Source organism: Eubalaena glacialis, chromosome 3 (genome assembly GCF_028564815.1).
Source record: "Eubalaena glacialis isolate mEubGla1 chromosome 3, mEubGla1.1.hap2.+ XY, whole genome shotgun sequence".
NCBI classification, from domain to species: domain Eukaryota; kingdom Metazoa; phylum Chordata; class Mammalia; order Artiodactyla; family Balaenidae; genus Eubalaena; species Eubalaena glacialis.
The window spans coordinates 152,333,893-152,450,900 of NC_083718.1; the positions used below are offsets into that span (position 1 = coordinate 152,333,893).

The 117,008-nt window shown below is 38.2% G+C and overlaps 1 protein-coding gene and 2 pseudogenes across 1 annotated transcript; all 3 read right to left on the bottom strand.

The window, feature by feature from the left end:
- Positions 1-2,789: 2,789 nt before the first annotated feature.
- On the bottom strand, positions 2,790-35,297 carry RNF11 (ring finger protein 11). The gene is made up of 3 exons (XM_061186600.1): positions 34,999-35,297; positions 6,023-6,192; positions 2,790-4,701 (listed from the first exon to the last, which is right to left on the bottom strand). The coding sequence occupies exons 1-3, from the start codon at positions 35,119-35,121 to the stop codon at positions 4,530-4,532; spliced, it is 465 nt and encodes a 154-aa protein (XP_061042583.1). The 5' UTR covers positions 35,122-35,297; the 3' UTR covers positions 2,790-4,529.
- An 11,629-nt stretch (positions 35,298-46,926) lies between these two features.
- On the bottom strand, positions 46,927-49,574 carry LOC133087187 (serine/threonine-protein phosphatase 1 regulatory subunit 10-like; annotated as a pseudogene).
- Positions 49,575-100,948: 51,374 nt separating this feature from the next.
- LOC133087192 (ras-related protein R-Ras2-like) lies at positions 100,949-101,516 on the bottom strand (annotated as a pseudogene).
- Between the last annotated feature and the right edge of the window lie 15,492 nt (positions 101,517-117,008).

Consider the following 117,008-nt stretch of genomic DNA (forward strand, 5'->3'; position numbering starts at 1 on the left):
CCCCCCAGAGAAAAGCTGGGCCCATCACTTGCTGAGCCAGCCACATCTTCTCGTAAGCATTCATCACTGTGACCAGACTCTTGAGGTAAACCCTGTTACCTTTTCCAACTTCTTTTTCTCAGCATGAAGAAATCCAGTCAATAAGCACTGCAGTTACACACTGATAAGCACGTATTCAAAGTAAACAGGCACTGCCCATCCTTTGATCACAATCAGTTTTAAATGCCTAAAATCTGTACCTTATTGATAATGCTGCTTCATTCATATGCAGAGAAAACCAAACTTCCTGTGGAAAGCATCCAAAGATGACTAAATCTTCCAGTGGACAGTTTTCTCAACAAACAAAAATGTAAAAGAAAGTTAGTATCTCTTAAAGTTTCCATAAAAAATTTATGAAATGGTAGATGGTTTCAGTCTATCAGTAACATTAATTAGATGTATCCAGTTATTATCCTGGGCTAATGCCCATTGCTTAGCGTGATAAGGCAAACAAGAACAATGTGGACAATTAAGATGTGCAGGTAAATCCAAACCCCTTTTGTAAAATTTTACTGAAGCCTCTAACAAAAATTTTATGGATCAGGAAATGGGTTGTAAAGGATTCATCTGGATTTTCATCCATGCTAAAGAGCAAGGAAACAGCCAAAGGATAAATGGAAAAGCAAAGTCTGGATACTTGTGTCAGGACAATCAATATCTGAATAAATAATCACCCAGCACTGCTGTTTTTAGCCCCAGAGGCTCTCAGAAAAAGAATTACAAAGTATATTTAAATTAATATTCCCCAGATACATGTGCCTCATCCATTTACTAACTTCTATATGTCATTTTAATATAAATGTTAATGTGTTACAATGTAACTCTTAGGAGCTTCTAAAAAAAGGATGTATGTTATTTTTCTCTAGTTAAAAATAGTACTTTATGTGAATAGAGAACTAACAAATAGTCCAGTTAACTTTCCCTAAATACATAAAATGAACTTACTACATCTTTCAAACCACTCAGAAAAAGTACTGCTTTAAGGTGTTTTATATAATGTAATCAAGCTTTTACAGTTATTCCTCCCATTAAACCCTTATGTTTCACTTGAATTACTACAAACTAAAGTCCTCTCTAAATCTGAATTATGAGCATTAAACCACTGCCTGGCCATAAGCAAACACCTATTCTGACAATACAGAACTGAGAAAAAATTCTTTCAGAGACCATTCCTTGATAGCTCTTAGGTAAATCACCTAACAGTGGGTCAATCAGTAATGACATTAAATGCAAAGATGGAAATTTTGTAGTTGGACATTTTTACTCCACACTTTTTAATTTAATGATGGCAAAATACTTAGAAAGTGGGACCAAGGGGGAAGAAATTATAAGGAATTCAGCTATGTCCTCAAAAGGAATAATATAATGCAGTCAGAATAAGACTGCATAGGACGCTGATGGCTCTCATGCCCATGCCTCACATGATGGGGACATCCGAACCAGGCCTGTGTCTTAGGGAAGTCTAGTTGAGTGTAAGACTAGAACAGGGGAGCTACACAGGGTGTAGAAGGAGGGGTTACAAACTATCTTCACTAACTTTTTCCATACCCAGTAAAAGAATAGATGATCTTTAAATTCAGCTGGGTAAATTTAGTATTACTTCAGGAGATACTAACCAAAATCCACCTTTTCTCATGTCCACCAATTTCAAAATTAAAGGCTTAAAAAATTAGCTGATTAGCTCTGATGCATTTAACATGCAAGTGTCATCAGCTGACTCTGAGAAACTGATTGCTAGCCAATGCCTTTGTAAGCAAACATGGCCACCAATTGCCTACATTTCCGAATTATGCCAAAGAAACTTACCTTCTTTCCTGTTTGCCATTTTCAGTCTCAGGACCATAGGCAGTTCTGCTTTGGACTCTTTTATTGTTATTCCTTTTTTAAAATGCATGCTTCCTTAAGAAGGAGCTTTGTTCACAGAAAATTTGTTACCTCAATGCTCACTATACTCTGTTTTATATTACACAGACACCGAAAGTAGTTGGAGAGTCTTCTAATACCTGAGATGTCTTAAAAAGAACACTCATAGCATTTAAAAGGTTTGTGTGAACCAAACTACAAGTATCTTAAAGTTTTTCAAATTGTTCGGTTTACATTTAAAAGAGTAAGATTCTTTTATTTTTTCCTGGTCAGGCTTTCCAGACATCTCAAATCCTACAGCCAAGCCTGAACATATCTTGCCCAAATCCAAATATGTTGTACCTATTATTTGGCTTAAGAAAATTTAGAAACTATCAAGCTTCTAAATTTATGATTAGATGGTATTAAATGCCAAGCCATAAAAAATACTTCCCCCAAAGTATATACACCTAGAAATTTTTAAGTAATTAAATTTATACATGTGTGTTTTAAAGAAAGGATTAGAATATTCTTATGTAATCAATTATAACTTTAGCCCTTTACAACTGTATTATAACTTTATTTAACTTGGTAAAAGCCAAAACTGATGGTTCTTAACATGGTACGTGGAGATCAAAATTAAAGAATACAAAATACCTTAAAAAAAAAATAGCGTTCAGCTCAATCCTGGTTCCTTCAATATTACTGCCAAACTTCTGTGAAAGAAGCCTTGTAATAAAGACTAACAGCAACATAGAAGATGATTTAAAAAAAAGTTCATTTACCGATTTTAACAATCTAGAAAAAAAGAAAGTGACTATAATACTTGATGACAGACATCATGTTTAAGTAGAAAACACAAAGATAAAAAAAGTAATACCGCTGAAAATATTGCACAACTTCAGGTGTTTCCTCCAAATTTGCTTTATGTAATTGGATATAAATTAATGAACAAAAACTTAAGCAAGATACATGTAACAATTTAACAGAACCTGATAATCTAATTTCTTTCAATTTTTCTCAAATTCATCATGGGGCTCATAAGAAAATTAACCAACATGGATACTGCTACAGTTGAATGTCAAATCTTTAAGTGCTTATGACATACTAAATTCTTCTATAATGCAATTATGAAGAACCCTTCGAGAGACTTGTGTTTTGTATGTAAAAAAGTGTTAAAGTCAAATATTCAACTCAATATAAAATAAAAAGAAACATTTCTGATTTGTTGGGTTGAGATTGCTTCTCCTTTTGCTAATGAATGATTTTTTAGCTGTAATATCACTGAGTTGAACAAATATGTCACCTTCGAGTACATAAAGAAAAATAAACACATGCTAAATGGATAAAACATTACAACTACATCTTTACTAGACCATCTCTACCTCTAACACTTCAGAAGCTTAGAGATTCAGTGTTCTTATATTAACTGCAAGAAAAAGATAAAAGAGAAATTCCTTCTTTTTTGAGATCACAACTATGAAGTCATGTGGTTATACAAATTCTGCATTTGTGTGCAAAACATGAAACACATTTATCTTAATTCTCCCTGCTTAGAATTGTCAGTCAACTAGCAGGACTGTCCTTCCAAGAAACAGAAACAGAGATGTGTTTTATATAACTTCAGTAACCTCAGCACTACAATAAGAAGAGATGCAGTATCCTTTTGCTATGTTCAAGACAACAGGGAAGGAGGTCACAGGAAAGAATAAATCAAAATTGTTACAACTGAGAAACTTTTCTCAGTTTAACCATGGTGCCACTTTCATTTTTACATAAACATGGTGGCATAATTCAAGCTCAATAAATCAGAATTCTTAATATTTAAAATTTACCTTGACTTTTAATTATCACCATATTAACAACCAAAATAATTAGGTGAAACACATAAGAAAGGGTAATATTAAACCCCACTTTACTAGAGTTGGTTTCTTGACACATTAACTCATTTTTTTGTAGAAAAGGGATAGTGCATCTCAGTTTGCTTACAAGCTAGGAGATCACTTTGAATTCTGCATTTCCTAACTGCAAACAGATATAGCACTTATAACAGGTTATAAATAAACTGGTTTTCAAGCATAGAGCCAGCCCCAACGATAATAATACACTATTTAAAAAGACCTAAGGCAATGAATTCCATTTCCAATGGAAAAAAAGAACTGTGCAAACAAGCTTAAAACTACTTTTTTTGTGCCAGTGTTATAAAATGTAGCTTTTAATAAAACCTTGACCCAAATGCCAGCAACTTGAGAAAAGAATTTGGGTGGGGGGAAGAAGAAAGTTATTTCATTTAGGAAAAACAACCACTATCTTTTTCCTAATCTTCAACATACACAATTTAAACATATACAGCTGCTGTATAACACTTTACACAATTCCTATGTACTGGAGCAATAACAAGATCTAAATACAATTATATTTTTGAACACTGGGTCAAGGCTTTACATAAAAATACCTTCCTACTTTTCCCCCTAAGTTTCTAAAATATCACATACTTTTTTTCCCCAACATCTGCAGCCATTCAGGAATTTTTAGGAAACTTTTGTGCATGATCTTAATTCCTAATCCCTGGCTCTTTGGGCTCAGTGACAAAAGATCAAAACCACCAAAAATGATGGTTCACTTGAAGTCAGATGAGAGACCCTGGCTCAATTAGTCTCGTAGGACGAAAGCAGTGCTGCATCAACTGGCTCCATGCAGGAGGGGCACGTGAAGGATCTCATCAACCAGTCGTCTATACAGTCCAGGTGATAGATGTGCATGCACGGCAGAAATCGAATTGGGTCCCCATAAACAAAGTCCATCATACAGATCACACACCTGTTGAGGGTGAGGGAGAGAAATAAGAAAGCATTTTTAGAGACGTGATCCATCTAGAATACTCTTTAAAATCCCCATTACAAAGACAGTGTTAACATGAACAGATGAAAATGGCTTGCCTGTCATCCTACCACCTAAGCATCCAGATTGAATTTTTTCCTAATAAGTGTTATACAGCCACAATCTCTTATTTCAATCACCTGGGAATTTGAAGAGTTTGAGAGCAATCAACAGGGCGAAGAGAAAGGTATCACACAGGGATCAAGTCCACTGCTAGAACTTTACTTGTAAAACAGCTACATATTACAGAAGAAACCTTAAGGAGAATGTGAAGCTTTAGTACGTAGAAAACCATGTTAGATTAATTTTATTTGAACTGCTTTTTTAGTGTAAGCCCAGATAGTTTTCACTTTAATAACTGTATCTAAATACAGAACCACTAATTTCAGCCTACTTACTGGGCTGCTACAGGCTAAAGTTCTCTTCAATAACCCCCGTTTCAAGCTCACTGCACTCTTCTACAGGTTCAAGAAGCAACCCAATTCGGCAGTCAATATTCTAGATAGGTTATAATCTTAAGTACTAGCCCTAAATGGTTCTACAGCTCAAACAGCCAAACACAACATAGTAAATTACTTTATGTCTGTGTTAGTAAAGACCATTCTCAACCTAAAAGAAGAATGGCTGTCCTCATTAGGGATTCTCAGACAATAATGAGCTCTGAGGACAAAATCTCCCTTATATTTAACTCATCAGGCTTAGTACAATTATTCTACAAGTTAAGAAATGGAAAAGATTTTCCTCATATCACTAAAACCCTTAGCAAACCATTTTAATGGCTACATAACCTACCAAAGTATTCCTCTACTGTTATTTTTCACTAAATAAAACTATGGTGACTATCTTTATGCATAAAACTCTAGGGATTGAAGTGAGGTACATATTTTAGGATAGATCTCTAGAATTAACTGTTTCAAAGGGTTTAGGATCTAAAGGTCCTTGACATCCTGCCAAATGGCTTTCCCAATTGATTAGGCCACCAGCAATGCTGGTACTACTTCACAGTTATTACACAGGTAAATCATTTTTAACTGACATTAACTGTCATCCAAGTGGACAGAGGCAACATATAAAATGGTCAGAATTCACACCATCATTTATTTCTTAGCTATTTTTATATGAAAATTCTTCTTAATTGCTACATCTAAACATTTCCTTGCAAGAACTGATTAAACATCTGACTTCCAAAATGCAGGAGAGTATTTTTAAAAATCAGATCTCTGAAGATAGATCTTTGAAATATGTATAAATTAAAACTTACTCCCGGATCTTTTTTTCTGATCCATCTCTTCCAGGGTCATAAACTCCTTTAGGCAGATGCTGTATAAGGCCTATTCTTTGAGCTATCCTAATTTGTTCCTCTTCAGTCAGCTGAGTTGCTAGGCGAGTCTGGCTAGGTGTTGGATGATAGACCGGAACTGGAACTTGTTCCTAAATTTTTTACAATGGAGAAAAGAATTATTTTTTAAAAATTTGTTTTCTGGGGTAGTATTTTCCTTTTGTTTCTTCCTTTTTTGGCTAGGGGAGGGGGCCTTGGGGAGAAGGAGACTGGACAAGTATGCCGTAGCATGAGATTCTGTTTTACCCTGCCTTAACTTCAGCATATCTACCTACGTTTAAAGGATACTGAAACACAGCTTTACAGAAAAACTGGAATGGAATGTTACTTGAAGTATTTCTAAAGGAAAACCATATAACACAGACATATTCATTCCTGATACACAAAAAGATAAATCAATGTAACTAATTAATTAACCAAATGGACTGTATTCAATATTCTGTAGGCCACAACGGAGTTCTGTGGCCTCAGTATATCATTATTTACATTAGAATTGACCATTATAGATTCTTCTTATTTGCAAACTTATTCTTTCTTTCCATACAGACAACAATCTTAAAATTAATTTATTATTTATTTGGAAAGACTGGACATTATTGCAATAAACTTCTGTAAAATTTCTTTTAGGCTTTTGGATACATATTTAGATATGATAATCCAGTGAGCCAAATGAGGCCACCTTCCTTCCACACGGAATACACATCCAAGGACTCAACCAACCATGGATCATGTAGTACTGTAGTATGTATTTGTTGAAAAAAAAAAATCTGTGTATAAGTGGACCCGTGCAGTCCAAACCTGTGTTGTTCAAGGGTCAACTGTATTGCTTTTTTTTCCTACTCACATTTATGAGATAATTTTATTCACACTCTATACAGTCTTTCAACAGATACTTGAGTATCTATTATGTGCTAGGTGATGGGGAGTGAAGAGTAAACAAAATAAAGTTCCTAGATTGATGGAGACTGCTTCTTTAGGTAAGATACTCAGAAAAAATCTCTCTGATGAGACATTTGGGAAGAGACCTCAATGAATACGAGGGAAATAGTGCATCTCTGACCTAATGATTTCATTGTGGCTAAAACCATTTTTGAGGCACCTAATATGGTGTTTCAGACAACATCTCTACTGAATAAACTGAGACATAACACTTTCATTCCATGTATGATGTTTTCATGGGAAAATTTACATTAAATCACAACTACCTATTCACATTACATTAGAAAATGTTATTTTCATTCATCCTGTAGGATCACTCACGATTTCTACAATTTAAGCACTCATTTACAATGTCAGCCAACATTTGCAAGTATGAGATTATGCCTCCAGGAATAATTGCTAAATTTGTGTTAAGCTTTAAAAAAAAAAAATTCTGTGAAATAACCTCCATAAGCATTCAGAACTAGCATCAATTGAAGCTGTTTTGAGCCAATGGCTTCTGCGGTTCAAAATAAAATAATTAAGAATGCACCCATAATTAGAGCCTTCATAAGGGCTTAAGTATAAATATCCTTTTCAAAGAGAAATTTTAGGGGAAAGTCTCAGATACATATAAAGTAGGCTCAAATACTGAAATATTTAATTCAAGGAAAAAGGCACTTCACTACAATGTCTCTTAAAGATACCATTATGTCCCTTTAAATTAGCCTTATTCTTATAAACCCCCTTTTTTTTAAACATATTTTTAAATTTTATTTATTTATTTATTTTTGGCTGTGTTGGGTCTTCGTTTCTGTGCGAGGGCTTTCTCTAGTTGCGGCAAGCGGGGGCCACTCTTCATCACGGTGCGCAGGCCTCTCGCTATCGCGGCCTCTCTTGTTGCCAAGCACAGGCTCCAGACGCGCAGGCTCAGTAATTGTGGCTCACGGGCCTAGTTGCTCCGCGGCATGTGGGATCTTCCCAGACCAGGGCTCGAACCCGTGTCCCTTGCATTGGCAGGCAGATTCTCAACCACTGCGCCACTAGGGAAGCCCAAACCCCTTTTTGACAGTAGTTATTATTGAGTTTCTTGTCAAAGGCAGTTCAACTTAAGACTTTAAATATTTCTTTTCTCTGAGATTCAGAACAAATCTGTAATTAAAGATCTCAAAACACAGTAAATCCTTTATCAAATAATTAAGATTACATTCTCTGGTAAAATGTCAGTAGTTCAAAGTTTCATGTTTTACGAATTTCCACATAAAATCATTAATGGTTACTTTCATACTTCTAGCTCATGATTTAGGAAATAATAACCAAGCATGTGAGTGCTTATCAGAACTATATTCTTCATCGAAGTATTTATTTAGTTCATATTACATGCAAAGAAGATTTATTATTAAGTATGGTTCTTGGATCCAGATAACCTTGGGTTAAAGTCACTTCTCTGCCACTTAACAGAGTGACTGTGTTGAAGTGATTTAACCTATCTGGGTTACCGTACCTTATATGGTTGCTATAAGACTTAAATGAGAAAGATGGTGAACCTTGGAATGGCAGGAACTCAATAAACAGTAGCTATTATAACTATTAACACTGCATTCGAAGACCTATATTTATTACTGCAGCCCAATTAGCTGTTTCCTATGTTTCATGCTTGTCCATCTTACTGGCTTTGTTCTTGCTATCCCCTCTACTTTCCCCTGCAGGTCTCTTGGTCCAAATTCTACCTCATCTAGCAGCTTGTTGACCTAAAGCTTTCCCCAATCCTCCTCCCTACCACACAATATTGACAGACTCTGCCTCTAGCCTCAGCTTAATTACATAGGTGTCTACCTATAAAAGAATTAAGACGATTATACAGAATACAGTAAAACTTTAGTTAACAAGTGCAGTCATCAGGTGAGAAGAGACTGTCAATTCTTCTAGCTTTCAAAGAGGAAGTGAAGTACAAAACTGACTGTATTTCAGGACTTCCCTGGTGGCGCAGTGGTTAAGAATCCGCCTGCCAATGCAGGGGACATGGGTTCGAGCCCTGGTCTGGGAAGATCCCACATGCCGCGGAGCAACTAAGCCCATGCGCCACAACTACTGAGACTGTGCTCTAGAGCCTGCGAGCCACAACTACTGAGCCCGTGTGCCACAAATACTGAAGCCCGCGCGCCTAGAGCCCGTGCTCCGCAACAAGTGAAGCCACTGCAATGAGAAGCCCGTGCACCGCAATGAAGAGTAACCCCTGCTCACCGCAACTAGAGATAGCCCACGCGCAGCAACGAAGATCCAATGCAGCCAAAAATTAATTAACTAATTAAAAACTGCATTTCTTTAGCACAGTATGAAAACTTTCTTTCAGCCCTATATATCTACACCATTGTGACTACAGGCAATTTTTTGCTTTATAAAATTATTTTTTTAACAAGTATTTCCTTTTAAACAAGTCTGTATATATACAAAAATTTTCAGTTTGTAGGTCAAACTCAGAGCATCTTTTACGCACTAGAAAAATAACTTTGTTGACCAGGCTTTATAGTGCATATAAAAGTTACATGACCCTTCTGTTATTAAAGATCATAAAAATGGCTGTTGCACCTCTGGTTTAGAAATTCACCTCTTTAAGGTTTTATACCTAGCAGGCTAACTTTCGATGCAGAAAAGTTTCATAGTTCAGAGTCAAAAAGGCTGTCCCTGATCTGCTACTTATTAGTCATAAGACCTTGACCAAGTTATTTACTTAACCTCTATCAGACTCAGTTTCTCTATGTGTAAAGTACCAGGACTACTGTAAGAATTAAAAGAGACTTGTAACTGCTGTCCCGGTACAGCATGAGACACACATACAAAAAGCTCATTAAATAAATGTTAGCTAAATAAATGTTAGCTACTACAATATTATTCTGTCTCTACTAGTATGTGACTATAGAAAAGCATTCCAACGTTTAAGAAATGGACTGAATTTTCAATTTTGTATGTCAATTATAACTCAATAAAGATGAAAATGAAATACAACAATTTTTTTAAAAAAGAAGAAATGGACTAGACTATGACAAAGGTAAGTAAAACTTGTCAAAAAAGAATCTTAGAAATTCACTTAAGAACAACTCTCTCATTTTACAGGCCCAAGCTTGCCTACATTCACAAAATTACTGACAATGTTGGAATAAGAATTCTGGCCTCCCTTTTAAGCTGGTAATTTCCACTACATCACATGCTTGGTTGCTGGATAGGAAGGAGATTCTCCAAGTTAATGATTTGGACTTTGTCCATTTATACTACATTGAAATGACATTTTAAGAAAGCCATCAAAATAAAGAATTTCTAATAAAGTTATAAAGATTTTTCATCTGCAATAAAGGTTTTATAATTTCAACAACTTCTAAAAGTTGTTAAGAATTTCAAAGAACATCAAATCCATTTTGAAACTGCCCCGTAAAATAGATTCTATTGCTGACAGAAAAATAGAATCCCACACCCCCACTCCTACCTGGGGTACCTTCACAGAATCCTAGGAATCAATAGAACACCGTTTTTAAAACACTGCTATTTATGAATATGGGATTTTCAGTCTGAAAAATTAAATTATAAGATTTGAGTCCCTGATACTTCCTGTAGTAAGTTATTCTAACCCTCTGCTTTCTCTCCAACATCAAATGACTCTGGTTTGCAGACTTGAAGCTAACTACTATTGCCCCTGGCTTTGGTCCTATCTTTCTGGCTTGTCTCTGAATACAAGAAACTCTTCGGCCTCTGTTGTAACCCCTGCCAGCTCAGATTTTCAACCCTTGAATTACGATTTCCAGTCTAGACTACCTTTCATTATTCTCAGTCCCAGACCAACTGACCAGTCTTGATGACCTGCCATCCACATCAAGATATGACTCATACGGAAGTCAGTGGAACAATTCGTATAAGACTGTGGGTAATGAGGTACTCCTTAATCCTTGAACATACCTACTACAAACAAAAAGACCTATACTACAAACAAAAAGACTTTAACTGTCTCTAAGCATGTGCTTTTTAAGAGGCTAGATTTCTTTGGTCTTGTGGTTCACATATGGGTACAGAGAACACAGAAAGCAGAACAGAAAAGGAAAGCTCTACCTTACGAAGAAGCATATTAATAGATAGAAAAACAAAACCCCTTATTCACATTATGGATGTATTTTCTTCTTTGGTATTTTTGTTAAATGAAAGAAACCCTCTAGATATTTTAAGTGAGTCACCATTCTAATTTCAGTTTATATGCAACTTTTCAGAAACCCTCTATAGGGAAGAAAATGACTAAGAACTCCTGATATTTTAAAGATAGCCTCACCCTTCTTACCACACACACCTAGTTTTAATTCCCATCATACTTATTAAAAATGACCTTAAGTATGAATTACTATTTAGTAACTAGAGATCCAATGGTATTTTCTAGGTGGCAAAATGTAAACTTGTTTCTCCTGTCAGCTAGAAGACACTGAATGGAAGATTGGGCGGGGATATAAAAACAGCACTGTTTAAAAGATCTGGACTCTGGGACAGTTCTCAACATTCCCTAACTGATGGCTCACTGTGCCTAAACTCTTTGTGTGAACAGTACGATTTATGCTGAACACCTGCTTTCCCTCTGGGAGTCTAGAATTTTGGTATATGTTAGGCAGTGGCTCAGTACTTTGGGCTTCCCTGGTAGATAACACTTCAAACATGTTGGCACAATTCAGTGCTGGAGAATTAAGCACATTCTGTGTGACTCCACTAGGAGAGAACTCTTAGAAGCCTGTGCCTTTTCTATGGACCTATGCACCTTTTTTTACCAATTTTGATTTGCGGTCTTTTGCAGTAATAAATCATAGCTGTGATTACAATTACATGCTAAGAATTATGAGTCCTCCAATGGAACTGAAGATCATTCTAGATAACGTTAAGAGTGATAGGGGGAATTCCCTGGCGGTCCAGTGGTTAGGGCTCTGCGCTTCCACTGCAGGGGGCTCGGGTTTGGCACTTACCCGCCTCCCCCACCCAAAAAAAGAGTGATGGATAGTGCCTGCATTGACTCCTTTGTTTTCAAGCAGTTTATCTGGTGATGTTCATTAGAAATGCTCCTTTGTGGGCTTCCCTGGCGGTCCAGTGGCTAAGACTCCGCACTTCCACTGCAGAGGGCATGGGTTCGATCCCTGGTCGGGGAACTAAGATCCCGCATGCTGCGTGGCATGGCCACAAAAAAAAAAGAAATGCTCTTTTGTGAAAAATGTGTGTTTTGACAATGGCAGTTACACAGTACCTCTGTTTTATTCCTTTTTTCAAAGCAAATTTGAAGGAACTAATATTTTGAACATTTATTATTTAGCACAGAGAAAAACACCTTTGACCTAGAAGGGTTATATGCTGAACTGTGTCCCCCAAAATTCTTATGCTGAAATTCGAATCCCCAGAACCTCATGATGTGACGGTATATGGAGTCACAAACGTGACTGTTTTTGTCCTGGTCTCTTCTCCTGCCCTATACTCTTCACCAAAACTATGTCCATGTTGACAGCTAAAACTACCACCTAGATATAAATGATTCACAAATTTATATTCCAGTCTAGATCTTGCTTTTAAACTCCAGGCTCTACTTTGACAGTTCTAATTCGATGCCCAAAAATGAACTCCCCTCCAAAACCTGGTCCTCTTCCCTATCTCAGTAAATGACACAACCACCTTTCTAGTTCTGGAAGACAGAAACATCCTTGGTACCTCCCTTCCCTTTACCTTCCCATATTTAATACATCACCGGGTTCTAGTGAATTTATTTTCTATTGAAATGCTGATGGAATCTGTTCATTTCTTTCTATGTCTATTGCCAATACTCCAGTCTAAGTTCCCATTTCTTTCCTGGTGTACAAGATTAGCTAGGAAAATCTCAATTTGTTCTCTACCCAGAAGTTACAGCAATCTTTCCAAAACAAACCCAACCCTATGCCCTCCTCAACATACTTTAAAACTCCTTCAATAGCTTCCCACTGCTCTTAGGATGAAGTCCAAAGTCCTTAACAAGACCTCCAAAGCCCTGCATAGTCTGGTAACCTACCTACCTACCACTCACCCTCTCCTTCCTCATCTAACAACTCACTCACTGCTTTCTAGCCCCACTGCCTTCTTTCAGATCCTTTAAAGAAGCAAGATCTCTCCTAGGTGAAGTCATAGCACCTGCTGTATTCTCTCCATGAAACACTCTCCTCCACCATCACTCTGCTTAAATACCTCTTTTTTTCTTCCTTCTGAGCTCAGTTCAACTTCTATTTTCTCAGAAATCTTCCCTAACTAACCATTCTCCTCTATTATAGGCTCTTATACACCAAGTAACTTTCCTTCATAGCATTTGTCATAGTTGTAATTTTATATTTAGTTATAGTAATTTAAATGTTGTCTTTCCCACCAGACTGTAAGATCAATGATAAGAATTGTGTCTGTTTTTGCTCCTCACTGAATGGATAGATGAATAAATGACCTACTAAAAATGTTATCTACTAATAGCTAAAAACAGTCACCCATTAACTTACTCCCGTGTTCCTTCTCATTTCAGTGTTTCTATACTTATTAAAGTTAGTATACATGCTATAACCCTGGGATTACAGAGTTGTTTGTGCTTTGCTAAGTATATTCTTTAAGAATGACGGATAATAATAGTATCTCCACCAATCCCTCCAAAAAGTGAACCCTAAATATGATTTTGAAGACCTGTGGAAAATAACGTTTACAAATTAATCATTTACAATGTACAAGGGCACTTAGTACAAAATGAATGGGTTTATGAAAATCTAAATCACCAATGTAGTAAATTGCTAATTTATATAAATGCTGGCAACCTTCAAGGGTGGTTCAGTTGGCTGCCCTCACCTCTATCTCTATGTCTATGAATATGATTCATGAAGTATTTTGTGTCTGGGCTAAAAAGATGATTGTGTGACTATTTTATTAATGTATTCCTTCACCACTAGACTATAAGCTTGATAAAGGCAGGGATTAGGTCTGTTTTGCTCACCAATATATACTATTTACCTAGCACAGTATCTTTCACATAGTAGGGATTCAAACATTACTGGATAACTGAATGATTTAAATCAAAGCACTCATGTTCCTGTAATCCATGTCATATATTCTTATCAGGATTTTGTAAACATGCTATGAAAATTTTGCTAAGGATCTGGATTACGCCACAATAAAACCAAAAAGGAAAACCTGATATAAATTACAACCAACATTCCTTCTCCAAGTGATCACCTGGTTTGTTGCCTCTCTGAAATTTCTACCTACCTTTCTATCCCACAGTATCTTCAATTTGTCCAAAATCAAACTAATTATCTCCTTCTACTTCCACAATCCTTCTCAAGCTCAGAATTTCTATGCCCACTATCTAGGTTAATAATAGAAAAGTATAGTGGAAGGAACACAGACATATCATAGAATTTCAGCCTCTGGCACTTACCAGGTATGTGACCATAGGCAAGTTACTTAATACCTCTAAGCCTAAGGTTCCTCATCAGAAAAATGAATAGAATACCTATCTTAAAAGAATGTTATAAGGAGTAACTAAGAAAATGTACCAAACACGATAGGGGCTCAAATATCTGGGCCTTCCTATAATGACATCATTAGTCACCCAAGGTACACATCTCTTCCTCCCTTCCCTTTATCCCCAGCATCTACTTAAATGCCTTATCTAACTACCATTTCCTCAATGTTGATAGGAGACATACATGTACTTGCCCTGTGAGTTTAAATTTTGAGAAAGAGGGAATTCACAGTAAGAGAAGCAAATATATTTCAAGTAAATTTAAACATTTTTTTTCCTCTTTAATGTTTTAATTCTCCACGTTTTCATGCAAAAAACAAAAAAACAACAAAAAACCCCAAAGAGAATCCAAGCAAAAGCATTTGCTTTAAAGAAAGGGAAAAATTTAAATTAAAATGTGTTAGGAAAAGAAATGCAGCATCACGGAAAGGGGTAGAATAGACAAGGAACAAAGGATTACAAAATGTGCTGAGGCAGAGCAAAGGGCAAAGACAGGGTCAGTCACACAAAAAAGCAAGGTTTGACCTTCTGATGAGGAAAATCTCTGAAGTGTTCCAATTGTTTCTTAATAAATAATGAATCATCTATAAAATGATGAATGTTGTGAAAAATAAAATGGGCCCCAATCTCAGAGTTTACAAGTCAAGAAAGAAACAGATCAAAGTGTGAACTTGTCTGTCTGAAAGGCAATGCATTAAAAGTTGGACCCAGGTTAGGGAATATGATATAATTTCAGACACTAAATAAAACAATGCAGTGGGGAAGTGCCTAAATAATGTGCTGAGGCTGGAAAAAGTACAAGTCTGGTTTGTGGTGAAGGAAAAATAAAGTCACTGCCAAAGAATGCAGCTTGTCACCAAAAGCTGTATCCTTTCCTCCAGAAGAGTCAGCTCTTCTGATTTTCTCCTTACAGCCTTACAAACTGCTGCTGGCACCACCCCCTCCCCAGCTGCAGTTTCCTACTGGGAATGTTTTTTTCTGCATTTTGCCAGACTGAAACGTAAGGCCATAAAATGGAGGATTTGGAATAAATGATCTCAATGCATATTCTAACTCTGATGTTCAATGAATCTTGACCAAAACCCCTCAAACCAAACAAACAAACAAAACCCCAAAGACTAGCATTAATGCAATTCCTGAACCATAAAGGATAACAATTATACATAGAGGGGAAAAAAGGCAGCATCCCATCAATGATACTGACAAATGATATGTTTTATTTAATGAGATCAAACCAAAGTGATCTGCATGGAAAAAGAGCATTGCTTCCAGGAGGGCGTTTTGGCATTTATTTGTTTGCTTATTTTTTAAAGAAATGAAAAAGTTGGCTTCTTTTATTCATTACATAAATATTCACTGAGCACTTGTTATACAGAGTTATATACAGTATCCTAATTGGTGGAGAGCTGGTAGGCATCATCACCACAGGCACTCAGCATTAGCAAGTCATAAATCCATCTAAAGGTCAAGACAACTGAAATCAAGGTCACATTTTGAGCCTAGGCACAAATTACAATATTTCTTGAATACTCAACCATATTTCAGATGCTGCTTTAGGCAAAGGAGATACAGTGGTGACCAAGACAGATGAGGTCTGTCCTTACAAAGCCTAAATCCCCTACAATAGGGGGATACAGAGATGTAGCAAACAAGAGAAGATGATTACCTCACTCACCCATGGCTCCTACTATCCCTAAATTGCCCATGACCTGGCAACTCCTGGGACAGGCATACATTCCAGTGGACCCACAGGCTAGTCAACATTTGATGACTTGCAACCTCCTGACTGGTGAAGAGAGGATGAATCAACAGACTGTCTTCTCTTAGAATTAGAATTGGAAAACTGAACTAACTGGCCTGAAAGGTCACTGAGCAGCAAATACGAGATGTGTAAACTGAGGTTTGAGGAAACTGTTTGTATTAAAGACAGATTAGAAATGCTGAGTGAAGCAGACATTAGGAAAGCCCACAAATGAAAAACCCTGAAGCCTCTGAGTAAGAAAAATGGAAGAAAGTGGCTGCCTTGGTTCCTTGACAGCTGTCTGATTCTAATCCATGTGTATATCGTTAAAATAAAGCACCTTTCCTCTGAGTTAATTTTGTCTAAAATAAGAGTCTCCTAAGCACCACCACTATTTTCTTTACTGAATGAGACCTAAATTAGACCACCTTTTCCTTCTCATCAAGCAAACTGATTTCCAGAGGGGAAATGGTACCCACTTACTAACAAAGAATTGCTTACCAGTGGGGCAGATCTCCAGGGTAGTTGTGGGCCTAGAGATATCCCATCTGACTTAGTGCATGAGTTACTGTTCGAACCACTTCTTTGCTACAGCCAAAAAATACTGGAATTTTTCTCATTTAAGCATCCTATCTTTGAATTTTACCAGTTCAAAGAATAAGAATATACATTTCAATAACTATCTTTCATCCTTAAATGGAAGATTCAAATATATGACTACTTGAAAGCTAACAGTAATAAGCCCAAGAATTCTTTGCAAAACCAGAGTCAGAATATACACAGCCTTTAAGGAGTTAAAAGACGAAAGCTTAAAAAGGTGTTAATTCCAAAAACAATATGTTTGTAGCAGCCAAGCGTTGTCTTTGGAGCTCAGGAAGTCTGTTATTGCATTTACTGCACTAAGTTCTCTAACAGATACCTTCCCCCCTCTTTTTAAGGGTTATTTTTTGAAGGGCTAACGTCATCAAAAAAAATTAATTCCCTCTGAAAACTGGTGAACTTCAGTTGTAAGAATTCTGCAAAACTTTTTTTTTAATTTTTAAATTTTATTTTATTTTTGGCTGCATTGGGTCTTTGTTGCTGTGCGTGGGTTTTCTCTAGTTGCGGCGAGCAGGGGCTACTCTTCGTTGTAGTGCGCGGGTCTCTCATTGTGGTGGCTTCTCTTGTGGAGCACGGGCTCTAGGCGCACAGGCTTCAGTTGTTGTGGCTCGCGAGCTCTACAGCGCAGGCTCAGTAGTTGTGGCGCACAGGCTTAGTTGCTCCGCAGCATGTGGGATCCTCCTGGACCAGGCCTCGGACCTGTGTCCCCTGCGTTGGCAGGCGGATTCTTAACCACTGCGCCACCAGGGAAGCCCCTGCAAAACTCTTTAGGAGGTGTATTTCCTGGATTCTAACAGCTTTTTGCTGCTATTGTTGAAGTGTAGTTTACAATATTATATTAGGTTATATTAGGTTCAAGTGTACAGCAGTCATTCAATATTTTTATAGATTATACTCCATTTAACCTTATTACAAAACAATGACTATATTTCCCTGTGCTGTACAATATACCCTTGTTGTTCATCTATTTTATACAATAGTAGTTCTTTGGCGACTTACAACTTAGCATGTTTTACCCATGTTGTAGCATTTATCAAAACCTCATTCCTTTTTATTGCTGAATAATACTGCATTGTATATATATACCACATTTTGTTTAGCCATTCATTAGTTGATGGACATTTGGGTTGTTTCCACTTCTTGGCTATTATGAATACACTGCTATGAACATTTGTGTACAAGTTTCTGTGTGGGCATGTTTTCAATCTTGGGTATACACCTAGGAGCAGAATTGCTGGGTCATATGATAATTCTATTTCAATCTTTTGAGCAACTGCCAAACTGTTTTCCAAAGTGCTTGTACCATTGTACATTCCCACCAGAAGTGTATGATGGTTACTTCCAATTTCTCCACATCATTGCCAAATCTTATTTTCTGTTTCTGTTTTTTGTTTGTTTGTTTTAAATTATAGCCACCCTAGTGGTTTTGATTTGCATTTCCCTGATGGCAAATGGTGTTAAACAACTTTTCATGTGCTGGTGGCCATTTGTATATCTTCTTTGGAGAAATGTCTACCCAGATCTGTTACTCCTTTTTAAAACTGGGATTTTTATCTTCACTGAGTTGTAAAGAGTTCTGTATATATCCTGAACATAAGTTCCTTACCAGATAGATGATTTGCAAATACTTTCTTGCATTCTATGGATTGTCTTTTCACTTTGCTGGTGTCCTTTGAAGCACAAGTTTTTAATTTGATGATATCCACCTAATTTATTTTTTGGTCAGTTGTGCTTTTTGTATCATATCTAAGAAGGCTTTACCTAATCCAAGGTCAAGAAGACATCTATATTTAAGAGTTTCATAGTTTTAGCTCTTACTAAAACTATAGTATAGGTATATGAACCATTGAGTTTATTTTTGTATATGGTGAGAGGAAGGGGTCCAACCTCATTATTTGTATGTGAATATGCAGGTGTCCCAGCACCAACTGTTGAAAATTGTTTTGAAAAGGCCTATATTTTAATGTAAGTTTTCCCAGAAGCCTAGTGAAATATTTCAGGGAGGAGGTTAAAGGAGTAAGGATTTTATAAGACTGCTTATTTTAAGCAAACGGGATCTCTTCAGGAGGTCTAAAAAAAAAAAATTAGTCTGACCAAGTATGTTTTCTATATCCTCTAGTCAAATCAGCTGCTGAAGCTTCTACATAGCTGGTTCTTATTTTCTAATGGACTATGCATTCAATACCATATCCCTGGGACTTCCCTGGTGGTCCAGTGGGTAAGACTCCACGCTCCCAATGCAGGGGACCTGGGTTCGACCCCTGGTCAGGGAACTAGATCCTGCATGCATGCCGCAACTAAAGATTCTGTGTGCCACAACTAAGACCTGGCACAGACTAAATAAGTAAATAAATAAATAAATATTTTTTTTAAAAAAGCATGATCCATAAAAAAATACTGATCAACCAGTCTTAATGAAAATGAAAATTTAAAAAAAATACCATATCCCTCATACTTGCCTTCTAATTGTTCATGTTGTTTCATGTAACATACCCTAACATAGAAAACAAGAAAAATTATAATTGTCTTACGGTGATCCTCTTTAAGACACAGACACCTTGGATCTCAACATTGAGACTGTATTAAATAAATACTGAGATGCTGATACTTGTCCACTAGACTGCTCAGATTATGCTGAGTATCAGCACCTACAAGTCTTAAACTAGAAAATCAGGTTTAGTCTTTAGATTCTTCCTCAAGCTCAATTCCAGGGGTCAGGTCATCAGGAAATCTCTAACTAGTAAGCAGAATATGGAATACAGAGTGCTTAAGTCCTTTTGCTAATGAACCTCAAAAAAAAAAAAAAAAAAAGGCTTCCTAATACAAATATAAGTAAAACAAAAGTTAAGATTACTAGAGAGATACTAATGTTCCCAAATGTAAAGTTGCCCTAAGCAAGGCTATCTACCCATCAGCCAGCTATTTACAACTTATTTTCAAACTGAAACTGTCAGCACACTACTTTTTCATAAAAGCTCCCCTGGTACAATTTCTAGATGAGAAACACATCTCAACATCTCCTCTACCCCTACCACCATCAAGAATCAAGAAACTTATCCTGGAATATCAAGAAATAACCTGAATGTATAGGACAGTAATATGGACTTAATAGATTTATAGATTTCATGGTTTTTAAAAATTGGAGCTTTCAAAACTACAGTAACATGAGAAAATGCTTGTAAAATGACACTGAGTAAAAACTAAAAGTATGCAAAAAATATTAGAGAGTAATATTATACATATTTTAAAATATTTGCATTTGGGAAAAAAGCATAAAACTTAGTACCCTTTAGGTAGTTACCACCCATTCCTCCTTTTCCCCAGCTGTTTCTATGGACTTACCTATTGTAGATATTTCATATAAATGGAATCACAGACTACATGACTTTTTTTTTGGTGTCTAGCTTCTTTCACTGAGCATTATATGTTTGAGCTTCGTACATGCTGTAGTATGTATTAAGTCCAATTTTAAGATATAGTGAACCAGTCATACATAATTCTTTTGAGTTTCTTGCATGTAGGGTACTATTAGCTAAACAATATTTGGTTTCAACAAGGCAACTTGGAGTGCAAAGGTATACAAATCAGCAGAAATTAACTTGGTTTTTTATACTTAAAATTGTAAAACTACAAAGAAAAAGGATTGTTAAATTTCACAATATCTTTTTAAAGTATACAAACCACTTCTAGTTTAGAATTATGTAATGAAATCCAATGATACACGCTGTGTACCATAAGTCAGGAAAACATGGCTCAGTGTGGTGTTACAAAATAGCTGTGTGACCCTGTCACACCCATTCAGTCAAATATCCAAGAGTATAGGTCATCAAATGTTCTTAAATTTTTGTTCTTTATATTAAATAGCCGGCACTGAGGGATCACTGTTTAATAGGAGACCTGGCAGCAGTAGACAAGATATAATGAAGAAGGCAATGAAAGAAAGTAAGAACAGAAGTTTGAGATGATAGACGAGAGGTTGTTAATTGAGATCTGGGCTTAAGGGGGGGTACATAAATTCCTTGAAATTGCATGCAAAATTCTGTGCATCTTCCCAGGAAGAGGACTTATGGTTTTCAGCTTCCCAAGAGTTATTAAATAACGAAAGGGTTAAGAGACACTTCTGTGAACTTGGATGGTTGCCACAGAAACAGAAAAACCAGTTGAAGGAATATAAGGAAACATTTCAAACAAAGAGATAAAAGAAATCTTGGTTTTTGACACCTGAACACCCAGTCCTTCAAGAAGCCATCTCACAAAACTGCAACCAAAAGTTAGCTGTCTCACCTCAAGCCTCCTCTAGCACCTGTCACCCATATGACTTTGTACTGTTTCATGTTTGATCTTATGCTTGGCCCATGGTACCTAACAGTGAGAGTGACCTCCCAGACCCACGAAAGTTAACTGAAAAAATTGTAACCACTTTCAGGTGCCTTAAGTCAGTGCAAACAAATTTATAATTTAGACTTAATGAATTTTTCTATTTTACGTTAAAATTACACATTCTATAACTAAAAAACAACAGTAGAAAACTGAAATTCTTTGGAAATTAGGCAGTAATGCCTTCTCATAGAGCTTCTGAACCCAAAACGCAGTCTTTGCCCTAAAAAGGACTCCTTGCCCTTCACTTCATATGGGCTAGATCTATTTAACCTTGAATGGAGGGTCCCAATTTGAGTCTACCAAAAAATATTCTTAATTCTTCACTATCAAAAGGTGATTTCTGAAAGTGACTTTTGACTGACAAACATGTAGTTTAAGGAGTTTTTCCTGGCTATTGTCTCCAACTTTGGTCTAGTGACTCCCTTACCTCCATCTAGTTTATTGACCTGGCCAGATTTCCCTAGATGTGGTATTTTAATTCCTGCTTATCTGAGCAAGTGAGTCTCCACACATCAGCTCTTTAACCTGAATATTAAAGTTCAGTCTGTTGGCCCAAAAATGGACCACCTAGCTCTCTGTATCCAGATCATTTGGACCACTTAACTTTTAGAGTCAAACATACAGTCCTGCTCACATGTGCACCTATCTCCAGTTAGTCTTTCCATCTTGTTAAAATAGAGGCAATATCAAAAGAATGGTAATGACCTAAATGTCCATCAAATAGGGAACTGGTTAAATAAGTAACAGTACACACAATGAATACTATGTAGCCCTAGAGAAGAATGAAGCTTTTTATGTACTGATAGGGAAACAACTTCAAGATACAGTGTGGAAAAAAAAGCAACATGCAGAATTGTTTTGTACAGTGGGCTACTTTTTGTGTAAAGGGGTCAAGGAGGACTACTTGTATTTGTTTGCATGTGTATAAAATCTCTTGAAGGATATACAAAAAACATTAACTTCAGTTGCCTATTGGATGTGGAACTGAGTGGCTAGAGAACAAATAAGATGTCTCATCCGTACTTTTCTAGAATTTGACCACATGAATATATTATTTTAAATCATTAAAAAATAAATTTAAAGATTGTTTTCTTTTGTGTAGGCCAACCCTACTACCTCTGTTTGGATTCCATGTGCTTCCACCTTCTCAGAAACCTTATACTACAGATTTTTGCTGCTCTCCCTATTCAACTTCTTTTCACTGCATCCTTCCCATCAGCTTATAAACATAAGTCTTTCTCATTAAAACAAACTAATCCACTGTCGATTCCACATCTAATTATTGCCCTATTCCTATACCCCTCTCTTGCTTCACAGCCAATCTTCTCCCAAAATAATCTGTTCTTGATGTTTCTATATCTTAATCTCCTGGAAAAATTCTTACCATACAATCCATTACTAAGTTCTGCTGTTTTTGTCTCTCAAATATCAATAGAATTCATCTATAACTCTTCATCTCTACTGCCAACACCCTAGCTAACAATATCTGCTAATGCAGTGGCTTCCTAAATAGTACATATACTCTTTGTTCTCAGAGACCTTCTTTAAAAATACAAATCTAATTTAATTTACATAATACCCCCCTCCCAACCCCACCTAAAATCCTTCACTGGCTAGCTTTCCTCTGTTCTAGGATAAAGTCCAAAATCCTTAATAAAGATAATAAATGTAAAGAACCTGGCACAAGCATCTTAATGACTATTCCCAGGCTACAAACATGTACCCACTTCTCTAAAATGCTCTTTTTAGAGAGACAAGTTTGAATTCCTAAGGGATTTTGTTTGAAATGCCAGACATAAAAAATATTTTAAATGTATTTCATAATCTTATCTTTTTGGTACAATATCTTGGAGTCTTTTTCTGGACTGCAGGTCATGAACACTGTGGATTGTAAAATAAGTTTTAGAGGGTCAAAGCTAGGACTTTTTAGAAAATGCAATAGAATATACAGAATATATAATAGTAAGGGTCAATACCGTTTTATGAAACTTGTTTCCGTTTTTACAAACTGAAACATGGTATAAAATGTATTTTTTCTATTTTGAGTTGCCAAAAAAATATCTGAACTCCATGGTCTAAGCAATTTGAGATTATGATACTACTGTTTTCCTCTGATACAATTTTTTTCATCTATGACTAAGAAATTATACTTCAAGTTAATTTTCAATAGGTTTCAGAATTTCAGCCATTTTAAAATGGCTCTATTTCACACTACCTAATCTTAAATGAGGTCTGATAATTTACCTAACAATGTTGCAACAGCAAAATTTAACTGAATACCTATACCACACACCTATCAGAACTCTGTGGCTCAAACCCCAAAGGCTTTGCGGTTTCTGGCAGCAGAAATATGAGCTCATTACCTGCAACTCAGAGACTGCCTCTCAGGGATTCTTAACCTTCTTTGTGGCATGGAAACCTTTACCAAGCTGATGAAAAGTCACGGATCCCTTCTCAGACAGTGCTTTTGAATGGATACATAAGATTACCAAGGAAATTAGTTACACTGAAATACAGTTCTATTCTTGACCCTGTAAGGATCCGTGGACCTAAGGGTAAGTATTCATCAATCTAAAGATTACACTGAGTTTAAAATTTTATACGTAAGAAGTCCTAGGTAACTAAAGCACATTTTAAGAAATAAAAAGCATTTTGAGAAACAATATCTAGGAACAAGAGAAAATTCCAGATAATGAAACACAGTGGGGGATGGGAGATGTATGTGAAAAATGAAATACTGATAAGTTTACCTCAATATTAAGGAAGGTTTCTTCCCTTTCTCTATTTCTCTACTCTCATGTATATATGGACTTCCTACTAAAATCAACTTTATTTACTTAAGCAAATTTCTGCAACGGAAACTCTAAAAATAATTTTTTGAACCTTAAAAAAAAGTACAAGGTGCCCATGTATCCAAATCCCCAAACAGTTTATTCACAAATAAAAATGCTGCTCTACTCATAGGTACTACCTTTGGGCTCTCTTCTATTGGCAGCTGCTAGGAAATACGACAAGCCTAATTATCTGATTTTCCAATATGCAGAATATTAGAAGAGTTACTATAAGGGGAGCTGCATTAACAGCAGATGAAGAACCATCAGACAGTGGGAAGACAATGAGAAAAAAAAAATTATAAAATGCTGGTACAAGAATTAAAGCAGAAGGACTTCCCTGGTGGTGCAGTGGATAAGACTCCACGCTCCCAATGCAGGGGCTCCGGGTTCGATCCCTGGGCAGGGAACTAGATCCCACTTAGCAGCATGCCTCAACTAAGAGTTCACATGACACAACTAAGGAGCTTGAGTGCTGCAACTAAGGAGCTGCTGAGGCACAACTAAGGAACCTGAGAGCCAAAACTAAGGATCCGGCGAGCCGCAACTAAGATCTGGTGCAACCAAATAAATAATATTAAAAAAAAAAAAAAAAAAGAAAAGAATTAAAAGCAGAATAGATTTCATTCAGTAACACAAATATTCCTGCATAAGAAGACTCTGGGGCACCATTCTATCACCTACAGAGAATAATAAACTAATCCTTCTAATATGTTTTGAATCAGTAAAATGAGATGAAAATCTGCTCAGAAGTCAGTATTTCAGTGATTTATGGGGGAAGGAGTGAGAATGAAAAGGGAGCATTGTGAAGTTTGAAAAGACCCAGCTGCGAATCAGTCTTGGTAAGACACTGTTACCAAAGACAGTGTTCTGGAATAAAAAAAAAGTTAAAAATGTAAAACATATTTTAGAAGCTTTCTACACAAAACTTATCTATCCAAAATAAATTGTTTGAATTGGAAAATTTCACTTAAATCTAATTGCAGTTGTACTTTCTACAACTGGATCCATTCAATTCTCCTGTGTGATTTCAATACCCCATCTTTTTAAGTCTTGTTTTTTAAGTCTCCTTGCTCCTTCATTACCCTGAACAGACTACTTATCAGTACCTATGGCTTCAGGGCCCTCTTAAGCTTCAAATCTACTTCTATTACTTCTACATTTAAAAAAATTTCACAGGGCTTCCCTGGTGGCACAGTGAAGAATCCGCCTGCCAATGCAGGGGACACGGGTTCGAGCCCTGGTCCAGGAAGATCCCACATGCTGCGGAGCAACTAAGCCCCGTGTGCCACAACTACAGAGCCTGCGCTCTAGAGCCTGCGAGCCACAACTACTGAGCCTGTGTGCCGCAACTACTGAAGCCTGCATGCCTAGAGGCCGTGCTCTGCAAAGAGAAGCCACCGTAATGAGAAGCCCGCACACTGCAATGAAGAGTAGCCCCCGCTCGCTGCAACTAGAGAGCCCGCGCGCAGCAACGAAGACCCAACGCAGCCAAAATTAAACAAATTAATTAATTAATTAATTAAAAAAACCCCAAAAAACCACAATGAGATACCACTTCATAGGCACTAGAATGGCTATAATAAAAAAAAAAAGATAATAAGTTTTGGTGATGATGTGCAGAAATTGGAACCCTTGTGCACTGCTAGTGGGAATGTAAAACCATACAACAAGTGTTTTGGAAAACAGTTTGGCAGTTCCTCAAAAGGTTAAACATGGAATTATGTGACACAGCAATTCTACTAGGAAGTGTATAACCAAGAGATATGAAAACATATCTGTACAAAAACTTGCACACAAATGTTTATAAAAGCATTCATAAGAGCCAAAAAATGGAAGCCCAAATGTTCATCAATGAAGAATGGCTAAACAAAATGTGGTTGATCCACACAATGAAATACTTCACAATAAAAGAAATGAAGTCCTGATACATGCTACAACATAGATGAATCTTGAAAACAGTAAGAGACCAGCGACAAAAGACCACATATTAGTATGCATACTGGTATGCACTTCTCATTGGGGAAATGCAAATTAAAACCACAATGAAACACTTCTACACACTTACAAGAGTGTCTAAAATAAGACTGGCAATACCAGGTGCTGGTAAGGATGTAGAGCAAACAGAACTCTCGTATATAGCTGATAGGAGTGTAAACTGGTGAAACCACTTTGGCAACTTATTTTGAAATGCATCCAAAAATAGGAAGGATTGATAAAGGGACTGGATATGTGTTAAAACAAATATAGCAAAATGTTAACTACAGTCTAAGTGGTAGGAATATGGGTATTCAAACAATTCTGTCAACTTCTCTTTGTTTTTGAAATTTCCATAATAAAATGTTGTGGGAAAAACTAAATATATACCTGTTCCATTACCCAGCATTTCCACTCCTGAATATAAACCAAATAGGTATTTACGTATATTTTAAAAAATGTTCACAGCACATTCATACAGTCAAAAACTAACACAACCCAAATATGTATTAATAGTAAAATGGATTTTAAAAGTATATTTATACAACTGAATCCTCTACAGCAATGAAAAATAATATGAGCTACTGCCACAAATATGGAACATCATAACCGAATTTCACAAGCAATGCTGAACAAATTATTTAAGTTCAAAACTGGGCAAAACAAATAGAAGGTGCTAAGAGGTCAGAACAGTAGTTACCTTTGGGGAAGGGGTACTGACTGTTAGAGGAGATATGAGGGAGCCTTTTGGCGGGTTGGATATTAGCTATATCTTGATGGTGGTTATAGTATGTAAAAGGTCACTGGACTATATAGTTGTTATTTATGCTATTAAAGATATACTCTTTATTGTATATAAGCAATAAAAAGGTTTTACACACACACGCACATATTATACTTTAACTGTACAACATTATACAACTCCCTCTAAATTCATGCTCACCACCTACTGATTATTCTTCCAGCTCCAAGCTCCCCAACTCATAGTTTAATCAGGGCAGTTCTTTTGCTTTTATTATTTTTTACATTGATGTTCATCATTTGATGTCTTCAGAAGCTAAAGAGTTATTTTGTGATTCACTGCCCTATCATAAATTGATCCTCCAACTTAAAAAGTCTCAAGTTTAATACTTGATTATACTGTTTCACACTGAATAAATGCTTCATGTATATACATTAATCTTGTCTCCTTAAAGTGGTAGCTCCTTAAGGGTAAAGGACTCATTTCTCCTTTCACCTTGGTGCCCAACACATACCTACTGACCGATAGAAGAAATCAAGTATCAAGTGTCCTGGTTTTTATCCTTAAAGCCTTGCTACTCAGTTTACGGTAAACTGCTTTTTCCCCCCACATATATAAGAATTAAATTGTTATAGAAAATTACATGTAATTTTAACTAATTGGATCAATTATAAAAGTCTCATTCTTCTTAAAGCCATTCAGCTTCATAAGAATTCAGAAAGTTTTAATAAATTTAGGAACTAATATATCTAGAGGATTGCTTTCTTCATTCCCACACCTTCAGATCCCTTACTTACCTTACTGTATGCTCTCTGGATTAAGTAACAAGATAATTACTCAACTGCCCCTGGGAGCACACTCCATGTTGGCTATTTAATTAAAAGATAGGTATATGTGCATTCATATTAAAATGAACTCAAAGTATTTTTAATTGGTTACAATAAGAAACTCTTCTAAGACTTGAAAAGCAACATACCATAAAGTCAAATTGAATATCAAAACCAAAAGGTCAGGCAGATTCTCCAAGAGCAGAAAATATATTTAGTTCTCCCTTATCACTTTACTTCTCAACTGCATGTAGCAATTTCTTCTGCCATTAAAAACACACACTTTGGCTATCTATATGCTAGCTTTTCCTCACATCTTTCACTCACATTTCCACTCTGAGTCTTTAGTATCTTTACCACCTCACTCTTGATTTCATTTACATCACAACTGCAAAAATCCTGAATACTGAACAGGTTAGCAATATCACAAATATTTGTTAAATTCAATATTAAAAGTTACTGACAAGGAATCAACTTCTGGAAATTTGTTACAGCCTATTTTTTAATAATCTGTTGATACAGGACAGAAACACATAATCCCTAACTCTTTGCTTGAAGAAAGGTAACACACAGAAGATAGTTACATTCAGAAATGGCTTGAGGCAAGATGACAAAGAAATACAAAATCTAATTCCAACTGTATTTAAAATCATCCTCTTTTCCCTTCCTTCCTCATTTCTAGAAATTTTGAACTTGGCTGAGACAGTAAAGACAGAAAGAAGTGGTACAAGTTGAAGAAAAAAAGTCAGGGAGAACCTATAGTAGCCATTCTGTGACAATTTTTCTATGCAGAAGGAACCAAGTAAAATTAAGATCTTTAAAAAAATATCCCCTTCTACCTAAAGTATTATATTATGATTTTTAAAAGATCTAAATTTTACAAACATATACTAGAAAGTGCTAACTAAAAAATATTTTAAGAAAGTCAAGTTCTCAGACCTTATGTACCAAGTACTCATTACCCCTATCTTCTCAAGTTACCCTATAATTAACTCTAGAATTAAACTGACACACAGACTGTCCTACTCTTAAAGGTGCTCATACATTCTTAATGGCAAAGAATCAGCCTTAATTAAAGGACATCCAGAGGGGTAGGTCATGCATAAACAAACAAAACCCTTGTAACAATGGTTACAAATAAATAAGCAAAGATATTTGCTTAGTTATTTAAAAAAAGAAGAGGCAAGCTGAGCTACACAGAACACAGACCAAATTCAAATGAAAATGAGGTAAACAGATTAACTTTCCCAAAGCTTATGCACATTATAAATTAGAAGTGATAGGACAAAACTGAATATAGTCAGATAAAATAGTTAATGTGGGAGAGAAAAATAGCAGAACCCTTTAAAGTACAAAAGCCAAACACTAAAGCACAGGATTCTGGGAACAATTTATAAAGAATCGAACAACCATAAGACTTCACGCTCACAGAAAAACACAATAACTGATTTTTACATTTACTCAAGTATTTGAGTGCCTGCTATGTGAAAAGCACAGTTCTAGCAATGCAAAGATGAATCATCAGACTTGGATTCTAGTAGGGTACAGGCAACATTGTTATAAATAATTAAAATCAAATAGGAAGGGTAAAGAAGTGTCCTAAGAATGGTAAACAAAGTGCTAAATGAGTTCAGATTAAGAAGTTATTCATGTTGGGGGAGATCAGAAAAGGACTCATAACATTTGAGCTGGACATTGCAAGCTAAAATTTACATTGGGAATGATCAAGAGGAGTATTCTGGGCAACAGGAATAGAATGAGCAAAGGCAGAGGCTGGAAAGCAGAAGGCATATACAGAACATAGCAAACTTCAGTCTGACTAGAGTAGAGGTTTTATACAAGACTACGAAAAGCTGGAAAAGTATAAAAGTAGCCAGATCATAACTGAATGCTACAACAGATCTTCAGTGGTGAGTCGGGAAGAATCATTAAGGATTAAGAGGCAAGGGAATCTGATTTGGATAGAATTTACTGAACAATAAATGGTTGGGGATGAAATGCATGGGAGAAGAGGAGACATCAAATAGGTAATTGTGAGAGGTCATGTAGACCTCAGTTCCAGTGGTGACAGTATAAGAGGGAGAAGGCAGAGTTCTAAGTTAGACACCAGGTGTCTACAATGTGTAAGGTACCATTCCACTCCACTGAGAAACTTTTAAAATCTTAACACATCATTCTCACTTTTAAGGAAAAATAATAAATGGTAAAGCACCGAGAGCTAATAAGATAATATATGATTTCCAGATAAATATTACAAACAGAAAATACTGCACTTGAAGAAATCAGGAGAGGGGAAAAAAATGGTCAGTGGAGGCTTTATTAAAGAGGTTGGAGTTGATCGGCACCTCAATGAAAAGGTAAAATTTCAAGAGGGGAGGGATACAATTTCACACAAAGGGAGTTTTTTTTAAGTTAAATAATTTGTTTAATAAGAGCAAGATATGTGAGATACATTGAGGTAATTTCCAACAAAATAGTAAACAAAACACTAATACATCAAAAAAAAAAATTCAGGGCTTCCCTGGTGGCGCACTGATTGAGAGTCTGCCTGCTGATGCGGGGGACGTGGGTTCGAGCCCTGGTCTGGGAGGATCCCACATGCCGCGGAGCAACTAGGCCCGTGAGCCACAACTACTGAGCCTGCGCGTCTGGAGCCTGTGCTCCGCAACAAGAGAGGCCGCGATAGTGAGAGGCCCGCGCACCGCGATGAAGAGTGGCCCCCACTTGCCGCAACTAGAGAAAGCCCTCGCGCAGAAACGAAGACCCAACACAGCCAAAAAATAAATTAATTAATTAAAAAAACAACAGTAGGGACCACAGATTAATATGGGCACAACCAGAATGAAGGATCATGAAGTTTACTTTAAAAAAAAAAAAGAAAAAATTCAACTACCTGAACTTAACTTCATAAAGATACCAGAAAAACAAGGTATTATCACTATTACAGCTCTGAATGCTTAAAAATGAGTATTTTCTTATATTTTCTTATATTCTAGATCTTTAAATGAGAGGGGTTACTTTTAATGAGTTCTACAGGAGAGACCAAGCCTTAAAAAAAAAAAAAGTAACCTTCAGTCAGTTTGAAATATCCAAAATGTTATGTTTTGTTATCTGTGAAAGAAGCTCCTCAAGACACAACATAATCTGATAAACTCTCTTCATATTTTACATGTAAGTGATATGAACCAGGATATGAACTCAGACCCATCTGACTCCAAAACCAGAGCTACACTTGCACTCAGTGCTGTATTACCAATAATTTTTCTTCTGATTTTAAAACCTCAAGTGTATTAATCACAAAGTGCACGGCAGAAGGGATTAGTAAATCTCAAACTATATAACTACTGCAAAAGTGAGAGATACCGCTTTATTTATATATGTATATATATATTCAGATTAAAGTACTGTAAAGTGCTTTTTTGTTGTCAATGAATATTAATTTAACAGAGTGCCACTCCTGAATTAGCCATGAGAAATGGGGGTCTTAGAGTGACTAGTGGTTTCTCAACCTGTTCACTTACACCTTTCAAAGCTGGGCTACCTACCTGGCCCTTTCCTCTTATCAACCTTCATTCCTCAGCCTTTCATGACTTATCCTCCCTCTCACAACCCTTCTAAGACTGCCCTGGATGGGCAGATTCCTCTGTATTCTTTTTAAACATTCAGGAAGGAAAGAGTAGACAGCATGCCAAATTTCTTTGTTTTTTACCTTCTAATTCAAGAAAAGCTCTAACCTCTTCCCTCCAATTTCTTTAAGGACAAAGATTTAAGTCCTTTCTCACAAAATAAACATCTTGTTATAGAATATAAACAAGGTGGAAAAAACCTATTTTATCAATAATTATTTTAAACCAATTCCTATATTTAATATTATTGGGATTTGATTTTTAGGATTGATTCCTTAAAAATGATCCATTATAAAGGAAAAAGGCACTAGGAATGTGCATAATTCTTATAAAACATTCTACTGCACTTGCCTCAAAATAAATATATTAATTCATTTAAAAGAAATCCAGTCATTCAACCAACAACTGAGTGCCTAATGTGTGCCAGGCACTATTTAGGCACTTGGGAAACAACAATTTTTTAAAAACTCCCCTTTCCTCAGGGAGTTTACCACCTAGCAGGAGGAGACAGATAATAAACAATAAATATAATAAGTAAAGATAATGTGTTAGAAAGTGATAAATGCTATGGGGAAAAAATAGAACAGGGTAAGCGAGAATTCCAGGGTGCCAAGGCAAGTGCACTTTTAAATAGGGTGGTCAGAGAGGGTGTAAGAAGGTGTCATTTGACTAAAAACTTGAAGGTAAGGGAGTCAGCCATGATGATACCTGGGGGAAGAGTACTCAAGGCACAGAAAAAAACAGAGTAAAGGTCCTGGAGTATCCTAGGAATAAGGAGACCAGAGGAAGCCAGCAAAGGGCAGAGTAGTAAGAGGTGTCATAAGAGCTATGTATGGGAGCAGAGGGTATAGATGTAGGGTTTATGGGACACTAAGGAATTTGGCTTTTACTTTGAACGAAATGAGGATCCACAGAAAGTTGAGTAGAGTGCCATGATCTGTTTTACCATAATCACTCTGGATGATGGGTTAAGCATAGACTAAAGGGAGGGTAAGGGTGAAAGCAGGGAGACCAGTTAGGAGGCTACAAAAGAAACCCAGGAGAGAAATATGTACTTCCCATCAACTTTGACCACAGTAGTGCAGTGCTTACATTTAAGCATAAATAGATAAAACAAATCTCAGATCCTGCTAATAAGAAATAACTGGATCTTACAGAAGATTTTTATATAGAGCTCTTGGCATATAGATACATTGTACATCTTTTCTTTTAACCACTCACTACAGAGAAATACCAAATGTGTTCCTTTATAATCAGTTATGCCCTCCATGAATTTTTAAAAAATCCTACTGTAACTGAGACTATTCTTTAAGGAAATAAGCCAGTATTTCTGTAGCTCTGTCAATTATACACTATTTTTGAAGAAAAAAATAAGTCACTTCTATCCACTGAAAATATAAATCATTTACCTTGGATTAGTGTTTCTCAGACCACCTGATTTACATTCCTAAAAACCTCAATTCCTTCACGTAAGACAAATTTCTACAAAAGTTTCTTTTTATGCTTCTATCTTTAAAGAAATTACTTCTTTCAAATTGATGCCAAATTTGCATATCAGTATCTGGGTCGTTCATTTCAGGAAATGGCAACCACAAAAAACTCCCGCTGTCACAAACAACATGTTTCAAAAAACGTTCCTTCATGACACCAAAAAAACTCTCATCATCTTATCCTCCTGGAAAAGGCACATTCCCATAAATTCTAAAGAAGTTATTCTTAACACTGTATTTATCATAAGGATATAAGAGAAAGAGTGTAGAAAGTCAAAGATATTTGACTTGCCTAGAAGGGGGCTAGGGAACATGGAAGGAGATTTTGAAATAAAAACTCATACCTCTAAAAAAATTTGCTTATGAAACTGAAATAAGCACACTGTCCTATAGCATTTATGAAGGAAACCAAGAGTGAAATATAAACTATTTACTTGCTTCAAAGACTCAGAAAAACATCTAGACTTAGCTTGGATTTTTTAAGAGACTTCCCTTGTGACAATTCTTTGGAAGAAATGGGTGTGTAAATTTACAAAACAACTGAATTCAAATTCATTAACTCACTCAACATTTAAGTGCTTATGTGCCAGAAATTGCACTAAGCACGGGGGACACAGTCCCTGTTCTCAAGGGCTTACAGTCTTCACTTACTCCAGTTACTAAGCATCTACTATGAGCCAGATGCTGCGTATACAACAAACAGGAAACAGGGTCCCTACCTGCATGAAGCTTATACCGGAGAAGGAGGGAAATGCCTCAAGAATGAGACACACATCTAACTAAACAAGGATAACATTCAAGTGTTAAATGGGCTGCTTATGAAAGTGTGGACACTTCCTTCAGGGGGGACACAAAGAAGGGAGTAACGGATTCAGGGTGAGAGGGAGGGGAATGTAGGGACTTCAGATACAGTTGAGTCCTCAAAGAGGATTATGTGTTCACCTGCTGACCTTGGGGGAAGGGCTCCAAACAGAGGGGGCAACTGGAGCTAAGGCAGAGAGGTGTGAACAGGCTGTTGTATTTGATAGGCCTGGAATATGAATGTGAGAGAGAAATCATGGAGACTTCTCTATGCCACAATTAAAAGACTGGACTTTATTGGCATATATGAAAGGCCCCTGAAGGGTTTTATTCAGAAAACCAGCATATGTGATCAGGTTTTTCTGGTGTGGTGAGACACTGATTTACATAGGAATGAGAAAAGAATAACACTAGATAATGATGTCACCACATGAAACAACAAAGGAGACTGCCCAGTTTGAAAATTAAACCCCATTCATGAAAAAAATTAAGCCACTTAACTATCCAAGCCCTTCTGGGGAAGAAGTTTTTAATCAGCATCATTTAAAATTGAAAAAGTAGAGGAAAGGTTTATATATATTACGGATTATAACATCTGCATATCTATTTTGAGTTTTCTAAAGCGGTCTTTAGCTCTTTATTAATTGTGTAAAGATATCTGGAGCTGCTGATTGCTGTACAAAAAGCAGTGAAGCTATTTAGAAGACAAGTCTTTGATACAAAGGGAGAACCACGAGTAACAGAAGGTATTTCTCAAGTAAGGTTTTAAGGTTTCCAAAGTTCAAGATAAGCAAGTTCTCTTAAGTCAGCGCGTTTAAAAGGTGTGTCATAGGGGTGGAGCAAAAGGAGGGATTAAAAATTAATATAAACATATATATAAACAAGTAACTCGATGTTGCTGGAACCAAAATCACTACTTGGAAATCTCCTCCCAAGCAGAGGGAGAAATGAACCCCTACCAGATCCAATGAATACAGACAGACAGGAGGGAGGAGAGGATGATCACACTTGAAAGTATAAACGGGGGGGAGGGGGTAACCACCTATCCAGAACCCAAAATCCAGCCGGCGATGCGATGAGGAAATCATCTCCAAACCTCACAATTCAGACATAAAGGCAGGAAAATATCACTTCCAAACTCCACCATCTAACCACCAGCCACAGGCCAAGGGGATATCACACATACTCGAATTCCAGAACTCAAGGACAAGTACCATCCCCACGCAGTGCTTGAGGGGAGGTGAAGGAGTCCCCCTATCCTGAGGGTGGGGAGCAATCACCCTCATACCCAGCCCTAAGGGGGTCAGTGCCCCTCAGGCCAGGTGTTGTCGAGGCCAGGGGCAGTGACAGCCCCGAAAATCCCACAATCTCAGCCAGAGCTGCCCCTACTCCTCGCACCCCCGCTCCCCAACACACACCCTCCCCTACCTGATATGGCGGCGGCGGCTCCTGATCCGGCTCCGTCCCCTCGCCAAAGCTAGCCCGGTCGGACTGAGACTCGTGAAGCAGGGATATGTCATCCGAAGTGGGGGACTTGAGGCAGTTCCCCATCTTCCGGGGCTCGGGTGTGTGAACTGGGGGAGGAAGAAAGCAGTAGCGGGGTCGTTCGCACGCTCCGCGGTCAGCCTCGGTCAGCGAGGTGGGGTCGGGCGGCAGGCCGGGGCTCAGGCGGCGACGGCTAACCCGCCCCCCGGCGCCGCCGAAGAGCCGCTCATGCCAGCCCCCGGGGCTGGGGGCTTAAGGCTGGGCCGCGGTTTCCCTGGGGTCGCGGCGGTAGCCTCCTACGAGGCGGCGGCGGCGGCGGCGGCGGCGGCGGCGGCGATGGGGGGGGGGCGGGGAGACGAAGCACTTCCCCACCCCGCCCCCCCGCGGGGCGGCGGCGGCCACGGAGCTGCTGGGCCTAATCCAGGTCAGGAGCGGGGGGGCGCGGCCGTCGCGGCTCCCTCAGCTGCTGCCTCAGCTGCTGCTGCCCCCGCCGACGCCGGAGCTGCAGCCGCGGGCCTCATCCTACTCCGCCTGAAAGCGGCGGCGGCGGCCAGAACGAGGCCAGCTGCGGCCCTGCGTCACGCCGCCGTGCGTGCTCTGGTCCCGCCCCCGGCGCTGGGAGGCGTGGGCGGCTCTCAGCTGCGCGTCCCCCCCACCCCGCCTCTCTCGCCTTCTCCAGTCCCCAGCAGCTGTTCTTGGGCCTGCGTCAGTTTCTGCTTCTCTGACAGTCTGAGACGTGACTCCGAAACCTCTCCTGCGTCTCCCGTGCCTCCCCAGACGCACTGCGCCCACCTCGCTTGTCTCAGCTCTTACCTGTGCGCTGTTTTGACAGTCTTCTCACCACCTTCAGCCAAGTGATCTATTTTTAAACCCATATCTGAATGGATCACTCCCATGATTAAAATGTTAAAAGGTTTACCATTTATCCCTTCAGAATAGAGTCCAAACTCACTAATGAACCTTCCCTACTTCCCCAGTCACTTCCTAAACCTCCTACATCACAGCCAGAAAGATTCTTCTACCAATTGTTCTATTTCTTTCCATTCCCACCACCATAGTACAAGCTACCATCATTTCTCTACTGTAATACTTTGAACTCTTTCCCCTGCATTCACCATTGCTCCCACTCAATCCACTATTTGTACAGTTGAGTTATCTTTTTAAAATATAAATATGATCATGTCATTCCCCTAGGGGGAATTTAAGCCTTTTAAAACCTTCAATGGCTTCCCAATGCTGTTATGACTAAGTATTAATTGTTAAATTGTCTACAAATCTGGCTACCTCTCCAATCTCATTAGCGGCATTGTTCCCTGCATATTCTAAACTCTAGGATGTCTAAATAAAGTAGTTTCAGTTATCTAGAGGACTATTCCCTCTGGCTGAGGCCTTCACCCATATTTTTTCTCTGACAGAAACTCACTTCTTCCCACTCCTGACCTTATACCTCCCATTAAGCTAAACTTTATCCCCACTTGTCTTCCTGGACTCAAATTTGGTGTCCCTGGGAAGCCTCTCCTAACCCTCCAGTCTGGGTTAGTTGCCTCCTCTGTGCTCTCAGTCCCTGAGCTTCTCTCTGTCACAGCCTGATCAAGCTGAATCATCTGTACCTCCTCTGTGCAAGGCCTGGCACATTGCCTAAGGCAGTGTAGGCTTTCTTCTTGGTTGAATGAACAAAGAGCTCAAGAAGCAATGTATGTAAAGGAAGGAAATAAGAAAGATGAGAATGTTCCTAATAGTCATTCATTCAACAAGAGACTAAAATTGGGTCTTGACTCCATTTCTTTCATTCATCATTTACTGATTTTTTTTTTCCCCTAGACCCTATGCTAGGCACTAGGGAAACCTGGCTAGTTCCTGATGGAGCCCAGAATCCAGCTGGGAAGACAAGTAAACAGATGAGTTCTTCTGTCACCCACCACCAAAGGTTTTTAGAGGGCACAGAAGGGAGTGATTAGACCATTGGGTGAGGATCAGAAAGGATTCTTGGAAGCAGAACTGTGTCAAACTGGCATGGGCCTAAGTGCTCTAACTTTGGAGTCCCTATTCTATAAAATCACATATTTTATTTAAATGCACTCATATCTCATATTAAATATAACCATTTTGCTATTTACCCTCTTTTCCAAGACTTGCCTTCCTTCCTATTAATGGCTCCCACCTAAATAGGTGTATCCTAGAATCTTTCACACATCCCCAAGAATCATTACTTAATTCTCTAGCTTGGACACATAAAATTATTGGATCATTTGGGAGGAAATTTTCAGGCATTTGCCTCTTTTCTCCTATTGCCATTTTCCTTGTCCCCTCTGAACTATTGCGACAACTTCTTAATGAAGCCCTTGCCTCTGTTCTCCTATTGCCATTTTCCTTGTCCCCTCTGAACTATTGCGACAACTTCTTAATGAAGCCCTTGCCTCTGCACCATCAATCCATTCTCCACACTACTGTCATGAAAAATGTAATCAGAGAGCATTCATAGACTTGTGGTTCAGAAATTTAGCATGGCATTAAGACCTTGAACCATTTGGTCCCATCCTGATCTCCCATATGACTCCGACTCCAACCAGGCATCCTATATTCCAGCCATATCACACTACTTACCATGCCCTCAGTTTTCACTGTGCTTTTCCACTTCTGATATTTTGCCATGCTGTTCCCTTCTGTTGAAATCCAACTATCTTTTAAGACCCTCCTTAAATACTACCTTCTTCATGAAACTGTCCTTTATTTCACTTAGTTGGAATATATATAACTATATAAAATAAATGGGATCTATTATTGTATATTGTGTCTATCTATATAACATATGTGAATATTTTAACATAATTCATATATATAAACAGATATGTATGTATATATGTGTGTGTGTATATATATATATATATATATGTAAATCATAACTTCCACTTATTAGCCTGAGCCTTGAAAGGTTAATGTTGACATTCCTGTTTTATAGGAATAGAAACATGGCTATTCAGGGGTAAAGCCAAGATTTGAATTATATACCAGTTGCCTTTATTAGGTTGTGGGAGGGAACTACAACTTTTTTTCATCCTGATATTCCTTTCTCAGTGTATAAAAACAAGAAAATGGGGGAAGACTTATCTTGAATGCCTTTAGCATCTACATGTACCTTTGTAAGGAAGTAGTTATTCAATGATCTTTCTTCCTAATCCAGATTTAGAAAGAAACCCTTGGGAAGTGTCCTGTAGACCAGAGAGTGTGATCTAATCACAAAACATAATTTTAAATAAAAAAAGTAACCAAGACTACTGAAGTGACAAAGACTCTCCTAGACCCAACTCTAGTCAGGCTCCTCTAAGCCCTCAAGACCCTAACCTTGGGTTCTGTGCTTAGCTGACTTATTCCAGTTTTAGCAAGATTCTAGCTGAGTTAGTTTAGCCAGAATCCCCCTCCCTCAGTATCTGACCACCTTGGCCTGCCTTCAGCAGAAATCCTATCAATGGGTTTAGCCAGAATTCCCTTTTAACCCTGATGTTTCCTCTTAGTAATTTTCCATCCACTTTCTCCCACCCTATTCCTTGCCCATAAATCCCCACTTGTCTTTTTGTATAATACAGAGTGAAGTCCAGTTCTATACTGAGGTTTCTCTTCCCCTTTTGCAATAGGTCCTGAATAAAATTTGCCTTCACTGCTTTAACTTGTCTGGTTCTGGTTTTCTCTGACAGCAGGAGATCTAATGCAGAAGCCGATATGAAAATCTAGTACCCTCTGTTGAGCCAGATTTTTTAAAATAGTCTTTATCTTTTTAGACCATTTTTAGGTTCACATCAAAATTGAGCAGAAGGTACAGAGATTTTCCATATACCCCTGCCCCTGTACATGCACAGCCTCTCCCATTATCAACACCCTGCACCAGAGTGGTACATTTGTTACATTGATAAGCTATCACACAAAATCCTTGCTTAAGCTAGGGTTCACTCTTGGTGTTGTGCATTCTATGGGTTTAGACAAATGTATAATGATGTGTGTCTATCGTTATAGCGTCATACAGAATAGTTTCACTGCCCTAAAAATCTTCTGTGCTCAGCCTATTCATTCTTCCCTTGCCCCTAACCCCTGGCAACCACTGATTTCTTAACAGACTCCAGAGTTTTACCTTTTCCAAAATGTCATATATTTAGAATCATACAGCATGTAGTCTTTTCACATTGGCTTCTTTCACTTAAATGAAAACTAAGGTTCTTCTGTTTCTATCCATGGCTTGGTAACTAATTTCTTTTTAGCACTGAATAATATTCCACTCTCTAGATGTCCCACAGTTGATTTATTCATTTATCTACTGAAGGACGTTTTAGTTACTTCCAAGTTTTTGCAATTATGAATAAAGCTGCTATATATATCTGAGTATAGGGTTTTTTCCCAATTTTTTTACTGTAGTAAAATACACTTAACATAAAATTTACCACCTTAACCATTTTTAAGTGTACAGTTCAGAATTTAATACGTTCATAATATTTTGCAGCCACTACCACCATTCATCTCCAGAATGCTTTTCATCTTGTAAAACAAAAACTACCCATTAAACAATAACTATCCTTTTCCCCCTCCCCTCAGCTCCTGGCAATCACCATCCTACTTTCTGTCTCTATGATTTTGACAACTCGAAGTATCTTATATAAGTATAATCATACAGTATTTGTCCTTTTGTGACTGGCTTATTTCATTTAGCATAATGTCTTCAAGGTTCATCCATGGTATAGCATATTGCAGAATTTCCTTCCTTTTTAAGGCTGACTGCTGTAATATTCCATTATATGTATATACCACATTTTGCTTATCCATTCATTCATTGATGGACACTTGGGTTGCTTCCACATTTTAGCTACTATCATGCTGCTATAACATGGATGTACAAATATCCCTTCAAGACCCTAATTTCAATTCTTTGATTATACACCCAGAGTGGAATTGCTGTATTATATGATAATTCTATGTTTAATTTTTTGAGGAACTGTCATACTGTTTTTTCACGGTAGCTGTACCATTTTACATTCCCTCAAACAGTATGTTTGCAGGTTTTTATGTGAACATAGGTTTTCAACTAATTTGGATGGTACCAAGGAACACAGTTGCTGGATTGTATGCTAAAAGTGTGCTTAGTTTTGTAAGAAACTACTAAACTGTCTTCCAAAGTGGCTGTACCATTTTGCATCCCCACCAGCTATGAATGAGTGTTCCTGTTGCTCCATATTCTCACCAGCTTTTAATGTTGTCAGTGTTTAGGTTTTGGCTATTCTAATAGGTACATAGTAGTATCTCATTGTTATTTGATTTCCATTTCCCTTAAATTTTCCTTTCATATGCTTATTTGCCATCTGTATATTTTAATTGGTGAGGTGTCTGTTGAGGTTTCGGCCCATTTTTTAAAAGGGTTGTTTATTTTCTTGTTGTTGAGTTATCAGAGTTCTTTATATATTTTAGAGGACAGTCCATTATCAGGTATTTCTTTTGCAAATATTTCTTCTCATTCTGAAGCTTGTATTTTCATTCTTTTGAAAGCGTCTTCTGCCCAGCAGAAATTTTTAATTTTAATGAAGTCCAGCTTATCAATTCTTTCTTTCATGGATTGTATCTAAAAAATCATCACCAAATCCAAAATCATCTAGATTTTTCTCTTATGTTATCTTCTAGGAGTTTTATATATTTGTATTTTACATTTAGATGTGATCCATTTTGATTTAATTTTTGTGAAGTGTGTAAGGCCTGTGTCTAGATCCATTTTTTCACATGTGGGTGTCTAGTTGTTCTAGTACTATTTGTTGAAAAGATTATCTTTTCTCCATTGTATTGCCTTTTCTCCTTTGTTAAAGATCAGTTGACTATATTTATGTGGGACTATCTGGACTCTTATTATGTTCCATTAATCTGTTTGTCTATTCTTTCACCAATAACATACTGTCTTCATTATTGCAACTTTATAGTAAGTCTTGAAGTTGGGTAGCATCAATCCTCCAACTTGTTCTTCTTTTTCAATAATCTATTGGTTATTCTGGGTCTTTTTGCCTCTCCATATAAACGTTAGAATCAGTTTGTTGATAACCTCTAAATAACTTGCTGGGATTTTCATTGGGATTGCATTGAATCTATAGATCAAGTTGGGAAGAACTGACATCTTGGAAATATTGAGTCTTCCTATCCATGAATATGGACTATCTCTCCATTCACTTAGTTCTTCTTAGATTTCATTAATCAAAATTTTGTAGTTTTTTCTCATATAGTTCTTATACATATTTTATTAGGTATGTATCTAAGTATTTCAATTTGAGGAGTGCTAATGTTAAGTGATATTGTGTTTTTAATTTCAAATTCCACTTGTTCATTACTGGTTATATAGGAAAGCAATTGACTTTTGTATGTTAACACTGTATCCTCCAATCTTACTATAATCACTTATTAGTTCCAGGAGGGGTTTTTTGTTGATTCTTTGGAATTTTCTATAGAGATAATCATGTCTTCTATTAACAAAATCAGTTTGATTTCCTCCTTCTCAATCTGTATAACTTTGATTTCCTTTTCTTTTTTTTTAACTTTTTATTTTATATTGGAGTATAGCTGATTAACAATGTTGTGATAGTTTCAGGTGCACAACAAAGGGACTCAGCCATACATATACATGTGTCCATTCTCCCCTAATTATTTCTTTTTCTTGTCTTATTGCATTAACTAGGACTTCCAGGACAATGCTAAAAAGCAGTGGTGTGAGGGTACATCCTTTCCTTGTTCTTTATCTCAGCGGAAAATCTTCTCACTAATGTTGGAATCTCACCATTCAGTATAATGCTACTGCAGGCTTTTTTGTAGATATTCTTTATCCCATTGAGGAAGTTCCCCTCTAGTCCTAGTTTACTGGCAGTATTTATCATGTATGGGTGTTGGATTTTGTCAAATGCTTTTCCTACATCTATTAATATGATCATGTGATTTTTCTTCTTGAGACTGTTAAGGTTATGATGTAATGGATTATATTAATTGATTTTCAAATGTTGAACAAGCCTTGCATACCTGGGGTAAATGTCACTTGGTATATAATTCTTTTTATACATTGTTAGATTCTATTTACTAATATTTTGTTGAGGACTTTTTACATCTATGTTCATGAGAGAGACTGGTCAGTTTTCTTTTCCTGTAACGTCTTTCTCTGGTTTTGGTAATTATAGTAATGCTGGCCTCATAGGATGAGTTAGAAACTATTCCTGCTGCTGTATCTTCTGAAAAACACTGAGAGAATTGGCATAATTTCTTACTTAAATGTTTATTTTATTTTTTCAAATTTATTTATTTATTTTTATTTTTGGCTGCATTGGGTCTTTGTTGCTGCTCATGGGCTCATGTGGCGAGAGGGGGCTACTCTTGGTTGCAGTGCGTGGGACTCTCATTGTGGTGGCTTCTCTTGTTGCAGAGCACAGGCTCTAGGCGTGCGGGCTTCAGTAGTTGTGGCACGCGGGCTCAGCAGTTGTGGCTCACGGACTCTAGAGTGCAGGCTCAGTAGTTGTGGTGCACGGGCTTAGTTGCTCCGCGGCATGTGGGATCTTCCTGGAGCAGGGCTCGAACCCCTGTCCCCTTCATTGGCAGGTGGATTCTTAACCACTGCGCCACCAGGGAAGCCCCTTAACCATTTTTAAGTGTACAGTTCAGTGGTTTTAAATACCTTCACATTGTTGCACAGCCCTCACCACTATCCATTCCCATACCTCTTTTCATCCTGTAAAACTGAAACTTAATAGGTATAGCGATACCTATTAAAAAATAACTCTCTAGTTATCACTGTGCACAAGCATTCCAATTTCTCCACATCCTTGTCAACACTTGTTGTTTTCTGTTTTTTTGATAGAAGCCATCCTAACTAGTGTGAGGTCATATCACATTATAGTTTTTTTTAAATATTTATTTTAATTTATTTATTTGGTTGCGCCGGACCTTAGTTGCAGCTTGCTGGCTTCTTTTGTTGTTGTTGTTTTTATATTCTTTTTCTCTTTTTTTTTTTAATTTAATTTTTTTATACAGCAGGTTCTTATTAGTTACCTATTTTATACATATTAGTGTATATATGTCAATCACAATCTCCCAATTCATCCCACAACCTCTCCCCCCCGGCTGGCTTCTTTAGTTGCGGCACATGGGCTCCTTAGTTGCAGCTTGCATGTGGGATCTAGTTCCCTGACCAGGGATCAAACCCAGGGCCCCTGCATTGGGAGCGTAGAGTCTTAACCCCTGCACCACCAAGGAAGTCCCCACATTATAGTTTTGATTTACATTTTCCTAATGATCAGCAATGCTGAGCATCTTTTTGTGTGCTTCTTGACTATTTGTATATCTTCTTTGGAGAAATGTCTATTCAAGTACTTTGCCCATTTTTGAATCAGGTTGCTTTTTTATTGTTGAGTTTTAGAAGTTCTCTATATATTCTCTGTATTAATGCCTTATCAGGTAAATGATTTGCAGATATTTTCTCCCATTCTGTTGTTTTCCTTTTTACTCTGTTATAGTGCCTTTTGATGCACAAAATTTTAAATTTTTCATAAAGTACAATTTGTCTGATTTTTCTTTTGTTATTTATGTTCTTAATTCATAGCTAAGAAATCATTTCCAAGTTCAATGTTGTGAAGCTTTTGTCCTATGTTTTCTTCTAAGAGATTTATTCTTTTAGGTTTTACATTTAGGTCCATGATCCATTTGGAATTTTTTTATATTATGTTAGCTAAAAGTCCAACTTCATTATTTTGCATATGTATATCCATTTTTCCCAAAATTATTTGTTGAAAAGACTGTTCTTTCCCCATTGAATGATCTAGGGACTCTTGTCAAAAATCATTTGACCATATATGTGATAGTTTATTTCTGGGCTCTCTATTCTATTCCATTGGTCTATACGTCTGTATTTATGACAGTACCACACTGTTTTGGTTACTGTAGCTTTTTAGTAAGTTTTGAAATCAAGAAGTGTGAGTCCTCCAGTTTTGTTCTTCTTTTTCAAGATTGTTTTGACTATTTGTGGTCTCTTGAGATGTCATGTGAATTTTAATATGCTTTTTTTCTATTTTTGCAAAAAAAAAGTAGTTGGTATTTTGGTAGGGATTACATTGAATCTGTAAATTGCTTTGGGTAATATTGACATTCAAACAATATTAAATCTTCCATTCCATAAATATGAGATATGTTTCCATTTATTTATGTCTTATTTAATTTCTTTCAGCAATGTTTTATAGTTTTCATTGTACTTAACCTCCTTGGTTAATTCTTAAGTATTTTACTCTTTTTGATGCTATCGTAAGAGGATTTTTTTTGTAACTTCCTTTTCAAATTGTTCATTCTTAGTATGTAGAAATGCAACTGTTTTTTGTGTTGACTTCGTATCCTGCTTGTTTGCTGAATTAATTAATTAGTTCTAACAGGGTTTTTTTTGGGGGGGGGAATCTTTAGGATTTTCTACATATAAGTTTATACCATCTGCAAATAGAGATACTTTTAATTCATTCTTTCCAATTTGGATGCTTCTATTTCTTTTTCCTTGCCTAATTGCTCTGGCTACCACTTCCAGTACTATGTTGAATAGAAGTGGTGAAAGTGGGCATCCATCCTTACCTTGTTCCTGATCTTAGATGAGAAGCTTTCAGGTTTTCACCATTGAGTATGATGTTAGCTGAGGGTTTTCATATACAGCTTTTGTTATATTGGGGTCATTTCCTTATATTCTTAAGTTTGAGTGTTCTTTATCATGAAAGGGTGTTGAATTTGACAAATGCTTTTTCTGTGCATTGATATGATATGTGGGTTGATATGATCATGTGGGTTTCTCCCCCTTCATTCTGTGAATGTGATGTATTGTATTGATTGATTTTCATATAATGAAACATCCTTGCATTCCAGGAATAAATTGCACCTGGTCATGGTGTATAATCCTTTTAATATGTTGCTGAATTTGCTTTGCCAGTGTTTTGTTGAGGATTTTTGCATCAATGTTTGTAAGGGATATTGATCTTTAGTTTTCTAATAGTATCTTTGTCTGGCTCTGGTATCAGGGTAATGCTGGCCTCACAGAATGAGTTAAGAAGTGTTTCCTCCTCTTCAATTTTTTGCAAAAGCTTGGGAAGGATTGGTGTTTGTTCTTTTTAAAATGTTTGGTAGAATTCACCAATGAAGGCATCAGGAAGGGGGTTTTCCTTCAAAGGGAGATTTTTGGTTGTGAATTCAATCTCTTTACTCATTATAGATCTATTCAGATTTTCTGCTTCTTTGTGATTTAGTCTTGGGTTATTTTTCTAGTAATTTGACCATTTCATCTTGGTAATCCAATTTGTTGCTATATACTTGTTGATAGTAATCTCTTATAATCCTTGTTATTTCTGTAGAATCTGTAGTTATGTCCCCACTTTCATTTCTGATTTTAGTAATTTGAGTCTTTTCTCTTCCTTTTTGGTCCCTCTAGCTAGAGGTTTGTCAATTTTGTTGATTTTTTTGAAGAAGCAACTTTTTGTTTCATTGATTTTTTTCCCATTGTTTGCATATTCTGTTTCATTTATCTCTGCTTTATCTTTATTATTTCCTTTTTTTCCTGCTAGCTTTGGGTTTAATTTGTTCTTCTTTTTCTAGTTCCTTAAGTTGTACAGTTAAATTGTTGATTTGAGATCTTTATTTTTTTTAATGTGTTTATACCTATAAATTTTCCCCTTAAAACTGATTTCACTGAGCCCTATAAGTTTTGGTATGTGTGTTTTGCCAACTATTGTAGAGTGTACTATTATTTTTTAATAAGCTGCTTCTCTTTCCACTGTTTATTATTAATATACAAAATATACAAAACCAAAAGAAAAAGAAAATACTCATCCTCAAATCCATTGTGGCTCTAACCCAAGACTGTGCACAAAATCCAACCAATGCACTGTTTTCTTAGAAAACAACTGATGCTGAGACAAGTGAAGGAGAGGGCTGTGAGAGGGCAAGTCATCTTATTGAATCCACCCAGGAAAGCACTTGGTGGGGATTCAGAGGTGGCTGACAGGGCAAGGGAGCTGGAGGCCTCACACTGACAAGGTTCCAGGTGGAGGCCAGGAGCATGCCAACTCCCAGAGGAGTGCAAGTAGTGTGACTGTCAGGCCCAGCATACTGGGCTTCAGCTGATAGAAAGCTGGTCTCACTGAAGTGTTTTACAGTGTCCAGAATGAGCTGTAGACCACCATCAATGGCCTCACCTATGCAAGCTGAAACTTTCACTGGATGCCAGTATGAATTTGCCATCATTGAACCTAGCAGACCCATGATGCAAACTTGGGTATTCACAGACGATTGCAAAGTCTTACTTGAGAAAGGACTAAGAATGTAAAGCTTGTGTCAGAGGAGGAATGGACATGATGTGTATTCCAGAACTCAAATCCAGCTGGATTGAGCCTTCTCAGTGCAGTAGGATACACAATACCCCTTTTGCCATCTCCCCACCCCATAAGGAAGAATGAACTTGACTGGGATGATTTCATAAGTGCAGCTGATCCTGCATCAGAGTTCTGTGTGCATGTGGAGGACCCACGATAGGAGAGTAGAGGTATTCTACAGGATAGCCAGCTTTAGGTTCTCAGGCATAAAGGGTAATACCAGAAAGGGGCTTGGGATACAGGGCAAATCTCCTCAAAAAGTGAAGGCAACTGGGTCTCCTCTTAAGCAGTCCAAGGTACAGAATGTTTCCAGTCTCTCTCCTCCCCAGACTGGAGGAAAATATGTACATCAATGTGCACCAGTGATCAGAAAACCCACAGGAACCCAGGCAGGTGGGCCCTGAGGGGGCCAGCTCATCAGCTGGGGAAAAGGGAAAATGGGCCTCACAGAAGCCATAAAAGTGTGGAAGGAGCAAGGCTACAGTCCATAGGGGTGTGTGTGGATGGGGCGGGCAGGTGGTTCCCTAGGGCAGGAGGGGCCATTGACACTCGGGTGGTAGAAGGCACAGTTGTTCTCATAGCAGCAGTTGCTATGAAAACATCATGATATGTCAACAAACAGGGCAGTTTGACATGTCTCCTCCATGGCTGTGGCCTCCATCATGCCCCTGGTGACCCCCTCCTGCATGGCCAGGGCCATCATAGCCACGGTACTTATGAGGGGGTGGCCTTCGATGGTCGTGGCCTCAGTGACCAGGGACATAATGAGGCTGGTGGCCATGGGGCCCTCCATATCCAGGGCCTTCATAGGGCTGATGTCCATCACCAGCACCCATTCCTCCACCAGGGCCTTCATGGAGACCATGCCCACCGCCTCCAACCATGCCCCCACCAGGGCCCCCTCGTCCATTTGGGGGTCCTTCTCCAGAGAAACCTCCTCTGGTCCCTCAGAATGGAAGAGGAGGAAGAGTTTCATTTCCTCCTTGGCCACCATGGCCTCTATGGGATGGTCCAGGACCTGGTCCTGGTACCCCCAGTGTCAGGCCACCCTGCATGGGGACACCTGGGTCATCCTAGAAGGGATTGCACTGCTCCCAGGGAGGGGGTGGGGGACCGAGGAAACGTGGACCACTGGCCCACCAGGGCCCCCAGGGCCTCCATGGGGACCAGGCATAGGTCCCCTAGGTCCAGGGGGGGAAGTGCTGCATGCCCTTGGGGGCTCCCGGGGCCTCCCATTAGAAAACCATTGGCTATCAGATCAGGGCCTAAGAGTCTGTGTGGCACCGGCATCTGCTTGACCTTGTCTGAATAGTCTGTTTGCTTCAGCAGTTCCTCTGCGGGATGATTGTTAGAGCTACCCATGAGGGAGGGAGGATCTCCTGCACATCGATGCCTCCTCCTCCAGAGCCCTGGGGGCTCTTCCCGGCACCCATGTTTTCCATAAGATCGTCCAGAAAGAAGGCAACTTGGAAACACTTACCCCGTCGTGTGAACCACAGCCCACCCAACCTAATAGGCTCCAGGGTCTCAACATATGGGGTTTTATCCATGGAACATGCCTCATCTAGGGGGATGAATTTTGGAGGGATAGGCTCATAGGGCTCAGGATCAGGATTGTAAGAACTTTCCTTGCTCAGGAAGAGCTCCTGAAGGATCCCCTTCTCCTGCTTAGCCTGGATGTACTACTGATCCTCGCTACTGCTTCCAGGGGTGATGAGAGGCGAGAGCAGCACAGGAGCCGGGGGCACACCCAGGGCACATTCTCCTCCATGTTGTTGTCGCTCAGACACCGGGCTATCTCAAACGCGTGTTGGTCTGACAGTATCTCTCACTTAGCTGACTCGCCAAAGTCCTTGATCTTATTCACATTTACTCGTTTAGTTTCATTCAGTTCAAAATAGAAATACTCTCTGTTTGCCCTCCTCAGGTCACGTCACAGTTTTCCTCTTCCTACCCTTCTGGGTCAGCTGGCTAAGATCTCCACTGGCTTTGCATCCCAAGCTCCTGGTTCCAGAGGCGGTATCCATGAGTTCTGGGATTTCAACAGGGGGAACTGGGGTCCCTGGACGTTCTGTGTCCATAGCCTCAGAAGGAGGTGCTGGCTCTGGGGAAGAAGGTTTGCTGTGCTTGGTTCTGCGCTTGTTTTCCATTCAAACGTGCTTGACTTGGCAGCTGTGGGTGACAGCACCTTCTTCTTCTTCTTAATTTTGATGCCTGGAACAGGTGCTGAATTGAGCACATCCAGAAAGCCCAGGACCTCCATAGGCTATGGTGGGATGATCTTCACTTTGATCTCTTTGGTGGCATTGGGTATCATGTTGAGTGGCTTGTATTTCTTCTCTGCAGGGGGTGCAGCATCTCCTGGGGCAGCTGTGGAACTCTGACACTTGAGGGAGATGGGTTTAAGGTTGTACTTGTCAGAAACCACCACTGCACTGGCATTCTTCTTTACAGGCACCAAAGTCGGGGTCTCCAGCTCTAGCCTAGTGGAAAGGAATGTGACGTGACTGGGCACCATGGTTCAGAGAGACCTGGGCTTCTCCCTCTTCTTCTCTGGGGCCTCCTCAGTCTGAGTCTCAGCCTTCACCTCAGTCAAAGGTCACTCAGGAGGGGTGGTTCAACTCTTTCCCTCTTCTTTCCGTTTCTTCTTATCTTTCTCAGCAGGCTGGGTACTGCTCTGGGAGTGGATGACAGTCATTCAGTCGCTGATAAGGACTGAGGCCAATTTCCAGAGCTCTTCATCCTTACTTGACTTGCTCAGTTGCTTCACGAGTTTGGCTGTGTTGTGCTGCTTGAGATGGTCAACAGTGAGTGGTAGATGCTGCAGCGTCAGCAGAATTTGCTGCAAGAGGGGAATGTTGTTGGTTGTCTTTGAATACGTCAGCCAATTGTTAAGAAACTTGTAACTACCAACATCAGTAAACTTGACCAATATTTCTAGTGAACAGGTCTGCAGGAGAGTGTTCAAGTAAATACATCGACTCACTATCTTTCATGCTTCCTTTATCATACTGAAGATCTTCGAAATCCCATCCACACTCTTGACTTCCCCATCTCAGTTAAGGAAGCTATCCAGCTTCCTTAAGCTTAAGGAGGCTCTTTGGGGTCTATGGGACCCGAACCCATGATCGAGGTTTTATCGGGCTTGGGGTGGAGGGGGTTAAAATTTGGGGAAAAAAATAAAACAACCAACCAGAACCCAAAACTCAATTATTTGGGAGGCCTCATTGGATCAAAAAGTCTCTTTAAAAAAAACTAAGGCCCGCTCAGTATTCATCCCTCCCACGACCAACTCCATTTAGGGAGGGGGGTTGTAGAAAAATAGTTCTGAGTGGATTCAAAAAAGTAAATGCTGGATGAGTGAATTTGGGTGTGTTTGGGAAGGGAGGGTTGTTAATTATTTTTGAAGCTATGTGGTGATGGTCCTTCAGCCACAGATTTCAAGTCCCAGGCAGAGTGGGCAGGTGGGGTGGGCAAGATAGGTGGGAAGGGGCAGAAGACACAAATGGTTGGGCTTGTGGCTGCTGTTTTTCCTCCCCTGACACCCTCAGGTTCCTTTCAAGGTCTTCGATGTTGCTGCGGTTTGTTTCTTTTTTCCTCGTGGCCGTCCTGTCTCTCTGAGAAAATTCAAACCTCCAAAAGAGCCCCAGAATCGAGCCTTCTATTTCTCCCTTCAATTCCATCAGAAGGAAAAGAGAAAAATGAGGGGGGAGGAAATAGGGGTTCCAGCCCTTTAAATCCCCTGGAATTTAGCTATATGGGTAGGAGCTTGCAACAGGGTGGGATGCGCAGCAACAACTGCCTGCCTCTTTGTCTGCACCTCTGTGGTCAGAAGCAAGTCTTCCCCTGGAAGTTGTAAGCAAGCCTTCAATAGACTCCAGAGTTCCAAATAGTTACATGAGGCAGATTCTGCTAGTGAAATTGTTGTCTAGGTGGGGAGATAGAATCCTGGTACTTTCTACTTTGCCATCTTCCCAGAATCCTCTCTTGCTAACATTTTGTCCTCTGAAGCATGAATTGTGGTGATTACAATCTTTACAGTAAAACCAGGAGCTAAAACTGCCAGTAGTCCTCTTTTTGAGTTTCATTCTAAAGGAAAATATTAAATAAAAAATAAATACATAGGGCTTCCCTGGTGGTGCAGTGGATAAGAATCCGCATGCCAATGCAGGCGACACGGGTTCGAGCCCTGGTCCGGGAAGATCCCACATGCCGCAGAGCAACTAAGCCCATGTGCCACAACTACTGAGCCTGCACTCTAGAGCCCATGAGCCACAACTACTGAGCCCTCATGCCACAACTACTGAAGCCCTCGTGCCTAGAGCCGGTGCTCTACAACAAGAGAAGCCACTGCAATGAGAAGCCCGCGCACCACAATGAAGAATAATCCCCGCTCGCCACAGCTAGAGAAAGCCTGAGCAGCAATGAAGACCCAACACAGCCAAAAATATAAATAAATAAATAAATATATATATATATATATATATATATATATATATATATTTCACTGACAGACAATCTCAGAAACAACGATCTAAATGTTTGATCATAGGGAAATATTAAGTAATTGTGTATTTACTCCAAGAGATATTTTCTAAAATGGTCACTCTCTACATTACTTTCTGTTCCATTGCCTTGCTTTAATTTGCTTTATAGCACCTGACATTTGAATTGTTTGTTGTATGTCTCTCTCACTGGCATTAAGTCCTCAGGGTAAGAGCTTTGGCATATTCATTACTGAATCCTTGTCATCTAAAATAGAATCTGGCAAATTATAAGAACTAAGTAAATATTTGTTGGGTATATGCATGAATGAAACATGAAATTTTGGGGGGACATACTATTCAGTAAAAAGTGCAGAAAATAAAATGAAATGTTTTCTCCCATTAAAACAATAAAAAATGACACACGTTGACAGAGTTTGGAATTTAGGAACTTGGAGACAATGGTCACCAAGGTTATGTGGAGAAATGAAAAACAGTTTACACGATAGGAGACAGGATTGTCGGCAATGTTTTCTCCCCCTCTTTCTCTTTATTCCTGGTGTTAGTGTTTCAAAATGGTCTGTGCGCTTAAAAAAAACAACTTTTAAAAAAAGTCATTTTCCTGAGGCAGATGAAAGTATGGATAGAATATTACGCTTACCAAACTTATTCCTGACAAATTGGGCTCTATATTCCAGGTAGGAAGGAACAGTCTCTGGAGCTTTCAGAGAGAGGAAAATAAAGACAAAGAAGGAGAATGATTTGTTTAGTGTTTGAACAGTAAGTCACAGAATACTTTATAATTAAAGGATGTGGGGAGCAGGGGACAGAAACTAGCTTCTCTGGTCTGTTCCCACAGGCTCTATTCTGAATTTAACAATAGAACACCAATAACTAGTCAAAGCCAGAACATAGAGTCACACATTCTGTACATGTCACAAAGGTGCCAGAGGCAGGAAACAAGTGGCAGCTGATATTCAGACCCTGCTCTACTCTCCAAGCCACTGAAACCTGGTGTGAGCCTGTATTTGCCCAGAGGATGTACATTTTTCTAATTTTCACAAAGGCATTGCAGGGGACAGGTATTGGAATGGGTCTTTGACTTAGCATGTTGGAGTCTGTTGCCAAGTAAAATACCTCCTTGTTGAACCACGTCAATCTCCACTCCACTAAAGACTAAGGTCAGGCTTAATATGTAGGCTTCAAATAACCATATGAAAAGGCAGGATGAATATTTATGACACACAGTCTGTTACCCAGACTTGCACACATGTTGGAAAACTGGAGTTTATATGCTGGATGTAAATATAGAACATTAAATGACCTTATCTTCCTCTGATCCTATTGCCATGATTTAATGAAGAAACAGGGTGAGAGGGTTGCAAATAGAAACAGAGAAAGAGAAGCTTTGGAGTCACAACTCCTAGAATCAATAGGAAAAACATTAGGTTGAAATGAAGTCTCCAATCACCTTCTCCCTATACCTCTCTGACTACCTCAGGAAAAAATTCATTAAATTAATTTCAGGCTCGTACTCCTCACATTCTCCGCATCAATCACGTGAACTCTTCAATGTTTCCCAAACATACCATGCTCTCTCACCCCGCCTCTTCTTGGCCCATGCCTAGAAAGTCTTTCACTGTCTTCTCTTCTCAGCAAATTCTCTTCAGCTTTTAAAACTCAGCTCTAAGGTCATTTCTCTAGCAAGCCTTCCTGATATTCCCTCTCTCCCATTGTAGATATTCCCTCCCTCTTCGGTGTTCCCCCAGCATTTGGCATAACTCTCTATTAGTATCTAGCATTATCTGTGAACATATCTACTAACCTCATTAGACTGTGGGCTATCCTAGAATAGAAGATAATGTTTATATCCTGCTCAGCATCTAACATGGTACCTAACAGACAGCGCATTTCAGAAATGTTTCTTGGATCATGAATGAATGAAAGAATGAATGAGTGCTATGACCCATGCATGCATCTGAAGGTAGAAGATCTGGGTTCAACTCTTTGTTTTACTGCTAACTTTCTTTATGTGGCAGATTAAATATGGCCACAAATTCTTTGATGCTCCTTCTGTTAAGAGATGATGTCCATATACTTTCCCCTTGAATCTGAGCAGAGTCTGGAACTGCTTTAGCTAATAAATAAAATATGGCAGAAATGACATTGCCAGTTTCCAAGCCCAGGACTTAAAAAACTGGAAGCTTCCATTTCCTATCTCTTGGAACACTGCCTCTTGGATACCTTGGGTGTCATGTAAGATGTTTGACATCCCTTCTGGACATACTTCATGAACAGGCTTTGAGACTACCGGCAGAAAAGAAGGGCCTGACTGAGCCCAGCCTTCAAGAGAGGGACAAAGAGAAGGCCTTCAAGAGTAGGTTAAATCTAGCCTTCCAGCTGTCCTTGCCAATGTCTCAGTCATGTGAGTGAAGCTATCTTGGATCCTTCAGACCAGCCCAACTGCCAGCTGAATATCAACTGACCCCAGTTCACTTCATGTGGAGCTGAAGAACTGGTCATTCAAGGCTTACCTCAAATATTGACACACAAAATCGAGAGATATAATGATTTTTTTTTTAAAGCTACTAAGTTTTGGGGTGGTTTGTTAGGCAACAACTGATAACCACAACAGAAGTTGATAACTGGGAATTGGGCACTTCTATAACCCAAAACCCCAAACATGTGACATTGGTTTTGAGGCCGGGCAATGTGTGGGGACTTGAAGGGCCTTGAGGCATCTGTCAAAATGCCTCAAGCTAGAAAGACTTGGAGGAGGTGTTGGCGATCACCTTCAGAACAGTAAAGGAATTGTTACTGGAAGCTGGACAAAGGTTTGGCAACAAGGTTACTTGTGGTAACAGGGAAAATAGAAAGGTACCTAATGAATTTGAGGATCTGTTTGGCGAGTTTCCAGGCAGAAAGTCCAAAGTGTCAGCTGGCTTTTTCTAGCTATTTATAATGAAATATGAGAAGAGAGAGGTAAACTAAAAAAGGACCCAGGATAGTATTTCCAGGCAGCACAAGAATCTCAATGGAAAAAAAATGGCCTCATAGTAAAGATCAGCTCTAAGGTGTTGCCAGCAAAATGAGATCACAGTGTAAAGACAAGTCGAGGATGCAACTATAAAATCCTTTGTTAAGACCTCAGAAAGATTTTTTTAATTGAGGTAACATTGGTTGATAACAGTCATGTGTATAAAATTATATTTAGACTTCTATGTACACTACAGCATACTTACCACCAAAAGTTTAGTTTCCATTCACCACAAACAGTTGATCCCCTTTACTCATTTCACCCTCCCCCCATACCTCTTCCCCTCTGGAAACCACTACTTTGTTCTCCGTATCTATGTGCTTGTTTTTATTTTACTTTTTTTTAATATTCCACATATGAATGAAATCATAAGTTGTGTGTCTTTCTCGCTGACTTATTTCACTTAGCCTAATACCCTCAACGTCCATGCATTGAGGCAAATGGCAAGATTTCATCTTTTTTATGACTGAGTAGTATTCCACTGTGTGTGTGTGTGTGTGTGTGTGTGTGTGTGTGTGTGTGTATGTGTGTCTATATATATATATTACCACATCTTTATCCATTCTTCTGTTGATGGGCACTTAGGTTGTTTCCATATCTTAGCTATCATGCATAATGCTGTAATGAACATAGGGGTACGTGTATCTTTTCTAATTAGTGTTTTCATATTCTTTGGATAAATACCCAGTAGTAGAATAGCTGGATCATATCATAGTTATAGTCTTAATTTTTTGAGGACGCTCAATACTGTTTTCCATATGGCTGTACCAGTTTACATTCTCACCAGCAGTGTAGGTCAGAAAGATTTAAGGCAGTGTCTCATAGATGCTTTCAAAGTTATTCCTAGTGGAAAAAAATTCTTTCTGCGGATCTTAATGCTGTGCCTCATGGACCCTCTGTGTTAAACAACAGGGTTTCTAAGAGTCTTAAGGGTGTTGTTCCACAACAGGTTCACAGGGGGCCCAAGGTCGAGAAAGGCTACCTGAAAGATTTGTGGGTGTGTTTTTTGGATAATGGAGTAGAGTATAATTTGATACACAGGAAACCCCCCCAAATTTTAAAAGAATTACGTTAGCTTGGCCTGAAGCTCACAGAGACAGTACGAAATGAAAAGAGGTCTTTGGACTCCCAGTCTACTATGGGCAGAGAGCAGGCTGAAAAGACTACTCAACTATAAAAATGGGCTATTTCTTATGGAAAAAGAATGGTGACTCAGAGGGCAGAACCAAAAGTCACAGAGACTCATTCCCAGGGAGCAGAACTAGGCCTTAATTAAAGCACTGGCATCATGTGTTTGGCTAGATTTCAGAATTTCTAAGCACCAGTGACTGCTTTGTGCTTCCATTCCTTCTACCCACCACCACCACCCCACCCTCTTTTGAACAGGAGTGTCTACAGCAGTTACCTTATGCCTGTCTCACCATTGTAGTTGGGTATATATGGGGAAGATAACTTTTCTCTTTTGTTCAGAGATTTTCAATGGAAAGGAACAGTGCTCAAGAAACTACACCCTAGGAACTACATCTGAGGAAACTCATCCACATCTGGAACTTATTCAGATGATGAGATCATGGACCTTGATCCTGAGCCTAACATTGTAATAGGTTGAGTTTGGAGGGGTAGGTCCTTTGAGGAAGTGAATGTATTTTGCTGTGGGAAGAATGTAAATAATTTGTGGCCAGAGGGCAGACAGTGACAGATTAAAGATGGCTGTAAATTCTTAGATCCTCCTCCCATTGACTGTGGGGTCTATGTCTCCTCCTCTGGAGTCTGGATGAGCTCTATGATTGTTTTGACCAATAGAATACTGCAGAGGTGACACTGTGCTAGTTTCCAAGCCCACGTCTTAAGAGACTGGTAACTTCCACTTCCTGTCTCCTGGGAGCATTTTCTCTTTGAGCCCTGAGATACCATATACTCTGCTGGAGATATCACATTGAGACACTCTGGAAGGAGAGAGGGGGCCAAATGAAGCCAAGGCTCAAGACGTTGGGTGAAGCCAAACAAATACCATGGAGAGATCTCACTTGACTCCATGTGGAGCAGAAGAAGCAACTAGCCTAGCCTTGACTAGATTCCTGACTCATAAAATTGTGAGAAATAATATAATGGTTGTTGATCTAAGCTGCTGAACTTTGGGATACTTTGTTACACAACAGTAGATAACTGAGATCTCCATGACCTTGGGTCAGTCTCTTCTCTCTAGAACTACTTCTTCAACTTGGGCAGTGTTGGGCTAGGTTAGGTGAACTCTAAGGTTCTTAATAGCTCTGATTTTCAGTTCCGATGCAGTTGAAGGCAGTCGAACTACACCAGATGACATTTGGACATCTGTTGAATGACCAGCGGGACATAGAACATATATTATTAGGTATCCAATAAATATTTTAATGAGTTTTGAAGGACGAAGGAGAACTGGGTAAGTAGAAGTGAACGGAGGGACATTTCAGGCAGAATGAACAGCATGTACAAAAATGCAAAAACCTGGACAGCTTAGGAAACTGAAAGCATTTCAGAATTGTTGAAGTAGCAAGTACAAGGGAGAATGGGGGAGATGAAGCTGGAAAGATAGACAAGGGCCAGATGATGGAGGGACTTGTGTGCCTGGCCAAGTGTTTTAGGCTTTTCTACAGACCCAGGGAGACCTCTGAAGGAAAATTATCACTGAATCCTCAGTCAGATAAATGATGTTTTTCTTCTTTTTATACATATAGAAACTGAGGTTTTGTCACTTGCCGAAGATCACATTATTAATAGGTGGTTGATCCAGGATTTGAATCCATGTCTAACAGCTTTGAAACGATATTTTAAAAGACTTCAGAAGTTAATATAACTTTATTTTAAAAATTATTTTGAACATATTCTACATGACTGAAATTGTATAAAGTAGAAGAAATGTGAAAGTAAATGTCACAAGCAATATGAATTACTTATGATTAATTTTCCTTGTGGGAAATAGAAGGAATGATTAATTTTCCTTGGAGAAGTGAATAAAGCTTCCTAGAAAAGAGGACGTCTGTTTATTCGTTATTCATTTATTATTATTTTAAACCAGAGCTAACATGCACTGAGCTCAAACTACATACCTGCCATTGTTCTAAGCATTTTACGCATGTTACTGATATCTCACAACAACCCTGTGAAACAGGTACTGTTATTTTCTAGTTTTATTTCTAAAGCAAAGAGAGCTTAGGTAACATGTTCAAGTCACACATTTAGTAATCCTGGGTTGGATCCTGGTGAGTCAGACGTCATGTTTTAACCATAAACAGGGACATTTAAACTGGGCCTTAAGACTGGGAGATTTGTGGACCAAAGGGCATTTAAGAGAGAAAAACAAATGCAAATACTTGATGGTATGAAAGTTCACTGTGTTCTAAGAATAGGATTTCAGGGAAGTTTAGGGAAATTTAGAGAAAGAACATTTTGTGTGTGTGTGTGTGTGTGTGTGTGTGGTAGGAAGTGGAGAGAGAGGGTTACAGAAGAATGATAGAAGAGGGTGCTAGAAATGTATTGGGTTGCCCAAAAAGTTCCTTTGGTTTTAAAATAGAAATAAAAGACACATTTTTCATTTTCACCAAGAACTTTATTGAACAACGTATTCACCATTTTGTTCCACTACCTTCTGCCATTTTTCAGGCAACTTCATAATTCCATCTTCCCAAAACTTTTTATCTTTTTGAGTAAAGAACTGTTCCAGGTGCCTTTTACAGTTTCCAGGGAATTGAAATTTTTTTCATTAAGAGAATTTTGTAAAGACCGAAATAAATGGAAATCTGAAGGTGCAATGTCTGATGAATACAGTGGATGAATCAGAACTTCCCAGCCAAGCTGTAACAGTTTTTGCCTGGTCATCAAAGAAACATGTAGGCTTGCGTTATCCTGATGGAAGATTATGCGTTTTCTGTTGACTAATTCCGTACGCTTTTCATCGAGCGCTGCTTTCAGTTGGTCTAATTGGGAGCAGTACTTGTTGGAATTAATCGTTTGGTTTTCCAGAAGGAGTTCATAGAGGACTCCCTTCCAATCCCACCATATATACAACATCACCTTCTTTGGATGAAGACCGGCCTTTGGTGTGGTTGGTGGTGGTTCATTTCGCTTGCCCCATGATCTCTTCCGTTCCATATTATTGTACAATATCCACTTTTCATCATCCGTCACAATTTGTTTTAAAAATGGAACATTTTTGTTACATTTAAGTAGAGAATCGCATGCGGAAATACGGTCAAGAAGGTTTTTTTCGCTTAACTTACGTGGAACCCAAACCTCAAAGTGCTTAACATAACCAAGCTGGTGCAAATGATTTTCACTGCTTGATTTGGATATTTTGAGTATGTCGGCTATCTCCCGCGTCGTATAATGTTGATTGTTCTCAATTAATGTCTCGATTTGATCTCTATCAACTTCGACTGGTCTACACGACGGTGGAGCATCGTCCAGCGAGAAATCTCCAGCACGAAACTTTGCAAACCACTTTTGACACACACGTTTGATCAGTCACAGCACCTTCTCCATACACTGCATAAATCTTTTTTTGCGTTTCAGTTGTGTTTTTACCTTTCCTGAAATAATAAAGCATAAAATGCCGAAATGTTGCTTTTCTCCCTCCAGCTTCAATATTTAAATGGCTACACAAAAATTCACCAATTTTGATAAGTTTTTTCAAAATGCATGCTGATATGACAGATGTCACAATACTATCTAACAAAATTGTTTAGAATGAAGTTAAAGACAACTAAGTGTTACTAGAGCCATCTTATGGAAAAAACCGAATGAACCTTTTGGCCAACCCAGTAGTTTGTGGCCAGGTAAGGAGGCCTGGATGCTAGACAAAAGAGTTTGGACTTGATCTTGTAGGCTATGCGGAGGCATTGAAGTTGCTTTTCTTCTTTTGTTCTTTTTTTTTTTTTTTTAATAAATTTATTTTATTTATTTATTTATTTTTGGCTGAGTTGGATCTTCGTTGCTGTATGTGGGCTTTCTCTATTTGCAGTGAGCGGGGGCTACTCTTCGTTGTGGTGCATGGGCTTCTCACTGCAGTGGCCTCTCTTGTTGTGGAGCACGGGCTCTAGACATGGAGGCTTCAGTAGTTGTGGCGCACGGGCTCAGCAGTTGTGGCTTGCGGGCTCTAGAGCTCAGGCCCAGGAGTTGTGGTGCACGGGCTTAGTTGCTCCGCAGCATGCGGGATCTTCCCGGACCAGGGATGGAACCCGTGTCCCCTGCATTGGCAGGCGGATTCTTAACCAAGGCCCCACCAGGGAAGCCCTCTTTTGTTCTTTTTTAATCAAAGGAATGCCATGATTATGCCTGTGTTTTAGAAAGAGTAATCTGATGGCAAGGAAAAATGGACTGAATGGAAGAGGCTGGAGGCATACAGAAGGGAGTCAAGGACTCAGTTGCAGTGTCTGATATCAAGGCCTGAACTAGGATGATGGTAGCAAGGATGGAGGAAAGGGAACCGAGGAACATGTGGACTAGTGCTTATTTTCATAGCTGATGTCTACTTCCCTTTGGGCATAATATTTTGAAAGATGATTAAATGCTGCTGGTTTTGCTTGGAGAGAGTATTTGGAAAGTCAGCAACTCTGCTTACAACTCAGTGGTCTTCCACACAGGGCAAATCAGACACATTGAGACCATAAGAGGATACACATACCAAAAAAGTTCAGACACTTTAGTGTTTTCCTGGCCTTCCCATTTGTGAAACTATGCCATCTATAGCTATGTCTCTTCTTTCTACCTCAAAGACAGGATGCCAGCTGCATTTTAATAACAGGTACCTTTCTGAGATTTGAAAATGTCCACAGAAGGCCACAAAACTTGACCTGACCCAAATAAAACTAAAGCTGAGGCAAGCTCACATTCTGCATGTCCTACCTTCTAGCCTTAACAAACGTGACAAAGGAAAGTTGCTGACACCTCCAACCCTTTTCACATGAATTCCATTTGCCTGGAAATCCTCCCACAGAGGATTATCCTCCTCTGTGAAGCAGCTCAGATCCACCTCTCCCAAGGCAAAGCTAGATATGCACTGCTTTCTGCTAGTGCCCTTCATATTTCTCTGTTACAGCACTTGTCATCTATTTAATAGCTACTTGGTTATTTATCTTTGTCTCTCACCTGTGCTTTGAGTTATTTCTTAAAGGTAAATCTTTAACTTTCCTCATGTATTTATCTCCAGTGCCAGGTAAGACACCAAATATATACATAAATGTTTGTTAAGTAACTTGCAGTCAGCACATAAACACATGATAAAAAGACTTCAGTTAAGGAAATTTAAATGAAAATGATATGTTTAAAAAAATATTTAAAATTTTAAAAAAGTAATAAAAATAATATATTCACATTGTTTATAAGGTCAAAAAATGCTATAATGCTTATGATGAAAACTCCTAATCTCCAGCTCCACCCATTCTTAACCTCAAACCCCCTGCCCAAACTCTTTTAGCTATTTCTTCTAGTATTTACTTCTGTTAAAAAATAATATAGTTATACTGATTCTTTTTGATTTATCAGTTTTAGACATTATCTTTTGAATTCCTATTTTGGAAGATGAGGATTCATCTCTTCCATCACCATAGGCCCCTATTTCCTCTCCCTTATGTAGTTAAAATAAAACTTTTGACTAATTCAAAATTCATTTTTTGAATTAGTGTTAAGCATTGGTTGCTGCTAAGCTAAGTTCTGTACTATAATTATATTTCCTTTCTTGTACATACTTTTCTTACTGGAGACATTAATAATTTTATTTTTTCATTTGCTTAGTTCTCTATGTCACTATTTTCTACATTATCAAATATATCAGATAATGTATCTGTTCTATTTATTTTCCTGAAGACGTAAGTCCTGGAGCCCTCTATTCTCCTGTTCCAATCTTTTTACATGCTAAACAGTGGTTATCCTAGGATTCCCTTTTAAAATCATCATGGGGATTCTCTTTGCCTCTCTCCTGTGTTATATTTCCTATTTCTTTTTTTTACAAATCCCATGTTTCTCTCTCTCTCTCTCTCTCTCTCTCTCTCTCTTTTATTTTTAAACCCCTCATTTTGGTGGCACATATCCTGTAGTAGCTTTCAGGAAAAGAGGTATGGGAAGTAATTTTTTTAAAAGACTTTGCAAGTCTCAATGTGCCTTAATTTTACCTTCACACTTGATTGGTAGTTCTCTGGATATAGAATTCTAGGTTGAAAAAAATTTTTGCACAGAACTTTTAAGGCATTGCTACTTTGTATCCTAGTTTCTAGTATTTGTTGTTGAGAAATTTTATGTCATTTCAATCTCTCTCAGTCCCTTGCATGATACCATGATTTTTCCCTGGAAGTCTGAGCATATTTTTTTTAATCTCCTAGTGTTCTGAAATTTCTTAATGATGCACCTTGACATAGTTTTCATTTTTGTTATTTAAAACCATTGTGCTCAGCCCTTGATAAGCCTTTACAAACTGGAAATATGTATTCTTTAGTCTGGAAATTTTTTCTTGTATTCTTTCTTTAATAATTTTTCTTTTCTTTTCTCTTCTTCTGTCTTTTTGCTTTCTCATTTTGAAACTCACATTGTTTAGTTATTATATCTCCTGAATTGTTTTTTCAGTTTCCTTATCTCTTCTATTGTCAAACTCTGTCTTTTTGTTCTGTTTTTTGGGGCGATTTCTTTAATTTTAATTTCCAACCATTGTATTGATTTTTTAAAAGTTACTGCTATCATGTTTTTAATTTTCATGAGTTCTTAGTCTTTTATTATTCCTTTTTTTTAAAAAAAGAAAGCCTCCTAGTCTTGTTTCATGAATGCAACATCTATTCTTTTCTAAGTTCATTGATGATCGTTAAAAATTTTTTTCTTCTGTTTCCTAATTTATTTCCTTTGAGTTTCATTTTCTGTTTGTTTCTTTTGGCATTTCTCATTTTGGAGTCTCTTTTCAAATATTTGGTGAAATTTTGCAGCCCTTCATATTTAGCAGTAAGTTACTAAAAAGTCAGTTGGAAGCTCTGTGTGAATAGATGGAATTTTTTTTTTTTTAATTTTTTGGCTGCTGGGTCGGGGATCTTAGTTCCCCCACCAGGGATCGAACCTGCACCCCCTGCATTGGAAGCATGGAGTCTTAACCACTGGACCACCAGGGAAGTCCCAAGATGGAATTTGTTGATTGGTGGCTTCACTGTAGAGTAATATGGAGGCTACCTGACCATTTTGCTGGGTCACAATATCAGTACAAAATATCAGTATTTGTAGTTCTTTTTTCTGAAGCTGGTCAGTTTCTCCAGTCTCTTCTCTTGGGTAACAGAGGCAGGTGTGACTGCCTGGCTATCCAAGTACTCAAAGCTGAGTAGGACAAGGGGGCCAAAGGCTTCACCATTCAGTAAGTAAACATTCACTTGATTCCCATTTTCACCCAACACGTCTCTCCCCCTACTACAGGGCCTAACTTATCTGGGCTTTGGCCTCTCAGGCTCAATTTTTCCTTTGATCAAATATCTGGTCTACTGCCAGGGTAGGGAGATATACCAGTCTGGTTGGTTCAGCTGGGGAAGGGACCTGCAAGTCTAACTTCTCTCTTCACAGACTTTCAACCAATCTCCACACCTCACCTCTGCCTTCCACAATTCTCTGTGCCTCAAATTACTGAGCCTTTCTCAAGAGGCAGTACAATGTATTTGTTAAGGGAATAATCTTTGAACCCAGATAGCCTGGGCTTGAAATTTGGCTATGTGACGTTGGACAAATTATTTGACCTCATGCTTCAGTTTCTTCTTTTGTAAAATGGTAAAAATAATAGTATCTACCTCAAAGGATGTTGTGAGGATTAAATGAGCTTATATATGTAAAACGCTTAGAACAATGCCTGCCATCTACTAAGATATGTGATAAGATATTACTCTTATTCGTTTCTATAGCTTCCCACTGGATTCTCCCCTCAGCATACTTCAACTTCCTCAACTTTGCTAACTTTTCCCACATCTAAAAATGTGTCTACTGACAGCTTCTCTTGCATTCTCTTTAATTGTGAGTTGATACCTTTAAAACATTCATTTCTTCTCTTTTTATTGATGTTTTGGGAGAGAAGAAGAGATAAGCACATATATAGATTATAATACACACATATTATATATAAAACATAGATGTGTTACATATAATATATGATATATTACATATAAAACATATTATTTATATGTTAGAACTGGCTCAATTAGCCAAAATTGAGAGCATTGAAATTCTAACATCAATGTTGATAAGACTGTGGAAAAATAGGGAACTCATTCATTATTTATTTATTTATTTTTTCTGTGTAAACTGCACTCTTTTTTTAAAAAATATTTATTTATTTATATATATATTTTTAACATCTTTATTGGATTATAATTGCTTTACAATGGTGTTAGTTTCTGCTTTATAACAAAGTGAATCAGCTATACATATACATATATCCCCATATCTCCTCCCTCTTGTGTCTCCCTCCCACCCTCCCTATCCCACCTCTCTAGGTGGTCACAAAGCACCAAGCTGATCTCCCTGTGCTATGCTTCTGCTTCCCACTAGCTATCTATTTTACATTTGGTAGTGTATATATGTCCAAGCCACTCTCTCACTTCGTCCTAACTTACCCTTCCCCTACCCCGTGTCCTCAAGTCCATTCTCTATGTCTGCGTCTTTATTCCTGCGCTGCCCCTAGGTTCTTCAGAACCCTTTTTTTTTTTTTTCTAGATTCTATATATATGTGTTAGCATATGGTATTTGTTTTTCTCTTTCTGACTTACTTCACTCTGTATGACAGACTGTAGGTCCATCCACCTCACTACAAATACCTCCATTTCATTTCTTTTTATGGCTGAGTAATATTCCATTGTATATATGTGCCACATCTTCTTTATCCATTCATCTGTCGATGGACACTTAGGTTGCTTCCATGTCCTGGCTATTGTAAATAGAACTGCAATGAACATTGTGGTACATGACTCTTTTTGAATTATGGTTTTCTCAGGGTATATGCCCAGTAGTGGGATTGCTGGGTCGTATGGTAGTTCTATTTTTAGTTTCTTAAGGAACCTCCATACTTTCTCCATAGTGGCTGTATCAGTTTACATTCCCACCGACAGTGCAAGAGGGTTCCCTTTTCTCCACACCCTCTCAGCATTTATTGTTTGTAGATTTTTTGATGATGGCCATTCTGACTGGTGTGAGGTGATACCCCATTGTAGTTTTGATTTTCATTTCTCTAATAATTAGTGATGTTGAGCATCCTTTCATGTGTTTGTTGGCAATCTGTATATCTTCTTTGGAGAAATGTCTATTTAGGTCTTCTGCCCATTTTTGGATTGGGTTGTTTGTTTTTTTGGTATTGAGCTTCATGAACTGCTTGTAAATTTTGAAGATTAATCCTTTGTCAGTTGCTTCATTTGCAAATATTTTCTCCCATTCTGAGGGTTGTCTTTTCGTCTTGTTTATGGTTTCCTTTGCTATGCAAAAGCTTTTAAGTTTCATTAGGTCCCATTTTAAAATTTTTGTTTTTATTTCCATTTCTCTAGGAGGTGGGTCAAAAAGGATCTTGCTGTGATTTATGTCATAGAGTATTCTGCCTATGTTTTCCTCTAAGAGTTTTATAGTGTCTGGCCTTACATTTAGGTCTTTAATCCATTTTGAGTTTGTTTTTGTGTATGGTGTTAAGGAGTGTTCTAATTTCATTCTTTTACATGTAGCTGTCCAGTTTCCCCAGCACCACTTATTGAAGAGGCTGTCTTTCTCCATTGTATATTCTTGCCTCCTTTATCAAAAATAAGGTCACCATATGTGCATGGGTTTATCTCTGGGCTTTTTATCCTGTTCCATTGATCTATACTTCTGTTTTTGTGTCAGTACCATACTGTCTTGATTACTGTAGCTTTGTAGTATAGTCTGAAGTCCAGGAGCCTGATTCTTCCAGCTCCATTTTTCTTTCTCAAGATTGCTTTGGCTATTCGGGGTCTTTTGTGTTTCCATACAAATTGTGAAATTTTTTGTTCTAGTTCTGTGAAAAATGCCAGTGGTAGTTTGATAGGGATTGCATTGAATCTGTAGATTGCTTTGGGTAGTATAGTCATTATCACAATGTTGATTCTTCCAATCCAAGAACATGGTATATCTCTCCATCTGTTTGTATCATCTTTGATTTCTTTAACCAGTGTCATAATTTTCTGCATACAGGTCTTTTGTGTTCTTAGGCAGGTTTATTCCTAGGTATTTTATTCTTTTTCCTGCAATGGTAAATGGGAGTGTTTCCTTAATTTCTCTTTCAGATTTTTCATCATTAGTGTATAGGAATGCAAGAGATTTCTGTGCATTAATTTTGTATCCTGCTACTTTACCAAATTCATTGATTAGCTCTAGTAGTTTTCTGGTAGCATCTTTAGGATTCTCTATGTATACTATCATGTCATCTGCAAACAGTGACAGTTTTACTTCTTATCTTCCAAATTGGATTCCTTTTATTTCTTTTTCTTTTCTGATTGCCGTGGCTAGGACTTCCAAAACTATGTTGAATAATAGTGGTGAGAGTGGACAACCTTGTCTTGTTCCTGATCTTAGTGGAAATGGTTTCATTTTTTCATCATTGAGAATGATGTTGACTGTGGGTTTGTCATATGTGGCCTTTATTATTTTGATGTAAGTTCCCTCTATGCCTACTTTCTGGAGGGTTTTTATCATAAATGGGTTTTGAATTTTGTTGAAAGCTTTCTCTGCATCTATTGAGATGATCATATGGTTTTCTCCTTCAATTTGTTAATATGGTTTATCACATTGATTGATTTGTGTATATTGAAGAATCCTTGCATTCTTGGGATAAACCCCACTTGATCATGGTGTATGATCTTTTTAATGTGCTGTTGGATTCTGTTCGCTAGTATTTTGTTGAGGATTTTTGCATCTATGTTCATCAGTGATATTGGCCTGTAGTTTTCTTTTTTTGTGACATCTTTGTCTGATTTTGGTATCAGGGTCATGGTGGCCTCGCAGAATGAGCCTGGGAGTGTTCCTCCCTCTGCTATGTTTTGGAAGAGTTTGAGCAGGATAGGTGCTAGCTCCTCTCCAAGAGTTTGATAGAATTCACCTGTGAAGCCATCTGGTCCTGGGTTTTTGCCTGTCAGAAGATTTCCAATCACAGTTTCAATTTCAGTGCTTATGACTGGTCTGTTTATATTTTCCACCTCCCCCTGGTTCAGTCTTGGAAGTTTGTGCCCCTCCAAGAACGCGACCATTTCTTTCAGGTTGTCCATTCTACTGGCACATAGTTGCCTGTCGTAATCACTCACGATCCTTTGTATCTCTGCAGTGTCAGTTGTTACTTCTCCTTTTCCATCTCTAATTCCGTTGATCTGAGTCCCTCCCCTTTTTTCTTGATGAGTCTGGCTAATGGTCTATCAATTCCGTTTATCTTCTCAAAGAAGCAGCCTCTAGTTTCATTGATCTTTGCCAATGTTTCCTTCATTTCTTTTTCATTTATTTCTGATCTCTTCCCTATGATTTCTTTCCTTCTGCCAACCCTGGGTTTTTTTGGTTCTTCTTTCTGTAATTCCTTCAGGTGTAAGGCTAGTTTGTTTAATTGAGATGTTTCTTTTCTCTTGAGGCAGGACCGCATTGCCACAAACCTCCCTCCCAGAACTACTTTTGCTGCATCCCACAGGCCCTGGGTCATCGTGTTTTCATTGTCATCCATTTCCAAGTATTTCTTGACCTCCTCCTTGATTTCCTCAGTGACCTCTTGGTCATTTAGCAGTGCACTGTTAGCCTCCATGCGTTTGTATTTTTTACAGATCTTTTCCTGTAATTGATAGCTAGTCTCATAGCATTGTGGTCGGAAAAGGTACTTGATATGATTTCAACCTTCTTAAATTTACGAAGGCCTCATCTGCCACTGAAGATATGGTCTATCCTGGAGAATGCTCCATGAGCACCTGCGAAGAAAGTGTATTCTGTTGTTTTGGGATGGAATGTCCTATAAATATCAATCAAGTCCATCTTGTTTAATGTATCATTTAAAGCTTGTGTTTCCTTATTTATTTTCATTTTTGATGATCTGTCCACTGGTGAATGTGGGGTGTTAAAGTCCCCTACTATTTTTGTGTTACTGTCAATTTTCCCTTCCATGGCCATTAGCATTGGCCTCATGTACCATGGTGCTCCTATGTTGGGTGCACAAATATTTACAATTGTTATATCTTCTTCTTGGACTGATCCCTTGATCATCATGCAGTGTCCTTCCTTGTCTCTTGTAGTAGACTTTATTTTAAAGTCTATTTTTTCTGATATGAGAATTGCTACTCCAGCTTTCCTTTGATTTCCATTTGCATGGAATATCTTTTTCCACCCCCTCACTTTCAGTCTGCATGTGTCCCCAGGTCTAAAGTGGGTGTCTTGTAGACAGCATATACATGGGTCTTGTTTTTGTATCCATTCAGCCAGTCTATGTCCCTTGGTTGAAGCATTTAATCCATTTACATTTAAGGTAGTTATCGATATGTATGTTCCTATTACCATTTTCTTAACGTTTTGGGTTTGTTTTTGTAGGTCTTTTCCTTCTTGTGTGTTTCCTGCCTAGAGAAGCCCCTTTAACATTTGTTGTAAAGCTCGTTTGGTGGTTCTGAATTCTCTTAGCTTTTGCTTGTCTGTAAAGGTTTTAAGTTTTCCGTCGAATCTGAATGAGATCCTTGCTGGGTAGAGTAATCTTGATTGTAGGTTTTTCCCTTTCATCACTTTAAATATGTCCTGCCACTCCCCTCTGGCCCACAGAGTCTCTGCCGAAAGACCAGCTGTCAACCCCATGGGGATTCCCTGGTATGTTATTTGTTGCGTTTCCCTTGCTGCTTTCAATATTCTTTCTCTGTATTCAATTTTTGATAGTTTAATATGTGTCTTGGCACGTTTCTCCTTGGATTTATCCTGCATGGGACTCTGTGCTTGCTGGACCTGATTGACTATTTCCTTTCCCATATTAGGAAGCTTTCAACTATAATCTCTTCAAATATTTTCTAGTACCTTTTTTTTTCTCTTCTTCCTCTGGGACCCCCATAAGTCGAATGTTGGTGCATTTAATGTTGTCCCAGAGGTCTCTGAGACCATCCTCAATTCTTTTCATTCTTTTTTCTTTATTCTGCTCTGTCATAGTTATTTCCGCTATTTTATCTTCCAGGTCACTTATCCGTTCTTCTGCCTCAGTTACTCTGCTACTGATTCCTTCCAGAGAATTTTTAACTTCATTTATTGTGTTGTTCATCATTGTTTGTTTGCCCTTTAGTTCTTCTAGGTCCTGCCTAAATGTTTCTTGTATTTTCTCCATTCTATTTCCAAGATTTTGGACCATCCTCACCATTGCTAATCTGAATTCTTTTTCAGGTAGACTGCCTATCTCCTCTTCATTTGTTTGGTCTGGTGGGTTTTTACCTTGCTCCTTCATCTGCTGCATATTTCTCTGTCATCTCATTTTGCTTAACTTACTGCGTTTGGGGTCTGTTTTTCGCAGGCTGCAGGTTTGTAGTTCCCGTTGTTTTTGGTGTCTGCCCCCAGTGGGTAAGGTTTGTTCAGTGGGTTGTGTAGGCTTCCTGGTGGAGGGGACTGGTGCCTGTGTTCTGGTGGATGAGGCTGGATCTTGTCTTTCTGATGGGCAGGACCACATCAGGTGGTGTTTTGGGGTGTCTGTGACCTTATTATGATTTTAGGCAGCCTCTCTGCTAATGGGTGGGGTTGTGTTCCTGTCTTGCTAGTTGTTTGGCATGGGGCATCCAGCACTGTAGCTTGCTGGTCATTGAGTGGAGTTGTGTCTTAGCATTGAGATGGAGATCTCTGGGAGAGCTTTCACTGTTTGATGTTATGTGGAGCTGGGAGGTCTCTGGTGGACCAGTGTCCTGAACTCAGCTCTCCCACCTCAGAGGCTCAGGCCTGACACCTGGCTGGACCACCAAGATCCTGTCAGCCACACAGCTCAGAAGAAAAAAATAAAAATAAAAATAAAATAACGTTAATAAAATAAAAAATTTTTAAAATTTATTAAAAATAAAAAATTTAAAAGTAATTTACAAAAGAAAGAAGAGAGCAACCAAACCAAAAAATAAATCCACCAATGATAACAAGCGCTAAAAACTACACTTAATAAAACCCCAAAAAACAAAACAAAAAAAGAAAACCAGACAGACAGAACCCTAGGACAAATGGTAAAAGCAAAGCTATACAGACAAAAATCACACAAAGAAGCATACACATACACACTCACAAAAAGAGAAAAAGGAAAAAATATATATATTAAAAAAAAAAGGAAGAGAGCAATCAAATCAATAAACAAATCTACCAGTGATAATAAGCTCTAAATACTAAATTAAGATAAACATAAAACCAGAAACAAATTAAATGCAGAAAGCAAACCACAAGTCTACAGTTGCTCCCAAAGTCCACCGCCTCAATTCTGGGATGATTCGTTGTCTATTCAGGTATTCCACAGATGCAGGGTACAACAAGTTGATTGTGGAGATTTAATCGCTGCTCCTGAGGCTGCTGGGAGAGATTTCCCTTTCTCTTCTTTGTTTGCACAGCTCCTGGGGTTCAGCTTTGGATTTGGCCCTGCCTCTGCGTGTAGGTCGCCTGAGGACGTCTGTTCTTTGCTCAGGCAGGACGGGGTTAAAGTAGCAGCTGATTAGGGGGCTCTGGCTCACTCAGGCCGGTGGGAGGGAGGGGTATGGAATGAGGGGCGTGCCTGCAGCAGCAGAGACCAACATGACGTTACAACAGCCTGAGGTGTGCCATGTATTCTCCCATGGAAGTTGTCCCTGGATCATGGGACCCTGCAGTGGCGGGCTGCACAGGCTCCCGGGAGGTGAGGTGTGGATAGTGTCCTGTGCTTGCACACAGGCTTCTCGGTGGATGCAGCAGCAGCAGCTTTAGTGTTTCATACCCATCTCTGGGGTCCACGCTGATAGACACAGCTCGTGCCTATCTCTGGAGCTCGTTTAGGTGGTGCTCTGAATCCCCTCTCCTCGTGCACCCTGAAACAATGGTCTCTTGCCTCTTAGGCAGGTCCAGACATTTTCCCAGACTCCCTCTTGGCTAGCTGTGGTGCACCAGCCTCCTTCAGGCTGTGTTCATGCAGCCAACCCCAGTCCTCTCCCTGGGATCTGACCTCCGAAGCCCGAGCCTCAGCTCCCAGCCCCCACCTGCCCCAGCGGGTGAGCAGACAAGCCTCTCCGGCCGGTGAGTGCTAGTCAGCACCGATCCTCTGTGGGGGAATCTCTCTGCTTTGCCCTCTGCACCCCCGTTGCTGCGCTCTCCTCCATGGCTCTGAAGCTTCCCCCCCGCCCCCCACCCACCCCCGTCTCCGCCAGTGAAGGGGCTTCCTAGTGTGTGGAAACTCTTCCTCCTTCACAGCTCCCTCACAGAGGTGCAGGTCCTGTCCCTATTCTTTTGTCTCTGTTTTTTCTTTTTTCTTTTGCCCTTCCCAGGTATGAGGGGAGTTTCTTGCCTTTTGGGAAGTCTGAGGTCTTCTGCCAGTGTTCAGTAGGTGTTCTATAGGAGTTGTTCCACATGTAGATGTATTTCTGATGTCTTTGTGGGGAGGAAGGTGATCTCCACATCTCACTCCTCCGCCATCTTGAAGGTCCCCCTCATTCATTATTGTTATCAACATAAATTAATTCCTTTGGAATATAGAAATCTATATTGAGTCATAAAAATACTTTGACCTTTAACTGATTATCATATGAAATTTTTAGGGGAAAAAATTTAATAAACAAAAATGTTATTAATTTTAGTGAAAAATTAAAGGCAATGAAAATTTCTAACAATCTCAAGATGTTAAAATTCAGTAGATGTCTAGTTTGAGTTGCTAATATTATATAGTAATTATTTTCCAACATGGATTACATTAACAGTTAAATATTATAATATAACACTAAGTGCAAAGAAAATACAAACATATGTTCACTGTGGGTAAGCAATGTAAACTTTATATGCTATAAAGGGACTATACAAAAATAGAACCAGTTGTTTTAGCAAGGTAGAATTAGGAAGGTTTTGTTTTTCTTTTTAAAAAATTCCTTTTATGTTGCAATAAAAATGTTTTTATAATTAAAAAAAAAACCTCTCAAGCCTAAAGCTGACAAAAATCATAGTGATTGTGTCTACCAGACCCCTTAGATGAAGATGAAAACTAAGCCATTCAGCCAAACATCTGAAAGTTTCAGAACAGCCGGGTCTTTGATGTTGGGTAGACTAAACAACCAGATGTTTGACTGAAGTTTTCTATTTTCATCTGAAGGCTGACATCATGTAACTATAGCCTGAGTGCATTACTGATGTCAGTCACCATAAAGTTCAATGAGTTGTTAACATGGCCCCATGCAGCTCTCCTGGCCTTCCTCATTTGGTACTCACAAATATCATCTTTAACTTGCTCTTTGCTTCAAGGTGTTATATAACTCTGATTATTCTTCATTATCTAAAGAATAAAGGTTTAACCCCTCATAATGTGGCCCCAACTGGCATCACCAGCCCCATCTCTCATCATTTCCTTCCCTCACAAGGTCTATATGCTCTAGATGCTAGAAATATAGTCCCTGACCCTCAAGATACTCATACTTGTATTATTATTATCATCTTTGGCTAGAGAACATTAGTGTTATCATTCATTGAGCTATTATGTTCCAGAGTGCCAGGGCTTAGTATACACTATTGAGTTTAACCTTCACCTTAAATTTCTGTGGCATTATTTCCATTTTACCAGTAGAGAAAGAGAAGCTACAGAGGTTAAGGATCTTGCCCCAAATTATATAACCAGTAAATTACAGAGCCAGGACTCAGTCTATTGGATTACAAAGCTTATGCTCTTAATCACAACACCACTGAGACATGTTTACTAATAAATTTACTAAGGTATTATGGTGGCTGTGTGGTAGTATGGAGAGAATGAGGTCTATAAAATGGCAGTAAATAAAGTAGAAATAGGCAAAGGTTTAGTGCAAGTACCATTTATAGAGGGCCTAGTATGTTCTGGGCCCTATCCTAAGTACTAGGGACACAAAAAAGTCAAATATCATCTTTGCCCTGAAGGAGAAATCAGTTTAATAAGGGTGTTAAGAACCCCAAATTAGGTGGAAAATTCAGGTGGTTCCAGAAATGGAGCCCAAAGGAGTGACGGTGTCATATATGCCCAGGGCTTGGCTGGGGTACAGAGTCACGGGGTAAAAGCTCCAGGAAGAGGAGAAAGGGAATAGAGAGCTCCCCAGATACCAAGGAATCTGGAAAGAAGTGCCCAGAGAGATCTGAAACACATGAAAGGCACAACTGTTTAAAACAATAATGAAACACTGAAACACGTGACTGGCACAACTGTTTAAAACAATAACGAAGATTTATTTATTTTACTAGTTCCTGTTGTTGCCTCTACTGGTCACCAGGGATTCGGATTAGAGTCAGACACAGTCCCTCCCAGTAGTGGTCATTGGGGTTGGCTCATTCTTTCTACAAATAAGTATGGAGAAGATACTATGTTTGAGGCTTTGTTCTAGCCACTGGGGATACAACAGTAAACAAAACAGACATGCCTTCATGGAGCTTACGTTCTATTAGGGAGAGACAGACAAATAAATATGTAAAATATATAGTATTTTAGAAGGTGATGAGAGTCAGGAAGAAAAATAAAGAAGAGAAGGGGGGCAGGAAGTATCAATGAGATAGCAAGATCAGGAAAGGCCCCTCTAGGAAGGTGATATTTGAGCAAAGACCTTGCATTTTCACAAAAAGGAGAGCATTCTAGGTAGAGGAAAGAACAAGTACAAAGGGCCTGAGTCTGAAGTGTGCTTGGCGTGATCCAAGAACAGCAAAAAGGCCAGCGTAACTGGGAAAGATTAAGTATTATAAGAATTTTGACTCTTATTCTGAGAGAGATGGGTAGCCATTAGATGGTTTTTGAACCAAGAAGTGATATGATCTGCTTTATGATGTTGTATTTTTATTCTGGTTGCTGTGTCGATAATAGACTGAAGAAGGATAAGGGTAGAGGTAGGGAAACCAGTTAGGTGGTATTGTAGGGGAGAGATGATGGTGGCTAGGATCAGGATGATCGCAGTAGAGGTACTGAGTGGTCTGATTCTGAATATACTGTATTTTAAAGGAAGAGCTTGTAAAGTTTGCTGATGGATCAAATTGAGGTGTGAAAGAGTGGAGTCAAGGATGACACCAAGGTTTTACCCTAAGGAAATGGAAAGGTGAAATTGTAATTTACTTTGGTGAATAAGACTGAGGAAGAAGCAGGTTTTAAGGGAAAGATCTGGAGCTTAGTTTGGACATGTATATTAAATATTCAGGTGGAGATGATGAGTAAGCAATTGGATTATATGGGTCTGGAGTTCAGGGGAGAGGTCCAGGCTAGAGATAAAAATTTGGGATTCATCAACATGTAGATGATTATTTGAAGCTACATGAGGTCACCAAGGGAGTATATACAAGAAAAACGTCCAAGGACTGAGCTCTGGGCACTCCAAGATTTAGAGGTCAGGACATAAGAAACCAGAATAGAAGACTGAGGAAGAATTATTAAAATTAGAAAGAAAACTAGGAGAGGGTAGATTTTAAGAATCAAAAGAAGGCAATGTTTCTAGGAAAGGGAGTGATCAACTCAGTTATGTGCTGCTGAGAATTGACTGTTGGGCTTAACAATATGGAGGTCATTGGTGACCTTGACGAGAAATTCCTATGGAATGTTGGGGGCATAGCCAGACTGGAAAGTTTAAGTGAGATTTAGAGGAAAAGAAGAGACACAGTGAGATTAGATAAGACTTTTGAGGACTCTCAGTAAAGCAGCAATAAGTGTTGAAGTTGGAAGGGGATATGGAGTTAGGACAGGGATAGGAGTTTAATATGGGAGAAATATCAGCATTTGTGTGTGTGCTTATAGGAATGTTCTAGTTTAGGGTTTCTCAACTTTGGCACTACTGACATTTTGGGCTGAATAATTTTTTGTTGTGGAGGGCTGTCTTTTGCATTGTAAGATTCTAACATCCCTGGCATTCTATCCACTTGATGCCAGTAGCATCCCCCCATCTCCCCAGTTGTGATAACCATAAGGGTCTCTATACATTGCCAAATGTTCCCTGAGAGATGGAGGGAAGGGAATGGGCAAAATCACCTGTGGTTGAGAACCACTGACTTAGTGGAAAATAAAAATATTGGTGATGCTGGATAGAAAATTGGAGAATTGCTGGGGCAATATCCTTGAGTTAATGAGAGGGTATGGGACCTATGGCACAAGAAGAGGGATGGGTCCACTAGTTTTATAGACTGTGAATCCACATTAACAGAGAAAACAGAGGTTATGGGCATAGATGCAGCTGGGTGGCTAGATGTGGTGGTAGAAATCTAAGGAAGTTCTCTTCTAGTCACCTTTGCTTTCTCAATAAAATAAGAAGCAGAGTAGGCAGCTAAAATTGAGCACATGAAAGGAGGTGTTGGAGGTTTTAAGAGATGGAAGATCATCTAAGAGAATGAAAGACAAAACAGACTAGTGAAATGTATTGTGATTGCTGAGCAGCTTTACTGTTCAGCAGTAAAGACCCATTGAGAGTAGAGTAGGGCTAGTTGACTTTGTCGTGTTTTTTTCTCCAGCCACACTTAAAGGTCTTGGTGCACAGAATAAGCTGAGTTGGGTATGGGCACGGTTGTAGCCTTACCAAAAATGTATCATGAAATGAAGTGGGGCAAGGGAGTTGATAGAATATGCAAGGGAGTGATTATAATCATGGACCATGAAATTTAAGCTGGGTAGGGAGGGAAATGAGGACATGAAAGGGGTGAGGGACAGTGAAAAGGTGGTAGGAACATCAGTGGAATATGTCAGTCATCAGTGCAATATAAGTGGGATTGAAAGATTGCTGGAGTTGGAGTATTAAAGAAAATGAGCTGGAAATATAGTCAGTCAGAGATTGAGATGCTTGAAAGTGAAATTATGGAAGGGTGTATGTGGAACTGGACAATTTTCACCCTGCCTTGGATGATTAGCTTAAACTCTTTGTGATAACATTACTCCCCTTCCCAGTGACTGATTTAGGGGTGGCTGAGAATATGAGGGTAAGTCTGGGATATGTTTCCTTTCTTTTTTTAAGTTTTTAAAAAATAATTTGTTTATTTATTTTTAGTTAAAAAAATTTTTTTGGCTGCGTCGGGTCTTAGCTGTGGCACGCAGGATCTTCGTTGAGTCATGTGGGATCTTTCGTTTTGGAGCACAGGCTTCTCTCTAGTGTGGCATGTGGGTTTTCTCTTCTCTAGCTGTGGTGCACAGGCTCCAGAGCGCGTGGGCTCTGTAGTTTGTGGCATGCAGGCTCTCTAGCTGAGGCACACGAGCTCAGTAGTTGTGGCATGAGGGCTTAGTCGCCCCGTGGCATGTGGGATCTTAGTTCCCTGACTAGGGATTGAACCCGCGTCTCCTGCATTGGAAGGCAGATTCTTTACCACTGGACCACCAGGGAAGTCCCTGGGATATGTTTCCTTATTCTGAAGAAATAGAAAGTTGCTCTTCTTTCTCTGGATTATGTGATGCCTGAAACTTTTTAGCCATCCTGTTAGCAGCCCGAGGATGAAGTTAACACTGAAGATGGCAGAGAGAGGGAAATAACATGGGTTCTTGATGATACCATTGAACCACTATATCAACCAATCCTGGAGCCTGCCTTACCCAAAGACTTTCTATTTTGAGAAATAATAAATTCTCTTATTGTTTAAGTCAGTTTGCATTAGGTTTCTGTTATTTGCAGCCAAAGCATCTGACAACACTATCCTTGAAGAGAACCCTGCCTGTGGGAGAGCCAGACATAGAAACAAACAAACACATCTCAGTATGTCAAGTGCTGCCCTGGAGGAAAACCAGGGGACCGTGAGAGCCTTGTGTTAGTGCCTAACCAGACTGAGAGTCAGAGAAGCCTTTCCAAGGAAGAGTAGTTCTTAAAGGTCAATAAGAGTTTTCTGGGCAAAAGGGGGTTCCTGAGGAGAGAGAGCTGAATATGTGATGGGGCAATGGTAAAAGAAAGCTCAGACCTGTTTGTGGTTTTACAGCCAGCAGAAATTCCAGTTGACCTCAACAAAAATACTAGCAATAGTTGATACATACTTGCCAATCAAAAAGGTAACATGTTAGAGGTTCATTAGTTGCCTATCCAGCATCAACCTTCCCTCTCCTCTTCCTAATCGTACTCATATTTTCTTCCTTCCTCCTTGTGTGGTTAACTCCAACCCCGGCTCTAGAGGCAACTCTGACTGACAGAAGCCAAGTAGACTAATCTTAAGCCCCTTGACACAGTGATTTGTTCTGGTAAATCAGGTATAAATCAGTCAAATCTGGCAGTTTCTGGCTACAGAAAGCTGTTCAGTGGTGGTTTAATCAAGTTTGGGACTTTTATTCATTAGTTTTGAGAAGCAATGCTCTCTCCCTCTGCATGTGAGCAAGAAAGGATTACAGGTACATGCATGGAGGTCAGAGATGAGACAACTGAAGAGCAATTGAGGAAAAGCCCTGACTGAACTGCCCTGGGGTCCGCCATATTGTTGGACTTTCAGTTACATTTGCCAATAAATCTTTTCACTAGGTTAAGCTGATTTGAATTGGATTTTCTATTACTTGAAACTGAATGGATTTCAATTTGAAACACATATACACAGAATCAGTATGTTCATTTATAACTGACATTATATTTTATGTTAGCTGGTACACGAACAATTCATACCATAATATATTTTGTATTTTTTATTTCTCAGACAGATAGATGAAATACAGGATGTCCAGTTCCACATCAGACGTCTGCAGACCCTAATGGCTTGGAATGGGATACATGGATATAACTCTGGAGAAGAGGACAGGAGACAGTATTTTATCCTAAAGATAAAGGAGAGTCAAGAGTAAACAAAAGGTAATCATCATGGTTTTGAAGATAAGCCTTTTCAAAAGGGAAATTCTTTTTCCTTGCTTTTTTTCTGTCATTAAAATTCTTATTGATTTCAAGATCAACCCATTCATTCAATAGCTATTTATTAAGCATTTACTATGTGCCAGTCACAGTTGTAGGAACTTAGGATATAACAGTGAACAAAACAGAAAAATAATCCTGCCATCACGGAGCTTATGTCCTTTTCAGGCCAAATGGTATCCTCTCCAAGATGTCTGCCTGAATTTTCTAAATCATAATTAATATCTCCTTCTGCTTTTATGGCATGTTGTACCACTGTAATTACACTTAGGTTCTGCTACAAGGTAGAGGTATTTTTCAGATGTCAAATATCTCCCTCCCTAGACCAAGGGAATCTTGGGATCAGGGTCTATGTTATAATCTGTCTCCCAAGCACAGAGCTGGTTCGGAGCAAGTGCCATTGGGTATTTGTTAAATGAGCAAATAACTCTGTCTATAGTCCTATAGGGGCAGCCCACATGGTGCATCTCTCACTGCAGCCTCTGCCAGGTATTTGGAGCTGCTGGACTTAGGTGATCTGGGAGTTGTATAGAACTGACATTCTTAATGAGTGATTATTACTATAAGTGATAAAAATAAAGTTCATTTGTATGACTATGGGCATAATAGGAAATGAAAGTCTAGATAATTCTATTATGAAATTCAAATAGCTGGGACTTCCCTGGTAGCACAATGGTTAAGAATCCGCCTGCCAATGCAGGGGACACGGGTTTGATCCCTGGTCCAGGAAGATCCCTTATGCTGCAGAGCGACTAAGCCCATGCGCCCTCTACTGAGCCTGCACTCTAGAGACCACGAGCCACAACTACTGAAGCCCACATGCTGCAACTACCGAAGCCCACGCACCTAAAGCCCATGCTCCACAACAGGAGAAGCCACTGCAATGAGAAGCGCTTGCGTAGCAATGAAGACCCAGTGCAGCCAGAAATAAATAAATTATTTAATTGATTAAAAAAAAAGAAGTATCTTAAAAAAAAAAGAAATTCAAATAGCTGTCCAGCTTAATAAGTGTAAATGGCTTTTTGATGAAAAATTGGAACAATGGCAGTGAAAACAGTGAGTGCAAGTATGAAAATATTTCTTTGGTTAAAACTTAAACAACCCAGGATTGGTTCAAGATGGCAGAGTAGAAGGACTTGCGCTTACTCCCTATTGAGAGAGCACCGGAATCACAACTAACTGTTGAACAATCATCGACAGGAAGACACTGGAACTCAACAAAAAAGATACCCCACATCCAAAGACAAAGGAGAAGCCACAATGAGATGGTAGGAGGGGTGCAATCACAATAAAATCAAATCCCATAACTGCTGGATGGGTGACTCACAAACTGGAGAACACTTATACCACAGAAGTCCACCCACTGGAGTGAAGGTTCTGAGCCCCACGTCAGGCTTCCCAACCTGGGGGTCCGGCAACAAGAGGGGGAATTCCCAGAGAATCAAACTTTGAAAGCCAGTGGGATTTGATTGCAGAACTTCAACAGGACTGGGGGAAACAGAGACTCCACTCTTGGAGGGCACACACAATGTTTCAGGACCCAGGGGGAAGGAGCAGTGACCCCATAGGAGACTGAACCAGACCTACCTGCTAGAGTTGGAGGGTCTCCTGCAGAGGCAGGGGGCAGCTGTGGCTCACCACAGGGACAAGGACACTGGCAGAAGAAGTCCTGGGAAGTACTCCTTGGCGTGAGCCCTCCCAGAGTCCGCCATTAGCCCCACCAAAGGGCCTGTAGGCTCCAGGGCTGGGTCACCTCAGGCCAAACAACCAACAGGGAGGGAACTCAGCCCCACACATCAGCAAACGAGTGGATTAAAGTTTTACTGTGCTCTGCCTACCAGAGCAACACCCAGCTCTACCTACCACCAGTCCCTCCCATCAAGAAGCCTGCAAAAGCCTCTTAGAGAGCCTCATCCACCAGAGGGCAGACAGCAGAAGCAAGAAGAACTACAATCCTGCAGCCTATGAAATGAAAACCACATTCACAGAAAGATAGACAGCATGAAAAGGCAGAGGTCTATGTACCAGATGAAGGAACAAGATAAAACCCCAGAAAAACAATTAAATGAAGTGGAGATAGGTAACATTCCAGAAAAAGAATTCAGAATAATGATAGTGAAGATGATCCAGGACCTTGGAAAAAGAATGGAGGCAAAGATTGAGAAGATGAAAGAAATATTTAACAAAGACCTAGAAGAATTAGAGAACAAACACCTAGAAGAATTAAAGAACAAACAAACAGAGATGAACAATACAATAACTGAAATGAAAAATACACTGGAAGAAATCAATAGCAGAATAACTGAGGCAGAAGAACAGATAAGTGACCTGGAAGACAGAATGGTGGAATTCACTGCCACAGAACAGAATAAAGAAAAAAGAATGAAGAGTAATGAAGACAGCCTAAGAGACCTCTGGGAGCATTAAATGCACCAACTTTCACCCTATAGGGGTCCCAGAAGGAGAAGAGAGAGAGAAGGGACCCAAGAAAATATTTGAAGCGATTATAGTCGAAAACTTCCCTAACATGGAAAAGGAAATAGCCACCCAAGTCCAGGAAGCACAGAGAGTCCCAGGCGGGATAAACCCAAGGAGAAACATGCTGAGACACATAGTAATCAAACTGACAAAAATTAAAGACGAAGAAAAATTATTAAAAGCAACAAGGGAAAAACGACAAATAACATACAAGGGAACTCCCGTAAGGTTAACAGCTGATTTCTTAGCAGAAACACTACAAGACAGAAGGGAGTGGCACAATATATTTAAAGTGATGAAAGGGAAGAACCTACAACCAAGATTACTCTACCCGACAGGATCTCATTCAGATTCGACAGAGAAATCAAAAGCTTTACAGACAAGCAAAAGCTAAGAGAATTCAGCACCACCAAACCAGCTCTAAAACAAATGCTAAAGGAACTTCTCTAAGTGGGAAACACAAGAGAAGAAAAGGACCTACAAAAACAAACCCAAAACAATTAAGAAAATGGTAATAGGAACATACATATCAATAATTACCTTAAATGTGAATGGATTAAATCCTACAACCAAAAGACACAGGTTCGCTGAATGGATACAAAAACAAGACCCGTATATATACTGTCTACAAGAGACCCACTTCAGACCTAGGAAACACATACAAACTGAAAGTGAGGGGATGGAAAAAGATATTCCATGCAAATGGAAATCACAAGAAAGCTGGAGTAGCAGTACTCATATCAGATAAAATAGACTTTAAAATAAAGACTGTTATAAGAGATAAAGAAGGACACCACATAATGATCAAGGGATCAATCCAAGAAGAAGATATAACAATTATAAATATTTATGCATGCAACATAGGAGCACCTCAATACATAAGGCAAATGTTAACAGCCATGAAAGGGGAAACCGACAGTAACACAATAATAGTGGGTGACTTTAACACCCAACTTACACCAAAAGACAGATCATCCAGATGGGAAATAAGGAAATACAAGCTTTAAATGACACAATAGATCAGATAGATTTAATTGATATTTATAGGACATTCCATCCAAAACCAGCAGATACATTTTCTTCTCAAGGGCACATGGAACATTCTCCAGGATATTTTACATCTTGGTTCACAAAACAAGCCTTGGTAAATTTAAGAAAATTGAAATGATATCAAACATCTTTTCCGACCACAATGCTATGAGATTAGAAATAAATTATACAGAAAAGAAAACCATAAAAAACACAAACACATGGAAGCTAAACAATACACTACTAAATAACCAAGAGATCACTGAAGAAATCAAAGAGGAAATTTGAAAATACCTAGGGACAAATGACAATGAAAACACGACAATCCAAAACCTATAGGATGCAGCAAAAGCAGTTCTAAGAGGGAATTTTATAGCAATACAATCCTACTTCAAGAAACAAGAAAAACCTCAAATAAACAATCTAACCTTATACCTAAAGCAACTAGAGAAAGAAGAACTAAGAAAATGCAAAGTCAGTAGAAGGAAAGAAATCATAAACAGCAGAGCAGAAATAAATGACATAGTAATGAAGAAAACAATAGCAAAGATCAATAAAACTAAAAGCTGGTTCTTTGAGAAGATAAACAAAATTGATAAACCTTTAGCCAGACTCATCAAGAAAAAGAGGGAGAGGACTCAAATCAATCAAATCAGAAATGAAAAAGGAGAAGTTACAACAGACACTGCAGAAATACAAAGCATCCTAAGAGACTACTACAAGCAACTCTATGCCAATAAAATGGACAACCTGGAAGAAATGGACAAATTCTCAGAAAAGTATAACTTTCCAAGACTGAACCAGGAAGAAACAGAAAATATGAACAGACCAATCACAAGCAATGAAATTGAAACTGTGATTAAAAATTTTCCAACAAACAAAAGTCCAGGACCAGATGGCTTCACAGGTGAATTCTATCAAACATTTAGAGAAGAGTTAACACCCACTCTTCTCAAACTCTTCCAAAAAATTGCAGAGGGTAGATAGCCTCAACCACCAGAGGGCAGACAGCAGAAGCAAGAAAAACTACAGTCCTGCAGCCTGTGGAACAGAAACCACATTTACAGAAAGATAGACAAGATGAAAAGGCAGAGGGCTATATACCAGATGAAGGAACAAGAAAAAACCCCAGAAAAACAACTAAATGAAGTGGAGATAGGCAACCTTCCAGAAAAAGAATTCAGAATAATGATAGTGAAGATGATCCAGGACCTTGGAATAAGAATGGAGGCAAAGATTGAGAAGATGCAAGAAATGATTAACAAAGACCTAGAAGAATTAAAGAACAAACAAACAGAGATGACCAATACAATAACTGAAATGAAAACTACACTAGAAGGAATCAATAGTAGAATAACTGAGGCAGAAGAACGGATAAGTGACCTGGAAGACAGAATGGTGGAATTCACTGCTGCGGAACAGACTAAAGAAAAAAGAATGAAAAGAAATGAAGACAGCCTAAGAGACCTCTGGGACAACATTAAACGCAACAACATTCGCATTATAGGGGTCCCAGAAGGAGAAGAGAGAGAGAAAGGACCAGAGAAAATATTTGAAGAGATTATAGTCGAAAACTTCCCTAACATGGGAAAGGAAATAGCCACCCAAGTCCAGGAAGCGCAGAGAGTCCCATACAGGATAAACCCAAGGAGAAGCACGCCGAGACACATAGTAATCAAAGTGGCAAAAATTAAAGACAAAGAAAAACTATTGAAAGCAGCAAGGGAAAAATGACAAATAACATACAAGGGAACTCCCATACGGTTAACAGCTGATTTGTCAGCAGAAACTCTACAAGCCAGAAGGGAGTGGCATGATATACTTTAAGTGATGAAAGGGAAGAACCTACAACCAAGATTACTCTACCCGGCAAGCATCTCATTTAGATTTGATGGAGAAATCAAAAGCTTTACAGACAAGCAAAAGCTAAGAGAATTCAGCACCACCAAACCAGCTCTACAACAAATGTTAAAGGAACTTCTCTAAGTGGGAAACACAAGAGAAGAAAAGGACCTACAAAAACAAACCCAAAACAATTAAGAAAATGGTCATAGGAACATACATATCGATAATTACCTTAAACGTGAATGGATTAAATGCTCCAGCCAAAAGACACAGGCTTGCTGAATGGATACAAAAACAAGACCCATATATATGCTGTCTACAAGAGACCCACTTTAGACCTAGGGACACATACAAACTGAAAGTGAGGGGATGGAAAAAGATATTCCATGCAAATGGAAATCAAAAGAAAGCTGGAGTAGCTATACTCATATCAGATAAAATAGACTTTAAAATAAAGAATGTTACAAGAGACAAGGAAGGACACTACATAATGATCAAGGGATCAATCCAAGAAGAAGATATAACAATTATAAATATATATGCACCCAACATAGGAGCACCTCATTACATAAGGCAATTGCTAACAGCTATAAAAGAGGAAATTGATAGTAACACAATAATAGTGGGGGACTTTAACACCTCACTTACACCAATGGACAGATCATCCAAAATGAAAATAAATAAGGAAACAGAAGCTTTAAATGACACAATAGACCAGATAGATTTAATTGATATTTATAGGACATTCCATCCAAAAACAGCAGATTACACGTTCTTCTCAAGTGCGCACGGAACGTTCTCCAGGATAGATCACATCTTGGGTCACAAATCAAGCCTCAGTAAATTTAAGAAAATTGAAATCATATCAAGCATCTTTTCTGACCACAACGCTATGAGATTAGAAATGAATTACAGGGGGAAAAGCATAAAAAACACAAACACATGGAGGCTAAACAATACGTTACTAAATAACCAAGAGATTACTGAAGAAATCAAAGAGGAAATCAAAAAATACCTAGAGACAAATGACAATGAAAACACGACAACCCAAAACCTATGGGATGCTGCAAAAGCAGTTCTAAGAGGGAAGTTTATAGCTATACAAGCCTACCTAAAGAAACAAGAAAAATCTCAAGTAAACAATCTAACCTTACACCTAAAGAAACTAGAGAAAGAAGAACAAACAAAACCCAAAGTTAGCAGAAGGAAAGAAATCATAAAGATCAGAGCAGAAATAAATGAAATAGAAACAAAGAAAACAATAGCAAAGATCAATAAAACTAAAAGCTGGTTCTTTGAGAAGATAAACAAAATTGATAAGCCATTAGCCAGACTCATCAAGAAAAAGAGGGAGAGGACTCAAATCAATAAAATCAGAAATGAAAAAGGAGAAGTTACAACAGACACCGCAGAAATACAAAGCATCCTAAGAGACTACTACAAGCAACTTTATGCCAATAAAATGGACAACCTGGAAGAAATGGACAAATTCTTAGAAAGGTATAACCTTCCAAGACTGAACCAGGAAGAAGCAGAAAATATGAACAGACCAATCACAAGTAATGAAATTGAAACTGTGATTAAAAATCTTCCAACAAACAAAAGTCCAGGACCAGATGGCTTCACAGGTGAATTCTATCAAACATTTAGAGAAGAGCTAACACCCATCCTTCTCAAACTCTTCCAAAAAATTGCAGAGGAAGGAACACTCCCAAACTCATTCTATGAGGCCACCATCACCCTGATACCAAAACCAGACAAAGACACTACAAAAAAAGAAAATTACAGACCAATATCACTGATGAATATAGATGCAAAAATCCTCAACAAAATACTAGCAAACAGAATCCAACAACACATTAAAAGGATCATACACCACGATCAAGTGGGATTTATCCCAGGGATGCAAGGATTCTTCAATATACGCAAATCAATCAATGTGATACACCATATTAACAAATTGAAGAATAAAAACCATATTATCATCTCAATAGATGCAGAAAAAGCTTTTGACAAAATTCAACACCCATTTATGATAAAAACTCTCCAGAAAGTGGGCATAGAGGGAACCTACCTCAACATAATAAAGGCCATATATGACAAACCCACAGCAAACATCATTCTCAACGGTGAAAAACTGAAAGCATTTCCTCTAAGATCAGGAACGAGACAAGGATGTCCACTCTCACCACTATTATTCAACATAGTTCTGGAAGTCCTAGCCACGGCAATCAGAGAAGAAAAAGAAATAAAAGGAATACAAATTGGAAAAGAAGAAGTAAAACTGTCACTGTTTGCAGATGACATGATACTATACATAGAGAATCCTAAAAATGCCACCAGAAAACTGCTAGAGCTAATTAATGAATATGGTAAAGTTGCAGGATACAAAATTAATGCACAGAAATCTCTTGCATTCCTATACACTAATGATGAAAAATCTGAAAGAGAAATTATGGAAACACTCCCATTTACCATTGCAACAAAAAGAATAAAATACCTAGGAATAAACCTACCTAGGGAGACAAAAGACCTGTATGCAGAAAACTATAAGACACTGATGAAAGAAATTAAAGATGATACCAACAGATGGAGAGATATACCATGTTCTTGGATTGGAAGAATCAACATTGTGAAAATGACTATACTACCCAAAGCAATCTACAGATTCAATGCAATCCCTATCAAATTACCAATGGCATTTTTTACGGAGCTAGAAAAAATCATCTTAAAATTTGTATGGAGACACAAAAGACCCCGAATAGCCAAAGCAGTCTTGAGGGGAAAAAACGGAGCTGGAGGAATCAGACTCCCTGACTTCAGACTATACTACAAAGCTACAGTAATCAAGACAATATGGTACTGGCACAAAAACAGAAGCATAGATCAATGGAACAAGATAGAAAGCCCAGAGATAAACCCACGCACCTATGGTCAACTAATCTATGACAAAGGAGGCAAAGATATACGATGGAGAAAAGACATTCTCTTCAATAAGTGGTGCTGGGAAAACTGGACAGCTACATGTAAAAGAATGAAATTAGAATACTCCCTAACACCATACACAAAAATAAACTCAAAATGGATTACAGACCTAAATGTAAGACTGGACAATATAAAACTCTTAGAGGAAAACATAGGAAGAACACTCTTTGACATAAATCACAGCAAGATCTTTTTTGATCCACCTCCTAGAGTAATGGAAATAAAAACAAAAATAAACAAATGGGACCTAATGAAACTTCAAAGCTTTTGCACAGCAAAGGAAACCATAAACAAGACGAAAAGACAACCCTCAGAATGGGAGAAAATATTTGCAAACGAATCAACGGACAAAGGATTAATCTCCAAAATATATAAACAGCTCATTCAGCTCAATATTAAAGAAACAAACACCCCAATCCAAAAATGGGCAGAAGACCTAAATAGACATTTCTCCAAAGAAGACATACAGACGGCCAAGAAGCACATGAAAAGATGCTCAACATCACTAATTATTAGAGAAATGCAAATCAAAACTACAATGAGGTATCACCTCACACCAATTAGAATGGGCATCATCAGAAAATCTACAAACAACAAATGCTGGAGAGGGTGTGGAGAAAAGGGAACCCTCTTGCACTGTTGGTGGGAATGTAAATTGATACAGCCACTATGGAGAACAATATGGAGGTTCCTTAAAAAACTAAAAATAGAATTACCATATGACCCAGCAATCCCACTACTGGGCATATACCCAGAGAAAACCGTAATTCAAAAAGACACATGCACCCGAATGTTCATTGCAGCACTATTTACAATAGCCAGGTCATGGAAGCAACCTAAATGCCCATCAACAGACGAATGGATAAAGAAGTTGTGGTACATATATACAATGGAATATTACTCAGCCATAAAAAGGAACGAAATTGAGTCATTTGTTGAGACGTGGATGGATCTAGAGACTGTCATACAGAGTGAAGTAAGTCTGAAAGAGAAAAACAAATATTGTATATTAACGCATGTATGTGGAACCTAGAAAAATGGTACAGATGAGCCCGTTTGCAGGGCAGAAGTTGAGACACAGATGTAGAGAACAGACATATGGACACCAAGGGGGGAAAACTGCGGTGGGGTGGGGATAGTGGTGTGCTGAATTGGGCGATTGGGATTGACATGTATACACTGATGTGTATAAAATTGATGACTAATAAGAACCTGCAGTATAAACAAACAAACAAAACAACTAAAAAAAAAAAAAAAATTGCAGAGGGAGGAGCACTCCCAAACTCATTCTAAGAGGCCACCATCACCTTGATATGAAAATGAGACAAAGATACTACAAAAAAAGAAAATTACAGACCAATATCACTGATGAATATAGATGCAAAAAACCTCAACAAAATATTAGCAAACAGAATCCAACAACACATTAAAAGGATCATACACCAAGATCAAGTGGGATTTATGCCAGGGATGCAAGGATTCTTCAATATATGCAAATCATTCAATGTGATACACCATATTAACAAATTGAAGAATAAAAACCATATGATCAACTGAATATATGCAGAAAAAGATCTGACAAAGTTAAACACCAATTTATGATAAAAACTCTCCAGAAAGTGGGCATAGAGGGAACCTACATCTACATAATAAAGGCTGTATACGACAAACCCACAGCGAACATCATTCTCAATGGTGAAAAACTGAAAGCATTTCCTCAAAGATCAGGAACAGGACAAGGATGTCCACTCTCACCACTCTTATGCAACATAGTTTTGGAAGGCTTAACTACAGCAATCAGAGAAGAAAAGAAATAAAAGGACTACAAATTGGAAAAGAAGAAGTAAAACTGTCACTGTTTGCTGATGACAATGATACTATACATAGATAATCCTAAAGATGCCACCAGAAAACTACTAGAGCTAATCAATGAATTTGGTAAAGTTGCAGGATACAAAATTAATGCACAGAAATCTCTTGCATTCCTATACACTAATAATGAAAAATCTGAAAGAGAAATTAGGAAACAATCCCATTCACCATTGCAACAAAAATAAAAAATACCTAGGAATAAACCTACCTAAGGAGGTAAAAGACCTGTACTCAGAAAACTATAAGACACTGATGAAAGAAATCAAAGATGACACAAACAGATGGTGAGATATACCATGTTCTTGGATTGGAAGAATCAATATTGTGAAAATGACTATAGTACCCAAAGCAATCTGCAGATTCAATGCAATCCCTTTCAAATTACCAATGGCATTTTTTACAGAACTAGAACAAAAAATCTTAAAATTTGTATGGAGACACAAAAGACCCCAAATTGCCAAAGCAATCTTGAGGGAAAAAATGGAGCTGGAGGAATCAGACTCCTTGACTTCAGACTATACTACAAAGCTACAGTCAACAAGACAATATGGTACTAGCACAAAAACAGAAATATAGATCAATGGGACAGGATAGAAAGCCCAGAGATAAAATCCACGCACCTATGGTCAACTAATCTATGACAAAGGAGGCAAGGATATACAGTGGAGAAAAGACAGTCTCTTCAGTAAGTGGTGCTGGGAAAACTGGACAGCTACATGTAAAAGAATGAAATTAGAACACTCCTTACCACCATACACAAAAATAAACTCAAAATGGATTAAAGACCTAAATGTAAGGCCGGACACTATAAAACTCTTAGAGGAAAACATAGGAAGAACACTCTTTGACATAAAACACAGCAAGATCTTTTTTGACCCACCTCCTAGAGTAATGGAAATAAAAAAAAAATAAACAAATGGGACCTAATGAAACTTAAAAGCTTTTAAATAGCAAAGGAAACCATAAACAAGACAAAAAGACAACCCTCAGAATGGGATAAAATATTTGCAAACGAATCAACGGACAAAGGATTAATCTCCAAAATATATAAACAGCTCATGCAGCTCAGTATTAAAAAAACAAACAACCCAATCCAAAAATGGGCAGAAGACCTAAATAGACATTTCTTCAAAGAAGACATACAGATGGCCAAGGGGCACATGAAAAGATGCTCAACATCACTAATTATTAGAGAAATGCAAATCAAAACTACAATGAGGTATCACCTCACACCAGTTAGAATGGGCATCATCAGAAAATCTACAAACAATAAATGCTGGAGAGGGTGTGGAGAAAAGGGAACCCTCTTGCACTGTTGGTGGGAATGTAAATTGATACATCCACTATGGAGAACGGTATGGAGGTTCCTTAAAAAACTAAAAATAGAATTACCATATGACCCAGCAATCCCACTACTGGGCATATACCCTGAGAAAATCATAATTCAAAAAGACACATGCACCCCAGTGTTCATTGCAACACTATTTACAATAGCCAGGTCATGGAAGCAACCTAAATGCCCATCGACAGACGAATGGATATAGAAGATGTGGTACATATATACAATGGAATATTACTCAGCCATAAAAAGGAGTGAAATTGGGTCATTTGTAGAGACCTGGATGGACCTAGAGTCTGTCATACAGAGTGAAGTAAGTCAGAAAGGGAAAAACAAGTATTGTATATAACACATATATATGGCATCTAGAAAAATGGTACAGATGAACCAGTTTGCAAGGCAGAAATAGAGACACAGACGTAGAGAACAAACGTATGGACACCGGGAAAGTGGGGAGGGGTGGTGGTGGGATGAATTGGGAGATTGGGATTGACATAATATACACTAATATGTATAAAATAGATAACTAAAAAGAACCTGCTGTATAAAATATAAATAAATAAATAAATAAAAACTTAAATGACCCAATAACTGGGTCATATATGCACTTGAATACTTTATAAATTATTGTAATTTAGGGGCAAAGACCTCTGATTTTCCCAAAAACAACAAAAAAGAATTACTGTAAAGATGCAAAGCAATTGTTTCTGCTGCATGTCAAACGGTTGCTGTTTTATTGCTACACGGTCAACAGAGGGAGCCCATGTTACAAAACCTAATAACATCATTTCCTTATAGAATGTTTTAGAAAGCCAGTAGAAGAAACAGAAAGAAAAAGAAGAAATAGAATAGAAGAGTTAAGGTATTGGACAATATGGCTTTAAACTTTAACGGGAATCTGGAATCTCTCTTACAAAACTGAGTTTGGGGAATGATGTTAATTACAGGTATTTCGAAATAGCATATATGTAGTGGTTTTTTTAAAAAAGCAGTTTACATACTGCCAGAGTGATCCTTTATCTTTAAAGTACACAATTATATTACTCTCCTGCTTAAAACCCTCCAATGGCATCTTTATCATTCCTTTGACAAATCTAACCTTATGGGATTGTGAAGATTAAAGGAGATGATAAATAGCATAGTGCCTGGTACAATAAATTCTCATTAAATGCTTAGTATTATTTTTCACTACTGTGTCTTTTATTGTAGTGATCCTTCAGACTAGAATGTTTTCTGAACTGTCCTATTCCTACTCTAGATTTTGTCTTGTTAACTCCCTTCTTATCCTATAGCTTTCAGGATCCCAGTAGTCTTGCCTCATTCACAGTCTGAATGCTCTTCTGTTACTTATCACACCATATGGTAGTAACCTGTTCACAAAGGTGTGCTTCTGACTTGAGAGCAGAGGCCAGATCTCATAAATTGTTCTGTCTCTAATGCATAGCAAAAAGGTGTCCAACCTTCTAGGTTTCCCTGGGACTGTTCCAGTTTTAGCACTGAAAGTCCCATTTCTGCGGAACCCCACATTTCCAGGCAAACTGAACAATTAGTCACTTTGCCACAGGTCCTGAAACATAATGATAGTTCAATCAATCAATTTTTTTACCTAAGCAATTATCTTTGGTGAGTCACTTTTGCTTCATGAGCTTAAATTTCTCCAAATATAACTAAAAAGTTTAAACAAAATAATATTTAAGGCCCTTTTAAACTCTGACATTTTAGAATTGGATGCCACATTTATGGCCTGCCTACCTTCATCATTTTACCTTATTTACAATACTAAGGAAGTATTAACTAGGTACCCTCTATTTTTTTTTAAAGCACTGCTGAAAATATTCATGATAAATTAAATGAAAAGAGTAAGATATGTATGTTTTATACATGGTGTGATTCCAATTTTGTAAAATGTGTATATTTTTATTTTTTAGAGAAGAAAAGGGAATAGAATTATGAATATATTTTTTATTGTGGAAAATTTTTCATACTTTTTGAATTTTCAAACATCTCTACAATGATCATTTGGTTTTACAGTCAGCAAACAGTACCTACAAAACACCAGTGTTTTTGCTGATGGGGCAGTGTGTATACTTTAAATAATTATTTTTCAGAAAATTGTTACCTTTTTGTGAAGTTGTTGGCAAAAGTTAGGTAACTGATTACATGATTCCTTTAGGACAGTGCTTCTCAAACCTTAATGTAGGTCTGGGATGGGCCTGCGATTCTGCATTTCTAACAAACTTCCAGATGATGCCAGTGCTTCTGGTCTGTGGACCACATTCTCAGTAGCAGGCTCTAGTGTACATGAATTCTAATCCACATTTGACCATTAATTACAAAATTTTTACCATCCTGTGCCTTTGGTAGTGCTTCCCAAAATGACACACTGGGGTAAATATAGAAGGCTTCTCCTAATTCAACTTTCTGAGAACTGGGGAAATCAATACTTTGGGAACCTCTGTGAACTCTCTGAAGTACAGTATAGTGGTTGGGAATTCCAGCCTGAGAGTTAGTTGTCTTTTGTAAACAAGAAGTCAAAGGCAGCAAAACATATCAGACCAACCAAAATACCAGAGCACTATGTTGATAGACGCGACATTATTCAAAATAGATTAACTGCCCCCTCCTCTGTGTCCCTCACGGAGCTCCTAGTGCAGTTGTGTTTGAAGGCAGAAATGAGCTTAAGTATATAATAATAGCTAACATTTGAGTACTTTCTGCAGGTTTAAAGCACTGGTTCTCAAGTTTCAGTGTGTGTGAGACTTATCTGGAGAAGTAGCTGAAATGTAGATTCCTGAACTGTATCCTCAGAAATTCTGATTCTGGGCAGTGGAGTTCAAGAATCTGCATTTTTAACAGGCATCCAGATGATTCTAATATAGATGTCTCTGGACCATATGTTAAGCAGCACCGGTTTTAAACGTAAGAAAAAAAATACTACAACCTATAGTAAGAAATACACTTTACAGCATGATTTAGTTCACACACACATTTATATACATATATATCTGAAACAAAATTTCATAAAATAATACTAACCCTTACTATGTGTTATATAGCCTGATATTTTCTATTTTATTCAATTTCATTACTAAAACATTGCCCATGACCAACTACATTGATTTCACATCATTTATCTCATTTGATCCTCACATCAGTGCTGTAAGGTAAGCACCCTTAACTGCATCTTTCTTTATTTGGAAACTTACTATGCCCAACGTTACACATCGGGTATATGGCAGAGGTAGAATTCAAATTCAGAATGTCTGGCCTTAAATGGCCCTGACCTGCCCTCACCCTCACACAGACATTCTGAAAAAGCCCAGCAACCCTCTAATTTGGGAGTACATTCAGATAACCTCAGGTTTCCCCAGTTGAATCCTATCACCTTTGAATACCAATTTGAAATTTCTATGAGAAAAAGAATTTGACTCAACTTGGACCAGGTGTGAACTCTGATCTGTTCTGCTGTAGTCAAAAGGATGCTGAGGAGGGGTCACCTAATACAGCCATTGCCAACAAACTCCTAAAGAAAGGGCTGAAGCTGGGTGAGATTTCAAAGAAGGGGCAAAGGGCTTGGCAGTCACATAGAAACACATTTACTGTACCTGCATTTCTCCTCCTTTGAGAAGGGGGATTTTCTGTCTCCCTCCCCAGAAAGGTCCTCACTGCAGTACCATACCACTATAATCCACGTCTCTGCCATCTCACAACCTCCTGCCAAATGTCTGCCCTCTTCACCTCCCCATACACAGCAGGAATAATCCTGAAAGTTCTCACCTGAGGCAAAGGAGAATGTCAAAATGAAAAGGGCATCTTCTTCAGTCTTTGTGACTGAGGACAGTGATTGACTTTCTGGGTCAATAAATATCTTAGGATAATTCAACAGTAGCTGATTCCTCTCCATGTTTGAGGTTGTCACTGTTGTCCCCTTCATATCTGGATCCCAGCAGCAGGTTTTTGCCTAAGGTTCTGAAAACTTGATACTGTTGATTACATCATTCAAACTTTGTATCCAAGACACTATTTTAACCTTTTGAAAAATGAAAAATTGCAAAATTTCTCTCAAAAGTTGTTGGATAAAGAAAAAAACCATTATTAGCCTTCTTAAAAAGTATTCAAAATGGAAAATTAATGTGGCAGTTCTTTAACACATGTTCCTTTCTTCTGTTAATGTAGACACACACCTCTTATGAAGACCAGCTATGGAAGTTTGAACTATGAAACTAGAAACATAAGACTAAATAAATCAAAAGGTTATAGAAGCATATGGAATTTTTAAATGCCTAAATCCTTTCTGGACAAATCAAAGAGTGCTTTCATCTCAATCCTTTGTTTTCTTCCCACCCTGAAAGATCGACAGTTTCTTTGATTAAAAGAATTGATTGAAGTGTTTTTTAAAAGAATATTTTTAAGATTTTACTTTCTGTTATTTTCAGTATTCTTAAAAGTTTTAAAATATTTTCTGTCTTTAACATGGCAAAATAAAGATTGATCTTTAACTTGCCTTATAAGTAGAATGTTAATAATGGTTATTTCTAATTAAACTCTAAAATTTTTTTAGAAATAAAAACAATCTCTAAATCCTAATTCAGCAAACATTTTCCTTTTCTTCCTAATCTTTTCAAGGCTTTATATGTTATGATTTTGTATAATGATAATCCTGGTGAATATAAAATGTTAGGTTGTACCTTTCCCCCTTGATGACAACAATAACAACAGCAATAATGGTGCTTTCTTTTGCAGAAGTTTATTTGCTTGGGCAAAATCATTATAAATACTACTTCTAAGTGTTTCAGGTATTGCTATCATGTCTCATACTCTTTCATATGGAAGCATTTTGATTTGTATTATTTAAGATGAGTACTATTTTAACAAACTTTCTTTTGTTCATTATTATTCATATTTCTGTGAGTGAAGATAGCATCTACATCCTGCCAAAGTAATGCCAAAAGTCAACCCAACAAGCATCTGAAAAGTAATAATACATTTCTAGTTCCAATAGGTAAACACTTTAAACAGTATTACTGTTACTTTAATAAATAAAAACTGGCATTTCTCTTTAGAAAATAAATGCCTCAGGAAATAAATGTTTCACACAAAAAATTAACAAATGAAACTCTTTTAGGAAGAAAGAGGTAAATATACAATTGAATCCTATCTTAATGGTAGATGTGGAGAGGGAATAATTGTATTTAAGGTTAAGCCTAAGCCAAAAATTGAATGTACTCAAAATTACCCTTTAAAATGTTAAGTCAAGTACTGTATACACCACTCTTTTTTTGTATACAATCCTATAGAATATCAATGTATAAGACACATATCAAATATGAAGAATATAATTCCAACAGGACTTGGAAATTAAATAATTTAGGTACTCCACTGTTTGGAAGACTGCAAGTTAGTGAAGATTCCAACTTGTTGTTCTTCCTATAACTGATTTTATCAGTTCCTCTTTTCATCATCCAGGAAAGCATACAACTTATTTTCTTCTCTTTTTTAAAAAAAATTATTTTATTTTATTTTATTTATTTTATTTTTGGCTGTGTTGGGTCTTCTTTGTTGCGCGCAGGCTTTTCTCTGGTTGCGGCAAGCAGGAGCTACTCTTTGTTGTGGTGCGCAGGCTTCTCATTGCAGTGGCTTCTCTTGTTGTGGAGCACGGGCTCTAGGCATGTGGGCTTCAGTAGTTGTGGCACACGGGCTCAGTAGTTGTGGCACACGGGCTCAGTAGTTGTGGCTCGCGGGCTCCAGAACACAGGCTCAGTAGTTGTGGCGCATAAGCTTAGTTGCTCTGCGGCATGTGGGATCTTCCCGGACCAGGGCTCGAACCCGTGTCCCCTGCATTGGCAGGCGGATTCTTAACCACTGCGCCACCAGGGAAGCCCACAACTTATTTTCAATGCAACTGCATATGCTACTATTTGGTTTGATTTCTATGAAAAAATTTGTTTTGTTACGTTTCAAAATCTCCTGTTTGCTTAGTTTAGTAAGTTAAATGCCACTTTCATTGTATTTTTGTTGGTCTAGCTTTTGTATGTGTGTGTGTAAGAATAACACCAGCAAAGAGAGAAGCATGTTGGTAAAATCCTAATAAAAATAGTGTTGCCAAGACTGGAACAAAGACTCTTTTGTGTTTTTGAATAGAAGAGCTAAAAAATAAGAATCTAAAACAATAATTATTTTCCCTCGGAAATTAGAAACCCTGCAAATGAAACATAATTCTAAAAATGCAGGAGTTACAAAAATAATTAGACTTAACACTCAAAAATACATCTTTAGCAGTTTCCAGGAAAGGAACAAAATATTTTAATACTTGATATACCTATCTGAGGAGACATAAACCAGCGGGCAAGTTTAGATCTCCTTAAGAATATTGGTTTCCTGGAATTTTCTTTGTCACTTTGTTTTGTTAAAGGACGCAATGTCATTTATGACAATCTAAATTTAGGAAAAGTGACAGGGAAATAGTATTTATCCTTTAAAATGAAAACTTTCTATATCTTGAATTTTAAAAATTTCAATTTTGACTTTGGGTATAGAAAAACATTTCAATCCTCTTCTATTGTTTTCTTTCCAAAACATCTTTCTCTTTTAAAAAATATTTTATGTCACCTATTGCCTATAGAATCTTAGCATTCAAAGCTCTCCACAGTGTGGCTGCAATCTATTTTTCCAGTCTTATCTCCCATCATTCTGTCCCTTAACATACTCCGGCTCATGCCACATTAGACTACAACTTAATCTTCAAACAAGCTTCCTGTTCCCTTTGCTGCGTCATGTTGACTCTTCTGCCTGTGTTGCTCTTCTCCTACTTCACTGCCAAGTAAAACACTGGTCATAGATCAAGATTCAGCTCAGATTGCTTCTATTATACTAGAGCAAGTTCTTAAATGATTTCCCTGCAGTCCATCTTGCATATCACTTCTAAGCCAATCTTATTAAAGCTATTGTTTTATCCTTTTATTATCAGCTACCAACTGGGGCTTCTAGTTCAAGATGGTAAACTAAACAATTATGTTATAGATGTGGGAAATACAGCATTCCTAAATACTTCAACATGTGACTCTTAAGCATGAGGACATTCTCTTACATTATCACAATAAAATATCACACATGAAATTTAACATTGATACAATATTATTATGTTATAGTTTATATTCAAATTTCCCCAACTGTCCTGATAATATTCTTTATAGCTCTGTGTACGTGTTTGTGTGTGTGTGATGTGTGTGTGTGTGTGAGAGAGAGAGAGAGAGAGAGAGAGAGATCCAGGATCCAATCAGGTATCACATGTTAGTTGACATGTTTCTTTATTCTCATTTAATAAAGAACAATTCCCTAGCCTTTCACTAGTCTTTCACGACATTGCCATTCTTGACGAATCCAGGCCAATTGTATTATAGACTATCCTTTAATTTGGATTTATTTTATTGTCTTCTCATGATTGCACTCAGATTATTTTGGAGGGGCGTCAAGAATACTATATAGGAATTGTTGTGTCCTCCTCTGTACAAACCTATCTGGAGGCAAACAATGTCAATTGGTCCCATTTTGGGTGATATAATTTTGATCACTTGGTTTGCTCATTTTTAGATTTTTTCATTGTAAAAGTACTTTCTTCCCTTTTTATACATAATCTGTGAGTGATTCTTTGAGACTGCGAATCTCATGTTCTCAACGATCTTAAACCTAATGTTTTAGTGTACATTGACTTGTTGCCTAAATCAATTATTGCTAAAAAGTTTGCAAAATGGTGATGTCCTAAGTTTATCATTCTTTCTGCATTTATTACTTGGCTTTCTGTCATGATCTCCTTTAAATTTTTAAAAAGTTATCAGTATGGACTCATGGATTCTTTTTTATTCAATATGTTATAGCCTATTATTATTCATTTTGATTTCAAATTTTCCCGAATTTGACCAGTGGGAGCCCCTACAAGCTGGCTCAGGTATCCATTTGCCCTGGTCCTATCAATTTATGAGTACTTCATTACTTTAGGCACAAGAAAATGTTCCAGGTTCAGTTTTTACTTTCCTTGCCCCAGCCCTAGAATTAGCCACTTCTTCAAGGAATGTTGTTTCCATTGAGTGGGGAATAGTTTTTAGAAACCAATATCTGGGCATTAACTGTACTCGCTGTCATTGGAATGAGGTATCAGTATTAACATATACAGTATGAACATATATAGTATGAATATGCTAATACTAATAATAGTATTAGAGGTATCAGTGTAAATAAAGAAATATCCACACAAACACACAGTACATATACATATATACGGATACCTTTAATTCCAACCCAGTACCACACAACATGTTTTTTTTTTCTTTTCTTCTGTGGTCCTAATCTGCATGAAGATTAGCTAAGGTCCCACTAAAGAAGTGATATTTGAAATGAAATCAGAATAATATTTAGAAGCCAGCCATGCAAAACTCTAGAAGCAGATCATTAAAAACAGAGGGAACAACACAAAGGCCTTAGGCAGAAATAAGTGTGATATATTTGAGAAGCAGAATAGCCAGAGTGGCTGGAACATACTGAGCTACAGGAAGGTGGTTTGAAATGAAGTCAATGAGGTAGGCAGTAATAGTTGCTTCATATAAAGCTGTAAAGGATATGGTAAGGAGTTGGGAATTAATTTCAGCACAATAGAAAGACACCGAAAGTTTTTGAGAAGGTGATTGCGATAATCCGATTTATGTTTCAAAATATTACTCTGGATGTTGTATAGAGAATAAATTGTTCAAGGACAAGGGAAATAAAGCAGGGAGATATTTATAGGACTTGCAGTAATGTAGGCAAGATGAAATGATGAATTAGAGTAGCAACAGATGAGATAGAAGAGAATATCTTGAGATAAACTTTGAAGGTAGAACTAATTGGACTAATTCTGTATTCTCAAATGGTTATTATACATCTACTATGTGCTATGCATTGTGCTAAGTCCTGGGGATAGAAACACTAAAAAGAGATAAGCCCTAATTTTAATAAGCTCATAATTTAGCAGTGGGGATAGATACACAAATAAATTGTTTGTATGTGTGATAAGAGATCAATTTTAGTTCTAGAACCTGAAGCCATACAAGGGTACACTTTATAAGTGTCATGGGACTGTTGTACATGTTCAATAAAGTGACAGCTGTGCAATACCACTTAGTATCTCAAATCAGGAACATACTTTTGAATTGCCTAAATACAATCTGTAGAGTTAAAAACAAAATAATAAGCCATCCACAGTTATATTGTCAAATAAAAGTTTTATACTTACTACTTGATACAACAGTAAATATCTAGAATGGGATATTGAAAGTGATTTCAGATTCTCATCCTGTTGTACTCTATTGGGAAGGTTTCTTGAGTAGTAGGTGACTGGCCAAAGGTGGGTACAACCAGGACCAGAATAGCAAGTAAAGTTCTACCACAGTTTCTGTAGTTTTCACTTTTTTGTCTTTGTCAGTTAAAAGTGAACAGTGGGAATTAAATATTTATATTTACATATACACAAGGTATGCTGTGAAAACATATTTGCTTACAAACATAAAAATACTTGTTAGCTAGTTTGATAAGAAAATAATCTATAAAAGTATATAGCAAAAATATTAATAATCTCTGACCCTGGAAAGATCAATTCCATATTTAATATTACAAACAAAACCAGTTTTGGGTTTTTTGAATTCCTTATCTAGAAATGGTTGAAAAGAAAGGCAGAAAAAATTATTTTTAGTCTCAACATGGCTGTGAAAAGATTAAATTAAAAAACCAAGAACGGGACTTCCCTGGTGGCGCAGTGGTTAAGAATACGCCTGCTAATGCAGGGGACACAGGTTTGATCCCTAGTCCGGGAAGATCCCACATGTCGCAGAGCAACTAAGCCTGTGTGCCACAACTACTGAGCCCGTGTGCCACAACTACTGAAGCCCGTGTGCCACAACAACTGAAGCCTGTGCACCTAGAGCCCGTGGTCTGCAACAAGAGAAGCCACCGCAATGAGAAGCCCGCGCACTGCAATGAAGAGTGGCCCTTGCTCGTCGCAACTAGAGAAAGCCGGTGTACAGCAACTAAGACCCAACGCAGCCAAAAATAAATAAATAAATTTATTAAAAAAAAACAAGAACATTGAAACACCTAAGTCCAGAATGAGTCCAAATACTTGGCCACACAGAATATTGTCATCTTTACGAGTAGGAGTAATAATAAAGGCTTTATAAGCAGTTTTTCATCTGCAAATACAGTAGACATTTTGGTATTTTGGCCACTGGCAAACAAAGCCTGTAGCATCAGTAAAGTTTTGAGTTGCCTCACTTTTGTGGTTTCAATTCAGTGTATTTAAGGTTAACTAAAGTTGACATCAAAACTTTCAGACAGGCAAAAATTCATATTTTATTTTTTTATTGGGGTATGGTTGTTTTCCAATGTTGTGTTAGTTTCTACTGTACAGAGAAGTGGAGTTCCCTGTGCTATACGGCAGGTTCTCGTTAGTTATCTATTTTATACATATTAGTGTATATATGTCAGTCCCAGTCTCCCAATTCATGCCAGCCCCCCCCCCCCACTTTCCCTGCTGAGTGTCCATATGTTTGTTCTCTACATCTGTGTCTCTATTTCTGCCTTGCAAACCGGTTCACCTGTACCATTTTTCTAGATTCCACATATATGCGTTAATATACGATATTTGTTTTTCTCTTTCTGACTTACAAAAATTCACATTTTAAATAAACTCCCTATGATTCTATTTAGAATAACAGTAGGCAATGATTTTAGAAGATAAAAGTTATTTCACAACCTATGACTTCAGCTTGGCAAACAGCTTAGGTTCCAAAACTGATCCATTTCTACTAAAATAAAAGCCCTTACAAAAGAATATGTTTGTGTATATAGATACATATTTAAAAGGAATCAGATAATTTTTAAAATATTATATATATATATTTATTTATTTTAATCAAGTTATATATGACATACAATAATATATTAGTTTCAGGTATAAAACAGTGATTCAATATTTTTATACATTATGAAATAATCACCACAACAAGCCCAGTTACCATCTGTCACCATGCAAAGTTGTTACAATATTATTACCTATAGTCCCTATGTGTACATTACATACTGTGACTTATTTATTTTATAGCTGGAATTTTGTACCTCTTAATCTCCTTCACCTATTTCACGCATCCTTCCACTCCCTTCTCCTCTGGTAACCACCAGTTTTTCCTCTGTATCTATGAGTCTGTTTCTGTTTTGTTTTCCTTGTTCATCTGTTTCATCTTTTAGATTCCACATATGAGTGAAATCATACAGTATCTGTCTTTCTCTGACTTATTTCACTAAACATAATACCCTCTAGGTCCATCCATATTGTCACAAATGGCAAGATTTCATTCTTTTTTATGGCTGAGTAGTATTCCATTACATATATATATATATATATATATATATATACATGCCATATCTTTTTTACCTATTCATCTATTGATGGGCATTTAAGTTGCTTCTATATCTTCGCTATTGTAAATAATGCTGCAATGAACACTGTGGTGCATGTCTCTTTTTGAATTGGTGTTTTTGTTTTCTTCAGATATATACCCAGGAGTGGAATTGCTGGATCATATGGTAGTTCTTTTCTTCGTTTTTTGAGAATCCTCCACTCTGTTTTCCATAGTGGTTACTCCAAGTTACACTCCTACCAACCTTGCACGAGGGTGCCCTTTTCTCCACATCCTCACCAACACTTGTTGTTTCTTGTCCTTTTGATAACAGCCATTCTGATAGGTGTGAGGTGGTATCTCATTGTGGTTTTGATTTGCATTTCCTGGCTGATTAGTTATGTTTACCACCTTTTCAGGTGCTTGTTGGCCTTCTGTATGTCTCCTTTGAAAAATGCCTATTCAGGTCTTCTGCCCATTTTTTAATCAAATTGTTTGGGCTTTTTTGATATTGAGTTGCATGAGCTCTTTGCATATCAACCCCTTATGGGACATATCTTTTGAAAATATCTTCTCCCATTCATTAGGTTGCCTTTTCACTTTGTTGGTGGTTTCCTTTGATATGCAAAAGCTTTTTCGTTTGATGTAGTCCCACTTCTTTATTTTTGCTTTTGTTTCCCTTGCCTAAGGAGACATATCCAAAAAAAATATTGCTAAGACTGATGTCAAGAGTGTACCATCTATATTTTTTTCTAGGACTTTTATGGTTTCAGGTCTTACATTTAAGTCTTCAATTCATTTGAGTTCATTTTTGTATATGGAATCAGGTAATTTTTGAAGCATCCTTAGTGTTTCCTTTAAATCTGTCTTGAAATGACCATAAGATTAGCTTCATGGAAAGGATTAACTAGCTTCTTGGTCTAAGGCTACCAGGATCATTTGTCTAAGGCTAGAAAGGTACCAACATGATGTAAACTATAAGGAGAGAAGGAGAAGATGCAGGCTTTTCCTGGCAGTTGGTAGCTAAAACTCAAATAATTCTTAGAAAATGACACGATGGCAGCTTTTCTTGTCTTTTTCTTTCCTCATTGGTGAAGAAAGATGTTCCCACTCTTGAAATTTCCTTATAGCCCAGACAAGTTCATGGAAAGCTTGATCTACGTTCATCCTAATCTTTGCTGACACCTCCACAGTATGTTACCTTAAGTTGTGGGCTAACTGCTATTCTTCCTATGTTACCTGTCTATGATGATCCAGGTCTGCTTTATTACCAATTAAAATCATTGGAACTCATCATGATCCTTTACTCTGAGAGTCTGTCTTTGAAACTTACAGATCTCTTCAAAACTGCCTCTATGCATGTCTGGAAAGAGCAATAGGAAACCCTCATCAGTTCTCAGGAACTGTTCTCTTATAGCTCCAAACTTCTTGTCCTATTGTATCCAGAATATCTAGCTGGGCTGCTCTGTCATCTATCACACATACACAAAGCAGATGGTTGGCTCACAATCTGTTACAAAATAGGACTGTATGAATTGGATGGGGAGTGCCAACTTGCCCAAGCCACCCCACCAACCACCACCAACTGGTACTTCTGGCCAGAGCCGTTAGGTCAGTGGGCCACCACCACCAGGATGCCCAGAGTTCAGCCTGGCCACTGAGCTGCCGCCTGACCTAGGTCTAGCTCTGGGGACGTGTGTGGCCCGCAGGCGTCCAGGGTCTGGTGGCATCGCAGCACTCCTGGGGCTGGCCGGTCAGGCCCAAGGGGCGGAGAAGTGGGGTGACCTCAGGGGCCAGGAGCATCAGAGGCCAGGGTCTCGCTCCTCTACACCTCTCTGTAGCACCCGCCCACAACTAATTTTAATATATGTGTGATGAACAGATAATAATAGAGTTAACAATAATAACAACAACTGAATTCAGTACTAGATAAAATGTCGGTACAAAGGAAGAAGGAATTGACTGTGCCAGATGCAGGGAGTGGTTATTGAGGTCTTCATAAAGGATACAGAGAGCTGTCCCTTTCTTTTTCCCATTGAGATATAATTGACATATTACACTGTGTAATATTAAGGTGTACAACATGTTGACTTGATACACTTCTATATTGCAAAATGATTACCACCATGGCATTAGCTAATACCTCTGTCATCTCACATACTACCATTTCTTTTTTTTTTTTAATTTATTTATTTTTGGCTGTGTTGGGTCTTCGTTGCTGCACACGGGCTTTCTCTCCTTGTGGGGAGCGGGGGCTACTCTTTGTTGCAGTGCGCGGGCTTCTCATTGCTGTGGCTTTTCCTGTTGTGGAGCTTGGGCTCTAGGTGCGCAGGCTTCAGTAGTTGTGGCACTTGGATTTCAGTAGTTGTGACTCGCAGGCTCTAGAGTGCAGGCTCAGTAGTTGTGGCGCACTGGCTTAGTTGCTCCGCGGCATGTGGGATCTTCCCGGACCAGGTATCGAACCCATGTCCCCTGCATTGGCAGACGGATTCTTAACCACTGAGCCACCAGGGGAGTCTCTACCATTTCTTTTTTATGGTGAGAATGTTGACGATCTCTCTTAGCAACTTTCAAGTATATAATACAAATTATTAACTATAATCACCATGCTGTACATTAGATCCCCAAAACTTATTCTTCTTGTAACTGGAAGTTTTTACCCTCTGACCACAGAGAGCTATCTTTTAAAGGCTAAAGGAGTGGGGAGTAAAATAAGCATAGGTGCATGAAACAGCCTGATGAATTCCAGGACTGCTTAGCATGACAGGAACCTAGAGTTTAAGAATGGGATTAGTGTCAGGTGGAAGCAATTGAGGGGTTTTAAGTGAGGAGAGATAATGTTAGATTTGCATTTATGAAATATCACTCTGGCTTTATAAGGAAGAAGATAGATTTGAGGAATGCAAAACCAGAGTTAGGAGGGACTTACACTTTTAGCCATGAGGTAGTAACAGGGACTAGATTTACCTTTCCACTTAACTAGAAAACCAGATAAAATATGTGAAACAATGTTTCAGACATTGGGCAACAGGCCTTGCAAGACTGTGAACCCTGAGAAATTGGAAATTAATGAAGCAAACCCCTTGATTTCCTCAACTTATTCCCTGGAGGAAGTTTCTACATTGCAGTGGAGGGAAGGGAAATTCAGAGTCTGGTGGTCTTGCTGAGTTGAGGAGATAGATACTGGAGTTTTGGGAGGTGAAGGCAGCTATTATTAGCCAAGCAGAGTGCCAGAGAGGAGGGAACTGCACAAAGAAAGAACTTTGGAGATCTGCAGAGAGTTCCCCCTGAGTCCTTTTGATGAGCATTAATTTGTGAATGCAAATGAGGACACTATCTGAGGCTGGGGAAAGTCTGTTAGAAAGCAGTAGGCCAGACAATTCCCACATTCACCTAGGGCTGGGAATATTTTGTGGGCAAAGCTGGAGTGGGGAGGCATCATAATACACAAGGCATCAGATGAGTTCTCAGAAGAGGAATGTCTTAGTTGTGGAGCATTATTAGGACTAGAGTAAAGGCTCATCTGGATGCAACCTAACAAATCTTTTTTTTTTTTTTGAGAAAATATCAATATTTGTTTACTCTGGGAATTCACATATGACTTTTTATTATAATTTTTGTGGTACTTTTTTGTATTTTAAAATACAAAAACAAGCAAAACAGATAAGATTGTTTTTCCCAAAGAACACAAGTTTGTTATCTTTTTTATTTTTTTTAAATCTATAGGCTGCTGATGAAGATATTATCATGATATTCAGTGAGCATCTAACAGTTTCTTGAAGCCATAGAATTTAATGGAACAGCTTTGGGAGATGTTTTGTTTTGTTTCCAGCTTTATTGAATTGAATATATTATATATAATATATATATCATATACATGTAATATATAGTATATATCATATTCAAATATAATAGAATATATTATAATTGAATAATTATTGAATATAATTATTGAAAACAATTTTATTATAATAAAATTGCATGTATTTAACAAACAGCTTATGGAGCTCAATATCAAAAAAACAAGCACTCCCAATTAAAAAATGGGCAGAAGACCTAAATAGACATTTCACCAAAGAAGACATACAGATGGCCAAGAGGCACATGAAAAGATGCTCAACATCACTAATTATTAGAGAAATGAAAATCAAAACTACAATGAGGTATCACCTAATACCGGTCAGAATGGCCATTATCAAAAAATCTAGAAACAATAAATGCTGGAAAGGGTGTGGTGAAAAGGGAACCCTCCTGCACTGTTGGTGGGAATGTAAATTGATACAACCACTATGGAGAACAGTATGGAGGTTCCTTAAAAAATTAAAAGTAGAACTACCATATGACCCAGCAATCCCACTACTGGGCATATACCCTGAGAAAACCATAATTCAAAAAGAGAGACATGTACCACAATGTTCATTGCAGCACTATTTACAATAGCCAGGACATGGAAACAACCTAAATGTCCATCAACAGATGAATGGATAAAGTAGATGTGGCACATATATACAATGGAATATTGCTCAGCCATAAAAAGAAACGAAACTGAGTTATTTGCAGGGAGATGGATAGACCTAGAGTCTGTCATACAGAGTGAAGTAAGTCAGAAAGAGAAAAATAAATACCATATGCTAACACATATATATGGAATCTAAAAAAAAAAACTGGTATTGATGAACCTAGTGGCAGGGCAGGAATAAAGACGTAGACATAGAGAATGGGCTTGAGGACACGTGGTGGGGAGGGGGAAGCTGGGTTGAAGTGAGAGTAGCATCGACATATATACACTACCAAATGTAAAATAGCTAGTGGGAAGCAGAGCATAGCACAGGGAGATCAGCTCGGTGCTTTGTGACCGCCTAGAGGGGTGGGATAGGGAGGGTGGGAGGGAGGCTCAAGAGGGAGGGTATATGGGGATATACGTATGCATATGGCTGATTCACTTTGTTGTACAACAGAAACTAACACAGTATTGTGAAGCAATTATACTCCAATAAAGATCTATTAGAAAACTGTATGTATTTAAAGTGTATATGATAGATTTGACATATAAATATTGATACATTGTGAAATATTTACCACAATTAATTTAATCAACATGTCCATCACCTTAATAGTTACCCTTTTTTGAGTATGTATGGTGAGAAAGCTTAAGATCTTCTCTCTTAGCAAATTTCAAGTATACAATACAGTATTATTAACTATAGTCACCATGCTGTACGTTAGATTTTTAGAGCTTATTCACCTTATAACTGAAAGTTTGTACCCTTTGACCAACATCTTGCCATTTCCCCAATCCTTGGCAACTGCCATTCTACTCTCTCTTTCTATAAATGTGACTTTTTTTCTTTAGAGTCCAAGTATAAGTGATACCACATAGTAATTGGATTTCTCTACCTGGCTTATTTCACTTAGCATAATGGCCTCCAGGTTCATCCATGTTGTGGCAAATGGCAAGATTTTCTTATTTTTTGTAACTGAATAATATTCCATTATTGTGTGTGTGTGTGTATATATGTATATATACACCATATTTTCTTTGTCCATTCATTCATTAATGGGTATTTAGGTTGTTTCCATATCTTGGCTATTGTAAATAATGCTGCAATGAACATGGAAGCACAGATAGCTCTTCAAGACATTTATTTTTGGATATATATCCAGAATTGGGATTGTTGGATTATGTGGTAGTTCTATTTTTAATTTTTTGAGGAAACTACATGCTGTTTTCCATAATGGCTGTAATAATTTACATTATTATTACTCCACCAACAGTGCACGAGTTCTCTATTCTCCATATCTTCACCAACATTTGTTTTGTGCTGTCTTTTTGATAATAGCCCTTCTAACAGGAGTGAGGTGATATCTCACTGTGGTTTTCACTTGCATTTTCCTGATGATTAGTGATGCTGAGCATCTTTTCATGTACCATTGGCCATTTGTGTGTCTTCTTTGGAAAAATGTCTATTCAGGTCCTTTGCTAATTTTTAAATTCTGTTTATTTGTTTTTTGCTATTGAGTTATATGAGTTCCTTATATATATTTAGATATTTGTCTCTTATTAGATATATGGTTTGCAAATATTTTCTCCCATTCCACAGGTTGCCTTTTCATTTTGTTATTGGTTTCTTTTGCTGTGCAAAATCCTTTTCATTTGATATAGTGTCACTTGTTTGCTTTTGCTTTTGTTGCCTCTGCTTTTGGTGTCAAATACAAAATACCATTGCCAAGACCAACATCAAGGAATTTTTTCCCTGTGTTTTCTTCTAGGAGTTTTGACAGTTTCCAGTCTTACATTAAGTCTTTAATCTTTGTGAGTGGTGTAAGATAGAGGTCTGGTTTCATTCTTTTGCATGTGAATATCCAGTTTTCCCAACACTATTCATTAAAGAGACTATCCTTTCCCCATTGTATGTTCTTTGTGCCCTTGTCAATGATTAGTTGGTGGGCTCATTTGTGGCTCCTCTATTTCATTCCATTGTTCTAAGTGTCTGTTTTTATGCCAGTACCATAGTGTCTTGATTACTATAGCTTTGTAATATAATTTGACATCAGGAAGTGTGATACCTCCACCTTTGTTTTTCTTTCTTAAGATTGCTTTGGCTATTTAGAGTCTTTTGTGGTTCCATATAAATTTTAGGGTTTTTTTTCTGTGTCTGTGAAAAATGCAATTGGAATTTTAATAAAGATTACATTGAATCTGTAGATCACTTTGGGGAGCATGGGTGTTTTATTGATATTAATTCTTCCAATCCATTTGTGTCTTGTTCAGTTTTTTTCATCAGTGTCTTAACAGTTTTCAGTGTACAAGTCTTTCACCTCCTTGGTTACGTTTATTCCTAAGTATTTTATTGTCTTTAATGTGACTGTAAATGGAACTGCTTTCTTAATGTCTCTTTCAGATAGTTTACCGTTAGCATATCAAAATGCAAGTGATTTTTGTATGTTGATTTTGTATCCTGCAACTTTACTGAATCTGTTTATTAGTTCTAACAGTTTTTTTGGTAGAGTCTTTAGGGTTTTCTATATGTAATATCATGTCATCTACAAATAGAGACAATTTCACTCTTCCTTTCCCATTTGGATACCTTTATTTCTTTTCCTTGCCTAATTTCTCTGGCCAGGACTTCTAGATCTATGTTGAATAAAAGTGGTGAGAGTGGGCATCATTGTGTTATTCCTGATCTTACAGTAAAAGCTTTCAGCTTTTCACCATTGAGTATGATGTTAGCTGTGAGCTTGTAGTATATGATCTTTATTATGTTGAGGTACATTCCCTCAATACTCACTTTGGTGACAGTTTTTATCATGAATGGATGTTGAATTTTATCAGATGCTTTTTCTGCATCGATTGAGATGATCATATGATTTTTATCCTTAATTTTGTTAATGTGATGTATCACGTTTACTGATTTGTGGATATTGAGCCATCTTTGCATCCCCAGAATAAATTCCACTTGATTATGGTTTATGATTATTTTAATGTATTGTTGAATTTGGTTGGCTAATATTTTGCTGAGGATTTTTGCATCTATGTGCATCAGGGATGTTGGTCTGTAATTTTCTTTTCTTGTAATATCCTTGTCTGGCTTTGGTATCAGGGTGATGCTGGCCTTGCAAGTTGAGTGTGGAAGTGTTCCATCTACTTTAAATTTTTGGAAGAGTTTGAGAAGCATTGGCATTAATTTCTCTGTAAATGTTTCGTACAGTTTACCAGGTATACCAACTTGTCCTGGACTTTTCCTTTTTGGGAGATTTTTGATTACTAATTTAATCTTTTTACTAGTTATAGGTCTATTCATACTTTCTATTTCTTCATAATTCAGTCTTTTCAAAAATTAAATAAAATTTTATTTTATTTAAAAATTTTTATTGAGGTATAGTTGATTTATAATATTATTATATTAGTTTCAGGTGTACAACATAGTGATTCAAAATTTTTATCTACTTGATGTTGGCAGGTTATATTTCTAGGAATTTATCTGTTTCTGTTAGGTTGTCCAATTTGTTGTCATATAATTGTTCATAATGGTCTTTTATGCTCCTTTGTATTTCTGCAGTATCAGTTGTAATGTCTTCTCTTTCATTTCTGATTTTATTGATTTGAATCTTCTCTTTTTTCTTAGTTAGTCAAGCTGAAAGTTTGTCAGTTTTGTTTGTTTTTCTTTAAAACAGCTCAGTTTCATTGATTTTTTTTCCTACCATTTTTCTGGTCCATATATTGATACTTTTTCTGCTCTGATCTTTGTTATTTTCTTTCTTCTGCTATCTTTGGCCTTAGTTTGTTCTTTTTCTAGTTCCTTGAGGTGTAAAATTAGCTAAATAAACTAAAATATGTATTCCTCTGATGATGGATGGATAATTTCAAATGATGTCTTTGAATTTACAGATATTTTTCTTCAGCTTGATTAAGTCTATTGTTGATGCTCTCTATCACATTTTTTATTTTATTCATTCTATTCTTCAGCTGCAGAATTTAAAAAATAATTTCTTTCTTTGCTAAACCTCTTACTTTGTTCACATACTGTTTTCCTGATTTCATTGAGTTGTGTGTTCTCTTGTAGCTGAATTTCCTTAAAACAATTATTTTGAGGGACTTCCCTGGAGGTCCAGTGGTTAAGACTCCATTCTTCCACTTCAGGGGGCACAGGTTTGATCCCTGGTCAGGGAATTAAGATTCTACATGCCATGCAGCTTGGCCAAAAAACAAAAATAAACAATTATTTTGAATTCTTTGCCAGGCAAGTTGTTGATCTCCATTTCTTTGGGGCTGGTTACTAGAAAATTATTGTGTTCCTTTGGTGGTATACTATTTCTTTGATTTTTTCATATTTCTTGAAGTCTTGCATTGTTTTCTTCACATTTGAAGAAGTCAGCTCCTCCAATATTTACTGACTGGCTTCAGGAGAGAGATACCTTCATTTGTTAGTCCAGCAAGGAATTCTGAGGCTTTTACAGATCTTTTCTACGGATGTGCCCAGTCTACACTTCTTGCTCTCTCTTAGGGGAGAATTCTTAAGATTGCATGCCTTTTCTCAATCCTGCGAAGATAGGCTGGGTACTGAGAGCCTCCTTTTTTTCCCCCTTGGGCAGTGCCCTGAAATACTCAAGTTTATGAGCATTCTCCCAGTCCCACAGAGTTGGGATCACTTTCTGTGCTTGTTTGCTAGACATCTGCAAGGGCTAGCTCTCACTGTCCATAGGAGCTCATGCTGGGAACCAGCCATGGGGAGGTCGTGAGTATAGGGGAGATGCACAGAGAGTTGAGGGTTCTCATGAGCCAGTTAAGATAAGGCATTCCCAGTGTCTCATGGTTGGCCTTTTAGATAGAATCCACAGATCAGTTGGTAGGAAGAAGGGTGAAGCTGTTAGTTGCGTCCCTTTGATATATTCCAAGTACATCAAAGGGACACAACTGTGTCCCTGTGTTCCCTGCCTCTCCCAATCGCACAGCCTTGCAGATCACCTCAGTAATTTGAGTTAGGCGAGAAAGAAGTGGACCTCTTGGGCAGCATCCAGCACAGCTGGGAGAGGCAGGCACTCACTCACATGCTCTCCCTTTCTCCTGCGGGAAAAATCACAGGCTGTGGGGGTCTTCCTGGCACCAAGTCCGGCCACCTTGAGGTAGAGGTGACATGGGCAAAGTGAAACTCTTTCTCTAACCCTCTTCAATATATTTGTTTTCAGATTTTTTTTTCTTCGATGGTGTTTTGGAACTTCTCCTCTGGATTCCTGGACTCTCACAAATGTGCCTTCATCTGTGCTTAAATTGATGTGGAGCTCCAAATCTGCATATAAATGCCCCTGCAATCCAGGGCTCAATATTTTTTAAAATTTATTTTTATTTATTTAAAAAATTTTCCAGTTTTATTGAGATGTAATTGACATATTAGTTTAAGGTGTACAGCATAATGATTTCATACATGTATGTATTGCAAAACGGTTGCCACAATAAGTAGCATCCATCAGCACACGGTGTTACAGTTTTTTTTTCTTGTAATGAGAACTTTTAAGGTCTACTCTCTTAGCAACATTCAAATATATAATACAGTGTTGTTAACTAAAGTCACCATATTGTACACTATATCCCAGAAATTATTTATCTTATAAGTGGAAGTTTGTACCTTTTGACCAACTTCACCCATTTCCTCCACCCCTCATCCCTAGCCTCTGGCAACCACTAATCTGTCCTTTGTTTCTATGAGTTTTGTTTTTTGAAATTCCACATATAAGTGAGATCATACAGTATTTGTCTTTCTCTGACTTATTTCTCTTAGCGTGATGCTCTTGAGGTCCATCTATGTTGTCACAAATGGCAAGATGCCCACTATATAGTCCTATACACTATTCCATTGTGTATATATAACAAATTTTCCTTTTCCATTCATCTGTTGATGGACACATGTTTCCATGTCTTAGCTATTGTAAATAATGCTACAATGAATATGAGGATGCAAATACCTCTTTGAGATAGTGTTTTCATTTCCTTTGGATATGTACCCAGAAGAATTGCTGGACCACATTGTAGTTCTACTTTTAATTTTTTGAGGAATCTCCATACTGTTTTCCATAATGGCTGCACCAATTTACATTCCCTCCAACAGTGCACAAGTGTTCCTTTTTCTCCACATCCTTGCTAACACCTGTTATCTCTTGTTTTTTTGATGACAACCATTCTAAAAGGTGTGAGGTAACATCTCATTGTGGTTTTGATTTCAGTTTCTCTGATGATTAGTTATACTGAGGAACTTTTCATGTGCCTGTTGGCCATTTGTATGTCTTCTTTGGGAAAATATCTGTTCTGATCCTCTGCCACGGCTCACTCTTGAACTGTTACATAGGTGAAAATCCAAGTTATCCAGGGGCAAAACAAGAGCTGAAAGAGCCAAACAGACACTTCAGCTGTTGTCTACCACAGTGGAGACAGATTTAACCTATAAAGACTAACTTGATCTGAATAAGAGGAAAAGCTCTAGCTCGATAAATAGGTCTAACTTGAATCACTACAATATAATTGAGTGGTGGCTCCTCAACCACATGCCAGATATAAGCTTGTTCTCAGACCCAGAGCCCTTTGGATAAAAGATGGCCTTTGACGAAGGACCCTGCTACTCTGCTAAAAATTGACACTGTAAGTCTTCCTCCTAGGCTTCCCCCCCAAATATTTGCAACCATTTGCCAGTGTGATGGTGCATTAGGCTAAGGGAAATAACCAGATTTTAAAAATGGATTACTAGATAATTGTTGTGAACTGACACTAATTACTGAAGTTCTAAAACGTCACAGTAGTCCAGTAGTCAAATAGGGGTTTATGGAGCTCAGGTCACTAATGTAGTTGTGGTTTGGGTCCATCTCAATGGCTCCAGTAAATTCCAAACCAAACCCATGGTTCTCTCTCCAGTTCCAGAAAGCATAATTGGAATAGACATACTTAACAAAATCTCCATATAGGTTCTCTAACCCATGGAATGAGAGCTATCATGGTAGCAAAAGCCAAGTGGAAGGCACTAGAAGTGCTTCCCCATACCAAAATAATAAACCAAAAGCAATACCACATAGAGACATTGGAGAGATTAATGTTGCTTGAAGGATGCAGGGATGGTGATTCTTGCCACATCTTCTTTCAGCTTGCCTATTTGGCCTGTGCAGAAGACAGATAGATCCTAGAAAATGAAAGTGGATTGTTCCAAACGACTTATTCATGTAGTCCCTCTAATTACAGCTACTGTTTGGGTGTTGTTTCATTGCTGCAAAAAATCAACACTTTCCCTGCTATCTGCTATCTGGCATTCCTTTGGCAAATACTTCTTTCCCCCTTTATTCCTGTTAGTATGACCACACGATGCAGTTTTGTTTCATCTGGAAGGATCAGCACTACACCTTCACTGTTCCACCCCAGGGATATATTATTTTTCTAACCCCCTGTCATAATCTAGTCCAAATGGGTCTTGATCTTCTTCATTACACAAGAATGGACACCACAGGATATTTGTGGTACCATGCTGACTGGACATAGTGAGTAAGAATTAGTAACTATCCTAGATAATTTGATAAGATATATGCACGTCAGAGGGTGGAAATAAGTTCCACAAAATTCAAGGGCCTGTTGCCTCAGTAAATTCTAGGCATCCAGTGGTCTGGACCATGTCCAGATGCTCCAAGATGAAAAACTATTTGCTGCATCTGACTCCTCCAACCACTAAGAAAGAGGCACAATGGATATTGGAGGCAACATAAACCTCATTTGGGTGTGCTACTTTGACTCACTGAATAACTTGAAAGAGTTCCAATTCTGAGTATTGCCCAGAAGAATAGAAGGCTCTGCAGCAGGTACAGGTTACCAAGTTAGTTGTTCTGTCCCTTGGGCCATATGGCCCAGCAGATCCATGTTATTTGAAGTGTCTGGCAGATAGGGATACTCTATGAAGACTTTAGCAGGCAAATATAGGTTGATCAGAGTTTATAGGATTCCAAACAAAGCTATGTTATCACCTGCCAATAATTATTCTCCTTTTGGAAGCACCACCTAGCTTGCCATTAGACTAGTAGAGACTTAACATGTGACCATGGCCACCAAGTTACCTTTGAGTTGAGCTGCTCACCATGAACTGGATGTTGTCTGATTCACTAATACATAAAGTTAGGCATACAGATCTGCACTAGATCAAAACTGGCATTAAAACATATGAAATTGAATTTGAGCAGATTCTGAAGGCACAAAGAAATTGTATGAGGAAATGGTTAATATACTTGTGGCTCTTACTGCTGCTGCATGGTCTTCTCTCTTTAAACATATATCTATGACTTGTCACCAATTGACTGAGGAAGAAAATCCTTGACCCTGGTTCACAGATAGTTCTGCATGATATGCCAGCATCAGCTAAAAATTCACAGCTGGAGTACCATAGCCCTGCTCATGTATGGCTCTGATGGGCAGTAGTGAAAGACAGTCTCAGTAGGCATAACTCTGAGCAGTGACCTATCTGTATAGCCTGGAAGAACAAATGTTCAGACTGTATAGATTTTCACTGATTCATTGGCAGTGGCTAATGATTTGGCTGGATGGTTGCAGACTTGTAAGGAGTACGAGGAGTCTAAGGAAGATATATGTAGGTAAATTTCTCTGAATGGGCACAGAATGTGAAGATAAATTTGAGTCCCTTGTAAATGGTCCCCAAAGGGCAATATCAGAAAAAGACGTTAATGATCAAGTGGACCAGATGATCTGTTCCATGGATGTTAGTCAGCCTTTCCAACAGCTACCCTTGTCCTTGCCCAATGGACTCGTGAATAAAATTGCCATGTTGGAAGGGATGAAAGTTACTCATGGGCTTAGGAACATGGACTTCCACTCACTAAGGCTGACATGACTACAGCCACTTCTGAGAGCCCCATCTGCCAACAGCAGAGACTAACACTGATTTCCCATTCCCTGGGGAGAGTATGAGTCAGCCACTTGGTAACAGGTTGATTACATCAGACAACTTCTACCAAGAGAAAGACATCACCTGTGTTCTCACTGGAATATACACTCACTTTGGATATGGATTTGCCTTTCTAGACCACCGTGCTTCTCCCATTACCACCATCCCTGGACTTCAGGGTACCTCATTCACCATCATGGTATCTGAAAGGATTGTTTCTGACCAGAAAATAATTTTACTTAACGTCCAATGATGTATGTCAGTAGGGTCATGCTCATGGAATTAACTCTTCTTACCATTTTCCCCATTACCCAAAGCAAGAATCTGATAGAATGGTGTGGAGGTTGGTGGGGAGCACTTTTTGAAGACCCAGTTTTAGTGGCAATACTTCTCATGGCCCAGACAGGTAATATCCTCCAGGATGTGGTATATGTTCAGGTACCAAGATATGGTGCTGTCTCTTGGCTAGGATTCTCAGGTCCAAGAGAGAAAGGGTGAAAATGAGAGTGACTCTTCTATTACTCCTGGTAATCTAGTAGTGAATACTTTACTTTCTGTCTCAGCTGTGACCATGTAACAAGTGACAAAAATGATGGTAGTAGTTACAGGCATTTCACTCCTACTTTGAAATGAATATATACCAGTTCTTTTTCTTTTCTTCCCCTATCTCATTCCCCTACTAGCACATGTGAATAGTGGCTAACCTTATATTTCATTATTTAGGTTACAGAATACCCATGGAGATCTGTCTCACTAGAAGAGAAACATCACTCAAAGATGGATAAAGTGACATAGGGGACTTTGTATCCTCCACTGGGGAGAGTGTTGGTGTATTGTTTATTATAGGAGGGATCTTGCATCATGGAACATAAGAACATGATTGCTATTTTGTTATACAGAAGTTTTAAATATTGTTAAAGTGTAAATGAATGCCAAACTGATGAGTGGACTGAGGTGGTTTGTACTCTGCTAACTCATTAAGCTAGAATTATGTTGCCCAGTATCATTTTCCCTGTATGATTCCGGGTTAGAGTTGGTCAAAAGAGGAATCTGTGCAACATTTGGAAGGCAGAATTTAAGCAGAAGCCATTTCTCTGTGAAGGTCATCATGCTTAGATGTGGCAACAGCAGAGAGGACAGTGGGTTCCAAATTGCCCTCACTCTCCTCTGTCGTGTTTCCAGCCCTTCTTCCCAATGTCCAGCTTTTCCTCCTAACTGCCAACCCTATTGACAAACAATGGCCCCAGGGTCACCACCAGAGAGTTGGCAAAATACTGTCAAGGCAGTAGCTACTCGGAGGCACATCTTCCTGTAGATATTCTCACAAGCCTTTCCCCCACCCCGCTCCCCCGACTCCACAGTCTCACTGTGGCAGTTGGACAAGGTGGCTTCTCAGATTATCTGACTGGTGACTTCTCTGATTCTCCGGCTTCTCTCCTGAACTTACTTCACTTCCCCAGCTTCTCCTACAACATGTAAGATATAATTCCTGTAATAAATCCCTTTTCTCATACATGATAGTGGTGCATTTTCCCCATCAAAACTTGACTGGTATGAACAGAGAAATTCCTGATGGACTTTGAGCCTGTTCTGTCTGTTCCTGAGGCCCAGTTACAACCTTGTGTTTCCTGTATTTAGTTGCTTAACCATTATTTGATTCTATTTACAAAATAAAAAATTTTTCCTAAGCTAATTTGCATTGGTTTCCAGGTATTTGTGATTAAAAAAAAAAAACTGTAACCAACACCCTATGGCAATGTTAATTATGGATCTCTTGTATTTCTTCATGCCTGTGAGCAGAGACACAGACCGCCAAACTTTTTTTTAAAATTTATTTTATTTATTTATTTATGGCTGTGTTGGGTCCTCGTTTCTGTGTGAGAGCTTTCTCTAGTTGTGGCAAGCGGGGGCCACTCTTCATCGCGGTGCGCGGGCCACTCACCACCGCGGCTTCACTTGTTGCGGACCACAGGCTCCAGACGCGCAGGCTCAGTAACTGTGGCTCACGGGCCCAGCTGCTCTGCGGCATGTGGGATCTTCCCAGACCAGGGCTCGAACCCGTGTCCCCTGCATTGGCAGGCAGACTCTCAACCACTGCACCACCAGGGAAGCCCCAGACTGCCAAACTCTTTTCAAGGATGTTTATGTAGCAAAGAGTCTTGGACTATATTGTGGCTTCCTATGGTACAAAGGGCACGTATACTTACTGCCCATTATAAAATATCTGTTTCCCTCACTCAGTGTTCCCTTCCCGTTATGCAATCCACTGTGCAGGTATTATTTGGGCCTCTTCCTACCGCCCCGTGGGAACTGGGGCTCAGGAAATGAGGCAAAAATGATGATACTTTGGCTATTGCTATTGCTATTGCTATTGCTATGACTGTCCTTTGTCGCTGACCTAAGAGACATGAAACTGTTGCAGGTTAACTTGTCAGCTGGTATGGATGGTGAAATCTCAGATCCTTCACAGTTCTTGAAAATAAGATTATTTTAGACTGGTGTAATTTCATATGAACTGCTCATTAGGCTTTTCGAATAGAACAATGTATATACCTATGATACAAAGTAACATTTTAATAAACAAGTAAATGTATTAGGTTTTGAAGAAATAAACTCAGTTTATTCTATCACTACAGTGTAACAATTACTTTAAATGCATAGATCTCTTTATTTCTCATTTGTAATGACAAGAATTTGGTTAGGATGCTTTGCTTATAGTAACAGAAACAAAATTCTACTTTATGCAAAAAAGGTAATTTATTTAAAAATTACAAGGGTACCTTACCAAAGCTAAGAAAAACAGTTAAAAACAGGGCTCAGGGATGGTGGCTAGTAACAGAAATCAAATCTTGTTATCTTAAGCAAAAAGGGGAATTTATAATTAGGATACAAGGTTGCCTTACTAAGCCAAGCGCAGGAAACATGAAGGGCTGGAACAAGGGAATGGAGCACTGTTAGAAAGCCAGGAATCACATTCTCCTGATCTCTCATCTCTATTCTTCACTTTGCAAATATTTCACTGCTCTCTCACTGCAGATTTCCTGTTTTTTCTCTTTCTAAACCACAGGGTGGGACATGGCAACTCATAGCTACCTAAATTATGTTTCCTCTATTCCAGAGATTAGTCAGACCAAGGCTAGAATCTCTTGTCTTCAACCCCAAATTCCTAGGGAAGTTTTAGAATCTTACCAGATTTAGAGATGACTTTCTTCTCTGAGACCGTAAGATAGAAGTTGGTAGAACACCAAGAGACAGAGACCAATTCAAAATACTTTTTACCACTCCTTACAAACCTTGAGCTGAAATAGCTTATTTTGATTTAGGAATGGATATAGAGAGTTGTTCTCACAACCCATGAGATGTTCTCACAACTATAACCAGTAGAAATGACCAGGTGCTTCAACAGAGAGAGGTGTTCTAATACTTTTTAATATTCCCCCTAGGAAGGAAGTGATTGGCCTGGATAATGCTACTACCATATTTGAGACAAGTTTCTTTTCATTTATTGTAATAGGCATGATTTATCTCTTGGGAAGATATGCACAGGTCCTGGTATGAGTATTTTAAGCACAAAAGGTAATATTAAATTTTGTTAATTGTTTTTCCCAAGAGAAAGAAAAACAGAGACTAATTACATGAAGAGTATTTGTGAGAAAGAGATTAAAAGAGATTAATTA

Coding starts and splice junctions, on each gene's coding strand:
- RNF11 (XM_061186600.1), bottom strand. CDS start 35,121: ATGGGGAACTGCCTCAAGTCCCCCACTTCGGATGACATATCCCTGCTT. Junction 6,193..34,998: donor AGCCGCCGCCGCCATATCAG/GTAGGGGAGGGT, acceptor TAAAAAATTTAG/GAACAAGTTCCAGTTCCGGT. Junction 4,702..6,022: donor TCAGAAAAAAAGATCCGGGA/GTAAGTTTTAAT, acceptor CACCCTCAACAG/GTGTGTGATCTGTATGATGG.